General features: G+C 47.3%; 2 protein-coding genes across 5 annotated transcripts; both read right to left on the bottom strand.

Moving 5' to 3' along the window:
* Window positions 1-39,459: 39,459 nt before the first annotated feature.
* LOC311510979 (potassium voltage-gated channel subfamily A member 3-like) lies at window positions 39,460-142,106 on the bottom strand. 3 transcript variants are annotated; one of them, XM_084611155.1, is made up of 2 exons: window positions 138,521-142,106; window positions 39,460-39,480 (listed from the first exon to the last, which is right to left on the bottom strand). In XM_084611155.1, the coding sequence occupies exon 1, from the start codon at window positions 142,034-142,036 to the stop codon at window positions 140,315-140,317; it is 1,722 nt and encodes a 573-aa protein (XP_084467281.1). In that variant the 5' UTR covers window positions 142,037-142,106; the 3' UTR covers window positions 39,460-39,480; window positions 138,521-140,314. The 3 variants fall into 3 exon arrangements, with proteins under 3 accessions (XP_084467281.1, XP_084467280.1, XP_084467279.1); XM_084611154.1 differs by lacking the exon at window positions 39,460-39,480 and adding an exon at window positions 78,596-78,626; XM_084611153.1 differs by lacking the exon at window positions 39,460-39,480 and adding an exon at window positions 119,403-119,985.
* Window positions 66,551-78,224, bottom strand: LOC311511168 (potassium voltage-gated channel subfamily A member 2). Of its 2 annotated transcripts, none has more exons than XM_084611565.1 (2): window positions 77,001-78,224; window positions 66,551-76,345 (listed from the first exon to the last, which is right to left on the bottom strand). In XM_084611565.1, the coding sequence occupies exon 2, from the start codon at window positions 76,180-76,182 to the stop codon at window positions 74,683-74,685; it is 1,500 nt and encodes a 499-aa protein (XP_084467691.1). In that variant the 5' UTR covers window positions 76,183-76,345; window positions 77,001-78,224; the 3' UTR covers window positions 66,551-74,682. The 2 variants fall into 2 exon arrangements, with proteins under 2 accessions (XP_084467691.1, XP_084467692.1); XM_084611566.1 differs by having other exon boundaries at window positions 66,551-76,342.
* Window positions 142,107-144,179: the final 2,073 nt, after the last annotated feature.

Raw genomic sequence — 144,179 nt, 5'->3', positions numbered from 1 at the left:
TGTATCTCATGTCTCACATCTTACCAAGTCAGTATTGTTAACAGGAATGTGTTCCCCAGCAGGCTTTTCCTGGTGATTAAAATAATTAATAATAATAATAATTTTTGCCTCAGTCCTGCCAAAGTGGGACTAATTTAGGAGTGGATGGTAGTTCAGTACCCATGGCCCCACTCAGTCAGGTCTCCTAGGTGCTCGCAGAATGGCAAAGTAGATTCCTAGTGGAATTTGCAGTGTGGACATTGGCCTCTAGGAACGGAGACTACACAATTTGTTTCGCATACGATCCCAAACAGCCCTTCAGATGGTAATGAGTTTGGGGTCACTGCTTGCTTGGGCTGGGCAACCGAGCAATGAAGTCTCTCTAGTCCATTACTAATCTCTCCCACCAGCCAGTGCCCCCGAATCTTCTTTGCTCTGAATGAGCTTTCCATTACTATTCAGATGGTCAAGGATGCTCTTGACTGCAGCTGCCTCTGGCTGCCATTCACACACCAGCATGAAAAATCTTGACATTCTAGTTACTGCGCTGATTGATACCCTTTAGCTTCAAACCTGGCTGATGGAAATATTGGTGCAAATACCACCCTTACCATTTCATTGTATATTCCATTTATAGGCTTTCCAATACAGACCCATGGGTAAGGCCAGGAAAGACCACAAGGCCCTGACCCTTTGTACACTATTCTCCACAACTGGCAAAATTCATCCCTGGAATTACTCCATTGCCTTCACTGGAGTTACATCAGGGATTGATTTGGCCCAGTATTCCCACTAATGTCTCACGTCCCAAATTCCATTCTCTACGGCAGTTAAATGCAAAATAACTCCCATGACCTCATCTGAGAGACTCCACTGACTGCTAGGAGTGAAAATAGAATCATATTGTTCTATATCTCACTAGCTTCACTTTTAATAAATGCCACTCAGAAATGCCCCATGTTTTAAGAGATCACACTTCAATGCACGACGTTAGTTGCTTTCAGTGATATACTCACAAATACTTTTACCCCAAACCTTTCTAAATGGCTACACAAAATGAAAATACATTTCACTTATTTCGTTCTGTCTGGAGCAGGAGTCAACAAAATATACTGTAAGATCCAACGATCCAAAGACTTGTCAAGTATTAGAAACAATCAATAATCACAGGATCATTTATATCATGGGAAAGAAAGGACTGGTGTTAAAAATTATGTTTAAAAGGCATGTCATATCAATCTATCCATCTACCCCATCACACCAACCTATCTGTGGTCTTATACTGGCATCCATCACAAGAGCATTATAAAATGTTGAATCAGTGAAACTTAACCTAAAAAAGTGGGTCAAGGTACCATTTTTATGTAGCCCAATGGGAAACTTTAAAACTTTTTCTTGTATGCTATTGCAAAAAGACTGTTTTTAATACCGCTCTGTTTGTATGTATGCGTTAGGATCAGTTAAGTTTCTGTCACATGGTAGACACAATTAGCACACACTTAAACACAATAAATAAATTTAAAACTTGATCAGCCACTCACCTTAAGTCTACTTCAATCGATCTACGTTAATATTTCCTTTTTCTTGAGCAATAAGAACTTGTGATATGTCCTGTCTCAGATTGTCTTAGACGTGGCAGGTGTCTGCTTATCTCTGTCACAAAGGTAAGGATTGGAAAGTGTTTGCTTCACATAAGACTCCGATTCAGAAATCCGACACTCCAGTGAAACCCTATCTCATTTTGTTGTTTTGGCTTTAAAGGAAACACAAGGCAGAGACACCATCCCCAAAGTAGAGCTGCTTAAACAGAATTGGTGCTTTTGTGTGCTTGAGTGACAAACCCTGTAAGCAAACTATGGTTTTGTAAGGAAACAAAATATTTTGAAATCTTGTTCTTTAGGGATAGGCCTAAGCTAGACAGCTGGGGGTCCTAATCTGAATTTCCCCAAATACTTTGGGCAGAGTCTCATGTGCTCATAGTTCCATGCATCACCATGACAATTTACCACAGCTGAGGATTATGTGTTTGTGTTTTGTGCTTTCCAGCTGTAGATCTCCAAGCTCTTCAAAGAAGCAGGAAAGTGTTGTTCTCTCCATTTTAAGGCTGGGTGAAGTGAGGCATGGAAAAAAAAATCAACCAATTTGCCCAGTTAGAGATAGAACCCGATTCCCATGCCACTGCCCTCTCCTGCTGGCCTACACGGCCTCTCAGATCAGAGCTGTTTGGATCTAGGGTTGTAGTCTCTTTATAAACAGGCTTTCAGTTGATGAAATGCTGAAAGAGCAGTAGGCCAAGATTTTAAAAGGGGACTTTCAGTGCCTCTGTTTTCTGGGATGTCTGACTTGAAGCATCTCAGAGACGTATTAGGCCTAGGCCTGTGGGGACAAGCGCAGCTACGCAAGACCCATAGAAACATTCCCACATGTGAGAATGCAGGCAAAGGGGGCTGACAGGGAGCGGTTGCAGCAGTGTGTCACGGACTCACAGGTCGTGCCCACTCTTGGCCCCGTGCAGGGAACCCCCTTCAGTAAGACAGCCCTTCTCGGGGGTCCACTCTCTCTTGAGGGGTAAGCCCCTTCACCTCCTGGAGCCGCACCTCTCTGAGCCTTAGCATGCCTGCCTCTCGCCGTGGGCCTCCTCAGGGAGTCCTCTCGCTCTGGGCCCCTGGGGCCTCCACTCCCAGAGGGAATAATGCAACCCTGCTCTCTAGACTGGAGCGACACTCAGCCAGCGTAACACAGGAGGGTTTATTGAGCGTTTGAACAGAGCATAGGAAACTGCCAGGGCCTCAGGCCTGGCCTCCCTCAGCACAGCACCTCCAGGTCTCCCCTGCATCCAGGTGGGCTCTGCCTGCTCCCTCTCTCCCCAGCCCAGAGCCCCCCTGCTTCCCAGCTGGGCATCTGATATCACCGGCCCCAAGCCCCACCTCTGTCCATTGTCTACTCTCCAGGTAAACAGGGTCGCCAGGGCCTCTTCTCCCCTCTTCTGTCCTCTGGCCCCCTCTTGCTGGAACCAGCCCATTGTCTTCCCACTGGCCAGAACCAACTGCGACTCCTGAGCTGGGCCTCCGTGTCACAGGGTCACCAGTCTCTGGAGTCTCCATTCTCCAGGCCATTGGCTGGGGTCCCAAGTTCCCACGCTGGTCCTCTATAACAACAAACTCCCTCTCCCATCACCTCGTTAAACCAGTAACACCCAGGGAAACTGAGTCCCACCCACTCTGCATGCAAACCCTTGGAAAAAACAAGAAAATCCCTCCCTTGGTCACACAGTGCTGCATGGAAGTGAAGGGATACCACAAGGTGGAGTGAGTGCAACAAGAAACCTGCTACTTTTACAAGAAACTGCACGTCACATGTGGAGGTGACCCTTCCAGCACCTCTCAGACCACTGTGGACACCTTGGAGGAGCCCAGGATGGAAATCTCTACTATGAACAGTATAAAAGAGGAAAAGGGGCAAAGCCGTGGGGCACTCCAACCATGCCATGGGCCAGGACCCATTGAAACTCCTCAGGAGTCTTGGAAGTCCCGCCAGACAAGCGCAGATAACCCGGCTGATGAAGGGAAACGGAACTCAGGTAAGTGCGTGCATGAATTTTTCCTTACAATGTTTTATTTGCTTTTCTTTCCTCTCCTCCGACCCCCTGTCATTTAAAGATGGCGCTCATCCCCAAGTGTACAAGACCAGGGTATTGACTTTTCACTGCCTTATTGATATACTGTGAGAAAATAAAGTAAGGAAGTAAATTCAAACCAAATTCTTGAACTATGGCAGTCTGACTACGCAATGCACAGCGATTTGGTGTCCTGTGCTGAGGTAGAGGCAGAACAAACGGAGGTAGGGTCGGCCCCTGGGTTTCATTGCCTTGTTGGGCTAGGTGGGGGTGGGGGGGCATGTGCAGCACCTTGTTTATGTGCAGAGGGAAGCCTCTATTATCGTCCTGAGAGATCCTCAATGAAACTTTCATGGAGATACTCCGCAATCCTCTCCCGAGGGTTTCTAGAGATGACAGCCCTATTTCTTCCTGCATGCTAGGACTCTTTCCCCTGCTACTCTGCTGCGATGGGTGCCAGCCAACCTCATCACAAACAGGCTAGAGACATACGGGCCCTGTGACTTCGAGACACCATGAGCAGTGGGGGGCTCTGTGCCTTTGTGACCCTCAGGAGTGAGAGATCCACCAAAAGTCACTACTGCCTGTGGAAAAGACGGCCAATATATGGCAATATGCCACTGCTCTATACTTGTGGCAAGGGCAAAGGGGCTGACATTTTATAGCTTCATGCCACTGAAAATTTACCTCCATTACTCCCTGCCAGGCTGTACCCACCATGGTTGGAGCTGGAGAGCAGTGCTGTACCAAAGCATTCGAAAAGCTAAATTGTCAATAAACATTTTATCTTATTAAAAGTATTTATGGAAATAAGGGAAGGGAGTTTGGAAACTTATCTTTCCCTCTCCACTGCAATTGTGAATTTAATAGTGGATGTGTCTCCAGCATCCTCCCAATCTCCCTAAAGCACATTCCACAGTCATTCTACACCAATGGAGCTGGTAGTCGAATCTTTGCTTGGCACTGTCCAGATGGCCAGCGTCTCGCTTCACGACCTAGGGGAACAAGGGGCAGACTGGGTCCCCCAGAATAACTATGGGCATTTCCACATCACCAGAGGGAAAGAATGTCCCTGCACGCAGCTTTCTGAAGAGTCCTGTGTTCTTAAAAAGCAAGCATCATGCTCCTTCCCTGACCACCCCACACTGACAACGGTGAAGCATCCCTTTTGATCCACTGGTGCTTGTTCAGCCATGGAAAAGGATCCCTGTCTGTTGACTTACTCAGCAGCAAGGTGAAATGGTGCCAAAATAGGGATACACATTCCACCTATGGGTCTTTTGCATGCTGCAAAACAGCTGATTGTGGTGGGTGGGAGACGAGGGGAGGGAGGGAGGGGGAGGTGCTGATCAGCCCCCACCATTTTTTCCCTGTGGGTGCTCCAGTGGGTGGAGTCAGCACCTATGGTGCTGAGGTCTGCAGGCTCTATGCTTCTGTCAGATATTGAAAAGTGCCATTTGGGTTCGTGGGATTTGTTTGTTTGTTTGGTTGGTTGGTTTTAAGAATGATATGAAAATTAGGGGATGGAGAAAACTGTATGCTGGGAACTTGACCTCTAACTCTCAGAAATCCCTGGATGAATTATTACTATCCCACAAAACACCACAAAAGTATTCCAAAAGGCATTGCACTGAATGCTAGCACCTGGCACATTGTGGTGCTCCACACTGTAGACTGACTCAAGCACTCCTGGAGAGTATGCACGCACACAAGTGATATGTAAACTTCAGCGGCTGTACGCCAACATAACTTGCATCGACTAAAGTTTGTTGTACAGACAGGGTCCCTGTGCTTTGAAGTAAGGTGTTCTCCAGTAGCCTGGACACTTCTCTCTAACGCAAGTGGTAACTCTCTCTTCCAGTGGTGCTGGTCCCAGCCCTCTGTCCTTCCTGCTTTGCCTCAGGGCTTCCTGCCTTAGTCTGACTCACAAGCCAGCTTCAGGAGGCCTGTAAGGACCACTGTGAGTAACAAATGAATGGCAGGCATCATTAATAGCAGTTGTCATCTCTGAGGTATAAAGAGATTTCCAGCAGATGCCATTACAGTATGGTGGTGCGAATCCAATTTATTACCCATGCAACCTAATAGTAATAACAGGAACTCTTATAATAATACAAGCGACATCTCAAGAACCATGGAACCAAATCAATCTCAGCAGCAGTGCTAGAAAGAGTGTGGCTTTCCAGAAAGGGTGTGAAGTCATTGCAGTGATATCAGGAGATGTGGCACAAAAGGCCCGTTCATTAATAGCTAATGGGCAAATAAATAAAAGATAGCAATGCTCTGGGAATCACGGCTCTCCCGCGCTGCATTTCTCTTTCCCACTCACCCTTCCTCTATGCTGGTTTCTCCTTCTCCCCCCCCTCCCCCCCCCGTTACTATCTCATATTCATATCTTCCCGTCTATAATTGGAAAGTTTAAGGCTCTGTGTATAGTGGAAGGAGATCTCTTTGAAATGGGACTAGATCAAAGCGCATTAACTAACTGTTAATGTGCCCTAGCAGAGTCCACATGGACAGTCTGAGGCAAGCGAGTGCACGGTAGACTCACACCCTAACTTGACAGGAACTAATTGTTTGTGTGGGCAAGCCCTAAGGGTTTGTCTACATGGGGGCATCCAGGAAAATTAATCTGAAGTAACTAAAGGGGTAAATTTGAAGCAGATTAGTTAAACCACATTAAATCCCTGTGTGAATGCCCTCCTTCAGAATTAAAGTGGCCTTAATTCAGTTTATCTTAATTCATTTTGGAAATGACTTAAACTAAATTGAATTAAGACCACTTTAATTCTGAAGGTGGGCATTCACATAGGGGTTTAATGCGGTTTAACTTCAAGTTCCCCATCTGTCCAAGGAGGATAATAGCATTGCCCTATCTCACAGTGGCATGAGGATAAATACATTAAAGACTGTGAGGTACTAAGATACTACAGTAATGGAGACCAAATAAATCCAGTCTAACTAAAGCCTTTGTGTTTAATAGAGGGGTATCTGGGTGATAGACAGGTCAGACTGGATAATCTAATGGTTCCTTCTCACCTTAAATTCTATGAAACTGAGAGGCAGATAGATAGCAGGTTCCGAACGTTATCCCCTCAAGGAGAAGTGTGAGCCTTTATATTACTGAGACACAACCTCTGACAATCAAAGGGCAGGAAAAGGGGATGCTGAAAAGAGACTTCTCTCGAGAGAGCCAGTCAGAAGGGCAGAGGATGCAGTTACAGTGGGAGATGCTAGAGAGTTTGATCGGGTGGAATGACGAAGAGAAGGATGGAAATTAACAGATCAGGTGCGCTGTTGAGCATTGCTGAAACTAACCGGGTAACCCAACCCACCTGGCATGCTTCAAAAGGGCAGCTAGTGTCTGGCCATTTGCTGGACTCCCAGCCTGACCCAAACCGGCCTACTTGAGCTCCCTCCAAAAATCCCCAATCAGCACCAGGAGGAGGGAGATGGGCAAAGAAACCTGAAGACCGAAGACAAAGAGGAGCCCCGGGTGGGAAACAAAGGTAAATGTTCTCCCTCCGCTTCACTGGAGGGGACCCTGTCCTGCCTGCCATCTGGCACACACCTGGCACCTGCTGCAAGGGCTGAGTCAGTGGGGGCAGTGGGAAGCCAGCACCAGTGCGCTCATTGGCCAAACAGGTGGTGAACCTTGTATTGCCTAGCCAGTCCCGAGTGGGGGGGTGGGTGAAGGGGAGGTTGTGTCATACTGTGGGTGGGGAGGGGAGGGGGAACAGCAAATGATTGGTCTGTGGTGGGTTTTTGGATAGTATGTTCTTTCCATCTCCTGGCACCACTTCCATGGTTAACCCTGTGCAGTGCTGCCTGATCTCACTCACACCGGTGTCAAGCTGAAGTCACTCCAGTGAAACCAATGGAGGTTTATGCCAGCAGAACTGAAATCAAGAGCTGACCCTTGACCCTGATTCTGGCCCTCTACCACAGTGGCCTGTCTCTGCGGGTGCACAGGGACTGCAAAGCAGGCTTAACCAGCCTCTTGGATATATCCTAATACAAGGGGGGTTCACAGGTGGATCAGGGCTGGCAGAAGAGCTCTATGCTATCTCTTTGCAGACCCTGGCATAGGGACTGACTGGGGGTGGATTGGGCTGTGGATTTATTCTGGGCTGCTACACAGGCTCAAGAGGGAATGGTAGCAGCAACGTGTAAATTAGAGCACCCCTAGGGCTGCTCTAGTTTATGCAAGGGATCCCTCTGGTCCCCAGCTGCCTGATTCAGAATCTGGGAGGCCCAACAACCTTTTTCCCTTCGCCAATTTTTATGATGCTCTGAAGGTGTCACGTTAACAGCCCTAGAAACTGAAATCTGCTAGTGACCTCATAGACTGAGGACAGCCAATGCAAGTTGATCCCAGGGTAGGAAAGGGCAGTGTGGGTCACCCAGCTCACCCCTCAGGTTGCTGTAGGGATAGATTTCCAGAGTTCATTTAGTTAATTGCTTCACCTTTCCTACCATATCTGCTGAGTTGCTGACACCCCCCCCCCCCCCCCCCCCCGCCTCCCTTGCCAACTTGTTCCATTGTGTAATTGTTCTTGGGTCATTTTTTCCTGCTGTTCAGCCTAGTTCTTTCCCTGTTTCAGCTTCAGAACCTTCTTTCTTGCCTTGTTCCCCATCTCTCTTCTCCTCATTACATCCGGCAGCACTCATCATACACAGTTGCCATGACTCCTCTCAGCCATCTTTGCACAAGGCTGAACATGTGCACGTCCTAGCATGCTTTCCAAAGTCTCCCAGATCATCTTAATTGCCATGTCCTGGTGGGTGACTTTTATGACCCCAGCGAAGGGTTTGCTCATCCTCCCCTTGCAATCAGTGTGAGTTTGGCCATTGACTTCAATGGAAGGAGAATCAGACTTCATCAGCAGAAGAGACCATTTTAATTAGCGGCCCTGCAGTCTGGGGAGCAGCAGAGTCTATCACGCTAGTCGGCAGATCCACAGGCTTAGAAGGAGACACTAAGGGCATATTCCAGAGCCCCTTGAAGCCGATGGAAACACTCACTCCCATTGACTTCTATGAGCTTTGGCTCAAGACCTGTCTGCACTGGGAGAGGGACTGGGCCAGTGGGAGGGACAGTTGTAAGATCTCCAGAATCCAGCCCAGTGTGTATTTGGTATGGAAGGAGTAAATTAGCAACCTGGAGCAGGCAGTGGGGAAGAAAAATCTGATATTGTCTGCCTGCATCACAGCCAAAATGACCCATCAACAAAGCACTTGCATTTTAGTGGCAGCTTCACACTGCAGAGACTGGGCCAGATTCTCAGCCGGGATAACCTGGTGCAGCTCCACTTTAACCAGGCTACACCGATGTACATCTGCTGAGAATTGGAATTGGCCTGCAGTTCACACTTGGCTCTCTTTCCTTTTGGGTCTATGAGCAACGCTCCATTTGATATCCGCTTGAGCTCTGCAGCTTAAGGAGATGATACACCCCTTTACTGTCAGCTGATGTGCCCAGCTCTCTTTCTCTCTAGTGCTACTTGCTGATTTTAAATGTAGAGCCGGGTGGGAAATGGTTTTGCTATCCTGACTTATATTGGTTTAGTTTTTTTGGTTGAGATTTGGAAAAATTTTCTGATCCTAAATCGGGGCAAAAACCACGATATCTCAAAGTTTTGCGAACCAATAAACTTGGTTCAGGTCAAGATAAATGTTTCATTTCAATTTTGACCTTCTCAATGTTTTTAAACGATAATTTGCTTAAATAAAGAAAATTCATTTCAAATAAAAAAACCTGGAAGTTGTGTTCAGAAAATGTTGAAAGGAGACATTGACTGTCTTCCCACCCCCCCACCTCCAAATTTTTTCAAACCAGAAAATTTGCCAAAACTGACTCTTCCCCGTGAGTAATTCTGGTTTTGAGGAATTGTTATTTCCTGCCAAAATGTTATGTTGAAAAATTCCCAGCCAGCTCTACTTGAATGTTGTTGTCTTTTAACAAGTTTCTCGAGTACCTTCCACGTGAGGCTTGCAAGTAGCTTTACAAACTCTACCAAATGAAGCATCCGTGGGGGCAGTGAACTAGAGGTGCTGAGGGTGTGACAGCATCTTCCCGATTGAAGTAATAATAACAGCTAAATGCACGGTTTCCAACCGATCCAGCGTTTGCAGCTTTGTCCCAAGGCTTTCCGCGCCCCCACCATAAAAGTGCTCCAACGCCGCTGAGCATCCCAGCCACCCTGCGAGATAAATATCGCCCCTCTACATGGGGGTGAACAAGTCTGTCAGATTCAGACTTCCTGATTCATAGGACCTGAACCCCACAACAATCCTTCCACCCTGCCTTTGTCCTCAGTGAACCTCATTTCATTAATGCCCACCCATTGCTAGTCTTTCAAGATCCGTTGCTATCTTTGCTCTGATTTCCCTAGCATTTGCTATGCTATCCCTCCCGGCTTGGTGTGACCAGGGAATCTGATCACTGTCCCCTCCCCTCCATCCTCGGGGTCATGAAATAATATATTTAATAACAGGGCCAGGCCCAGTACTGACCCTGTAGGGGCTCTTTTCCACACCTCTTCTGTTCCCAACTTGACACCGTACCATTAATAATTACTCTGCAGAGACGGTTTTTAGGGGTCGCATGATCTGAACCACGTCACTTCAGTTCCTGCACAAGAATATCACGTGGAGCTGCCTGGCTGAAATCAAGCTACACTATATCAGTAATAAGAAACTTCCCTGTCCTACCGCCTCCAGCCACCTCAACATACACCTGTCCTCGCAGCTACATCTTCCGTCGGAAGAATTGCCCAGGGAGAAGTGACCCAGGCTCCAATTCTAATAACCATAAAGTTGGGCACTGCAACTTCCATCCAGAGATCTCCAGACCTTAATTAACCCATGCAACAACCTCCACTGGGAAGGAGACATCGTTGGTGCCATTTGACAGATGGGGAAACTGAGGCCATGATATTTGGTGACTTGCTCAAGGTTACTCAGGGAGTCGCTGGCAGAGCTGGGAGTAGATGCAGGCATCCCAGTCCCACATACTAATAGAATATAGGCATTCTGAGTGAGTCCCCACCCCCTGTACTGATAGGACCCAAGTGTCCTGAGCCCCAAACCCGAGAAGTCATAGATCACAGGCATCCTGAGCCTCCTGCATCAATAGACTCAAGATGTCCTAAGCCCCAACCCCCTGTACAAATAGAACCCAGGCGTCCTGATTCCCAGGAAGCTGCACTAGCCACGCACACATTGCCTGTCTGGTTCCGAGGCTGGATAGCAGTTGAGGGGGTTACGTGTCAGATAAGTGATGGGGAGGCAAATCCACAGTACAAGTTGTGTCCAATCCAGCTAATGGGTTGATTGACTACCTCTCCGGCAATGCTTTGGAACCACCACCATCTCTGTCAATGCAGATGAGGCACAGAGAATTCCCATGGGACCTTGTTAAAGCATCGACTTTAGTCCTTGCCTGCGGAGAAGAGGGAAAGGGGCAGCAATGGAGACACAGAAGAGAGAAGGAAAAGGGAAGATAGAAATGGAGGGGAAAGGGAAGGCAGCAGTGGAGAAAGGAAGAAAGGGATTGGTAGTGGAGGGATACGGTGGGGCAGTTTTAGGCATCAGTGCTCTTCTTTTAGGGTGCTCATGAGAAGCAAACCTGTCAACTTACTGAGATTGTGTGTCCCCTAGTAGTAAACAAGACACGAAAAATCGGAATTGCCTGACCAAATCAGAACAGACCAGGGGTCTATCTAGCTCAATACCCTGTCTCCAACAGTGGCCCTTTACAGCAGAAACCCAAGTTCAGTACATGGTCAGTCAAAGTCTGCTCTGTGTAGCTCTCAATGTTCAGCGTGATATTGATCTGGAGAGCAGAGGGTGGTCAGAAATGGGGGCAGGGAGCTGAGTTCCAGCTCTGCCACGGACACAGTTTGACCTTGAACAAGTCACTCAAGGTCACTGTGCTCCTCCCATGTCCCACAGCTGCAGGCCATTCAAGGAGGGGAATGCTAGCTAGGAAGCGGCATACAATCCTTGAACATACATGTTAGTTCTCTACCACAGCAGGACCAAAAGCCATATCCCCCTAATCAGTAATGTAGAGTCACACACAGTGAGATAACAGCAGGTTCACGAGAGAGGCCATGGCATGCCTCCTAAGAAGCGACAGCTGAGAGTTAGGCTTCCCAGATGTCTTGGTGGACAGGAACGCATTTGAAATTGACGATGATCGGGATACTGAATGATGGCTATTGTACAGAGAAGGGCTCCCACTGAAAACAATGACAAAAATCCCCCATTATCTCCAAAAGTAACAGGATTGGGCCTGATATACTAGGTGATTTACAGGGACACAAAGACATATGCACGTACATAAAAAAATATTGATGAGTCAAAGACCTTCGTGTTTTAAAAGTGGCACCGTGGCCATGCAGGGGCCCTTGTTCATTGGTGCACGTGACTGGGGATTGCAGTTAACAGTGGCATTTTGTAGAATGCCGAGAAGCTGGAATTTGGAACTGGCTCCAATGATAGCTGCGGTGTCAGGCACCGTTGGAAGTCAGCCACAAGGTTTCTTAAAAAGAAAAGGAGTAATACAGACTAACACGGCTGTTACTCTGAAACCTGTCATTATGCAAGGTTTCTTAAGTTGGTCACTCGAAAACCCAGGCATGCAAAATTTGTGGTCTGACAAATGGGCTGTTTAGTGGTTGCCTTATGGCAGCGCTTTGAGGCAACCAGGATCAGTGCTTCGTTGTGCTAGGCGCTGTACGAAGTTAAAGAGATTCTGTGCCCCTACGAGTTTACGATCTAAATAGACACGGCAAAGGAAATATATTTGTCTTTCCATTTTACAGATAGTACCTAGCATGTTTCATTGGTGGATCTCAAAGCACTTTACAAAGGAGTACAGCATCATTACCCCTATTGTACAGATAGGGACACTGAAGCACAGGTGTGACATGACTTAGCCAAGGTTGTGCAGCAGGCCAACAGCAGAGCAAGGAACAGAACCCATGTCTCCTGAATTCCAGCACAGTGGTCTAGACACTGGGCAATGCTATCTCCCCTCCAATGAAGAGCTGATGTACAGATAAATTACCGGCTTGATCCATAGCTCACTGATGGCAATCACAGTCTTTCCAGTGACTGTACATCCTATCCTGAGTGACTTGCTTAAGATCGGTTTCAGAGTAACAGCCGTGTTAGTCTGTATTCGCAAAAAGAAAAGGAGAACTTGTGGCACCTTAGAGACTAACCAATTTATTTGAGCATGAGCTTTCGTGAGCTACAGCTCACTTCATCGGATGCATGCCGTGGAAACTGCAGCAGACTTTATTTATACACAGAGAATATGAAAAAATATCTCCTCCCACCCCACTGTCCTGCTGGTAATAGCTTATCTAAAGTGATCATCAAGTGGGCCATTTCCAGCACAAATCCAGGTTTTCTCACCCTCCACCCCCTCACACAAATTCACTCTCCTGCTGGTGATAGCCCATCCAAAGTGACAACTCTTTACACAATGTGCATGATAATCAAGTTGGGCCATTTCCTGCACAAATCCAGGTTCTCTCACCCCCTCACCCCCCTCCCAAAAACCACACACACAAACTCACTATCCTGCTGGTAATAGCTCATCCAAAGTGACCATTCTCCCTACAATGTGCATAATTAAGGTGGGCCATTTCCAGCACAAATCCAGGTTTTCTCACATCCCCCCCACCCCCATACACACACAAACTCACTCTCCTGCTGGTAATAGCTCATCCAAACTGACCACTCTCCAAGTTTAAATCCAAGTTAAACCAGAACATCGGGGGGGGGGGGGGTGTTAGGAAAAAACAAGAGGAAATAGGCTACCTTGCATAATGACTTGCTAAGAGAGTGAATTTGTGTGAGGGGGAGAGTGAATTTGTGTGAGGGGGTGGAGGGTGAGAAAACCTGGATTTGTGCTGGAAATGGCCCACCTGATGATCACTTTAGATAAGCTATTACCAGCAGGACAGTGGGGTGGGAGGAGGTATTTTTTCATATTCTCTGTGTATAAATAAAGTCTGCTGCAGTTTCCACGGCATACATCTGATGAAGTGAGCTGTAGCTCACGAAAGCTCATGCTCAAATAAATTGGTTAGTCTCTAAGGTGCCACAAGTCCTCCTTTTCTTTTTGCTTAAGATCATAGAGGATACATTTGGTAAAGCCAAAACTTAAAACCTACATCTCCTATTAGCCCATAAACTGGGTCACAAGCCCATTCTCTATCTTTAGCCATCAAACCCATATGAGGGAGGGGGAAGAGAAGAGCAGGGTGGAAACAACTTGTGTCTCTGTTCAGTCTTACACAGTTGCCTGCCTATTCAGAGCATTTCCTACCTGCCAATTCATCCCAAAGTGGCTTTCTTCCAGCAAGCACCCACAAGCCAAAGTGATAATCACCCTGAAAAATTAACTCCTCCTTGTGCAAGCGAAGCCTCCTGTCATTCAGAGCGTTGGATGCACAATCAAAAGCTTGACAAATCGAGGGCAAAATGTGCAAACTTGGCTTCCTGCGGTTAGGTGACTAAATCCATCTTCATGCACTTAAATAAGGGGCCTGCGTTTTAGAGCAATTCAATTTCACCTTAGATCCTTATTTCCACATTTATCTTGCCCCATTAAATTAAGGTTTGTTGTGTTTTTAACTTCCTCTTTGATTGCATGTAATAAAGTCTCAGTTGTTCAGGCACAGAATCATCTGTGTTAGATTAACTGAGCCTGAGTCTGCTCTCAGGGAGGTGTAAATCTGGAGTTACTTCATTAAAAACAATGGTGTAAAATTGGTATGAGATCCAGCTCAGGCCCAGTGTGCATTAGTGTTGCAGAAACCACGCTTCTGGCCACAGTACTCTGCACATATTCCCACCGCAGCATTATTTCTAGGTTTAAAATCAGCATAGACGCCTGTGTATTTAAGGAGGTGTGTGGGGACCTCTAGTGGTAAATTTCTGGATGGGAAAGAAAAATCACAGCTGCCAAATTTTTTTAGCTTAAATATCCCTCCTTCACATATTTCAGAGTAGCAGCCGTGGTAGTCTGTATCCACAAAAAGAACAGAAGTACTTGTGGCACCTTAGAGACTAACAAATTTATTAGAGCATAAGCTTTCGTGGGCTACATCCAATGCATCCGATGAAGTATGCTCTAATAAACCTTATGCTCTAATAAATTTGTTAGTCTCTAAGGTGCCACAAGTACTCCTGTTCTTCTTCCTTCACATAGGTGCTGGATCTAGGGGTGCTGGGGGGTGCAGCAGCACTGTCTGGCTTAAAGTGGTTTCCATCGTGTACAGGGTTTACAGTTTTATTGAAGCTTTTCGGCACCCTTCCACTATAAAAACTGTTCCAGCACCTATGCTCCTTTTGGGGGGAGGTGAAGAGAAGACACATCTGTTCTGCAGTGGCACTATGGACCCCAGCAGAAACCAAGACCCCCATTGTGCTAGGTGCTGTACATAGACAGGGAGACACAGGCCCTTTCCTGAAAGGCTTAAATTTTAACTTGAAAAGACAAAGTGGGGGCAAAAGGGAGCATTCAAACCCAGACACAGAGAGGTGACTTATCTTGTACCTTGACACTGATGTGTGAGATATAATTTGACAGACAAGTAAAGCTGCAGGTCTCCAGGCTGCAAAAGTAGGTTAACAAGCTTCTAAGAGATTTCAGATTTTCACTTTTAAATCCATTGTCCTACACTTAGCAACCCACAAGCTGAATGCACCCCAAAAATATGCCCAAGAACTGGTTATGAGGGGAAGACAGCCCTGGAACTATTATGGGCAGGGGCTACCAAGGTCAAGATCTGCCTTCGGTGTGGGAACTACTGGTGCTGCTGAAGTGAAAGGTAAACTCCTGAGCAAGGTTGCTGCATTGACATGCCTCTTGAACAGGGTGGGGTTTGGGATGAAATTGGGCTGATCGGTGTCAGCAAGAGCAACTGGGTTGCAGGAAGACAAGCGTGAGCCTCTAACAATGGCTGAGAATCAGAGAGGAGTTTGGAATTCAGCCACAAAGCAGCCTTTCTGAAATGATCGGGGAGCAGGGTGAGTTCTTAGCTTGTCTAGTTTCAAAAGTCCTCCTGGAGGCTGGGAGCTGGGTCTGGGACCGGAGGGCAGAGTGACACCACGAGATGAAGGATTATCTGGTGTCTGCATGCAATCTGCGCCAGTGATTCTTATCACTGCTGGTGCACCAAGCAGTCCAAATCAGATCGAGGCCCCCCGGTGTTACGTGCTGCACACGCCTCTAGTGAGCCATAAACTTGTCAGCGAAGGGACTAGAGCTGAAATAGATAAAACAGAATTAATAATCCAGTTATGCAGCTAGGGAACTGGAGGCCAGGGTGTGAGAGTGACTTGCCCTAGGTCACACAGGGAATTTTTATCAGAGCTGAGAACTGAAACCCCATCTCCCGCAGTCCAGTCCTGAGCCTTAACCATTAGACCTTCCCTCTGTCTGCAGCTCGTGCAGGTTAGGTTGAGAGATGTTGGTGTCTGCACTTGTCATTTCACCAAGGTGACTTAGGTGCTTGGGCTTCTTCTCCGCTCTCTTGCTCTTTGGCAGATCTTCTGTTTTGCTGTTGCTCCCCCGGAGCCATGCTTGCAGAGACAGGTTCCCCAGTCATTCATTCCCCTCCTCCCTTCCTCTCAACTTGGCAGCTGGCTCTGACTCTTGCTTTGCCACTTGTGGCATTTGGAATAATATTAGCAGAGATGGGCTCAAATGGGTCCCGTGGTTCAGAATCCCATGGGGAGTTCCGGGGGATCCAGGGCCAGACTCTGGAACTCGGGTCCGTCTATAACTACTGGGGAGGTGGGTAGTGAATTGGAAGAAGTGCCCCATCCTTCATTGCAGGCCCAAATCCTGCAGCCCCAGCTCAGATGGAATACCGCTGGGAGCAGTACACGCAGAGCTGGGACTGATGCTCAGGCAGGAGGTGCCCTAGAAGTACAGAGGCCTATTTCCCCCGCCCACAGAACCCAAAGCTTCAGGTGTCCTCTTCTCCTCAGTTAATCTTCCCTGTTTTTGCCTCAGGGATGAAAGGCAATAGCACAACCCCCTACAGAAGAGTCCACAGGAAGCGTTTCCAGATTGATGCCATCAGGAAAGGAGAAGAGCTGAGCAGTGACAAAGACCATGGAGACTGAAGAAGCGAGGTAAACAGACTTGTAGTGGGTTCCATTCCTGCCTGGGCCACAGTCTCCCTGTGTGAGTTTGGTCAAATCGTTTGATCTTTCCAGGTCCCCACCTGTGACATGGGGAGGATGATCATGCCTTCTTTGTCTGTTCTGGCTGTTGGTTCTTCTTCTCTCTCTCGCTCTGTGTGTGTATAGTACCTAGAGCGATCAGGCCAAGATCTTAGCTGGATCCTCTAGGCATTCCTATAAGGCTAATGGGTATCCCACAAAAGGGTTACATACTAAGCTTCCCGCTGATATTTTGGCGGGTGGGTGGGGAATAACAAAGGGCAGTTAGGAACCCAATGGATTGAGGCATCTAGGCCCAGATCCTCAGAAGATATTTAGGCACCTAATTCCCCTCAATTTCATTGGCAGTCAGGCACCTAAAGATCTTGGAGGATCCAGGCCCTAATTCCTACCTGTGTATGTGAAAATCTCCCTCTTCATTCTTACCACATCAGCATTTAAAGCTGTGACTCATTCCCCCCCAGGTGCAGTTAAACTTAAACAAGGTTTCTAAGAAAGACTTAGCGCTCCAACCAATCTGGAAGAGTTTAAAAAAAAATAATGACCACTTAGATCCCTCAAAGATTCTGTTTCCATCTTGCTTCCTGGTCAGAGCTCATCCATCCTTCCCCTCTGGCAGTGCAAAGTCACAGTCCTGGTTAGTGTCACCTATTCCGCATCAAGCTCCTTTTGTGCCTGTTTCGTTGACAGCTCAACTAAATCGATAACCCTCCCCACTCCAAACCCCCCGCCCCCCCGCACCTAGCTCAGTTATTGAGATGGGAATGGGGTTTATTGTAGTGATTTAAGAAACAGGAGCTTGTGGGAAATGCTGTTGCTATAGCGACCCAGCCCTCCATCGTAACAGCTGGACGTCTCGGGTAAAGTGCCCCACGTGGAGTTGCACCCATGTTTATAGACAGGGAAGTGAGGCACAGACAACCCACTTAACCTCCAGGCCATCCTTGCTGCAGTGGAAAGCCTTCCCCATTGCACCCAGATGAGTTTAACTCCACTGGAGCCAGTGGCCCCCCCAGTTCCAGCCTTCGCTGATGTCCCTTCGTGAGCCCACAAAGCTAGGCCTGTGGAAGTTCTCCATGCGGCACAGAACCAGCAGAACACCTCCAACACCACAGCCCTGGCTGTAGAGAGGGGGCTTGGGGAAAAGAGTGGCCACAGGTATTCTGGGCCGCTAGCCTGGAGGCATCTGCTGTCCATTACAATAGCCCCTGCGTTTGCTCTAGCTTATGTCAGCAATCGGACCCAGACCTCAGGAAGGGCAGAGGTGGCTTGAAGCCAGCCTGGGTCCCCACAACGCAGAGGTCCTTCCAGCTAAGCACTATCTCCTCAGAGGAGCAGCTCGGAGTCCGGGCCGCTGTAAAACCAGTGTGAGAGGAGAACTAGGCCCAAGGAGAGTTTTCCCTGAGCCTGGGCTGAGGGAAGATCTCAGTGTCTTCCTGACAATGCCAGGACCTGAGGATACAGAGGGTGGCTGGATCCCAGGCTGGAATCTCTCCTGGCGTCTGCTCTGGCCTGTTGCCCAAAGCAAAGCTCATCTATTTTGTGACCCCAAAATGCCTGAGGTGGAATGAAACGATGCTTAAAATAAAACCCATTGTACCCATAGAAAGGGCCGCTCCCTGCCCTTACAACCTGTGTGCGCCCTACGGCCTGGATGAAGTCCAAGGGGGGGCAGGGGAGGAATCCATCCTCTGGGCCATACCCTGAGCACACACCAAGGCTTCCACCTTGGCTGGACGGGAGAGAGTTCTGCACACACACCTCGCCCAGGTCTCAGCTCCCAAGTTTCCTCAGTCCTGCTGTACAGGGAGCAGTGGCCAGTGGAGCTACATAGCAGCAAATTTACTGGAAAATGCTCTAACTCCATCCTGCCAGAAGCTTCCCACAGAGCTGCACCCAGGCGCTTCCAGGGGCTTCCCAAATCCCACCCCTGCCACACATGGGTTGGAAAGAATGAATGATCTCTCCCACACACTCTGAGGAGGTTATCCCCTCATGGAATACAGTGACCAAAACGGGCGAGTCACATCCAAGGCAACGCCCATTTCCTTGGTGCGGAGAGAGAGGGCGCCCCTCTTGGAACAAAACCCAAGGTGTGTACAAGTGTAACAGCCTCATTCTTCAACTTCCAGGGGAAGAAAAGGAGCTGTCGATGCTCACAGGAGTGGTGCGAGCCCATTGGGGCCCTAGCAGGAATATTCTTACCCACCTCTCACCCACCCCCTAAAAATTACTAACTGCATTATTTCCACAAACCAACCAAACAAGGATACCAACACAACACAGACTAATACACCTATGAAAGAGTCCACATTAAACAAGATGAGCAGTATTTTGGGGGGTAATACTAAAGTGGGGGCCCAAGCAATTGCTCAGTCTATTTATACCTAATGCCACCACTAAATGCTCAGAAGGTTCTGGGGCCAAAGGAGGTTGAATGGCTGGGGCAGGGAGGGTCATCCCAGGGCCTCCATTTGACTCTAGTGGCCTGATTCTTTTACTTACCATTGTGTAAATAGCAGTATTTGCACTGAAGCCCATGGTGTTACACCAGTGTAAATCCTGGTGCAAGTAAAAGGGGACTCAGCCTCTCAGGGCAAAAGTCCCTAGTCATTAGTGGCTGAAAGTTGTTGCTAGCTCTGGATGAACTGTCTTCAGTCAATGTCACCTGCATATAGTTCTTGATGGAGCCCATCCCCACCGTATCCAAGCACTGTCACTCCCTACCATCCCCCAGGAGATGAGGTGTTGGTTTTTTTAAAGCATTCTCTTAACTAGCAGTTCGTTCCATGCCTCAGCTCTCACAATAAAACCCAGTCTCCCATGAATTCCCCCTACCTGGCAAATCATTGTTATGACCTGTCACATCCAGAGCTGTCAGTCACATCCCGTCCTGTTATATAACACGGCATGACTGATGGAACCAGACTTGACAGACAGGAACAATAGAATTGCCGCCTGGGAGAATTGCAAAGAGCCACTTCGGATTCATTCATTCATTTTGTTCCCTTCCTCCGCCCAGTATGGTTTAAAAAGCCAGGGTTGGATCCTCAGCTGGTGGGAATCTGTTGTCAGTACAGCTGTGCCCATTGAAGACAGAGCCTCATCAGCTGAGGAGCTGGGCCCTGGATTTTTCACTGCAAAGATGAAAGCTCTTGAATATACCTGCACTAGAACTTCCTAGCAAGAGTAACAAACTCCAAATCATAACAGCTCCGCCAACAAGCTCAGGGTGTATAAAGTCCAGATGCAACATCTTGAAACGTCTCTGCAATGGAAGATCCAGACTTCAAACCACAAAAACCTAGCCACATTTTGCAGATAGCACCATGCTAGCAAGCCTGCTGCACAAAATATCCACATAGAAATTCACCCCTGTGTGGAGGGTCAGACTCATGCTGGCTGGCTTCTTTCGTGGGAGTAAAAAGAAAAGGAGGACTTGTGGCACCTTAGAGACTAACCAATTTATTTGAGCATCAGCTTTCGTGAGCTACAGCTCACTTACTGTGGAGTGTCTTTCCCCCTTAGGAACTGACATTCTGGATCAGACTAGTTACCTTTCTAGCCCACTCTCCTGTCTGAGAGGGATTCTTCAGAGAAAGATACAAAAGACACCACCCCTTCGCCCTCTGCAGTGGAGGCTTATGGAGTAGCCTGCCCATAAGGCAAGTTTCTTCCTAACCTCTGGCAGGTGAGGCCATGTTTACAACTGCTCAGCACTCACAAGCGGAGCTCCACTTAATCACTGAAATAAGAGCCAGATTTTCAGTGCAGATTTTCAAAAGAATCTGGCTGCTGTATGAAGAGTGGAGCTGGGCGGGAAAGGTTCAGATTTTAGGAGGGCCTTACTGGTGTGAGACGGGCATGAAGGAATACAATCTGGTATACAGGCAGCTATGGGACAAACACCAACCTCTCTGCATCTAACACTGACCTCTCTGTATCCTGAGTATAGTCTCTTTCCTACCATCCTGGCTGCTGCATCACTAAAGCAGTGGCCACTAGTGGTTGCCTTATTTAAGACAAGGCTCCAGATAGGTATATGTGGCCAAAAGTTGTATCAGTTAATCTGATAACCATGATGCTACTGTCAACCCCTGGATGGATGTTGTATTGCAGCAAATGGGTGTGCTTCTAGCTGGTTTTCTTTGTTGGGGGTGGGAGTAGAGAGAACAGGTTATTTTCTTCCCAGTAGAAAATTGGTCAGAGAGAAGAGGGAAAGTAGCACTCGATACCCTGGTGTATAGTAACTCCTCCATCTGAGAGCATAAAAGGCAGTGCTGAGTAGAATCAACACTGAAACCCAGGGCTACTTTTCTTTAACACTAGAGCAGTTTGACTCACAGGTTTTAAACAAGACATTTAAAACCATCCCTTCAGCAAACATTGCCTAGATTCTGACAGCAGGCAGCCACCTCCTTTTAATGTAGCTCATAATGGTACCCTAAAGACCCAAGAACATTCACAAATCAAGTTCCCTTAGACATATATTTCATATAGCACCTCACACAAGCTGCTCACATTCTAAGATGGGGAAAATGGTTAACATCCCAAACCATCAGTGTTTAAAACACAACCAAGTGATTGTGAAATTCAGATACTGAAGCAACACAAGCCACCTGAGGCTATTTTACAAGGGTTGTTAACTCTGCAGACTGGGTTAAACAGAGCAGTTGTGATTTGTGGGTTATGGTAGCAAATAAAGGCTCTGAGTGAAGTAGGGTGCCCCATTGTGCTAGCTGCTATAGAGACACGTAGTGAGAGATGGTCTCTGGCCTGGAAAGCTTACAGTCCAGAGAAGCAGGACAAAGGTAATGTTATTATCCCCATTTTACAGATGGGAATCTGAAGCACAAAGAGTAAGTGACTTGCCCAAGGTCGGCTGATAGAGCCAGGAACTGAAGCCAGATCTCTTGAGTCCCAGCTTTAACCACCAGCCATCCTTCCTCCCTGTGCAGGTACATGAAATCTGCTGTAAAACTGGTTGCAGCCTGGATTAAACAAGCCAGAAACCAGCACAAAGTCCTGATGACAGGGAGCAGTTGCCTGTAGAACAGATAGCAGCCTGGGGAAATGGAGCAAATGTTGTCTAGCGGCTAGAACGCAGGCGTGGGAGTCAGAAGCGGGCATTCTCTTCCCTGTTCTGAAATCAAGATAGCCAAATGACACTGAGTAAGTCACTGAACCACTCTGTGTCTCCGTGTCCCTAGCAACAGGGTTATGAAGGAAGAGGTAGGGAATGAGGGACTCTGGCTTGTGGCAGAGGGGGTAATGGAGGGCACACAGAGCCCTAGGGCAGAGGAGGAAGTTTCAGGGAAGTCCCTGAAATGGAGGGGGATGGCACACAGGGAACTTGTGGGGTGGAACGGAGGAATGCAAGGAGTCCCTGGTGTGGGCAACAAGCCCAGCCTACCCATATTACAAAGTGTGCAACCCTATAGTTTAATTATTTCAGGCTGTGAAGAGTTGATTACTTACCAGTGGTACACCCCCTCCTGGTTGGGCCTTGATTAGCAGCTCCTTCCTCTCTCGCACCCCCAGCTGACCATCACTCTGGTTCTGTGGTGGGCAGTCTCTTCACACAGCTCAGCCCTCCAGACAGGTCACATTTTATTTCCACCATGGTTGGGGTAACAAAGCGTCTAGCACAACAGAAGTCCAACATCCTTATACCTAGCAGATTTTCAGCCCCCAGTTCTGGGCCCCATGGTCCTTACACCCCCTCCTCCCAGGGCTTTCAAAACACTTATTCCTCTTATATCAGGGGGGTTTCATGCCTCCTTCCCTAGTGGCTCATAGGGAGCCCAGGCCCTCCCCCCCTCTGGGTTCTAGCCCAGGGACCTGAGCAGGCAAAGGGTCAAGCCAGAACCCTCCACTACCTCCCTGGGGTTCTTTCTATTTCCGCCTGTCAACAGGCTGGTCCCACAGCCCCTTCCTGGGCCCACAGCCTACCTGTACTTCTCTCAGGCTCTTCCAGGCTTTCAGACTCCACTCCTCCTTTCGGGCTAGGTCAATTGAGTTCCAAAGCTCACGTTAGCCCTCTCAGTACCAGTATGGGGCACCCGCCCCATCACGCAGACCCTTGGAAGTGCGAAATCTGATGAAGTGTCTTTGTTCTCACCTTTGACACCATATGGTACAAGTGGAGAAGAATAACCTCCTGCTGCAAGTTTTACAAAACCCTTGTGTGCCCAGCCAGTGCCTGGCCGGAGACTGCCTTGGTTCTGATCAATGTCTAGAAGGCAGACATGTTTCTCTTGATCAAGGATGGGAGTCATCCATCCGCCATCTCAACTCCAACCTCCCATTTGACTCCACTGTCATCTTGGCTTCATCCATGCCCCTGAACTCTCCTCTGCTTCTCCAATTTTCTGTGCCGGTAAATACCGGTCCTTCCCCCTCTCTAATGCTGCCCACCACCTCAGCCCCACATTGGCCAATACCCTCACCCAGCCCCTTCTCTCCTTCTCCCTTGACTGCGGCACCTCTCCTCTTTACCCTCCCTGTCCCATCTGTGGGCCTCTCACCCTATGCAGAATGCTGCACATGCACAAAGAAACATGGCCACATCTCCCAGTCCTCTGTCATCACCCCGGCTCCATTTTCATCTCAGGATCCAATTTAAATTTACCTGCCATGTTTTTAATACGCTTACTCCTTCCAACTTCACAAACTCCATCCTACCTGCCTCCAGGCCACTCCTGTTCACCGCCGTTGGTACAGGTGCTGTCTCCTCTGCAGGGCTTGGCAGCTAGACTAGAATTCTGATCTCTCTGTGGGGTATTTCTGTGCCTTCCCCTTTACATCGGCTGGCAGCCATTTTGTGCTGTCTCCTGCAGACTCTGAAACATTGTCGTTCTCTTGATGTAAGATAAAGACCATTTTGGCTGCTTTTTGTATAAGGGAAAACATAACACTCTCCAATGGAGCCGACTGAATTTTTGCTGTTGGAACTTTTTTTTTTTAAGGGGAAAAATGGCTCTTTGATCAAAATGCGATTTTTTTTGGAACAAAATTTTCATTTTGGTTAAAATGTTCCATTTTTTCCACAGCAACCGTGGAAGCAAAACCCCCAATTTATTTTACCATCTTGTTTTGGGTAAATGTTCTGTTTTCAGTGAAAGTGCTTCGGTTTGGGTATGAAAAAAAAATCATTGTCGGGGTTTCAAGACCCCAACATGGAAACCGCAACATTCTTACCAAAAATGTTTGGGGTTTTTTTTTCAAAAACTTAAATGCTTTCAGTTTTTTGTTGGAAAAAAGCAAAAACAAAATAAGTTTGATGGAAAATTTAAAAAAACCCAATATTGTTGTTAACATTTTCTGTGAAAAAATAGTTGCCATTTTTCACCCACCTCACTGGCCTAAGTGGCTTAGGAGCCAAGGGCCAGCTTTTCAAAGGTATTTAGGTGCCTAAAGATGCAGATCGGTGCCCAGTAGAATTTACAGATGCACCTAAGTGAGTAAGGTGCATAACTCCCATTGATTTCAATGGGACTTAATCTGCTTTTCAAAACCCCCACTAGGCCACTTACCTGCATCTAAATCCACTGGAAAATCTGACCCGTAGGATCCATAGACTCTTAAGTGCCTAAGTCACTTTTGAAAATGTTACCCCTTGTCTTAAAACATCTCTTTTCTCCCTTACCTGTTAATTTCTTTCTCCCTGTGTTATTGCCCTCATGACAAAAAGCTTTAATATATTCACCCTAAGTTCATGGACGTTTTCTTGCATATACGCTGTCCGCAGCCCACTGTCTTGCAGCCTTTTCTACAACAGGGACTATACAATCGAACGATGGCACTGAAGTGCAAAGGCTGCTTCTGGGGTTTTCTTATTGAAAGTGGATGACTCTTAATATGCAAACTATACAGGCACTGATTGTCTAACGTGATAGAAACTTGGAGGGCTAGACTGAGTCACTGCCCTAGGAAAGTCTCAGGGACCCATACTTCCTTCCTGCTGTACCTCCTTGCTTCTGGAAGGAAGTAACTTACTGCAGGCCTGAGAGAGGTGTTGTTTATTTCTAGCTCTGCTGGCTAGCAAGTGGGCTGGGGTAGATCCAAGTCTCCATCCCCTCCCTGACCTTGTGATGGGAGTGTATCCAGAGAGCAGGGCCTGTGCTTTGGACTAGACTTGGACACAAAAACTGGCTAGGTCCCCCTGTGTGCATATGTGCGCATGCAGGCATGTTTTCCCTTACTTCACTGGCACACTGTAGTCCTAAAAGAGGGAAAGGTCAGCAAGACGAGACGGTTTCCTTGGTCCACGTGTTCTGGAACCTGTAGTAATTCCGGGAACATACTTTGAGGGTTCAGAGTTGTTTCTATTCTATTCTGTTCAGGTTCTGGTATTGCCTTCATGGCCGTCGTACCTCCATGCCTTCCCGTAGCTCCTTAAGTGATGTGACTCTCGTCTGTCCCGTGTCTCTCTCATCCTCCCTCCAGGAGGAGAATTTGGTGGGCGGTGGAGTGGTTTGTTTTGGTAGGGTTTTGTTTTGGTTTTGTGTTTCTATTTAAATGTCCACGCGTCTCTGTGTTGATCTCAGAGAAGGCGTGTCAAAGAGGGGCGCCTTGCACTGGGAGTGGAAGGTGAGGAGGTTTGTGGTGACCCTAGTTCATGGAGGAGCTCATTCCAATCCACAGGCTCAGACCAGCCCCTGGACAGGCTCTGTCTCCCACACAGACAAGTTATACCCTTGTGGTAGAAAGTTCTTTTGTGCCTGAGGAGCAAGTTGTTGGCCACAATCTAATCCCAGAGCTTTCGGCTCCTTTAGATTTCCTTGGCCCAGACCACACGGATCTCCTTGAAAATAAGGACCCAGGCCTAGACTCACCAAAGTACTTAGGCTCAAAGCACACCTACCAGATCGTGCCCTGCACGCAAGTTAGGCATTCGCCCACCTGTCTGCCCCCATTCATGGATTGCTCTGGGCATAGGCGGGAGATACGGGCTCAGACACATCGGGTAAGGCAGCAGTGTGCATGCCGAGAGGGAACTTTTACACCAACACTTAGACACCGAGTAAATTAAGGCACCTCCAAGGGTTTGCCAAGAATTTTGTGAATCACAATGGAGCCTAAAACTGGGACTTAGGCACCTAAACACCTTTGTGAAATCTAGGCCCACAGCCTTGAACTTGGCTCAGTGTTCAAATTAATCAATCTGTTGTCATGGCTAAACTAATTATTTTCAGACTGGCGACTGGTGTGGGAGAAGGAGCCAGAGAGATCTCTGTGTTTATTTAAAACCACAGTGTAGATCTAATTCTAAATAATGTTCATTATCTAGTGGGTTTTTTTCATCACCATAATAATAATGTTATTAGTGATTTGGTTCAGTTATGTAACAGGAAGAGGTTAGCAAGAAGGAGCAGTTTTCTTGCCTTTACAAGCACTTGCATGAGCATCCCAGTGCGTGAAACTTGCAGCAATTTGTCTTTATTCTTCGGCTTTGATACAAACAGATTTGTGTGTGTGAGCAAAGGGGAGAGACACGGCCACTGTCTTCAAATCCCTCTGCAATTCTCTTGCTCCGGCACTTGTCAAACAAGTGTTGTCACATTATCTGTATTCTAAGAAAAAAGTGAATCCCACTGAAAATTTGCTGTTAGCCTCTTATCAACAGAAATAGTCTCCTCTCCCTGCAGTTTCAAACACCTTAATTGCCCTTTTCTGCCTTGTAAGATTGTCTTCCACAGTGGTCCATGTACCGGTGATGAAGCCAGAGTGCCCTGCATAACAGCTTTGCATCGTTAGTTGTTACAGATTGTGGAGTCAGGTGTGTTGAAAACTGTGTTAAAATTGTAGGCTATCACTTTAATTTTCAGGTTTTTTCCTGGTCCTGTTTGCTGCATAGGGGCCCTATAGGGAAGTGTACAATCTGGGCCTAGCAGCAGTCAGTTTGCAGCCAGACAGCTTAGAATAGGGTGGGGAGGAGTTGGACCTCTGTTTTTAGGGAGCAGCCTGCTTTGTCTCTCTCTGTTTTGGGGTTCTTTTGTGATGTCATTCTGAATTCTCAGAAATAAAGTAGTACTACATTGTAACCTTCCAGCCAGAGTATTTATGGTCTTATCTAACTTCTCTGTGTATATGCTGTGAACATTACATGGAGACTGCTCTGTGTTTACTCATGTGAGTAACTGAAGCCAGTAGGACTACTCGGGTAAGTAAATGCTTATCAAAGACACTAAGAGGCTCACACTGTAAGTCCTTCATTAGGACATGTCTCCCGGATTAATTATGCAAAATTGTTTAACACCCTTTTTATTATTCCTGAATAGCTCCTTACCCGAGCCCTGGCTATTCAGTGTTTGGTCACTTGCAAATCTGTCCTTTCGATTCTCCAAAATCCGAGACAATATTCACTTGTTGTCAGATAATATTTATTCCTCCAAATCGCTGCTGCTTTAAAGTAGTACATGACCTTCAAGTCTCTGGAGCCTCACTCTTCCCTCAGCTGGAAGCTGGGTATGCAAATCCCACACCAGGGACAAGGCATATGTGCCCCAGATGAGTTGCAACAAGGACTAACTTGAGTCATTGCACAAAACTCCAGCTTAGCTTTGAAAAAGTTCAGGTGACATCTTCCCTTCCCCTTCCCAATTATTTTTCACCTCACCTTTCAGATTACAGAAGGGACTAGGTGGCAGAAATGTGAAAATAGTTGTTCTTTGGGCTAGTATAGTGGACTTCTATCTGAATAATTATTAGAAGTACTGTGCAGACATTAATTAATAAAGCCTGTGTCCCTGAGAGGCATTACATCCATGAAACGCTTTTCATGTATGGGAAACTGAGGCACAGAGCGGTTATGTGACTTGCTCAGTATCACACAGTGAATCAGTAGCAGAGGTGGGAATAGAAATCAGGAATCCTGACTCCCAGTTGCCAGCTTTTATCACTAGGCATCATTCCCTAAGCGGCACACACACTATACCTTGTCCAACCAAACACCAGAACTTTCATAATGAGATGCTCCATTGGAGTCAATGGGCCAGATCCCCAGCTGGTGTAACATTGACTTCAGTGCAGAGATCTGCCCCCCACTCAGCTACTGCTGTGCAGTTCCAAAAGTCATTCAGTGGAGGGGTTCTTTCGGCTGAGATGTGTAGCTTCCTCTGCTTACACGGGGCGTTCAGCATCAGCACTTCGCTCTGAATAAAAATGGGTCCTATAGTCACTTCCATGACTGCGGAGTCCAGGCTGGGACAGAAGGAGGCCTTTGTGGCAACACAGTACTCTGCTAGCCAATCTGGAAGCTACAGAAAGAACCACCGGGTCTCTCTGTGTCCAACAGCCTCTGTAAAGAATTCCCTTTCTAATCAGTAGAATTGCATCCTCTCCATTCTCTACTGCAAGGGACACTAGGGCCAGAATTGTCTAGAGAAAAGCTCCTCTTTAGGCAACTAAATACAGGCCAGATTTTCAGACAAGCTCAGCATGGTGGGTGTTGAGTTCTTTTGAAAATCTTCTCCCAAGTGTCACAATGGGGCTAAGCATTGTTGAACATCTGGCCCTTCTGCCAGTACCTAAATGGGAGCTGAACTCTGGAAAATCTGTCCTCAACTGAGGGTGCTAAGCATTTGAAAATCTGGCCCCTCGCTCATGAAAATTGGTCCCTAAAGGGCTGAATGCAAAGATCTGAATGCAAAGATCCCCAGGCTTTGGAAACAGATCCCAACCATCTCTGGAACAGACCAAACCAGAACCTTAAATACAAAGACTGATCTTTGAGGGAGTTTCAGATCTTGATCAGAAGCTTGATTTGGCTTTTATCCATCAGCACCAGGTTTATTTATCTATTTGCTCCAGTCACCTGGAACAGGTAGCAGGGAAAAGCAATTGTCTGATGCTGAAAGTCATTTTCCTCTCTCTCTCTCTTCCTTTCTCTCCCTCCCAGTTTCTTCCTGCATTGCAGGCAGCTGAAGTATTTGCTATCAAAATAATCAGACCAGCAGAGGTCACCATGTCAGAGATGATACAAAATGCAGAGCAAAGATCTCCAGCAAACCGTGAGATGTTTTTTTTTCCCTTCATTTATATCCAGCCTTGTCATAGCAGCATGTTCTCTGTCTCCCCTGAGAAGGGAGCAGCAGTGTAGATGTGCATTCTGGAGGAGAATATTTTTTTAAACAAAGCTAATGAATAATTGCTACCCTCAAACAAAAAGCAGTTTTTCATTTCGGAGATGCCCACATACGCTGCATACCAGCAGCAATTTTTCTCCTTGCTTGCTACCCTAATGCATAGGCTCATTGTTACTGCAGGCATCTCGAGATTCAGCTGCAGTGTCTTGTTGCATCTGTGCTGCATTGCTCTGCAGTGAGTGTAAAAGTCAGGGGAGCCACCAGAACCTGGGCACTATCTTGAGAAATGGTCCCCAACCCCAGATGATGTGGATTGCTTATGTCACATGCTTTACAATGTTTATTCGTTATGGCTATTTTACCCACCCCTCTTTAATGACTTTAGTTTTTGATACTCTGTGGCCCGCCAGCAACAACAGGTGTAGTTGATTCAATACTCATGTGAGAAGTTCCATGACACTGGGAATCATAGAATCATAGAAGATTACATGGAAAAGTCCTCGGGAGGTCATCTAGTCCAACCCCCTGATAAAAGCAGGATCAGTCCCAACTAAATCAAGATAGGCTCAAAGTCTTTCCCTTAGATTAGCAAAAGCTATTTAGGCCCAGATCCCTCAAAAGTGTTTAGGTGCCTAAATAACTATGGAGATCTGGGCCTTAGAGGCTAGGTAAAAGCAAGACGTTATTAATAACAGGCCTGATGATGATACTCTTACGTTCATGAGAAGTTGCTCACATGAGTCGTACCACTGGGTTAAAGCACCCAGGTGACTTGGGAATGCGAGTCCAATTGACTCTCAGTGGGACTTAAGCTCCTAAATCACTTACATTTTACCTATTTGCCTCTGGGGGGGGGGTGTATACCTGGAATAATCTGGGCACCCCACACAGGTTCTGAAAGGGTTAATGTGGGCCTGAGACACCAGTTATGCTACCTGGCTGCACCTGGAGGGTGCGCCAGGCTTAATTAAAGATGAGTCCCAGCTGAAAGAGGAGCTGGGTGGTTAATTAAAAGAAAGGAAGTTTAAAACTGCATGGAAGAAGGCTCTGTACAATCACTCTGTGGGCTTACATGTTGGAAAGGCCAGCAGGGTTAAGGAGGAAGGCTAGTGTAGAGTTAGTACTGGGGCTCTTTGCTGAGTACAGAAGTCTGGTGGTTAGGGGAGATGCACAGCAGACATGGAGTGGAGTAGGTATTGGTGGAAAGCCTTGACAGAAAGTCAGGACCTGGCCTTTCAGGGAGAGGCCCCTAGAGGCAGTCAAGATGGGGAATAGATCAGGGGAAAGTTGAGAGGGATGTAAGGTCAAGCCCAAGGAGGGTAGCAGTGGGTTTATGTTTATATTTTATGGCTTGTTAGAGGATTCCAGGGAAGGGCCATGAGAGCCCTGGCCCTGAAAGAGGGGTCAACCTAGAGAGGCTTGTGGGGGGAGATGTTCAGGGAGGTAGTAGAAAGGAGTCTGGTGCACTGAATCTTGACTCACTGTCTGATGGACCCTGCAGTGGGATCCAGTGGAATAGGAGGGCCTGGGCTCCCCTACCAGCCCCTGGTCAGGGGGTATGAGGCTGGAGAAGGGGACAAGAACGATGGAGAGCCCTGAGAGACAGTTGGGAGGAATATGGGGCCCAGGGTTGGGGCCAAAGACCTCTTTAGGACATTTGACTCTTATTGGCTGAACTTTGTTACCCTGAAAGGGGTGGGAGTAAATTGTTACCTGGCCAAGTTATGGCAGGAGACACTGCAGGGCTGGAGCAACCATTGGCAGGGGAAACTGGAGAGGAGAGAGCTGGCTCTGCTATGCCCATCCCCTAGAAGGCTCTCTAGTGGTGAGTTTACTCTTCTACAATATCCCACATTGGCAGAGAGGGAGAGTTAACTGGAGCCAGAGAGAAGCTGGTGCACTTAGTTGCACCTGGAGGTTGGGCTTGACCCAATTTAAAATTAGGCTAGCAGGGGAGAAGATGGGTGGCTGAATTAAGGATGAGTCCCAGCTGAGAGGAGTCGGATGACTCATAAAGGAAGGACTGCCGGGTAATTGAAGGGAGAGCAGTCCTTTTCCGTCCAGGGAAGAGAGCGCCGGCAAAGGCCCAGGAGAGACACTGGGAAAGGACAGGAGTGGAATGACCTGCTGTGGCGAGCCTCGACCAAAGGGCCAGACGCCACTGAGGCAGCCCTGGGATCAGGGTTGTGAGACGAAGAGCCAGATAGGAGCTAGGTGTCCAGAGAGAAAGCCCGGAGGGTCTTTGCTCAGTACAAGGGCAGGAAAGAACTCTGCCGAGCCTGGGAAGGGGCTGAGGGAGAAGGGTCTAGAGACAGGCTGAAGTAGGATGTGGTCCAAGAAGGTGGCAAGGAGTCTAAGAAAACAGACTAGCTGTTTCCTACAGGGTCTCGGGGCTGGAACCCAGAGAAGTTGAGGGGCCTGGGTTCCCCTACCTGCCATTGAGAAAAGTGGCATGAAAACCCTGCGATGTGAGGACCACAGAGCCCAGAGATGGGCTGAAGACGTGGTGGGAGGCTGGTGAATTGTTTGAGACTCTGTTACCTTAGACGGGGTGGAACTGAACATGACCTGGCTTGTGGCAGGAGAAGGCTGACTCATGAGAATAAGTACACCGACGCAGTGGCTGTCGGCAGAGTGTGCCAGAGAAGATGCTGTTTCGTCTTGCCAAGCCATGAGGGGGCATTCAGGCCAGTGAGTCACTCTTCTTCATCATCCATTGTTGAAAATGTTACCCCTTGGGTCCAATTGACTATCTGTGGACCAAAGCACTGTTCAGTGTGGGTAAAGGTATCAGGATCTCTCCCAGTATTAAACTTCGCACCTCTAAGCATCTTTCATAATAGGGTTTTAAAGGGTTTTATGGTCAGTGTATGCAATGTATCTTCAGAAGTGCCCAAGTGATTCCAGTGCACAAGTCCTACTGAAAGTCAATGGGATTTGGGGGGAAACTTTCAAAAGCACCTAAGTCACTAGGGCACGTTTATAAATCCCACCCATAATCTCTCTGTGCCTCGGTTCCCTATCTGTAAAACAAAACTACTCGTCTGCTTCCCGGGGCTGTTGTGAGAAATATATTAAAGGTGCTCCTATGATATAGTGACTGGGTCATGTAAATCCTAAGCTAGATAGAAACTGGAGGAACCACTGAGGAAAGCATTGAAATCCTCCACATATGAATGGATAGCCCTAGCTTTTTCAAGAGCCGACTCCTGGCTTATTGCAAGGCCCAGTACAGTGCAACATTGTGATTAAAGAAATCCAGAACGATGTTAAATGAACATGGCACATGTTAAATGGATTAAAAGCTGGCTGATAGGTCTCAAAATGTATCTGTAAATGGGGAATCATCATTAAGAGGGTGTTTCTAGTGAGGCCCTGCAGGGATCTCTTCTTGGCCCTACACTGTTTAACGCTTTTTATCCATGACCTGGAAGGAAAAAAATCATCACTAATAAAGATTGCAAATAACACAAATTGGGGGAAGTGGTAAATAATGAAAAGGGCAGGTCACTGATAGTGATCTGGATTGCTTGGTAAACAGGGCACAAGCAAACACTATGGGTTTTAATATGGCTAAACATAATGTACACATATAGGAACAAAGAATGTAGGCCAACTTAAGGGATGGGGGATACTATCCTGGGAAGCAGTGACTCTGAAAAACATTTGGGGTCATGGTGGATCATCGGTTGAACAGCAGCTTGTAGTGTGATGCTGTGGCCGAAAGGGCTAACGTAATCCTTGGATGTGTAAACGGGACTCTCATGTACGGGCAAAGAGGTTATTTTACCTCTGTATTTGGCACTGGTGCAACCGCTGCTGAAATACTGTGTCCAACTGTGGTGTCAACAGTTCAAGAAGGATGTTGATAAATTGGGAGAGGTTCAGACAAGAGCCATGAGAATGGTGAAAGGATTAGAAAACCTGCCTTATCACGATAGACCCACGGAGCTCTATCTATTTAGTTTAACTAAGAGAAGGTTAAGGGGTGACTTGATTCTAGTCTCTAAGTACCTACATGGGGAACAAATATTGAATAATGGTTTTGTCACTCTAGCAGAGCAAGGTCTAGCAAAATACAGTGGCTGGAAGTTGGAAGCTAAACAAACCCAGACTGGAAATAAGGCATAAATGTTTAACAGTGAGAGTAATTAACCATTGGAGCAACTTTCTAAGGGTCATGGTGGAGTCTCCATGAATAGTCATTGTTAAGTCCAGGTTGGATGTTTCTCCTAAAAGATCTGCTTTAGGAACGATTTGGGGGAAGTTCTATGGCCTGTGCTAGATGGGAGGTCAGACTAGACAGCCACATTGGTTCCTTCTGGCCTTGGAACCTCTGAGGTCAATGATGACCTGTTAGAAAGGGTGCTGTGATGTCACCCAGGCTGGGCAAGGTGAGGATGGTGCACGTGTAAGAACTGCTGGTCTTGTTGTTCATATCTATGCTTGTGTTTGTAACCCGGAATATGGCTTCTGAGGCATTGCTCATTCTGACGTATCCCTGAGGCAAGAATGAAAGCAGCTAATGAATGTGCTGCGTATGTGTGGCTGTGCAGTGCTCCCCAAGAGCTACACAAACGTGGTAAGACTCACAACTAGTGGTTCAGTTAATCAAAGGGTTGGAAATGAGAAGGCCTGATCCTGTAGGTACCCAATGCCTTTAGATACCCTTGAGGGGTCTTGTGGCTAAATCACTGAACTGGGGACTCAGGAGACCCACCTCTGCCACAGACTCCCTGTGTGACCTTGGGCAAGTCTCTTGGAGCCAGATCTTCTGCTCCCACTCAGGCCTTTTTGTGCTACTCAGGGCATGGCGACACTTGCAGACGTAGAGCGCTTTGAGTTAAACCAGCCTTCGGAGAGCGCAGTAGGGAAAGCGCTGCAGTCTGTCCACACTGACAGCTTCAAGCGCACTGGCGTGGCCACATTTGCAGCACTTGCAGCGGCATTGGGAGCAGTGCATTGTGGGCAGCTATCCCAGTATGCAAGTGGCTGCAACGTGCTTTTCAAATGGGGAGCGGAGGGTGGAGTGTGACAAGGAGTGTGTTGTGTGTATGTGGGGGGAGAGAGAGTGGGTTTTTGGGAGGCTGAAAGCATGTCAGCATGCTGTCTTGTAAGTTCAGACAGCAGCAGCCCCCCCGCCCCCCCCCAGCCTCTCTCTCTCACACATTCCACACTAATGGTTGCTTTGTCTCGGAGCAGATAAGCAGCCGGCTGTCAGAAACAGAGCTTTCAAAGGGCATATCCGCATTCCTACAGCTGATTCCAAACAATGACAAGAGTGGCCACTTGACTTAAGGGGATGATGGGACATTTCTGGAGGCTGATCAGAGTGCAGTAAAGCAACACCTCGTCCACACTGGCGCTGCGGGGCTTCAGCGGGGGTGCAGCAAATGTTATTCCACTCGCCGAGGTGGAGTACCAGCAGCGCTGTAGCCACGGGGTCAGAGCGCTCTACGTGCCTTGCCAGTGTGGACGGGGACTGAGCTAGTGCACCCGGGGCTCCTTTATTGCGCTGCAACTCGCAAGTGTAGCCAAGCCCAGTCTGTCAGTGTGAAGTGGTGTAATGTGGCCAGTTACAATTTCCCCCTAGCAGAGGGGAGCTTTCCACTGCTGTAAATTGGTGTAGTCAAGAGTGGTACCTGAGGCAGGAAGGAGTGTCTGAGATGGAGTGGATCACACCTGCACTTTAGCAGTTCCAGCAGGGACAAGAGCCAGCAGGTGCAAGGGAGAGTTGTCCCTTGACAGCTCTAATTTATTCAGGGGCTGGATCAACTAGCAAATCAGGCAGGTGTAACACACTCAGCACAGGAACTAATCTTGGCAGACTCTAGCCCTCAATCGTTGCTTACGGAACTGAGCCAGCATTAGCAACAATGGAACAATTTCTGTTTACAAAGGCCCAGTGTGAACGCAGCTGGTACTGGTCAACATCCCCTCCCAGGTACATAACTACATTTCCTTCTGGTGCACTGGGCAGTGCCTCTGATTTTTAAATCATCCTTGCACGCAGAGATTCTGCTGTACCGCTGGGCCGCTCCAAGATGTTAAATATTAAAGTTGTTGCATTTCCATTTGCCTGCTGGCCGTAAACATTCTAATCTCTTTCTCAAAGGAGAGGATTTCCTAGCTCCTGAGCAGGCCTTGCTGGCCTTGTATGTGCAACCATATCGTCTGCTGCATTTCCGCCTGCTTGTCCAAGCTAAGCAGCGGCAGGCTTGGCCACTGCTTGGAGGGAAGACCTCAAGTACTACAGAGAAGTGATTTTAATTCAGAAGGTGCCACCAGCACACCTTCCTTGGCGAGAATCCCCCTTTGTGCAAGAGCGTATTGGCCCTTTCAGGTAGCTTTACCCTGAGCCAGCAGCAAAGGGCTTCCGGGACTATGTAATCCATAGGGGATCCCTGGATTACAACTGCAAGGGATGCTGGGTTTACAGGCAGCACCATTCCTCGGGACTCCAAGAAAGCAGGATCTGCTGGTGGTCTGCTTTCATGTCCCAGCCACCATCCAGGGACCCTTTTGGAAACCCCTCAGAAGAGAGAGTGGCTTATATAGCCTGGCCTTTCTCCCAGCGTGCCTCCTGGTAGCCCACAACTCCCAGGCATGATTTTGGACTACAACTCCCACTGTACTTTGTTTCTGCAGACAGGGTAGTCCAGCATTGGAGGCCTGCCTTAAAGGACCAGTATACCCTGTTACAAGGGCTAAGCGGTGGGAAATGAGGAGGGAACAGGACATCCCACTGAATCGACCTTTGGGCAGCCCCTGCATTCTGTTCCCCCTGCAAATGTGTTGCCCTTTACATTGTGCAGCAGGCAACAAAGCTCCTGCTACCTTCATGGCAGAGCCTGGCAACACTTACTCACATGATGTGACAGGAGCACCAGCTCTGCCCTGTTGCTCCTGCAGAACCAAGGCATTCTGGGACCTGTAGTTCCCAGAGCTGATCAGACCTTTAAGTCTTGCAGTAAGGAATGTTGGGCAGGGAAGCTGTATATAAACACTTCCGAGCTGTGCAGGGAAACTGAGGCACAGCCCCCCCACTCCTGGCTAACCTCCTGTAGTTTCAGGATCAGGTTGTGCTTGACACCACCCCGCCCCCAATAAAAACAACAAATTAATGCAACTTAAAAACTCATGCAGGGTTGGGGAGGGAGGAGAAGGGGGGGGGAAATCTCTTGTCCATTTTCTAAACATGATCCTGGTGTGAGATTGAAAGTCCAAGCTGGATAATTTCACCATGCCCCCTTCTTGCAGAAACCTATTGTCTTCACAGCAGCACAATAGAGTTTGACTGGCACTGGGTGTGTGGTGCGCTGTTGAGATTATGTAGCGACACTGCATTAATAATGACTTTCTACAGAACTTCGCTCAGTGTGGAAAGATTACCGCCCCTTCCCCAGAGCTCTGCTGGAGGAATTCTCCATGCTACAGGCAGCTAAGATAAAAGTAAAGCCGTGAATAATTCATGCTTCAATCTCTTCTACCCTGGCCTGCTGTAAATATTTAAATAGCACCAAGATGTCTTGAGCTGTGCGCAGGCAGGGACACCCAGGACGCAGCTGCCTGGAAAGGAAAAGCCTCCTCCCATAGCCTTTCTCTTCCCTTATGCTCCAGCATGTTGCATGTCCAGGAAACCTGCGTTTTATTCCCGATCCTGCCACTCCCATTGTCTTCAACGGTGCAGGTGCCTATTGATAGACCACACCTGATTTTCCATATCGGCATCCCCTGCCGCTCCTGTAGACTTCAGCTGGAGTTAAGAGTGGTCAGGGCCCAATTTTGCTCCTATTTAAATCAATAACAAAATTGCCATTGATTTCAGTGGTGCCAGGAGATGGATGCACAGATAGCAGTCAAGCATGGACACTGTTTGTCTGACTGGAAGCAGCTCCACTGTTTTACGGTACCTATGGGGGAGGGGTGGGGTGTGCCATGTCCCTGGCCAGCCGAAATGGTTTGGTTGCTGTTTAGAAATGTCTTTTCGGAAGTGATTGGCAGGCACTTGAATGGGCGGCATGGGAGGAACTGACAGGTCGGTGTGATAGAATGTGCTTTGCCTGGCATGCCCGGGGCTAGCATGGAACTTGGAGGGAGGCGGATAGGCTGCAGGAGGGAGGTGTTTGGAGAAGGCACTAGAAAGTCAGTCTGCCTGCCTGCCTGTGGCTAGAATGCTGGCTGCAATTGCAACAGCTCTGTAAATAGTCCTCTTTAGGAAGAGCCAATTCAGTTTTACGAGCATGGAGCCTTCTCAGGTTATTACCCAGCATGCAGTCCGTGGAAACACAGGGTACCAGCACCAGAATTAGCGTGATCCAGGGAGGATGCCTTGGAGTTATAAACTACAAGTGCAAGGAATGCTGGGTATACAGCAGCCCCATTCCACAGAAGAGGGAAGGACTTTGAGAGAGCAGGAGCTGCTGGTGGGTGCTCTCTAGGAAGGTACCTGGATGGAGACTGAGAAATAGGGAACATCAGACAGGGGAAAGTGACTTATACAGCCTGGCCTCTTTCCCACTATGCCTTGTGACAACCTGTAACTCCAATCACTCATATCACCCCTGTTTCTTTGCAAGGATGAGCACAAATATACATATTCAATATCCATGCACATCTAAACAAAGCACTGGTCACAAGTGGCGCTGTAACCTACCGCCTCTGCCTGGCTGTCTTGTTGCAGGACAAGTTGGCACCTGGAAAATGGAAAGGCGCAGGATAGGGAAAACACAGACGTGAGTTGCATTGCTACATCTCCTGCAACGAGATTGGACTAAAACTGACCCCAAAAGGCACCTCTGCCCCTTGATGCGTGTGGAAATGGGGAGTGTGCATCGGATGCAGTAATAAAAAATCCCATTGAGCATAGAAGTAGTCTATTAACAGGGGGAAATCAAAATTCACAGATTACAAAGGCAGAGACTTCACAGGAAATAGCAGCTAATGAAAAATTAAAGGTAATTGTTCATTAAACACACCCACCCCTAATAAACAAGGTCAAGTGTGTTTACATGATGGTTTAATTTAATTGTGTCCATTTATAAAGACAGGATCAAATTATCAAAGGAAGGTGAGGGATCCAGTCTTCCAAGTATAGTTAGCTTTGACCAAGAGGCCAAGAGACTGGCCTTTGTGCAGGTTATGAAGGGCAATGATCTGACCTCCGTTCCTCTGGTGGAAATGTGGAGTAAGTCAAACGGGATACGTTGGCATAAATGAGATCAGACTCTGGCCTGCCAGATACTAGGGGCCAGGTTTTCACCTACCTTTGGCTTTTCAGGTAATCTCAGACATGTGGGTGCACGCTGAGGTGTTGACCACCTGGCCCCACGTGGCACAACAGGAGTTGGTGAGAGCTGAGCTCTATTGATCAAAAGATCTTGGGCTTAGATTTTCATCTGGTCCCATGCATGTGCTGTATAGGAGAGGAGGGCAAGGGCCACTGTTGTAGATAGGAAACCGCGCTCCCAAGGCCTTTAAAGTAAGGTTTACACCATGCCTTGTTCTCAGCGTTGTTTGGAAGCTTCCGACTGCGTTCTGCCTCCTGACAGGAATATTTTTCCTAATCAGGTGTAAACACTCCTTTGTTGTAGAGTTGCTCATGAGTGCTGGCCATGCATCGATTCATGGGTTTTCAAAAGCATTGCAGTGGTTTTAAAAAAAGCATACTTCAGAAAGAACGACATGGATTTTTCCAAACTGGCATTTTGGAAAAAAAAAGACACAATGTTGAGCCTCCGAGTCCAAGTTCGAATGTGCTGTCTCCGCTTGTCCCGTTTCACTGTGTGCCCACCAGTTACTTGATTTGACCCTTCCAGGAGCCTGGGTTCGTACTCCAGCAGGCAGCTTAACTACTGCCCTGATCTTGTCATTTCGGTGAGTCTCTGCCTATACTCTGAGCTAAGGATTCCTCGTTCTTTTTGCTGATACAGACTAACATGGCTACCACCCTGAAACCTGAGCTGGGCGCGTGATTCCCCTGTTTGAGCGCACGTATTCATGGGAGTTTGATGAGAGCGGGTGTGGTGTAAATAGTAGTGTAGCCACCAGTAGCATGGGGCGTGGTACCGGAGGCATGGCTAAGCCAGGCCAAGTATAAACCCGCCTGAACACGGTAAGTACGTACTTGGCATAACCCAGCCATGTTTCCGCTGCCCATGTTCCTGCAGCTACATGGCTACTTACCCTTGACCTGGGTCTCGCTGAGCAGGGGAATCGTACTGCGAGCTTGTGGCATCGACATAGCCTTACCCGAGCTAGCTTTGATCTTCAAATGCTGCAGTCCCACCTCTGCAGTGCAGACAGACCCTGAGACAGCCACCTGGGTGTCCAGGCTAGTGCCGGTTGGAGTGGAGCTGTTTTTGGTGGCATCTGTCTACAGCAGCCTGGGCTTGAGGTTCGCCCCGGCTGATCTCACGTTGGTTTTCAGTCGCATTATCTTCATGTAATGGAAACATCAAAGTCTCTCAGCCCTGCTCAGGCCTATCAAAGGCAGGGGTGAGCTCAGTGGCTTTAACCTTTTCAATATTACGTGCGTTGTTTGTCCAGTTCCACCGCCCTCCCTGCAGTTTTCTGAGCCTGTAAAAAGGAAGGAAGGAGAATGGCTGGCCAATCGAATTAGAAAACGGCATAAAGGTCAGATTTGTTCAGCTTCCCATTACCTCTTACAGAAATAGACCAAGCGTTGCTACCCCCACCACTGGCAATTAACCACCCCAGGAAATGCCAAAGCTCTAAGGATGAAACTCACCTTATGCAGGCTTCTGGCACCGAGCCACGCACTACTTGAGTAGCCTGGGCACCGCTTGAGTGCCGCTCGAAGGAAATGTTGGCTATAAAACTGGGATTGCAGTCTTGGAAGTGCTGTGGCTCTTTCTAGCTAAATCACTATTACCAGCCCTGAAAGTGCTGAGGCAGTGTTGTCAAGTGGTTAAGGCCCTAGCCTGCAGTTCAAGATCGTAGTGAGGGTCTGGCCCCACCTTGCAATATATGTTGTTTGCCCCCATTACTCCTAACTTGTTTTCAAGATGGAGCTTGATATAAATGTATGCAGGGGATTATATGACTGGGTGGCTTGCGATAGCAGGGGACTGGAGTCTCTGTGTGATGAGATGTAGATTCTGTTCCCGGCTCTTGTCACTGACATACTGTGTGATTTTCTTTTTTTTTTTTTTTTGGGGGGGGGGGAAGAGTCATATTATTCCTCTGTTTTCTCCTCCTGCCTTTCATCTGTCTTGTCTATTTAGAATGTAAGCTCTCTGGTTCATGTGTCTTACCATGTGCATGTGTAACCCACCGGTGAGGGTGTGGTACAGGGCTCCTGTCTGACACACAGAAGATGTGAGTCTCTTACAGCCCCTGCCTACAGAGCCTGGGCTCTTTAGCTCAAGTGGTCACAGCTCATGTCTTTTTAGCTCTGTAGGTCCCCATTTCAATTCCCGGTATGTCATCCCTGAGGGTGGCTGTCAGGCATGCACAGTGCCTAGCACAATGGGGCTCTGATCTCAGTTGTGGTCTTGTGTATGCATAAAAACTGTACTGTTTTGACTGTACTGGTATACTTAACGCAGTCCAACTACTCCACCCCCATGTGGGTGAAACTTTATTGGTATAAAGGCATCCAATACCAGGATAACTAATCCTGTAAGCAAGAAGTGTAAGCTGTACTGCTATAAGGCACTTGTATTTTGATATAACTGCATCCTTACCAGGGGATGTACCAATTTAACTACATTGGTAGAAAAATCACCCCCCTGAATAGTTATACTGGTATAAAATGTGGGCCGGTCAGGTCTAAGCATTGCAAATAATCTTGGAAGCATGTTTGTTGCTGTTTGGCTTCCGAGCACTGGAGATCTTTCTGGTGCCTGACAAAACGTTTGATCCAGATGTTCAGTCGCAGTGCTGGGGGCGGGGGGAGGGAATTTGTACTGCCCAGGAGGAAACATTTTCCTCTGTATAAAATATTTAAGCATCCTTTATAGCCATGAAACCACAATACAGGCCTGAAACATAAGGGGGCTGGTTCACCACTGTGTGTTTGTCACTTGCACCGGTGCAAAGTGGGTTTAAAATGCTACTGGGTCTGAACCGTCCTATTTTGCATAGGAGCAAATGATGGGAGTAGGGGGAAATCAGACCCTTTAGAGGTAAATCTGGTATAAAACAGGAATAACATGGTAGTGAATCAGGTCGAATGCTAGGTTTAAAAAGATCTGACTGTTTGCCTTTGCACTATGTTAGCAGTCAGGCCAGGTAGCCACTAGACCATACAGCCATGAGTTTAAGGACCTGCCCTAAGAGTCAGGAGACTGGGTTCTCTTCCTCGCTTAGCAAGTAGCCTCTTATAAGTCATGTCTCTGTGTACCGCTTTTTCCCATCTATTTAGCTATTAAGCTCTTTTAGGGCGAGGTCTGTCTCTCACTATATATATATATATTGTGACAAAGTTCCTGCTCTACCTTGGTGGGTCTTGCGCTTATTGCCGGATTTGCTCGCCTTGGAGCTTCACGGCAGCCCTCAGCTTGGCTGTTTTTCTGAACCCACAGTCCAGGTCGACTCCTCCTGTGTCTGACCAGGAGTTGGGAGGATTTGGGGGGAACCCGGGCCCGCCCTCTACTCCGGGTTCCAGCCCAGGGCCCTGTGGAATGCAGCTGTCTAGAGTGCCTCCTGGAACAGCTGTGTGACAGCGACAACTCCCTGGGCTACTTCCCCATGGCCTCCTCCCAACCTTCCTCCTGGTGTCTGATAATGCTTGTACCCCTCAGTCCTCCAACAGTCCGCGTTCTCACTCTCAGCTCCTAGTGCCTCTTGCTCCCAGCTCCTCACACGCACACCACAAACTGCAGTGAGCTCCTTTTTAAAACCCAGGTGCTCTGATTAGCCTGCCTTAATTGATTCTAGCAGCTTCTTGATTGGCTTCAGGTGTTCTAATCAGCATGTCTTAATTGTCTCCAGAAGGTTCCTGATTGTTCTGGAACCTTCCCTGTTACCTTACCCAGGGAAAAGGGACCTACTTAGCCTGGGGCTAATATATCTGCCTTCTATTACTCTCCTATAGCCATCTGGCCCGATCCTGTCACAATATATAATGTTTGCACAGAGCCTGGCACAATGGGCTCCAATCTAGGCACTAACAAAGGTGTCAACGTCTGTATGATTTATTCCTATCTTGATCTAAATAACCATACAGAGCGCTTGGTGCCCTCATGATTAATCACACTTGCAACTGCAGACGATGGCCACCTCGCAGGAAAAATGAAGCATATCCTACTAATGAATTAACTCGGCCAATAAAGCAAAGCCGAAAAACAACCTCCATCGTATTTAGGAATATACCTTGAACCTTGCCCCAAAACCTGGTGATCTCAATAGCTTTGGCAGCATGCCATGTTCAGTTCAGGCTATTTCAGGACAATGTGGGGAGCAAGTTGTAGAGTCCAGTGCCTGCAGAAAGCATACTCAGTCAGCAGCACCTGCTCTCTGATACCAAGAGGGAAACCGGTCTAGTGCTTTCTCCAACTGCATCTGTGGCAGTATGTCCTGGGGACAGTGTCTCTTGTAATAATCCCTAGCTCTTGTATAGTGCTTTTTAATCTGTAAATCTCAAAGTGCTCTACAAAGGAGGCCATATCCCCAGTTTACAGATAGGAAAACTGAGGCACAGAGGCTTGTGCAAGGTCGCCTAGTGGCAGAGAATCCCCGTTCAGTGCTCTCAGGCTGGTGGAGGTTTCCTAGGTCATGCCCAACACCTTCTTTTCTGCCTGGAGCGTCGTGGTGTTTCAGGGTTTTCTTTAGGGTGTCTTCTGCAATGCCTGTTACGACTCGGGCTATTTATGCAACCGAGTACACTGAGCCAACAGGCTGGAATTGGCCGCGGTGGGCTCACTGTGTCACTGTCAAAGCAGGGGGTGAAGAAACCTGCGTTCCATTACCAGCGGTGCCACTCGGTTGCCATGTGATGATCCAGGGCAAGTCCCTTTGTTTCCACAAGCGGAAAACTGGAATATCGACTCCTCCTTCCCGTGGTGGATTGCTTGGGTGCTTTGGGCGGGGGAAGGGGCAGTGCATTGTGTTAACACCACCAGTTGGCTTGAGTAACAAAGACAGGGATGCAGGAGGGGAATTTAACAAGCTGTAGACGGTAGTCAACACACGAGCACTTTTCTTGTAGACCTATACCAACAAAATTAAACGTGTGTGGGTCTGCCATTTAGGGAGGGGTGCTTTCTTCATTCAAGGGGGGTGGGGTGTTTGATTATGAGCTCACTTATCGTGGTGTAAATCAGGTGAACTCTACAGCAGTAATGCACCCTGATTCTCAGTTAGTCCCTCCCTGCATTCTGCACGGGCACAGGGAAGTTAGGAACAAATATGCCTGTAAGTCACTTTTGTACTCCTTGCCCAGCCCTGATTCCAGTTAAAGCAGCCTCAGGGCTGCTCCGACTTATGCTATGCTACCCGTTGTCCATTCTGGATCTTGGGAAGCAGAGAATAACTAGCGCAGGGCCCTCCAGCAATGCCTCCTCCTTGTCCCAGTCCTGCCTGCTCCGGGGCAGGCATACAGCCTTTATGCCAGCTGTGCGCCAGCTAAGGAGGCCCCTTGGGCAGGGAGGGTTCTCAGCAGGCTGGAGCAGTACAAAAGGGCCTAAGCGGAACAGAGAATCAGCTCCGGCTGACCTACACCAGTGTAAAACTTGCATGAGAGGAGAATCAGATCTGTTACCTTGAGTTCCTTCTCAAAGCACTTAAGGACGTTCTGGAATTCTTTTTCACTTTATTGTTACATTAACTGCTCCTCTCATAGATTGGAAGTGGCCTGCTAGACTATCCAGCTGACCTCAAAAAGAAAACTACAGACGAAAACTCTCTGGTCAATTTTCCGAAGATAAACTGCCAGCCTTCAAAGCAGCTATCACTGTGCTAAGTGGCTTATAGATTTCCTTTAATAGACGGATGCTACTATTTGTGAGGTACATCAAGGGGGAAGCAAATTGCATTCAATTTGAAAGAGGAAAGGGGATTCCACTGTCTTGCCCACCTGACTCATTCCCCAGCATGCAAGGCCCAAGACAGCCAACATATCCCGCAGCACACAAAAGGGAAAGGGCCGCCCCTGCCCAGAAGAAGCAGCCCAGCTTAACTGCTGGGTTTTTGTCTTGTCCCTGTGCAAGGCAGGGACTCTGAATGGAATAGCTAGGAGGGGGAGGAGGAATGGAGCCGGAGGTGCATTGTCTGAAATGGGAGAGGAAGCTTTGGCCTAGGATTTTGGGAGACCTAGGTTCCATTTCCTACGCGGCGTGACCATGGGCAAGTCCGTTAGCATCTCTGGGCCGCCGTTCCCCCTGTGTGAAGTGGGGATCCTAACACGGCCCTACTTCCCGGGGTTGGTGGGGGGGAGATAAAAGACTGGCTGAGGTGCTGCCCCACTATGATGACAGGGGCCTATCAGATAATTCTTGGAGTAGCAAGGAGCTGCAGGTGGTGATCATAGGGCGTCCCCTTAACTGCATGGGCCCCAAGACTGGAATAAGCGGGGAAAGTGCGGCACGAGAACGCTGGGGTGCATTGATTGGGTGAGAGCCTAGGCCAGGTAGAGCAAGTGACTTTCCCATCCTGCTCCCAATAAAGCCTACAAGGTCAGGCTTTCCTCCTTTCCTAGGTCACGCCAATAATACATAGCAGAACATAGGCGGTGTCCCCAAGCCTTGCTACTTATATGAGCTCCCTGCCTCTGTCCCGAGCTCCCTGCCTCTGTCCCAAGCTCCCGCTGAGCAGAGAGACAGGCCCACCTCTCTCATGGAGTTCACCAGCCGCTTTCTGCAGGGCTCTAACTCCTGCTAACAGGGCTGGGAGAGCAACAGACCAGCCCTGCCTTTCCCCGCAAGGTGGCTGATCCTGCTGCAGGCTGCTAGCCTTGTGGCAGTTCCCTTGTGTTGCCGGCACCCAGTGCCGAGAGGCTGAACAACAGCTTGAGTTGGTTCGTTACCCGGTGTGCTGCACCCAATAATCACAACGGGGTGGAGAAGCAGAAAAGTTTATTTGAAGCTTCAAAAAGGTACAGGGAGATTTGAATCTCAAATCCTGTACAACAGAGCAGGAAGTTACACAGGCTTTTATACATCCTTTTTCCCAGCATACTTATCCAATAGCAAGCTGCTCCAAGTATCCATATAGCCAGCCAATCCAGTTCCCAGCTAGTTCCCTGATTCTCTGTATCATTTGTTAAACTATACATAAAGCTGCTTTATTCAGCATTGTTCTTCCATATCTCCCCTGTTTGGCCTTGCTTAGTTTCAGGCAGTCTGACTCTGCAACATAGTGTTGCAGATTCTCAGCATAACTGCTGTGTGTGCCTCCAGGCAGGGGGGCCAAGGACACTTGGGCCTAGCACGCAGAGCTGCTGCGAGTGCCTCCAGGCAGGAGGGGGGGCCAAGGACACCCGGGCCTAGTGCGAGGGGGCTTCATCGACACTCGTGGTCTTCCATCCCCTCGAGTTACCTAGTGGCCATGCCCCAGTGTTCCCAACACTTGCATCCCTACAGTCTCAGCTGTAATTGGGGGAAGAGGCAGGAGTGCCGACCGCCACTATGGCATTGTTCTAAAATGACACTGATGTTCTGTTTGCCAACCCCCATCGCCTCCTCTCTTGATACAGGAGGAGCAGGGGTGGACACAGGCAGCCTCTGCCCATGTGTTGCGTTTCTAAGCAGCAGACACACTCCAGTAAAGTCGTCATGGGTGCCTGGAAGCCTAAGGGAGGTGGGGATGGTGCAGCTGTGCCCCACTGTGCCCCGCATCAATTATTCCCCTGGCACTGAGGCCTGGATTCGACTCGAGCCTGAGCCCCAGCTGCTGGAGTTGCCTCCTGTCACCCTCTCTCTAAATCATATTCTCTCTCATCTGTGTGCTCCTCTGGCGTGTTGGCGACCCACTCGCAGCAGCGGAGGGCGGTCGGCCCCCATCCTGCTCCTGCCTTTGATGGGAGCTGCTGGGAAACTTCTCTCCCTGCGTCGGCATGGCGTCCGTGGGCTCTTGGGAAAGGGCTTTCCTCTGCAAGGCCCTGCTCAGGGATCTGATGAGCAGATCAAGGGGGGGAAACACCAATCGGTTATGCTTTTCGAATCTGAGTCTTTCCTTCCGCTCAATCTTTTGTGCGTCTTCACGGTTGATCAGAAGAGATGCTGCTAGGTTAAAAATCCTGTGCATGAGGCTAGGTATATAGACACAAGTGTCTGTAAAAGACCGAGCTGCTGGTGCCAGGGGAGGAGGGCGGGTAGCTACCTGTGCAGGTGTTTATCTGTAGGTTTACCCCAGGGTGTGTCTACAAATAGATCCCGGCGTGTGTATGTTTAAATACAGACCTGTCTCTGGGTACATAGAGATACTAGTGTTTGTGTATGAAAGATTTTTTAGATGAGCGTGTGTAGATAGAAAGGAGGAAACCCATCCCTCTGTTTGTGTGAATTGCAATAAGGGTGAAACAGGGAAAATCAGCACTGGGCCAGCAAGAAAATAATCAATACAGGCCCTGATCCTGCAAGCTGCTCTATGAGGGGAGGGGGAGGGATAGCTCAGTGAGCATTGGCCTGCTTAAACCCAGGGTTGTGAGTTCAATCCTTGAGGGGGCCATTTAGGGATCTGGGGCAAAAATTGGGGATTGGTCCTGCTTTGAGTAGGGAGTTGGACTAGATGACCTCCTGAGGTCCCTTCTAAGCCTGATATTCTATGATGAGGCTGGATGCTTGTGTAGCCATGGAGCCCTGCTGAAGCTGAAGGGGCAGTGTGGGGGTGTACCTGCATGGAGCAGCTTGCAGGATCAGGGCAATAGGGTGAAACTCATCCCTATGCAGCCGCCAGCCTGAGGCCCATGCACTTACCTCTTGTTTAAGCCCATAAGGCAAATTCATCCCTATGGCAGTGCTAGAGATGGTGCAAGGAGGGAGGGGAGGGTGGCTTGTGCTTCCCTGAATTTGGGGCTGGTTGGGGCACCAGTACAGCATGGGGCTGCCCTAACTTATGCTTCTTTCTACCCGTAGCCTGCTTGGGGCAGCATAGAATCCCTGGGGAGCAGGTCAGCCCCAGCCAGGCCTCACTTCGTTCTTGTCATGCCCTACATTCCTCCACCTATGGGTCACCTTGGCACACAGCAAGCACAGGGAGTGCAGAAGCTGAGGCAGAGATGATGCACGGCTGGTAAGGAGCCCTACTGCTCTGGCAGGATTCAGGAGGGGGAGCAGTTTGGGGGAAATTCCCAACCCTATATCAAAGGTCTTGATTAAGGTTTGCAAGCAAAGGACTAAAGAAGAATGGCATTTAGCTATTCGGTACTGAAGGCGAGGGAGGGAGAGATCACTAGGAAGAGATTCTGTGAGGAGTAAATTTCACTCAGGTACAATCTAGAAGAGTTTTGGAAGGAGAAGTCTCTCTGCCAACAAACATCCAGGGCAATAATGCAAAGAAACAAGAGGCCATGGATGGGACTGGAAGGAGGGAATTGCCTGTAATCGATTCAAACATTTATTACAAAAATTGCAATTGAAACATGACACGAATTGCAAATGCATCAGTCACTTCAGAAAGACTGTTGGATGGATTTTTTGGGGGGTGGGGAGAGAATAAATTAGGATGCCAACAATTTTTCTGGAGATTGATGCATTACCTGGGTAACGTCATCAATAAGAAAAGGGCTCTGGAGTGCTATAATGTTTCTTATGGTCCATCAAGATCTCTCATCCCTTAAATATTCCTGCAGAATGCTTTTAAGCAGCAAGCAGGAGGTGGCTAAGCCAAGTGGTACATTCAGGGGTGACTGAGTTCACAAGGTTGGGACAAGAAGAAAGTACGTTCTGAGTACACAAGAGTTTGGTTCTTCCCTGCTCTACCCTGCAAGCTACTCTTGGCGTCTATCGCGTCTTTCACCCCTGCCTAGTACTTGAAGCTTCCATATATCGGCCAGAGTTCTGCCAGCAGGACAGGTGCCGACGATGCGTTGTTCTTTGTACAGCGAATGTAGTGAAACAGTTTCCATCAGAAATGGTCTTTCTTTGACCTTAAGAGAACCGCAAAACAAAGAAATGCCCAGGAGAGAGCACAGTGTGTGTACTTCCTAGGTATTTTGTATTACACAGCACCTAGGCGCTCTAGTCAGGGACCAGGATCCCACTGCACTAGGTGCAGTACAGAACCAAAAGGTGTTCCCTGCCCCAAAGAGCCTACCACCTCGATGAGCCTGCACTGAACTGCACACAAACTAGAGATGGGACTCTGCAAACAAAGACTGGGGTTTTCCAAGGAGCCTCAAGGTGATGCCCAGCTCTTCTTGGGCAGCTCCATTCCTTACACTGCTTGAAAAATCCCAGGGAGTTAAATTTGAGCCCATTGAAGCCAGTGGGAGTCTTGCTATTGACCTCAACGGTGCCAGGATTTTGCCCAGAGTCTTCAGCGATACAGAGGTTCAGACATGGAATCGGGCGCTGTGTTTCTAATCTCACACCACTCTGTACCAGGAATAACTAGATAGAATTCAGTAGAGTTACCCTAGCTTTATGCTGGTCTAAGTGTTGGGAACACTGGGGCATGGCCACTAGGTAACTCGAGGGGATGGAAGACCACGAGTGTCGATGAAGCCCCCTCGCACTAGGCCCCGGTGTCCTTGCCCCCCCCCCGCCTGGAGGCACGCACAGCAGCTCTGCGTGCTAGGCGCAAGTGTCCTTGGCCCCCCCCGCCTGGAGGCACACACAGCAGTTATGCTAAGAATCTGCAACAGTATGTTGCAGAGTCAGACTGCCTGAAACTAAGCAAGGCCAAACAAGGAAGATATGCCCTCTGTGGAGATAGAGGCGGTTAGGGACTATTTAGAAAAGCTGGACGTGCACAAGTCCATGGGGCCGGACGAGTTGCATCCGAGAGTGCTGAAGGAATTGGCGGCTGTGATTGCAGAGCCACTGGCCATTATCTTTGAAAACTCGTGGCGAACCGGGGAAGTCCTGGATGACTGGAAAAAGGCTAATGTAGTGCCAATCTTTAAAAAAGGGAAGAAGGAAGATCCTGGGAACTACAGGCCAGTCAGCCTCACCTCAGTCCCTGGAAAAATCATGGAGCAGGTCCTCAAAGAATCAATCCTGAAGCACTTGCATGAGAGGAAAGTGATCAGGAACAGCCAGCATGGATTCACCAAGGGAAGGTCATGCCTGACTAATCTAATCGCCTTTTATGATGAGATTACTGGTTCTGTGGATGAAGGGAAAGCAGTGGATGTATTGTTTCTTGACTTTAGCAAAGCTTTTGACACGGTCTCCCATAGTATTCTTGTCAGCAAGTTAAGGAAGTATGGGCTGGATGAATGCACTATAAGGTGGGTAGAAAGCTGGCTAAATTGTCGGGCTCAACGGGTAGTGATCAATGGCTCCATGTCTAGTTGGCAGCCGGTATCAAGTGGAGTGCCCCAAGGGTCGGTCCTGGGGCCGGTTTTATTCAATATCTTCATAAATGATCTGGAGGATGGTGTGGATTGCACTCTCAGCAAATTTGCGGATGATACTAAACTGGGAGGAGTGGTAGATACGCTGGAGGGGAGGGATAGGATACAGAAGGACCTAGACCAATTGGAAGATTGGGCCAAAAGGAATCTGATGAGGTTCAATAAGGATAAGTGCAGGGTCCTGCACTTAGGACGGAAGAACCCAATGCACAGCTACAGACTAGGGACCGAATGGCTAGGCAGCAGTTCTGCGGAAAAGGACCTAGGGGTGACAGTGGACGAGAAGCTGGATATGAGTCAGCAGTGTGCCCTTGTTGCCAAGAAGGCCAATGGCATTTTGGGATGTATAAGTAGGGGCATAGCGAGCAGATCGAGGGACGTGATCGTTCCCCTCTATTCGACATTGGTGAGGCCTAATCTGGAGTACTGTGTCCAGTTTTGGGCCCCACACTTCAAGAAGGATGTGGATAAATTGGAGAGAGTCCAGCGAAGGGCAACAAAAATGATTAGGGGACTGGAACACATGAGTTATGAGGAGAGGCTGAGGGAGCTGGGATTGTTTAGCCTGCAGAAGAGAAGAATGAGGGGGGATTTGATAGCTGCTTTCAACTACCTGAAAGGGGGTTCCAAAGAGGATGGCTCTAGACTGTTCTCAATGGTAGCAGATGACAGAACGAGGAGTAATGGTCTCAAGTTGCAGTGGGGGAGGTTTAGATTGGATATTAGGAAAAACTTTTTCACTAAGAGGGTGGTGAAACACTGGAATGCGTTACCTAGGGAGGTGGTAGAATCTCCTTCCTTAGAGGTTTTTAAGGTCAGGCTTGACAAAGCCCTGGCTGGGATGATTTAACTGGGAATTGGTCCTGCTTTGAGCAGGGGGTTGGACTAGATGACCTTCTGGGGTCCCTTCCAACCCTGATATTCTATGATTCTATGATTCTATGAAAAAACAATGCTAAATAAAGCAGCTTTATGTATAGTTTAACAAATAATACAGAGAATCAGGGAACTAGCTGGGAACTGGGTTGGCTGGCTATATGGATACTTGGAGCAGCTTGCTATTGGATAAGTATGCTGGGAAAAAGGATGTATAAAAGCCTGTGTAATTTCCTGCTCTGTTGTACAGGATTTGAGATTCAAATCTCCCTGTACCTTTTTGAAGCTTCAAATAAACTTTTCTGCTTCTCCACCCCGTTGTAATTATTGGGTGTAGCACACCAGGTAACGAACCAACTCAAGCTGTTGTTCAGCCTCTCGGCACTGGGTGCCGGTAACATAAGTGACGGGACAATCGGCCCCAGCATCATGGCCGTTCCAGAGCTGAATGCACCGTTGTCTGGGAGAAAGATTCCACTCAGTGTGGGTTCTGCTGCTTGGAAGAGATTGTAGCGGTGGGCAGGTTTGGGGGCTGAGTCAGATACTTGGCTGGCTCCATATACACAGGAAATGCAGCAGTAGCCATGAAGGGCCTTAAGCCAATGCTATCCACCAGCAAAATCTCATGGGACCTCATTCACCCACTTGGAACCAGTCCCAATGCCACAAGCCATCATAACAGCTGGGGGGATAGTGCATAACCCAGCTACTGCCTCCAGGGCATTAACCGATGTAAAGGTCCCAGGGAAAAAATGGTTGCTGCACCCCTGGGGAAGGGTTCAAGTGGACAAATGCCCCGTCTCAGGAGGTAAACAACTGCTTATCCACAGGGGAGAGGCAAGTTCCCAGTGAGGAGAAGGTGACATTGATCCTCCCATTACCTCTGGGCTTTGAGCTTTCTGCTCTGTTGAGATTTTGCTTACACTAATGTCAAGGACCCCGTCCGTCTTCATGTCTAGCAACTCAGGTGCAATCTATAAGGTGAGGTAGGATTTAGCTTTCTCTCTATGGATGAAGTGCAATCCCCACTTCACAGCCAAGCACCGTGTGGGGTATTTAACCCTCTCCCCCCCCAAGATTTCCCCCTCATCTCCATGTACACAGATCTACAGACATAACTGGCTGTGCATCAGGTGGATGCTCTCCAGTGACTGCAGAGCAAAGAGTGGAATGACCAATGGGGAGGCAGGAGCAGGGAAGGGGTCAGGCTTAATTCTGCTTTCGGTGACCTTGGGCAAGTCACTTTCCTGCTCTGTGCCTCAGTTTCCCCATCTGTAGAAGGGGGCATAACGATACTGACCTCCTTTTGTAAGCACTGTATAAAAATAGGCATTGTTGGAGCTATATCCGGCAACAAGGCTCCCATAAGCAGGACAGAGTCCCCTCCTACAGACGTTGGGGAGAAGCACAAAGCCATTATTGTGATGGACTTGCCAAAAAAAAAAAAGAAAAAAATAGCATCAGATGGGATAAAAGCCCTGTGCTATGATCAGGCCAGCGCAGCATCACCAGTTTGCTAACAAAACAGCCCCTGAGTCCATGAGTGCTTAACTCTGCTCGAGTCTGACATACGCTGTCACTCTGGCGAAGGCATTTGCTGGAGATGTTCCTTCTTCTTGTGTGTCTTCCCCCCTCTAACGTGTTGCCCAGCATTGGCAGAGGAGCCGTCAGTAACCATCAATCCAAGGAGCAATCGGCAGATGTCAGAATAACAAACCTCCTTGCTCTGTCTCTGCCCAGGCCCTTGTTTAGCTGCTGCTACTTTGAAATGCCATGGACTAGCCAGCTTGCCATGGAAGGCTGATGGCAGGGTGGAATCATGAGCCACCTTCCACCTCTGATATCCTTTCACTTCTTCCTCCTCTGAACTTCGTGGCCGTCCATCGGGGCTCTCCAAAGCTGGATCAGATCACAAAATCCCCATCAAAAAAATATTTAGGGAGGCAGTGATCTAGGGGATAGAACACTGGACTGGGAGTCTGGATTCTCCCCCAGCCCTGCCACTGAACTGTTGTGTGCCCTTTCGCAAGTCTCTTGGCTTTGCCATGCTCCTGTTTCTCCTTCCACCCTTTGTCTGTCCTGTGAACTCTTTAGAAAGAGAAAGGCCTTGCCCTATGTGTATGAATGGTGCTTAGCACAATGGGGCCTCCAGGTGCCAATAAGTGGCGCAGGCCCTGATCAAAAGTGAAGGGCTCAGTTCTCGAATCAAATCATACTTTGGGTATATTATTTATATGTAGTGCCAAAGGCCTCAACCAAGAGCCCCATGTACAAACACAAGAGCCAGCTCTGTCTTGAAGAGCTTGTTGTCTAAGCAAAGGGTGGGAGACAAGAAGGATTATTGCATTTTTCAGATGGGGAAGTGAAGCCTGGGGAGTCTACAGGGCTTGACCATGATCGTACAGGGAACCTGTGGCACAACTGTGAGTCAGATCCAATTCCCTGAGCCCTGGTCTAGTATTTTATACCCCAGGCCCCACCCTTCCTTTCTAGGTGGGGAGTTTGTGTTTTTGATCCCTATCTAATTTGTGACCGTTGTGGTGTGTGTGTGTGTGTGTGTGTTTTGCTTGGGTTTACTCTTGCACTTGTCCTTTGCCTTGTTAGGCTAGCACGTAGGCAGTGATCCTCACTGGGTCACAATGGGAGAATGCCCTTAGATATGGAACTGGGTTTTCTCCACTGTCACAGCTCGTAGCCCTGGTTCTGTATGCAAACTGGGGCTACCCTCATGGCATTAAAAATCCCCACTGGCTGGAAAGCTAACCTACGTTAGTAGGCCTAGCAACAAAGATGCACTGACTGCTCTGTGCATGGCTTTTCCTTCTGAGCTTGTCTGGGGTAAATGAAAGGGAAACATAGCTGGGAATCTGCACTGCTGACAATCAGATTTGCATAGCTCACTCTGTGGGGTGCACAGTGCCTCAATTAGAACCATAGGTGGTTCTCCTAGGCTGAATTCCTACTGGACTAAAACTCTCTCTTCCTCTTGTTGAGACAAACACATGCGATGCCTTGTTACAAGTTCATCCCCATGTGACATACTTGTCTTACGAGAAATTATACAGATTGACCTCCTAGGAATTTGATGTTTATTTTCCTGCCAAGAGGGCTCAACTCTACTGGGCATTTTATCTTCCCAGAGATATGTATTTGTCTTCCTGGGAATTACACCTGATGGGCTGGTTCTTCTGTGCTTGGGCAATCATGAGCACTTGTCTTGACAGGAATCTTATGATTCCTAGATCAGCATTTCCCTGCAGGACAGATAACCCTTATATTCCAGGCATGATAAATGTGCATGATCCCTAGAAGGGTATGGGACAGTGGTGATTCACTCTGAATCTCTCTGATATTGGCTGTGTGCTCCCAACGTGCACAGAACACAAGGACACCTTCTCCGGGTCCATACAGCTGACAAACAGCTGGCCAAACCCTGTAACCAATCACCCTGAAAAGGCAGGATGGCCTTGGGTGAGTCATGCTTCTTGTTTCTGGCCACCCGTGCTCTGCTCTTGGGCATTTCCTGACACTGGACCCAGGATCTCAACTTCCAGTTCCCTGCTCTACCTGCTTGGTCGTGTTCCTCCCACCCCCATAAGCCGAGCTTCCAGGAGAAGACAGAACCTGGAGTGTTTTCCTGGCCGACCATCTAAACCACTGTTTGATGGACAAGAGCCTACCTTGGAAACCATCTGACCAGAGCGTAAATAGGCCTGGTGCCATCTTAACAGATGGCTGGGAGCGTGGGCAGCCAAAAAGCAGTGCGTGAGCATTAAATGTATATGCTAAGGGCACGAGTCCCAGAAGAGAGCATCCAAGGGGGTCTGTTACTCTGTAGGCACCAACAGTTCCCATTGATATTAACAGGAGCCGTGCATAAAGGGTGAAATTCACCCCCTGCAAAAGGCAGCCACAAGGGCTGAAGTGATGAATGTGCTGGCTCTATGAATTTCACCCAAAGAGAGGGGTGACTACGTTCCAGAAAGCTGCCTGTGTACAGGTGGCTAGCTCAGGGGGAGATGGGATGCTCTGGAAAGACCAGAGGCCACCGAATTCCCATCCAGATTCTGAAGAGCCCCCAATGCGGGGGTGTCAGGAACTGTGGAATGGGGCTTGTCTCCGGTTATAATTATAGTATATTAGCAGTCCCTGTGAGCTTTGGTGTAGCACCTCTCATTGGAGGAGCTCAAAGAGTTATGGGGAGGAATACCGAGGATGCTCTGTATATGTCTTTTCTGTGGCCAGATTATGTTTGTTTTAACATGGCTACTGTTTGGGGGATTCCACAGGTAATGCATGCCCCTCCCCCCGATTTCAGGCACTTCCATTTTTGAGAGCCAGCCTGAGATACATAGAACCAGATTCTCCAAAGCACTGACCACCCACAGCTGGTATCACTGGAACTGCTGGCTGCAAAGGCCCTTTGAAAATCTGGCCCCTGCTACGTGTGTTTGAGTGCTAAATGCTTTAGAAAATGCCAGCCTTTGGGGGCCTCATTTTCAGAGCAGCTGAGCACCTGGAGTTCTAGATGAAGTCACCGGAGTCACTCCAGATTTCCACCAGCTGCTCATGGCTGGAGCCTTTCCCCACTGCCTTGCCCCTCCCAGAGCCCTTCACTGGCACATGAGGCTATCCTTTTCACTGCAGTGCATAGCTACACGTACCCTACACACTGCTGCCAATGGCATGTCGTGTAGACATAGCCCTAGTGTAGACACAACCTACTGGGATATAAGTGTTACACATCCCCCTCTGTGCCCAATCCACAGAGGATTTGAGGGAGAACATTAGCTCGAGCTGTGGCAGATAACGCTTACAGCTCTAGAGATTCCCCAGTGCAGCTCTTGCTCTCGGCCAAGATGTTGGTACTAGCATTTGCACCGGTGCAATTTACCGCTGCTTGAACCCAGAGTAGTGGCTGGGTTATGTGGCTTGTGCCTGGCTGCGCTAGGAGCAATGCCATCAGTGGCTGAATTTGGGGCAAATCCCCCTGTGTGGACAAGTCCTGAGAATTGCTAGCGGATCTGTCTGCAGGATTGGGACTTAACATTCGTCAGGATCCAACAAGTGAAGGACATCTCCGGCTGAAGAACGAGGAGGGAGATCAATAGAACAGTCACACTGGTGTGCATCAGCTGCATCTTGAAATGTATTTAATATGCTAAAATACACTCCCCCGTTTTGCTATTTATGGAAAACAAGCGTCTAATCCTCAAGCCGCGATTTTGCATTTTGTGCTGAGCAGGCCGTTTCTGCTGGTGCCGCCGGGGAGGGGGAAGCACTCCACAAATTGCAGCGCAAGCTGCAGAAGAGAACGGAGCAGCCCATTTAACCTATCATGAAATCAAAGGAGAATCAAGCAAGTCGAAGCTGCTGAGACACCAAATGTCTCGAAGTGAGTGCAATTGGTTCGGTTAGTATTTGCACTTTAACTTGACCTGCACTTTTAAAACAGAAATCAATGCTTTAAAGATCCATTTGTTTCTGGTCCCTTGGCTCTGTAGGGGCCAGGGTCTGTCAGGGCTCAACTCCTACACACTGGCCAGACTTGTAATGAGCTTCATATAGTAACCAAAATTTCACGTTGGAGGGCTTAAAGTTAGGCATCTAAATAAGTGCCCTGTATTGCAGAGTAATACAGGACGTCAGTGCAGGTGCTCAGTATCCCTGAACATCAGACCATTTACATGGACACCTAAGTAGATACCTAACTCTACAGAGCCCACATGGGCAACATCTGCCAGTGTTTTTATTTGGCAGTGTGTGCATGCTTATGTGAGTGCGTGTAGGTGCACCTATGACAACTGCCATCTTGGTCAACACAGCAGGGATTAGTCTGCAGAAGAGAAGAGTGAGGGGGGATTTGATAGCAGCCTTCAACTACCTGACGGGGCGGGGATTCCAAAGAGGATGGAGCTAGGTGGCTCTCAGTGGTGGCAGGTGACAGAAAAAGGAGCAATGGTCTCAAGTTGGAGTGCGGGAGGTCTAGGTTGGATATTAGGAAACACTATTTCACTAGGAGGGTGGTGAATCACTGGAATGGGTTCCCTAGGGAGGTGGTGGAATCTCCATCCTTAGAGGTTTTTAAGGCCCGGCTTGACAAAGCCCTGGCTGGGATGATTTAGTTGGGGTTGGTCCTGCTTTGAGCAGGGGGTTGGACTAGATGACCCCCTGAGGTCTCTTCCAACCCTAATCTTTGATGATTCTATTAATTGAACTGGGGATCTCTAGAGCTAAAACCCTGAGCTGTTACAGCTGAAGAGACAAGACTCCCTAGTTAGGGCGGTTGTAGATTCATATCCTGTGCTGATTGGACAGAGCGGGAGGCCTGCAGCACATACTCATGTATCAGTCACAGGCATGTACAAGAGAGTGTGCGCATCTGTGCGTTGGTCTGAGTGTGTGCATGAAAACAAATGTCAGGAACTTGAAGATTTCCAGCATTAAACAAACCAATGGCAGCACATGTAGCTCTTGGAATTCACAACACCTTTGTGTTCCTTGCTTCTGCACTCTCTGTCCCAGGGGCCATTCCCTGCAAATGTTGCATGCTGAGTTATCTACAGGTGCAGTCTATGAGCAAATCCTGTATGACCACTGATGTCATAAAGGTTGCCTGCTTCTGTCTGTCCTGAGAGCCAGTGGCAGCAGTGTGTGTGTGTGTGTGTGTGTGTGTGTGTGTGTGTGTGTGTGTGTTCCAAGTGCACACAGGTTGCCGCACAATTAGGACAGAGCAGAGCTAAAGCAGACCAAAGCCAGCTTCATCACTCCAGTACATTGGATGATCTCACCTTGCACCAATCAATTCCTCTACGTACAGACATTCTACTGCCAGAACAGAGGCAAGACTGATCTTGTCCTGACAAAGGCTGCTCCGCTTTCGGTTGATGATAAAAGGCCCCATGCCAAGATGGTGCTCGCTTGCCCGATTGCCCATGGCAATGTCGTGCTCACGGTCGTGGCGGTTGCAAGAACTGGTGATTATCACAGATGTCACTGAGTCTGTTAAGAGTTTTATGGTTCCCTTGTTCACTTGTTTCTGTAGGGATTCCAGTTCATGTTACCAACTTTGGCCTGCATCCAAAATAAGGAGGACGCTGAGAGGTGTTTTTGTCTGAGATCTTCACAGAGTTCCCTGCCTCTCTCCAATTTCATTCCTGCCCTTGGATTGGGCAATCAAACAACATTGCTAAAGCACACAAGGCCTAAAGGTCAGTGATCCTCCAACTTGAAACTGAGTTGTCAGTCTGGCAATAATAGGTAATTGCACACCCTGGTGTCTATTTCAGCAGAAGCTGTGAGTGGTCAGAGCCCCTTAAAATTAAGCCATTTTTGTCCAGGTTACCAAAATATGGACTTAAGGGCCAAACTTCAGGCACCCAAGTTTGTAAATTTTGTATTTAGTGTCTTGGCTAAACCCAATCCAAGTCAATAGTGTTACCCCAGGGATGAATTTGTCCCTTTGTACCCAAGCTTCACTTTGGATAATATTTTCCTACCTTCATTAAATCACTAATGTTTATAGAGGGCTTTAAGATCCTTAGATGGACTTGGCTAGAGGAAATCCGAGTATAATGTGGGATTTCTTTTTCATTGGCATCTTTTGCTGATTAGCCCACACCATACCCACTTAACTTAATGGCTCATGCATCTTCCAAGCCCTACATTTTCGGAGGTGCCTTAGGAAACAGAATGCCCACTTTACCATAGGGAGGTTGCATTGATAATGTGAAGCCAGGAGAGCTAAAAATTTCTGCAGTGTCTCTTGAGCTGAGCCGATGCGTTGTAATGGAGCTTTTCCATGTCACACCTTTTGGTACTAACCCAAGGAGAGGGGTAGCGCTCTCTTGCCAGTTTGTTTCTTATATAGTAAAAATTCACCCACCATGCTGAGCTCTTCTGAAAATCTGGCCCCACTGGTTTGTGCAGAGCGCTTGTGAAAATGCTGGCTGAAGAAAGGAAGAGTTGTCTAGTCGTTAGAGAACAGGAGTCAAAAATTCTGATTTTCGTCCTTAGCTCTGCTTAATGACTCCATGGGTGACCTCCGGCAAGTTGCTTAACCTCTGTGCCTCAGTTTCCTATCTTTAAAATGGAGATAATCCTTTTGTCTATTTAGCTTGTAAGCTCTCTAGGGCAAGGACTGTCTCCCTGTGTGTCTGTACAGCACCTTAGTGCTGGTCTTCATAAAGGCCTCTAGCTACTCCAGTAATAACTAGGCATGACTTGATGGATTCAGTTGAGATTGGCTTTGGGATCTGGGGGTTCACTGGACCCTGAAATTAAAGAAAATCTGAGGAGGAAGGGATGACAATCCACCTGAACCCTGGAGAATGGAAAGTTAATGTAAATCTCTAACAAGCATGCAACTCAAGCTCTATCAAGACAAAACGCATGAAGGTTCATCTGTAGATTGCCTGGAGGCCTCTTTAATTTATGAGCCGGAGAGGGTCTAAGAGGGTTTATAGGCCCTTGGCTGACAGTGAGGCAACACTCAATGAGGACAGTGCAGGAAAGTAGGTCGTTTACCACAAGCATAACCAGCCAGCCCGCACTCAGCAGGGATCAGCTGTTCTCAGCAATCAAGATCATAGGTGCGAAGCAGCCGCTGTGTATCTGAGAGCTGAAAGGCTTTTGCTGAAGCGAAGGGAGCCCTGCATAGTACTCTGCCAGAATAACTCTTCTACAAACATTGTCTATTTTAAATTACATAGATATGCCAAACTGCCATGTCTATGGAAGGGTGCATGTTACTGACTACATTTCCCGTGTATTTTAAGCATGCCTGTGCCAATGCAGCATGCTAACAGTTCAGCAATTTAAAATAATTACTGGATACGTCTCGAAGACTCCTTCTGAGCCTTGTCTTCAAAGACGGGGCAGGGTAGGCTGGCTCTATTATGGAAACTCCTTGTACCAATTTATGTTTAGATGTTAGAGCCCACAATCTAAATGGACATTGTTACAGTTTCAGGGTAACTGCACCTTCCATGGTTCATTTCAGAAATTTCCAGTCAGGTCTCCAGCTGTCACCTGTCTCTGGGCCAGGACCCTTGTCCCACTCCCTTCTGATCAGGGGGTTAAGGCTACCCATCTCCCTGCCTTACTGCCTAAAGCCTAGTGCTTGTGGTTTACTTTCTTTGCAAGGGTGATGAACAGTGCATTGCTAGCAGTTATGAGTTGCCACACAATTCCTTCTAAGTAAGCACATTTATTCTTAAGGCAAAAGCATTACAGAGCAAACATAATAAAAAAACCAAACGGATTTAAACACACACTAAACTCACCAGAATTCACCCCCTCAGTCTTATGGGGCCCTAATAGGCCAACGTCTTTCCACTCCTTCCGCAAAGTCTGGGGGCTGCCCCTTGGAAAGAAGGTCCTGTCCATTTGCTGAACCAGAAAGGAGGCCTTCAGTCAGTTTAAACCCAGCCTTTTGATATCCAACTTGTCTGTTGATCTCTGGAAAATCCAGCATGAATCAGTATATACAAGGCTTCTCCGGTATATGCAGTACATAGTACCTCTCTGGAGGGGTTTACTACCAGAGTGATTCACCTTAATCAAACTCCACCTCACCCCATATTTAGTTGCTGGCAGAGCTGCCGTAACCCTCCTTCTCTCCACCCAGCATTGCATGCAACCCCTGGCCCACAGGGATCTATAAACCATTCATACATTTAATACACTGTGGTCCCCAAACACTGGGGGCAGTTGGAGTATCTATCTAGAATGGAAGGAGAGAGGGAGAGACAGATTTATATTATCCCCATGCACATATTTATCTTCAGAGGCTGCTAGTCTTGCATCGACTGCTGGCTCTTTCAAGATGTCTTTGCATGTTGGGCATACCCAATAGCTAAGGTTACCTGGTGATGATAACATGCCAGCTTCAGTTTTGTAGTGAGTGTGCAGCTCACCAAGGCTCTGAGAACTGCAACAGCTTCCTGAATGAAGGAATTGTTATAGATTTTGAACGTGTCCAAGGGAGACCAGAGGAAAAGGCTTGGCGTCTGAGGTGTTCCTGTGAATCTGTCTCGTGATTGTAGGTCAGTGTTTTAATACAACTATTGAGAAGTGAATGAATATCTGAAGCTTTTCCCAATAAATCTTGAATTTGTAGTGGCTCATTAACATATTAATGAGTCTGCGAATCCACTGGTAAAAACACACTGGTATTGCCATTCAGAAACACAACACCTGACAGTTACACACAGTTACAGAGCATCTCCTGCATGTTCCTTATGACGGATGATGTGCACCAGAATCTCCAGCTTTGCTTTTAACAAGACCAAAAACGGGTGTGAATTTTTGTGCTGGATTCTGACAGTTATTGATGGTCTCAGCTGAGAGGCCAAGGAGTGAACTGGCCATGGAGAATCAACTGTTTTACCTTCCAAGATGCTGGATTGAGGCTCACTTGTGGGCTAGCACTGGGAAAGGTGCCCTGCCTCTGCCCATTTTGTATCTGTCCTGTTCAGCTTCTAACGCTAGGGTCAATTTGGCACATTTCCAAGGGCACCATCATAAAATGCAAAGTCTGTTGTGTGAGGAAGGCTGGTCCATTGGTTAGAGTGCTAGTCTGGAGACTCTGGTTCCATTTCATACCCCACCACAGACTTCCTCTGTGACCTTGAGCAAGTTACTTATGCCCAGATTTTTAAAGGTAGCTTGGTGCCTAACTCCCATTGATTTCAACAGGAGCACCCACAAAGTTGGCGCCTATCATAGAATCGTAGAATATCAGGGTTGGAAGGGACCTCAGGAGGTCGTCTAGTCCCACCCCCTGCTCAAAGCAGGACCAATCCCCAATCTATGCTCTGATATATATTATCTGAGGATCTGGTCCATTGGCTTCAGACTTCTAAAATGGTGAATGGGTTGCATTTCTGCCTGGTTATAAAATATCACTTATTCTCCACAATGGAAAACTCTCCAAGGCACTAGGGATTCTTACTGGGTGGACCCTGACTGATTCCTTGACTCCTCACAGTGCTGTGGATATGCACCAAGATTTTGCCAAGTGTCTACAATTTGGAGTGGCCTCTTAAAGAGGCCTGATTTTTAGAGGGCAGGTGTCCAATGCTTTCTCTAAACCAGGGCCCTTCTTGGCAGCTGAAGCTGGGCACTCTTCATGAGGCGTTTTTGGATATCTTGGCCACTGCAAGTCAGTTGTCTCCCATTGCACATAAGTACTCAGGACAGCTGACTGAGCCAGCCATCAATGAACAAACGACACTACTAACAAGTTCAATACCACCCTGACCTAGCAATCTGTCCTCCTGGTACACCTGACTTAGCACCACCTGGAATGGGGATTACAGAAACTAAAGAGAAGGGGAAAGAAAGTGGCCAGAATGTTGGCATGAGGTCCCAGTAGAACCAGCCCATGGGCCTGGGCTCTGATGATCTGAAACCTGTTGGAGCCAATGGTTCTTTCCATTAGCTTCGGATGGCTTTGGATCAGCCCTTTGGAAAGGTGAGGGGCATGGTGGGATATTCCCTGAGCTGTGAAGGGTGGCTGTTGGGGAAGCCTCCATATTTAAGTCCTTTGAGGTGGTGCCACCATGAAAGGAAAATGAAACATAGGTGGCCTTAATGGCATTTTTACTGTATCCCGTACAATACTGCTGCTGCAAAGATTGCTCCCAAGGTTCACGGCAGCATCACTAGCAAAAATAAATAAAGGTCCCCACCCCTTTGTCATTAGCATCCGGCCATTTGTGGTAGTCAGTAACCAGCGGAGCTATTGCTTAGCACATTTGGCTTGATCCATTCACCAGCCCGGTTTTTCCCACAGGGGCATGTGAGCAACCTCCCACCAGAAACTGAAGGGATTATGTGCAGAACTGGATGCCAACGTATCCTTTAGGCTGAAACCTTTGATTTATGCCCAGATGTTTTTCGAAGAGCTTGGGGCCAGATTTTCAAGCGCTCAGCACCCACAAATCCAGGCCAGATTTTCAAAAGAGGTCAGCTTGTTTTGTGACCCCATTTTCAAAGGAACTCAGCACCCAAAGTGTTGAGCTCATCTGCAAATGTGGCCCCCCGTTGTGGAGACCGAGTCCTTCTGAAAAGTATAGCCAAAAGGGTGTGGGTCATTCTAGACAGCACTGGTTATAGCTCACTGTTGAGCATATCAGTAACACTCCTGGGTCAGCCAGAGGTACTTCGGAACAGAGGAAGGACTAAGCTAAACCCCCCTGTGTCATTTCAGATCCAAATGCAAACTTTGCAGTGTGCCATCTCTGCTGTTCCCTCCACTAGCTAATCATGCTGCTTTCACAGAGCATCCATGCTCTGCTGGGGGCGGGAACAAGGGAATAAGCTTTAGGAGCGCCAGGCTCATCAAGACATATTTACATGACTTTGTAGACTGCAGATGCTGTGAAGGATATGGGCCAGTCGAATTTATCTGTCTAAACACAGGCGCTCTGAGGTCAGATAGATAAATAGGGCAACATTCTCTTCTCTGATCTAATAGTAATTGGCATTTATATAGACAAGAACAAGTTCAACGTGCTTTACAACCATTAACAAATTAACCCTCGTCATGCCCTTGTGCAGTAGGTTGTTGCTATTTTACAGATGAGGAACTTGAGGCACCAAGGAGGTAAGGCCGATATTTTCAGAAGTGGCCCCTAATTTGGGTGCTTGGAGACACCTAAGGCCTGGGGCTGAGCTGCCCTCGCTGTTTGTTTGTTGCAGTGGTGGGTGGTTGAATCGTCACCTTTGAAAAGTGAGACTTGGGTTTCAGGCACCCAAAAGTGGAGGTGGTAACCCACCATTGAATGTGTGTTACAGGTCCCCTACATGCCAATCCAGAGAGGATGAGAGTTGTTACAGTCTCTAGCTATAAAGGTCTGGGCTTTCTTAGCTCATGCTTTAAACTCTGGAGGTCCCCGGTTCAACCCTGGTGTGTCAGCCAAGATGGCAGCCATCACGTAAGTTACAGAGGCCCCTTAAATGAGAGGTTATTTGAAAACATTTGGGTCGTAGGTCCAGATCCTCAAAGGCATTTAGATGCCAAACTCCCAATGATTTCAATGGGAGTTAGGTGCCTAAACACCTTTGATCTGGGCCTACCTCCTTAAGACATTCTTTATTGGTTCCTTCTGTGCTGGACACATTGCATCACTCCCATAACTTCATTTAAACACAGGCTTATGTGTCTTTTAATTTTTTATTTAATCTGTTATTGAGCAGCTCCCCAGAATGACGGCAGATGTCAAATATAAATCAGTTCTAAGGACAAAAGTTAAAGCCAGGTGCATTGCAGTTCTGGTAGGATCCCCGTGGAGGGTGCTAGATTGCAGCAGGCAGATATTTATACAGACCAGTTACTCTAACAGCCCAGTGATTGGTTTCCAGCTTTTGAAACTGGAGAGTCGAAAAGGTCAATAAATCTTGATGCAATCTGATCTCTCTCTCTCTCTCTCTCCCTCTCTCTGGTAAAATGGAAATAGTCTATTAGCATGTTGTCAATGTCACCTACAGTTCGGAAGGGATTTATTCCTCTGCACTGTGCAATATATCCCGAAGAAAGCACAGCATCATCATGCATTAACACTGGGTCCTACGGGCATCTTGTTCTCTCGTAGGAAGGAATCGGTAACAGGTTGTTATAGATAGTACGGATTTGGTTTTGTTTGCACAGCATTGCAAACGATACATCATTTGACTTTGCTTATCCAGTTACATGCTTTGGATGATGATTCTTTTCAACATCTTCCTTGTTGTGTGGCTGCCTCTTTTAAAATATTTCACAACAGAACCTAACCCTTTTTAACCAGGCAGAGTGACCTAATGGCTAGAGGACTTGAGTGCGATGCAGCAGTCTTGGGTTCTCTTCCCATCTCTGCCACAGACCTGCCGTGTAAAATTGGGTGAGACATTTTGCTTCTGTTTCCCCTCCCCTGGTCTTTGTGTCTTGTTCATTTAGACTGTGAGGCCCAAATCCTCAAATGTATTTAGGTGCCTCCCAGGGAGTTAGGCACCTTTGAGGATTTGGACCTAAGCTCTTTGAGAGAGAGACTCTCTGCCTCTTACTCTATGCCTGTGCAGTGCTTTGCACAATGGGGCAGTGATCTCAGTTCAAGCTTCCAAGTACCACTGTAATGCAAGTAATAAGGAATTCTTCTGAAGAATTGGAAGACCGTGCTATGAGGGTTTTGAGAATTAGCAAGTAAGTAAATCATTTTAAAAAATCAACCCCACGACAGCCAAAAAAAAAAATGGTAGAGTCAGTTTCTTTTGACAAGTATAATTTATTTGCAATTATTTATATGAATACTTTCCGGCATATTGGTAGATGTACCACAGTATATTTTGCAAAATTAATAGTAGTACTCTGTACTTATATCATCCTTTCCATCCAACGAGCTCAGAATGCTTTCCAAAGATGGGTTAAATATCATTATCTCTCTGTTACTCCGGGGGAAACTGAGGCACAGAGTGGTGAAGTGATTTGACTAAGGTCACGCAGCAAGTCAGTAGCAGACTCAGAAACTGAATCCAGGATTCTTGACTTCCAGCCCTGTGAACTAACCATTAGAAACACTGCCACCTTTGGGAGCTTAATGAGTTCTGACCTCATCGCTGCACTCTGCTTCCACGGTGAAGTATTGGCTTAGAAGTATGGGGGATCTACGGGTTTATTTAGGTGAGAATTGACAGGTTAGGGGATTAGCAATGTGACAATTAACACAGTTCAACTGTGCCCTTCAAGTAAAATTGTAGGAGAATGAATTTTGGGGGGCAATGGAAAAGGGTTTAGACACCAAGAGCTGGTGCAAATCAGCATAGCTCCATTGATTTCAGAGGAACTAAGCCAATTGTCACTATAGGCACTGCCAGACTGGATCAGATCTGAGGTCCATCATCTTATCCCTGACAGTGGCCAGCTTCAGGGGGAGGCTTAAGATCCTCACTGTAGACAGATGTGTGATAATCTGCCACCTACATCGTCTGTCCCGATCTCTACTAGGTAGAGATTGGCTTAAACCCTGAAGCATGGATCATTCGACCCCCCCTTTTTTTTTTCCAGTAGGGATCAGCTATTTCCAAGCTGTTATGCAGCAGGGGGCAATAATGCTCGATTGACATCCTGTAAACTGAGTTTGTTATAGTTTTTTTAATGAGACAAGCTTACATTCTTCAGTGAATTAATCTAAACTTCCCATGGACACTAGGAAAAAATAGTTCTCAGCCTTGTGATCCTATTAGAAGACATTATAGGGGGACCGGCAAGCACTCCGTTTATTTTCCCATAGACAGCTCATCGCTAGCACAGTAATCTGCTCATTTCTCAAATGTTCTTCCCATTCCTCGGGCCAGTATTTTAGAATAAAATGTGATACTCTCTGCAAAGTTCCCAGGCATTCTTGTTATCTGTCTAAGATGTGGTTTCTTCTAGGGGCGAGATCAAGCATGTCAGAACACACACCCCATTTAAAGAGAACACTCAGTGACTTCATACTAACTCCTGGCCTGGGGGGGACTTGCTCAAGAGAGCCAGTGTGTGCCTATGGTTAGGGTGGTGATATAGGAAGCAGAAAAACATAGGTTCAATTCCCCTAGTGTTGTGAGTTACTGCCCCTTTGTGCCTCTCTCTTCCTTTACGTGTCTTGCCCATTAAGACTGAAAGCTATTTGGAGCAGAGACTGTCTCGCACTAATTCTGTGATAAGAGTCAGGAGCCCAAATTTCAAGGGAATTTGGGGATTCGACCTCATTAGGATCTTTTGAAAACTCCAGCATACATATCTGTACAGAGCCTGATGCAATGCGGGTGAGATCTCAACTGGGACCCATAGATTCCACTGTAATACAAATAAATAATATCCTTGCAATATCCCCATGCAGCGAAGTAACATTATTTCTCCTTGGGGTTCTTTCTAACAGGCAACTCAGCATTTGTACTAAGATACCTATGGTGTATGATGACAATACAATGCAGCCACCTTAGTTGAAATTTTCAAAGACACAGTTGCCTCGTTCCTTAGATTTACATGATTATAACCCTTTGGAGGGAATCAGCAAAATGCCCAGATCATACAATATATCATCCTTATGCATAGTCTGAATATTTAATTAATGTAAGTCACTTCCATCATTTGCAGGAGTATGCAGCAGGCCACTGCAGGAAAGTTTCTGATGGGAGAAAATCCTATTTTTAGGGGGTGGAGATTTTTCTCTTTTAGCATTCAAATGCATAGAAAATGACAAGTCTGTCCAAAATTTATTTGCTTTTCTTTGTTTTCCACACAGAACCGATGCCAAAATAAATCCTCAATACTATACATATTTTTTCTTAATTGGTGCTGATATTTACAAAATTTATGATACTCTATGAAGAATAAATTATGTACATCCAGGATAAACCAGACAGCAAATGTTCATTCAGAATATGTATTTACACAGATATGTATATCTATATACAAATGTCCCACCTTATTGACTTCGGATTTCTCAGCTAACAGTGTCCAGTCACCGCTGAGAACGCCAGCCAGTCGTCAATAAGAATGATACTGTCTATACACACTGTGCAATTCAGATACAGCTGGTGTCTAAAATGTTGTCTAGCAAACACATGGTTAAATGAGTTGGAATTCCCATGAGCCCTCCTTCCACAGTTTATAGGCCTCTCTCCATTATTGGTCCCATTTCTCCAGTAACCATGGAGACAAAAGGTTCAGTTCCAGCATCATTATTACATGGTCTTTCTTGGATTTCCTCTTCGTATTGATTCTCTCAAATTAGGCAACACATGCTTATTTGAGCCAATACCTATCTTTTTTTTTTAGCTTCTAGCAATGATTAGTAATATGACATTGTAAGACATTTGCAAAGTCTCAGGCAATGGGAAGCAGGTGTAATTGCAGTTCTTACACTTGGTAAAAAAACAAACAAACATACAAATCTTGAAAGAATATGCAGTTCCCATATATATTTATACACACAGAGACCCTGGAAAGAAACCGTTGTCACATTGCAACATTCAACATCCTGTAGAAGCCAAAACATACCCAGGAAGAGAAACATGAACTAAGGAATTTATCTGCTGCCACCTTTACATGGGCTGTGGACCAGATGCTCAACTGATGTAAATTGGTGTAACTCCAATGGCCCCAATTTGCATTAGCTCAGGTTCTGACCCAAAGTCCTAAGATGTGATCCTGCCAAGATCTCAGCACCTGCAGCTACCCTTTCTAGCAATAGGAATTGAGGGTGTCCAGCCAGCATCACGCAGGGCTGAATGCCAAGATCGTGACTGCAGCTGGAAGATTTTAGAAATGGTCTGATGCAGAGAGAGAGCTGGCAGGCGATTATAGTGGTAGAATGTGGCCATTGTGCTGAACTTCACAAAGGACCCTGAGCAGGGCATGGGAGGGGAGCAGCATTTCAGCTTAAGACCAAAAGGAGTGTAAGGTTTGCTCCCAAGAATTGGTATAAAAAAGAATTGAGAGCTAGGTGTTCCCATTAGGGGATTGTCAGCTGTCTGGGGCAGGAACTGTGTCTGTGATATTTGCTTAGACAGTGCCTAGTGGAATGGGGCCCTGATCCCTGCTTGGGGTCCCTAGACACTACCACAGCAGAAATGAATAGCCGCAACAACAACCACTTGCAAAAGGGAGGAGAGGAGCTCTGACAACAGGAAGAGTTCTTGGCTCTGGGGAAGAGATTAGCGTGCACAACAAGGTGTGTGAGAAACGAGCCGTCTCTCGCTCATGCAGAGCCTTAAGATCCATGGTGAATACTAGGCCTAAACTTAGGGATCTGTGCCAGCCACTCTTCATTGCTCTTGGCCTCTTTCCCCACTGGCAGCATGGCCAATTGGTCCTCTACTGAGCACAGACACTGAACACACCCCGTTGAGGGGATGGAGGACAAGGGGAGGTAATTAACTCTGCTCTGAGCAGCAGTAGGAACTGGAGTGATGGTCAGTGGGAAATTCACAGGATCCCGAGGAGAATGCACTCCATAGAGTTACTCCTCCCCAGCTCCAAATATGTGGGGTCCATGCCGTAGTCCACATTCTTAGGTACATGCATCCACCCCTGAGTTCTGCTCCATCTCTCCCTGATGTGAGGGGTCAGGGGAAGGAAGCATGGGGGTCCTTCTTCATGGGGCTGTGGGACCTATAAGACATTCAAACCTTCCAGGGTTGAAATTCATAATTGTAGGAAATCACATGCCCTGCATCTGATAAATCCTGTAACCCACAGTCATATCTACCTATGGATACTTTCCCCTAGCAGCTATAATAATTTGATTCAGCTGATGCATCTTGCATCACAAAAAAATCCCTCAGATCATTGCTTTGGCTTCATCTGCATAGTAACATAGATACTAGCGATGGGCCCAAGCCATGGGTTGGCGATCTCGCAAAGTTTCAGGGGGATTGGGGGATTTCTTCCCTCCACTAGAGAGAGAGAAGGAACAGCTGTAAAGCTGAACTCCAAATGTCCTCATTAGTCAAGAGGGAAAGGTGTCTGATTCAACCCATTTCAAATTTGGATCTAGATCTGTTTCTCAGTTTGGACCCACCTCTAACTGTATTGCGAACTCCAGAAAGTCTAGGAGATTTTGGCAGTAATTTCAGTGGCTGACCTAGGAACCACCTGGTCGCAAAGCAAGACCCTTCCTGAAATACTTCCTCCTCTGTCTTCTTCTCTCCTTCTGTGTATTTATGTACAAATATGCTTATATTTATACACCCACAGGCTACACTCTCATAACACCATTCTTAGGATCTTTTTCTTGATATAGCATAGAGTTTGAGTAGGCTTTGGAAAAAGACATAAAACTAGGTGCAGAGATAAGTATTTCTGATAAAGCCTGTACTCACAGTACTATTTACATAGATATTTCTTTCCTATCAGCTATGATTTGATGGAAATTCACCAGTTCCTCAGCCTAATGTGATTGCCCTTTGAGCAAATGCTATTTTTTTAAGGCATTAAAGAGAGAGAGATTTTATATGTTGACTAGCAATCTGCGCATCAGGGTTAGGTGTTAGAAAGTGACCTGTGTTCTAATCCCGGCTCTGACGCTGCCTCTCTCTGTGGCCTTGGACAAATCATGAGGGTCCTAAGTGCCACAGTTAGGGGTGCCTGATGTGAGATGCCGTGGCCTGATTTCCATTTCCTGTGGACATCAAAGAGAGTTCTCGATGCTTGGTAGCTCTGAAAATCAGGCCTGAAGTCTCTCGAACTAAGATCAGATGCCACTTTTGAACACGTCTTCCAGGTCACAAAAGAGAGTCAGAAACAAAGCTAGGAACAGTACCTAGATCCCTGAGCTCTAGGCTCAAGCCTCACTGAAGTCAATAGGAGTGTAATCTCTTTATGTCGGGGCTACATTTGGCCCCTTCTGTTTGCCATAGCCCCCTGGTCATGAGGACACTGTTCCCAGTGAGCCCGCTGCGAACTCTTAAAGCTCCCAGAGCAGGTTGCCTCAGGCATTCTTGTATGTCCTTGACATCGGGCATGTTTTCAAATTCTGCGCCATTGCCAAGGCAGTCTACCCAGAGCAAGTCATTAGCCACATCTATTCCTTCCTGCCTTCAGGTGCATTGAGCCAGGTGGTAATAATTTTAGTCTGGCTCAAGGCAATGGAAGGGATTAAGCCATCACTCCTGGCTTCAGTGAGCATTATTTTAAAGTTCACCAAACTCCTGGGAAACTCAGAATATTTGGGGGAAGGGCATTGATTAGAGCTTGTTAACTGAAGGTTTGGGCAGATCTGTATTTTATCTCAAGTGGTTCGTCCGTCCAGAGAGAAAGACAGACAATGATAGCCGTGGCTAAGTGTAAGAACAGTGCTGTACTCTCTGTTGTGATATCCCTTACGCAAAATACGCCAGCACACTACAGCAACGGCCCAAAACACTGGAGGTAAACCAACCACTGGACCAGTTCCTGGTGTTCCCTACTCACCTAGGATGATATTTACCCCTGGGCAAAGGATCAGCATGAGACCTCTAACCCACCTAAGCCCTTAAGATAAGGTGCTGTACAGGCCTTGTAATGGTCTTCTACATGAGGGGAGAAGGTCACCCAATGCGCTTATAAAAATCATTAAGGACCAAAAGAGCAGTCCAGAAGGAGGCAGGGTAGTCCAGTGGCTTGGGCACTTGCTGGTATTCAAGAGATCTGGGTTCATGTCCAAGTTCTACCACAGATTGACTGGGTGAGTCATTTAGGGTACAATTTTTAAAAGTGGCTAAGTGATTCAGGACCCTAAGTCTTATTGAAAGCCAATGGGATTGAGGCACTTTTAAAAATTTTACCCAAAGTTTTATTGAAAGTTAGAGTCTTGGGCACTTTTGTTTTACCCACAGTCTCTCTGTGTGTCAGTTCCTCCACCACAGATGTCCTGTGTGGCTTTGGGCAAGTCACTGAGGCCCAGATCTGCAAAGGTATTTAGGCACCTAAAAGGTATGTCTAAACTGCACAGCAAACCCAGGTTCTGACTCAGGTTTGAGCTCAAACCCCCCTTCGGTCTTCACGCAAATCAGTCTGACTCTGGTCACCAAGCACTCAGAACCCAGGTCCTAGGACCCTGCTGGGGGCAGGGGGGCAGGGGAGGGTCAGAGCTTGAGTCTTGCTGTGCCTCAGGTCCAAGCCCTGTCATTTTGTAGTGTGGATGCAGCACAAGCCACAGACTTGAGTCAGAAGGCCTGCGTAGTGCAGTATAGATGAGTCAGCATGGCTGTGAGACCCTAGTTCAGCAATTATAAACCCAGGTTTACAGTGCAGTGGGGACACTCAAGCACAGGCTTGGAAACACCAAGTCCACAAGCCTGGGTCCCATAGACCTGGTTTACAATGGAGTATAGACGTACCCAAAGATACAGATGTCAATGGGAGTTAGGTGCCTAGGCACTTTTGAAAATCCCCCCAGATGGCGAGATCTCTAGGTGCCGAAATACCTTTAAAATCTGGCCCTTAGTCTCACTCTGCCTCAGTTTCCCATCTGTACAATGGGATTAATACACTGTCCTACCTCACAGGGGTGCTGTAAGGGTAAATACATTAAAGTCTATGAGGTACTCAGATTCTACAGTGGTGGGGACAGACCGATTTAGGCTGGCTGGCCTCACTGGGAATTTGTACTGAGAAGCAAGTGGCGCTGGTTTAGGACCATCGCTGTGGAATGTGATGGGATTATTCTTTTAATAAGATTTATTGCTTTAGATAGTTTTATATTTTTAGAGGTAAAAATGATTGTGTTTAAATGAACAAGACAAAAAATGCATTTCTGTTGTTCATTACTTGCACCCGTGAAGCCAGAGAATTGAGATCCCTTATTAAAAAAATACCCCCGAATCGATCGTGTTGCGCCAGGCACTGGCCACTGAAGGGCAGTGGAGCTGAAAGCGCTTTGCACCTTGCAGGAGTTAGGCCCTTTTGCCCTAACTGAAGAAAGTTCTGTAGTACCAATCCTATTGGGCCTGAGTCAATCTTCTCTTCCTTGCACGGGTGTAAATCAGTAGTTACTTCATTTGGACCAGTGGCATGACACTGGTGTAAGAGAGAGGAGAATCGGGACCATAGCAAGATTTGGGAACCATTGCTGAAGGCTATGGTAGTACCAGTATTTTATCAAGGATATTAGAAATAATCCCTTCTCTCATGACAGCTTATGAAAACGATGATAGGTAGAAATCTATTTGCCTGATCCAAAGTGCACTGAAGTCAATGGGAGTCTAAGGCCCCGATTCAGCGTACCACTTAGCGTGTGCTTAAGTTTAAGCACGTCCTTAAAGGCTTTCCTAGCCCGAGGCCTAAAAACAGTAAATAATTGCTGGTTTCAGAGTTCTACTGACCAGCTAGCTAGCGGCTGAGATCTGCGCTACAGATCTTGCAGCTGGGCATTCTCTGATGCCTTGGCACATGTACGAAAAGAAGATTGCCTCTGTTGGATGGTTTATCAAACAATGGTGAATTTCCTTTCTCTCCTGCCACAGTTCAGATTGTCAGCTACACTTCTGGACATGGAAACTATGGGAACATGGGAAGTAAATAAGCATGTGCATGGGGCAGGGAACAGGTCAATATAATCCACTTGAAACATTCGTGGGAGCAATGGGAGGCTCCCAGCTATTCTGGAATAAAACTGGGATTGTAAAGGGAAGGGGGCAAGCCCTGAGTTCTTTATTCAGGCAGAACTTCCATTGCAATCAATGGAGTCGGGGGAAGTTGCGGACTTGAAGACTGAGTCAATACAGAAGAAGTGCTCCAGGTTCTGAGGAATCGCTGGACCAGTCTTTAAATCCAGCCCCACCTTCACCCCTGCGCAAAGCAGGTGCACCACATTTGGCCTGTGGATCTGAATTGTTGAGCAGTCCTTTTGCGGACTCTCTGCACAGAGGCGAGTTTCCCATGCTCTGGGGAAAGTCCCATTGATTTCAAGGGAAGCTTCATCCTGGGAGGGGATGGCAAGGTGCAGCTCAAAGCGAAGTTCTGCTTTAGGCCGAGAGGGCCGCATGCCCTCTGTGAGCCAAAACACAGCACAGGCCAGCTGACGTTGCAGCAAAGTTAGGGCCCGGGTGCATTTTCAAAAGGTGTGCTAGAAGGTGGCGCTTGAGAATAATGGGAAACTCTTGCCCCACTGATTGAAAGCAAGGGACCATCTGGGAAGCAGGCTGGATCCCACCTTCAATGACACCCATGTAATCTCATTGACTTCAGTGCGTGCCAGCGAGGGCAGAGCTCGGACCATTCTGCCCAAGAGCTGCAGGCTGTTTGGGATATTGTTTCGGAGCAGAGGTCAGCCTCAGGGCAATAGTTTTCCACTACTAACCTGAACTCCTATATCCTGTATTACACCTAGTCATACCCAAGCCAGCTCCTCTGCTGGTGTTGCTTAGCACTGTCACTCCATTGAAGCTCGTTTACACCAGCAGAGGATCTGGCCCATAAATTGCCTTGTGCCAGTATTATATTGCATAAGCTCAGCGAACATTTGAATGGATATCACATATATATTACATACATCAAGCCCAATCCTCTGCTGGCGTCAATTGCTGTGGTTCTGATAAAGCCAATTCACAGCAGCTGAGGATCTGTCCCTACCTTTCTATATACAACATGATAATATATAATGAAGCTGATGGTGGCAGAATAGTAGAGTCAGGAGGTCTTTAACGTACAATGCCACCTGTCCTTTGTACCATCTCTGGTCAGCCGTGGAATTCTGCTTGTGACACCAAGATTAATTACTAGTTCCTCCCCACGTGATGAGCATGGATGCTTAACTTTCAGCTCACCTTCCTTCACATGCACAATTCTTTGCTCCGTTTCAGTGAATACCAGGAAGCACACAGAAAGCTTTGCCTTGCGTCTCAAATTTAGTCGGCCCCTGCCTTGCCGTAATCCAGCCTTGTTTTTCTTTTCACTTCCATGAATCTCCTTCAAGTAATCGGAGAATCTATAAACACTATAAACATGAATACTGTATAGTCTACTGAGAAAAAATATCTTTGTATGTGTATTCAATATTAAGATTCATGCAACACATATCCATGCAGCAGTACTGTATTACTGATTAAATTTCACTGCAGTATAAATATATTATAGGCCACAGCATAGTTTGCTCCAATATGCTAAAAAAGGATGCTTTTTAAACTCATCTTGAATGTGTCAGTGGATGTGTCTTTGGTGACCCTGGAGATAGTGAAGATGGAAGGTGTCATCGGAAAAAAAAAACCAAATAAAAAGCGGGCTCTTGATTTGTTTATGTCCCTTCCTATCACCGGCATAGAAAATTTGAGACTTAATAAATAGTGTTCTGTCATGCTAATTGTCTCTCCCCTAGGTCTCACACTGACATACTGCAGTGGATGAAACCATTGCAGCATGCAGCGTTTTCAGTTATGAAACACAAGCCTGCATGATGTATTCTTGCTTGGCATTTCCGAGGCAGAAATCTGAGCCATAAAGTAATTTGGACGCCGGGATGTATGTTCCTTTAATTAAACTATGCATTACCTTTCCATTATGAATCCATACGCTTGGAAGCTAGATGTGTGCTATTTCCTTGGGATATATTTTGTATGTGTCGAGTGCAGTGAAACACTTTTTCTGCTTGACATTTGTGGGGACTGTCGTTTACATGAGGTTTCTTGAATGACTTTTTTGTTCAATATCCCTGGGACTGCAAGAGATATAATTTTGTTTTGAATGCCTACATGCTCCATGTCTTTGGAAACCCATACACCTGTGATGTAAAAAAACAATTTTTGCATGAAAGCTTATTCGGTGTCTAAATAAGTTTAGAAAGTCACTTACACAACTATTGCTTCCCATGCAGAACCAAATGCACGCTGCAGAACATACGGTATTAACTACAATGCAGGGTATTATGCAATAGCTGTAAGTGTTCCACTTCAGCTTTAAATATGGTGACAGGTTTTAAGGACTACACATCAGTTAGCATTTTGGTGATATTAACGTAGTTTGTGTTAGCCAGGGTGCAATTGGCTGTCTTCAGGTTCTCCTCTCTAAAGTCCTCATTACTATTGTTTACACCTTCCGGTATCTCCATATAATCAGACTTGCTGACAGTGGAGGCACTCCTGCTTTTCTTTAGGTCAGGGGAAGATGGGATCTTTGGGCAGCTGGTCACTTGCAAATATTGGGCTTGCTCCTCTCCTTCCGTCTCGCGGTGGTAGAAGTAGTTGAAGTTGGACACTATGACTGGCACTGGTAAGGCAATCGTTAATACACCGGCAATGGCACATAAGGAGCCCACTATTTTCCCCCCGATGGTCGTAGGGACCATGTCTCCATAGCCAACTGTGGTCATGGAAACCACTGCCCACCAGAACGCGTCTGGGATGCTGGGAAACTGAGACTCGCTCTCATCCGCCTCTGCGAAGTAGACAGCGCTGGAGAAGAGGATGACGCCAATGAAGAGGAAAAATATCAAGAGGCCTAGTTCCCTCATGCTGGCCTTGAGGGTCTGCCCCAGGATCTGCAGCCCTTTAGAGTGCCTGGACAGTTTGAAGATCCTAAAAACCCTCACCAAGCGGATGACTCGAAGGATGGCCAGAGACATGGCCTGTTGGCCTTGCTGGCCGTCCTCTGGTTTCTCAGCCAGTTCGGTCCCTAGAGTGATGAAGTACGGGATGATAGCTACAATGTCAATAATGTTCATGATGTTGGTAAAAAACCCAGCCTTGCTGGGGCAGGCAAAAAACCTTACCAAGAACTCGAAGGAGAACCAAATGATGCAAAGTGTCTCTACTATAAAGAAAGGGTCTGTGAAAGAGGTCGACTGCTGATAGCTCATGGTACTGTTGGAGTAGGGGTGATGGCTCATCCCACCACCATGTAGGTCTTCGTTCTCATCCCGAAAAACGGGCAGTGTTTCCAGGCAAAAGCTCACGATGGAGATTAGAATCACCATGACAGAGACAATAGCTATAATCCTGGCAGGCCCTGAGCTTTCTGGATACTCAAAAAGCAGCCACACTTGTCTCTGAAACTCATTCTCCGGTAAAGGCCTTTCTTCTTCCTTAATGTATCCTTCATCCTCTCGGAACATCTCCATGGCTTCTTCCCCGAGTTCATAAAACCTGATCTCCTCCGAGAAGATGTCTAAGGGCACGTTGACAGGCCTCCTTAACCTGCCCCCCGATTGGTAGTAGTACAAAATAGCATCGAAGCTGGGTCTGTTTCGGTCAAAGAAATACTCATTCCGGAGAGGATCGAAATATCTCATTCTCTTTTTAGGGTCTCCTAGCAAGGTCTCTGGAAACTGAGCTAGCGTCTTTAGTTGCGTTTCAAACCGCAGCCCTGAGATGTTAATGACCACCCTCTCGCAGCATTCATGATCAGTTTCAGGGTTATAGGTGTCCTGAGGATGACCTGCCAAAGCTGCTGCTTCATCCGTGGGGTCTCCAGTAGCAACTGTCATATTTAGGTTTAAAAGCAATCCTTAAACTAAACTCTTCCGGATGCCCGGTGCTGGGATCAGGTTCAGGGGAAGGCTACTCTCCTGGGAAAGGACAAGTTCGTAGGTTTGGAAGTGGCTCATGAAAATGCGGAGGGATGATCGGGGGGAGAAATATTTTAGCCTGCTGAGAAAGAGAGAGACGAAATAAAGTTGTGTGTATTAGGAACCTGTGCCTGGCAGAATATATAGCATATTCCTCAGCTGATTTTAATTTGCCTTCTTGGTGCAGAGTTTGAAAACTCCAGTCCCAATATCTGGTGATGATGAAAAAGCACTTGAGGAAAACTTTCTAATGAAAACGAGGGAAACATTTGCATTGGCAAAACCAAACTTTTTTTAAAAACTACGAGAAAAAAACACTGAATTCTTTTCTATTAAAGGGACTCAACTCTGGATGCCAGTGAAAATGAATATGATATCAAATAGATTCTGCTCATGCACTTAACGGTTAGAAATCAACCATGCAATAGCAGGCAATTCAGTGTTAACCTAAAGGAGCACATTAATGTCTCCAACTTAAAGTTAAACACATTCGCAGTTCTTTTGCACTGGAAATAAAATTGCAAGCCAACATGCTTCCCTATGATAATTTTTCTCTCTCTCTTTAGGCTTTACAGACAAATGGTTTGGTTTATTTTTTTGTGGCTAGTTAATTTGCAAACACCTGTGCTAGCTGACAGTTTGACTACTGCATTTCCCATCCTCAAGATTTTTTCTGTGGCTCCTCTCCCCTCCTTCTTTGCAAACGACCTCTGCGTACAGAAAACAAATCGCATTACCTGGAGAAGCAAATCTCAGTGTCTCTTAGTGACACAGATTAATTGACTCTGGGGAAATCCTAGAGAGAAATACAGGCTTCCAAGATCCCCATAAGTTCCTCTCTTCAAAGTTCAAAATAATGGTGAGTCATCGTAGGAAGGGTGGCGGGGAGGGTTAGCTCTCCAGAATGTGCAGGTTAGGTCTGGTAATGGGGTGGGATTGGACAGGCAAAGGAGGAAAAGCCTCTTGATGGCCGTTGCAGCTCTTTACTTCAGGGCAGATGAGTGTCTGTCTGAAGCTTTCTCTATGATGGTGGAAAGATGCTAAGCTCAGCAAAAAACCTGATGTCCCCAGTGTCCTCAGGAGGTGTGGCGTTGCCTGGAAAAAACAGCAGTACGGTAAAGAGCTGGTGGGTGCTTTAAAGCGGCATCTGCAAAAGACCCAGTTCCTAGAGGCAGCCCTCTTCCTCCTGCACACTGTTTTATAATTCCTCACTGCCCCGTATGGCAACAAGAGAGAGGGGCAGAGAGCACCGGTGGCCACCCGAAAACACAGAGCTGCATCTCTGTCTGTCGCACGCGCGGTGGCCCCTAGCACAAGGCGAAAGCCACCCTGCCCGTGGGAATTGGCGCTGGGGATCGCGGCTGCAGCCTGGTGCTGGGCACTGCGCAGTGTGATCTCGATCTCCTTTCTCCTCACCAAGGCAAACAGCAGACCATGCCCCCTGCCATGCTCAGCTCCTGTACCACTGCGCCAGGCTCGCGGTCATGCCGCACATCCGAGTTGCCTTGGGATGAAGCCTGCTCCCTGACTCCCATGCACTAGCGGCTTTGCAGGGGGTTCCGTTGACAGCTGGGGGGGGATGCTCAGCATCATCTCCTGAGCCTGGCTCTCCAAACAGCCCACAAAAAGCCCCAGGTGAGCTCAACTTCTGCGGCCAGAAACTGTCACTGAGACTTTCATGCCCGAGTCCCCGGCACAACATGGTGTCATCAGGTTCCCTGCATCTAACTTGGTCAAAACCAGACCATCTCAGGCAGCTGGGCCGTTTCTTCGGAGGCTGGCGTTTCTTAGTGCAGAGGAGTCCAACCAACCATTTTCCCTCCGAAAGAGAGACTCTCTAACGTCCTTTCTTCAGCTGCAGACAGCCGCCTGGCTTGCCTACTTTGAGCCAGGATTTCAGAACTAGGTAGGGGGAGTCAGGTGGAATCAAACCCTTAGCTCTCAGTCTCCGAGGCAGCGATTTCTGCCTGCTCCTGGGCAATTATGCCTCTTGTTCTGCCTCTTCATTGTCAACCTTGGAGGTTCTGCTCCAGATCCCCCTTTTGTTTGAAATCTCCCAATTTCCTTCAAATTCTCCTCACCCTTCTCCTTACGCACGAGAGGAAATAGTACAACCCTGACAAGGCTTGCAGCATTCAACGGCTTCACTTAACCCTTTTTTAACAGGCCCAAATTAGGGAAGGTTAAAATGTATCCCTTTTTTTTTCTTCTTCTTCTTCCTCTCCTTACATTCCTCCCTGCAGTGACTCTTTGGGAGAATCTGACCCTCTCAGCCACTCACGAGAATCTTTTTTTTTAAAAAGCCATGAACGGCGTATTTAGTGCTGCAAAACCGACAAGCATCTGATTGGACCCAATTTCCTCTGCAAGACAAAACAAACCAACCTTGATCATTTTTTTACATAATTATTTTTCCTCTGTCCATTCAAACAAACAAACAAACAAACAAAAACCCAACAACCAAGGTTAATTTAGCAGCAGAAATATTGTTCTAGCATGCTGATTTATATTTCACTGTCTTTCTATATCAAAACAACCACAGCTAGTGCAAACCAGGTGTTGCTATGGTGTCATCTGATCTTTGCATTTTTCAGATCCCACCTCCCCTCCCCTTTTCTCTGGACTGTTTTATGATTTCAGGCATCCCTGGACCATCTAAGGTTAGAAGCAAGCGTGGGGGAGGGGGGGAGAGCCCCATCCTTTGGCCTATTTCATGCTCATTTTGGTTTTTAGGGGTGGGTTGTTTCTTTCTCTTTTTGCAAAAAGCACCCAGGTTAGTTGCATGCACAGACCTCATTCAAAATCAAGCTCACTGCAGGCATGTGAGCCGGTCCACACATTTCAGAGTGCTTAGCGTGATTTCGGAGGACAGAGGGAAGACCGCATGCATTGAGGAAAAGGCTGTGTTTGCTTAACCCTTTTCACTCGAAATATAAAGCATCCGTTCTCACAGTTTGTGGTAAACCTCTGGTTAACAGCGTTGGGCGGGGGGGGGAGGCAACGACTTACAATTGGTTCTGCAGTCAGGCATGCAGCGCATACATAAGGAGCTGTCTGCACTAGGGTACCACTCCTTACCTGGGAAAGGTAACTTAAAGGGGACACTGCTGGAGGGGTGGGGGGCAGGAAATAGATGGCAAAAACTGCTTCTGACAATGAACCACCTAACACAGAAAAGCTTCAACGTTAATATTCATATGATTAACATCAGATTTTTTTTCCTGCTCTCCAAAGTGGAGACCCATGTTTCATCCACTGGGAAATAATAAAACCCTTTGCTTTATGATGTTACTGAAACCTATAACTCAGCTCCTTGGCCATATAACAGTCTGCATCTGCCCGATTAAGATTTGAAGGGTGAAGAATAACCAGCTACCCCTAACTTCAGGAAGGGAAACGTGTTAGGGTGATCAAAATCAGGAGGAAATATAGGGCCAGATTCTGCCATCCTTCATTGTGACTAGCACCGGGGTGAAGGGCAGCGTGTCTAATGGTTAGAACACTGTCCTAGGAGACCTGAGTCCTAGTCCCAGCGCTGGGAGTGATTTGCTGAACAGGGTTGATGAGAGTAGGGAAAGCCACATGAAAGATAAGGGGCCAGGCTTTATTTTAAGGGACATTTTAGGGAAACACCACTTCCCTGAGCAGATCCTGGGTTTTTTCTCTCAATTGTACATTTCTACTGCCCTCAGATATACCATGCAATGATTATAAGCTTCAATGTAATGTTTCAAATGGTACTAATGATCAATGTTAAAACAAGTCAATACATCATCAAAGAAGGGATGGGTGATCACTCTAAGTGATAAATCAATGAAATAAAGGACAGTCCCCTACAATAAGAGATGGGTGGTCCCCCTACATGAGAGTGGGGGGAAATGGGGACAATTGTACTGGGGACCCGAGCTCAGGGGGGCCCCTCAGAACGTCTGTGTAATAAAGGGAAATGGGAAGGAGTGGGGTCCCACAAACATGATGTACCGGGGCCCCACATTTCTCTCAATGCCCTGGCTGTGATGCCTTAGGAAAATCACTTCACATCTGTCTAGTCTATTTAGACTGCAAGGTCTGGAGGGGAAGAACTAACCCTTCCTGTGCATTGGTGAATTGCCACTATGGGACCCTGAACTTGGGACCTCTCTTGTAGTTCTACTAATAGAACTACTAATCATTCTACCATAGAGCCTCGGAGCCCTTGACCTAGACCTAGACCCCACTGGGCTAGGCGCTGTACAAACACAGAATAAACAGACGGTCCCTGCCACAAAGAGCTCACAAGCTACGCAGAAGACAAAAGCCAACAGGTGAATACAACATGCAGAAGAAAATAAGGCCACAGCATTGGTCAGCATGCTCGTCACTGGCTTAACCGCTGCTGAGTTTTGTGTAAGCATCACAGCAAAAGAGAGTTTTAAGGAGGGCAATGAAGTGGTTTTGCGGATGTTTATGGGACGGGCCGCCCAAGCGTGAGAGGCAGCAGGGGAGAAAACATGAAGGGGTTTGTTTGAAAATTGAACAAGTGGACAATGGAAGCTGGTATCATCGGCTGATCAGAGCTGGGAGCTGACATGTGGGTAGTGAATGAGAGATGACAGGTTGGGTGGGGATGGGCCTTGAAGGGTCTTGAAAATGAAGACAAGCAGGTGATGTGCGGCGATCTGAGATCCTTGTACTGAATAACACCTCAGTGCTGAGGAAGGCAGTAGGGCTCATCCTAGTGCAGAACATCATTCGTCACAAGCGACAGGATCAAACTTGGAGCCTGTGCGAAGATTCCAGGACAAATGTGCCACCTGTCAGGAGCGAGGGCGCCCGAATCGATCTCGAAGAAAATAAGTGTCAGAGAACCGCAAAAAAGAAAAGGCATCCCAAGCGAACCTTGAACGCCACTGAGGAGAGTATAATATTAAATATTATTAAAGCATGCCAGGCTAATAAGCACATTAAGAGCCGTCAACCCTTGTCCCCTCCAGCACTCTACGGCACGAGGGAAATGGAGAACATGGTCTCAGGGATCCCATATGCAATTATTGTCCCAGCGAGGAGCAGGGCTGACCAATGACAGAATATTTCTAAAGCATCTTATATGTGAAGATGTGCTATACAGCAGTGCTATCTGGGCAAGGTTGTTCTCCAGCGTAAGAAGTCGGTTGGAGTGGTGGACTTTAACGGGCTTTGACTCAGGCCCTAAATGCGAGTTGAGGAGAGGCTTTGGCCCAAGGGAGGTTAGACGCTTGGCAGGCTTCCCTGCAAAGGGGAAATAAATCAGGAGCTCCTATGTCAGCCCTAACATTCAACAGCACCCAGTAAAAAGCGCCAGGGCTTGAGCAGAGAATGGGCGTGTTCGGTGAGACATGGGCTTAAATGGAATCCATGTCACACCAAGGGGGCGCTATACTCGCCATCCCCCTCGACCACCCTCCTACTGTTAAGCAAGAGAAACTTGGTGACTGTGCCCTGCCTCTCTCATCCACCCAGGATGGGGGTTCACCTGTACTTGCCCTGTTATGTACAGCACCCTGCACCCACGCTCGGGAGGACCAAACCCTGTATATGCTAATTATTGCTATTTATATTTCTAGGGTGACCAGATAACAAGTGTAAAAAATCAGGACGGGGGTGGGAGGATAATAGATGCCTATATAAGAAAAATCCCCCCAAATTGGGACTGTCCCTATAAAATCTGGACATCTGGTCACCCTAAATATTTCATCCATGCAATCTACTTTAATAACCGCAGATGAGTGATGGGTGTCTAAAGAGAAAGAAACAAAAGAAAACAGTTTATTTGGCATTCCTATACTGCTTGCTATTGTTACATTTTTCTCTACAAACCTAGCATCTCTTTCTGCTCATGAGCTGTGCACCAGAAACATAGGCAGGCTTGTAGAAACCTCCTTTCACTGCTCTGCCCACAGCCATGCTACTTTGGGGTGGGGAAATTTTGTCAGGTTTTACAAGCTAAGAGGGGTTGGGTTTTGTCGGTTTGTGGACGGGAGAACACCATGGAAACCCCAGGCGACTGACAGAATAGTGTCATGTCTCAATGGATGGCACCAAGCCAATGACTCAGCGGGGGGCGCTGAAGGTGCCATTTCTCAGATGGGATTCAGAGGAGAGCGCCTGATTCTTTGTGGTCATTTGAGAGCCCACAGCATTTTTAAAAGCAGAAATGTATTTCACTGCTCAACTGAACCCCATCCAAATTCCACTCTGGACAATGTATTTCTGCCTTTCTAAAGTCCCCTGTGCTTACAACTGGAAACAGGATTCTTCTTCACTTCCTGTCCTAAACTGCTGCTGTACTTGTAAGAGCTTTTTTCCTTCTTTAAAATGATTTGTGAGCTCCGATACCGTCCGGGGGAGTGTGATGAAAGAGGTTCTTGATTTCATCAGAGCCGCTTTGTCCTTTTGCTGAAGACGTATCAGCAACATGGGAGATGGGCGAGCTGTGGTCTGAAAATTATCTCTAGCTGATTCTGATGGGAAAGGTAGCGCTGAGGCCAGTTGGGGAAGAGGAAAAGGGAGCAGGATTTGTAACTAACTATTAGCTCCATTTCTAAGGTTTTGCAAAACCACCCTCCTTTTTTGACTGTCTCTGTATAAAGGGCCAGAACCTCAGCTAGTGCAAATGGATGCAGATTGCAGTGAATGAGGCTATGCTGATTTACACCAGCCGAGGATCTGGCAGCAAATATTTTCCTGAACCATCAGGGCTCTTCACAGTGGCAGAATTAGCTAGGCTTTTTTGTTCTGCAAGCTAATTTACGTGCCAGATGCACTAAAGATTCCTATGTCCCTTCATGCTTCAACCACCATTCCAGGGGACATGTGTCCATGCTGATGGCGGGTTCTGCTCGATAACAATCCAGAGCAGAGGGGATCGACGCATGTTCATTTTAATTATCTGAATCAGATACCACCAGCAGAAGGTTGATTTTCTTTTTTGGTGGTTTGGGTTCTGTCATTTCTGCATTGGAGTGTTGTTTTTTTAAAACTTCTGCAAGCATGCTCCACACCTTGTCCCTCTCAGATTTTGGAGGGCACTTCAGATTCTTAAACCTTGGGTCAAGTGCTGTAGCTATCTCTAGAAATCTCACATTGGTGCCTTCTTTGCGTTTTTGTCAAATCTGCAGTGAAAGTGTTCTTGAAAGGAACATGTGCTGGATCATCATCCAAAACTGCTATCACATGAAATATATGGCAGAATGCAGGTAAAACAAAGCAGGGGACATACAAATTTCCCCCAAGGAGTTCAGTCATAAGAATAAGAGCATTAAGCGTCACTAGAAGGGAGCTTCTGACTACAGCTAGTTTGAATATTCTCGGTGCTAACACTTGCGTTTCTGTTTAGAGAAACAGGATGCCAAACTGCACCCAAATGTTGTCGCCCGCGCTGACGCTCTGTCCTCGCCTCTCAATAATGAGGAAAACAGATGCAGAGAAGCGATTGACTGAAACACTGTGGCACATCATGGGGGCCGGGCTGGCCTGTCGTTCATTTATGATCCTTAAAACTTTGATCTTATACAGCACCTGCCATCTGAGGATCCCAAGCCACTTTTGTGGGATAAGTCAGAATGATTGTGCCCATTTCACAGTTAGGAAAACTGAAGCACAGAGTGATTAAGTGACTTGCCCAAGGTTACCCAGTGGCAAAGCCAGGAAAGGAATCTAGGAGTTCTGAGTCTAACTGTCTGAGGTACTTATCTGGCCCCCCCAGCATAGTATCTGAGGTACCTCCCATTCTTTAATGTATTTACCCTCACAACCCTCTGTGAGGTAGGTAGGTGGTATTATGCCCAGTTTACAGATGGAGAACTGAGGCACAGAGAGGTTAAGTAACTTGTCCAAGGTCTTATAGGAAGCCTGTGGTAAAGCAGGAAATTGAACCAAAGTTCCCCAGATCCTAGACTTGTGCCCTAACCACTGAACCCTCCTTCTTCTCCCAGGCCTCTATTCCACTGTCTCTCCTGGCTGATCCTTTGAGTTGCTTCTTTTGCCTCTACAATAAGCCCACTTGCCACCATAATCCATCTCAAGTACATCCTATCCCGTCATCAGCAGCTTCTTATCTTCCTTTTGTTGAATTATAGCTAGAAATAAAGTTCGCCCAAGCCATGGAGTTCAAATCTGAATCTCCCCAGTGTCTGGTGGTGCCCAGATCTGGGGTTCCGGTTCTGATCCATCTCTAGTTATCAGTGCCAGCAGAGGCTTTCTTTCTCCGAGCCATGATACACCAATCCAGGGGTGAGTGTACCACTGCCCACTGGGGCCATGGGAAAATAGTAATTGTTTTCTTTGCAAAATTCAATAATATTAAATGCAGTCTCATGCCATATTTTTCAATACGGATTTTCAAATTAACATGTTATGGGGCTGTTGTTTTTTTGTTTGTTTTTAAACTTCATGTGTTCTGATGTGAGTCTTAATTTGAATCTGGACAAAAATGTTGAATACCAAGGTTGGCACTCAACAGATTGGGATCCTTGCGCTGTCCATCTGTATTTTTCATCTGAAAAAATTCCTCAACCTCTTCCTTGTTTCCAGTGAAACTGGAAGGAATTTTGCTCAGTCAAAATGAAATCAGAGAACTTCAGTTTTGCAGGAGTTTGAAATTCCTTGATTGGGAATATTTCAGACCGCCCTGCGGTTCGCTATAAAAAAGTTAATGGACCTGTTGCCTTTTAACTATCCCCTCCACTGGGCACTTAGTTAACAGTGAGGTGAGTGCATTATGAAAGCTTTACACTGATACTAATCATGGAGATAAGACTTTTCCTTTAGACCTTATTAGATTGGATCTCTGTAGCCAAATTTTTCAAAAAGTACCCACATTTCCAGAGCCCAAACGAAGACACCTTAAAGGGGCTTGATTTTTCAGAGAGTGGGTGCTCAGTACTTTCTGAAAATATGGCCCTTGAAGATGTCTCAAGTTTGACATCTAAATGCTAATGCGTCCCAAATCACTGGTCACTTTTGAAAATCATGGCCTGTGTTTATAACCTAAAGCATCATGGGTGTTGCTGGCCAGTCAGAAGACTTTGGTATATGAATGCTGCTGTGTTCCTGGGCTGTCACAGATTGCCGCCAGCTATTAGCTTGAACTAACATGAACTTCTGATACTATGAGCTTGAGGACAATCTGTGTTATGAACCTGGAGTGGAATATGAGGCACTGGCTTGAGCCGACGGTACAGTGGCCACTGCCCTCTAGTGGAATATAGAGGCCTGTTTGCGTAAATCACTCGGTGATTTTTTCTCCTAATCTCCACATACGGCTGGCTGGTTGGCTCGAGGAAGTGGGAGATATTTTCAGTTCCCTGTAGGCAGGCCATTCATCTGATTTTCAGCCAGACAGTCCTTTTTTCCTACGGTTTTGTCCCCGATCTGGGACTGAGACAAAACTAGATGTGATTTTGTGTGCATCATGGACACAGGACACCATTTGGACGTCCACACCACATGTGAAGTCATGCCAGTGGGGGCGGGGTCATGCTACTGGGGGTGGGCCCACGCCATTCCTGGAAGTACCGGAATGTCTGGTATTCTGGGGGGGTGGCGCTAGCCACCTTAACTCTGTCACCTTAACTCTGTCACTGTCCAGCCCAGGCAGCGGTGAAAGTCATTGTTTGAAGACTCCTTGGTAGCCATGGGAGTGGCCTGGCTGGATCAGCCTCAAGTTCCATCTACTCCAGTCTCCTGTCTTTGACAGCGGTCAGCTTCTGAGGAAGCCCACAGTAGGCAGATGTGGGCTAATCTGCCCCCCACCCCGATCTCATCCTGCTCCCTAACAGTTAGAGATCGGCTTAAGCCCTGATGCACGAGGCTTTACATCCCTTTGAGAAATTTTCTTGTGCCTGGGTGAAACAGATTTGTGGTCTCCCTCTCGTTCTTCGTGGGCAAGTATCCCAATGACCAGACTTCCATCCTGCGGTTGGCACTCTGGGTGGTGGTCCTAACAGAGATAGTACGGTTGCCTGATACTCAGAGCTGATGGACATCACGGAGGAAGCTTGTCCTGCAAATAGAGGCCTTCGATCACCGAAGCTGGTCCAATTTACTAGCCTTACGGTCCTTTTTAAAAGCTCTTTTGCAGTATTGACTCCCAATGTCGTGCTCTCCACCCATGCCTGGTGCTGAAGTTGCCTATAAGACACTTCTTCACCTAGCAATGGGATGCTTTCTCTAGCTCCCTTCTTGGGGAGGTTGCTCAGCACTTGCCCCCGCCTCTTGCTGGCAGCTGAAGCTGTACAAAGGCTGGTGGTGGCTGGAGTGTTGTTGTCCATCTGAAGGTGACAAGAGGGCAAAGGGAGAGAGGTTGCAATGTTTTAGGATCAACGGGGGCTTTGACAGAGCAGGAGTGTGTATCACAGAGAAACTGCCTCTTCCCTGGGAGCACCCTCCTTGGCAGCTCCCTGCTCTGTCCTTACAGCAGACTTGCTCTCTTCTGGCGATTGTTTCCTAGCCTTCCTGGGGCTGGACCTTTAAATCTGGCAGAGCCAATCAACTGCAGCCCTAAAGCAACTTGTTTGCTACCTCTCCTTCTCTTCTAGCAGGTAACTACGCTTCTCCCAGCTTCCCCTTTCTTGTTTTGAGGACACAGCGCAGCCTCTCAAGTGCACTTTGGGTTGATCCAGCTCTAGCAAGATGAAAAATGCCCCTTTTCGTATTGGTGACTACATTTTTGATGTTTGTGATCATTAGATCTGCTGGGTCTTTCTAAATGACAGTGATGACAGGACTTAGCCCCTGAGCATCTTTAGATCCAAACATGCTTTACAAAGCGGAGTACATGCCATTCTCCATTTTGGAGATGAGGAAACTGAGGCACAGAGAGGGGAGGGGAGTGACTTGCCCAAAGTGCTCTTATGACTAGACCGCCTGTCTCCTAAATAATTGAGGTTTTTCTCTAAGAATGCTTTATTAAACCCTTTTGAGATGGGTATTTGAATGCCAGTTTGTTACTCACGGGGAAGCAGAGGCGGAGCGCTTACCTGCCTCACACAGATCTCTGACTGGAACATGGGAGTTCCTGGCTCCACCCACTAATCCACGTGTACCCTCTCCAACTTTTATATACTATTGCAACTTTCTAATTTCCCTAAACACCAGCGCTAGGAAGCAATGCAAGGAGTAGGATGAGCTCTTTGCAGTATATGTAAGGGTTAAATTGATCATAATATTTGGGGGCCAGGAAGGAATGCCCCGGGATGTATTAGCAGGGTTTTTCTCCCCGTTATTATTTGAATTGTATTACTTACCATCAATCAAGATCAGGGGATAGGTGCTATACTGACATCTAGTGAGGGAAGTTGTCCTGGAGAGCTGACGCTCTACAAGGCAAGACAGACGGGGGAGATGATTATTACAGGGTCACAGCACAGCCAGACTCGAACTGTGGTCTCGGGAGTCTCAAGAAGCCGCCAAGTCATTGAACTGCCTTCTTTCCCAGCCAGGCAAAGGCATGATAGCCTCTCATCTCTTCTTCACATCGCCACGTGCATTGGGCAGGGCTCACCCATTCAGATCTGGTAGATACATCCCATGGGATCGGTTTCCCTTCAGTTTCAGGAGGGGTGCCAGAGGTGGATCTGCGCCAGCACCAAAGGCATGTGTTGCATGGGACAGTGCTTTCATCATACCTTGTACTATGGCTCATCTTCACCTAAGGTGCAGCAAGGGGATTCTCCAGTCACCAAAGGCAGAGGCCCGGCGCTGATATGGCGTGAAGTGGACGCGGTGTGTGCTTTTTCATTAAGCTGCTAATCAGGATAATTTGTGAAGCCAGGCTTCCTGAAAAGACGGTTGCCTGTCAAGCTGCCATCGTACAGATTATGGTTCCAGCCTGTCTGCGAGGGGGGGGGGTTCCTTGTACGCGTCGGTCTCTCGTTAGTTTCAGCACACGGCAGATGGCCTGCATGTGAGCATCTCCCCTAGTATCGTTCTGTCAGTCACACAAACAAAGGGCATGAATAGCACAAACGGGATATTTTTAGAGTGGAATATGGGTAATTGTTCTGCTGTTGGCCTCTTGGTCCCAATGCTGAGCAGCTGTGGTCTGTGGATACGAACTGAAGATCAGGTCTGCAGCACACGGTTCATGTCAGACAGACAGGCAGGAAAAAAAATAATCCATGAATATTTGTTCATTGACAAGGCTGGATTTGCTTTCTATGCACACAGGAATTGCCAGACTGTATCATACATAAGAACATAAGAATGGCCATACTGGGTCAGACCAAAGGTCCATCCAGCCCAGTATCCTGTCTACTGACAGTGGCCAATTCCAGGTTCCCCAGAGGGAGTGAACCTAATAGGTCATGATCAAGTGATCTCTCTCCTGCCATCCATCTCCACCCTCTGGAGTCCTGGGGTCCATCTAGTCCAAGACCATATCTCTGACAGTGGCCAGCACCAGATACCTTCAAAGGAAGGTGCAGAAACCCCTGCAGAAGGCAGTGGATGGGTTAACCAGGGTTCTCCTAAACCTCAATACTTAGAGATTGAAATAAGGAAGAATTGTGGCCCAGATCCTCAGAGGAATGTAGGTGTTTAACTGCCATTGAAATTTGAGGATCTGGTCCTGTAACCCTTCCAGTATTCTTGTTTTTAATCCTTACTTTTCTAACCCTGCCTATTCTAGTCATGTCTCTTTGAATCCTGCACTGTCTCACTGATATACTGTGTCAGAGAGTTCCGCAGGCTAATTATGTGTTGTGTAGAAAAAATAGTTCCTTTTATCACTCTGAAATTTGCTTTCCCTAGACTCATAGATGCAAATTTGACTAATGCAAACACCTGGGAAAGGTGAATTTGCACCTTAATGAGTCATCAGGAGAGAATTTCAAACTGTTGAAGTGTAAAATTCTCTATTAATGCTGTGTTGATTAATTGCAGAAGTCCCATGGTATTCTTGTCTCCTCATTGGATTGCGTCTGTAACTAATCAGAGGATGAGAACAGACCCCCCCGGACTTCTGTATCTAGACAAGGCAGTGTGAATGACAAGTATTTTCAATGAACTCTTTGCAACCAAGAATGTCCTGCTGCAGGAAATAAGGGCATAATTTGAACAACAAATAAGTAGGTGAATTTTGAAATCTACTTCTGGATAACTCACCCGTGGAAAAAGAAAGCGAAGTTCTGTAGAATAAATGATGCATTTGGAATCATTCATTCAGGTTTTCTTGATACCAGTAACATTCACAGTACCCAACAAGCAGTATTGCCCAAACCATTCAGAAATCAGGAGCCAGCTCCAAAAAGGAGCAGAGCGAGGATAGAATTCACAATATTTTTGCAACACAGCGTTTCTCATTTTTTTATTCAAAATTTTTAAATTTGAAATTTCACTAACACTTTGAAGAAAATTTAGGCTGCTAATTTCCTATGCCACTTTTGAAAATTTTATCCAGAGAGATTCAGTGAGTTGCTCAAGGTCATAGAGGAAGTCTATGGCAGAGTTGGGGATTAAACCCAGAGTTCCTGAGACTCATGCCAATGTCTTTGCCACAAGATCAGTCTATCTCTTGATGCTCTTTTTCTTTTCTCTTTTTTTTTTAAATGAGTTGGCTTTGTGAGGCTGGACAAATTAAAGGCACTGGCGGAATCTCCAAAAATTCTAAAACATACTTCGGACTTAGCAGCACCAGAAATTGCTTAGCGTCTGTCTTCACTGCAGAGTTCACACAGATCTACACAGCTGGGTATAGGAACCTGCGTTTGCCGTGCCTAGGTCTGAGTGCCCACACTGCTAACCCACACTTGAGTTATAACTCCATAGCTGCATTCACAATGGCACTGCACTAACCTGGCTGAGGCACTAAGATTTCTGTGGGCGTATCCTATGGCTCTTAGTGCTGCATTAAACTGTGTTACTCTGTGACCTGTTTTGCAGGGTATTGTGGGAGAAATGGTCCATCTTTCCCTGCCCCACCCCCCCGCATGGAAGTGTTCTTAACCTCCAACTCAGTGAACCAAAGCACTTCCCTCTCAGCCTGCTGCACACTTATGCCCACGACCTCTGTTCTGGACGGTCCCCAGGCATGGGTCCAACTCAGCCCTAGGACCTGTTCCAGCTGTTGGTATTAATACACCACCCATTTGCACAACGCGAGGCAGTTAGAGGGTTTGCCCCATGAGAAGGCGGCAGCATGCCTTGCTAAGGTGATCAGAGAGTCTGCGTGCAGACATGGCGCCGTGGAGACAGATGATGGAGGTTACGGATTCCCCTTTTGCTGACCAGTGCTCCTGGAGCAGGACCACAAACACAGAGTGGTGGCAATCCACCATCCTGCAGACCAGGGATGACCCAGCACTGGCTGCAGAACTTCCACTTGAGGACGGACACCTACGTGGAGGTGCGTAAGGAGCCTGGAACATCAGTGCCAGGACATGCAGATGAGAGAGGCCTTACTACTGCAGAAGTGGGGGTTTATTGCCCTTTTGAAGCTGGCGACCCCCGACAGCTACAGATCAGAGGCAACCGAGTCTGGCATTGGCAAATCAGCTGTTGGTGCTGTAATGATGGAGATTTGTGAGGCACTTATTGCCGTGGTTCACCCAGAGGTGGTGAAGATTGGTAATGTCCCCAGAATAATAGCTGGCTTTTAGGGGACTGGGGTTCCCAAACTGTGCAGAGTCATCAGTGGCTCACATGTGCCCATTGTCTGCTGCCCACAAGGTGCATGTGATGGGACACGTGGGGTGGGGGTATGCAGGGTTGCCCCTTGTTACCACCCCCACCCACCCCCATTTGCTGCTTGACTTGTACTGAGCATGCTCAATAACACTGCTGAAGTGGGCTGCCCTCACTTCCCCCTCCCCCGCACTATGGGCAGGCACGGGTTGCCCTTTAGAATCATAGAATCATAGAATATCAGGGTTGGAAGGGACCTCAGGAGGTCATCTAGTCCAACCTCCTGCTCAAAGCAGGACCAATCCCCAACTAAATCATCCCAGCCAGGGCTTTATCAAGCCTGACCTTAAAAATATCTAAGGAAGGAGATTCCACCACCTCCCTAGGAAACCCATTCCAGTGCTTCGCCACCCTCCTAGTGAAAAAGTTTTTCCTAATATCCAAACTAAACCTCCCCCACTGCAACTTGAGACCATTACTCCTTGTTCTGTCATCTGCTACCACTGAGAACATTCTAGATCCATCCTCTTTGGAACCCCCTTTCAGGTAGTGAAAAGCAGCTATCAAATCCCCCCTCATTCTTCTCTTCTGCAGACTAAACAATCCCAGTTCCCTCAGCCTCTCCTCATAAGTCATGTGTTCCAGTCCCCTAATCATTTTTGTTGCCCTCCGCTGGACTCTTTCCAATATTTCCACATCCCTCTTGTAGTGTGGGGCCCAAAACTGGACACAGTACTCCAGATGAGGCCTCACCAATGTCGAATAGAGGGGAACGATCACATCCCTCGATCTGCTGGCAATGCCCCTACATATACATCCCAAAATGCCATTGGCCTTCTTGGCAACAAGGGCACACTGTTGACTCATATCCAGCTTCTCGTCCACTGTAACCCCTAGGTCCTTTTCTGCAGAACTGCTGCCAAGCCATTTGGTCCCTAGTCTGTAGCAGTGCATGGGATTCTTCCGTCCTAAGTGCAGGACTCTGCACTTGTCCTTGTTGAACCTCATCAGATTTCTTTTGGTCCAATCCTCCAATTTGTCTAGGGTCCCTGTATCCTATCCCTACCCTCCAGCGTATCTACCTCTCCTCCCAGTTTATTGTCATCTGCAAACTTGCTGAGGGTGCAATCCACACCATCCTCCAGATCATTTACGAAGATATTGAACAAAACTGGCCCGACGACCGACCGTTGGGGCACTCCACTTGATTCCAGCTGCCAACTAGACATGGAGCCATTGATCACTACCCGTTGAGCCCGACAATCTAGCCAGCTTTCTATCCACCTTGTAGTCCATCCAGCCCATACTTCTTTAACTTGCTGGCAAGAATACTGTGGGAGACTGTGTCAAAAGCTTTGCTAAAGTCAAGGAACAACACGTCCACCGCTTTTCCCTCATCCACAGAGCCAGTTATCTCGTCATAGAAGGCAATTAGATTAGTCAGGCATGACTTGCCCTTGGTGAATCCATGCTGACTGTTCCTGATCATTTTCCTCTCCTCTAAGTGCTTCAGAATTGATTCCTTGAGGACCTGCTCCATGATTTTTCCAGGGACTGAGGTGAGGCTGACTGGCCTGTAGTTCCCAGGATCCTCCTTCTTCCCTTTTTTAAAGATGGGCACTACATTAGCCTTTTTCCAGTTGTCCGGGACTTCCCCGGATCGCCATGAGTTTTCAAAGATAATGGCCAATGGCTCTGCAATCACATCCGCCAACTCCTTTAGCACTCTCAGATGCAACACATCCCGCCCCATGGACTTGTGCTCGTCCAGCTTTTCTAAATAGTCCTGAACCACTTCTTTCTCCACAGAGGGCTGGTCGCCTCCTCCCCATGCTGTGCTGCCCAGTGCAACAGTCTGGGAGCTGACCTTGGTTCATGAAGACAGAGACAAAAAAAGCATTGAGTACATTAGCTTTTTCCACATCCTCTGTCACTAGGTTGCCTCCCTCATTCAGTAAGGGGCCCACACTTTCCTTGACTTTCTTCTTGTTGCTAACATACCTGAAGAAACCCTTCTTGTTACTCATAACATCTCTTGCTAGCTGCAACTCCAGGTGTGATTTGGCCTTCCTGATTTCACTCCTGCATCCCCGAGCAATATTTTTATACTCTTCCCTGGTCATTTGTCCAGTCTTCCACTTCTTGTAAGCTTCTTTTTTGTGTTCAAGATCAGCAAGGATTTCACTGTTAAGCCAAGCTGGTTGCCTGCCATATTTACTATTCTTTCGACACATCGGGATGGTTTGTCCCTGTAACCTCAATAAGGATTCTTTAAAATACAGCCAGCTCTCCTGGACTTCTTTCCCCCTCATGTTATTCTCCCAGGGGATCCTGCCCATCAGTTCCCTGAGGGAGTCAAAGTCTGCTTTTCTGAAGTCCAGGGTCTGTATTCTGCTGCTCTCCTTTCTTCCCTGTGTCAGGATCCTGAACTCGACCATCTCATGGTCACTGCCTCCCAGGTTCCCATCCACTTTAGCTTCCCCTACTAATTCTTCCCGGTTTGTGAGCAGCAGGTCAAGAAGAGCTCTGCCCCTAGTTGGTTCCTCCAGCACTTGCACCAGGAAATTGTCCCCTACCCTTTCCAAAAACTTCCTGGATTGTCTGTGCACCGCTGTATTGCTCTCTCAGCAGATATCAGGGTGATTGATGTCTCCCATGAGAACCAGGGCCTGCGATCTAGTAACTTCCGTGAGTTGCCAGAAGAAAGCCTCGTCCACCTCATCCCTCTGGTCCAGTGGTCTATAGCAGACTCCCACCACGACATCACCCTTGTTGCTCACACTTCTAAACTTAATCCAGAGACTCTCAGGTTTTTCTGCAGTTTCATACCAGAGCTCTGAGCAGTCATACTGCTCCCTTACATACAGTGCAACTCCCCCACCTTTTCTGCCCTGCCTGTCCTTCCTGAACAGTTTATACCCATCCATGACAGTACTCTAGTCATGTGAGTTATCCCACCAAGTCTCTGTTATTCCAATCACATCATAATTCCTTGACTGTGCCAGGACTTCCAGTTCTCCCTGCTTGTTTCCCAGGCTTCTTGCATTTGCAAGGCCTTGGTTGACCATGGAGGGACTTTCACGAACACCAGGGTGGGATCCCCTGGCAGAGTGCATGATGCCCGGGTATTACAGAGATCACCCCCAACCACACATCCCCCTTATCAAGCTCCTTGTCTCCACTACTAAGTCAATGTACCTTGAACACAAAGAGCCTGTCCCCGCTTTTTACCACGAGGTGGCAGCATATAGCATGATGAAAGCTTATGCTCAAATAAATTTGTTACTCTCTAAGGTGCCACAAGTCCTCCTGTTCTTTTTGTATGATAGAAATGTGTCACCTCGACTGCGGAGCACACGGTATTCAACCCTCTGAAAACCAGGAGCTGAAGAACAAAACTGTCTCCTGAGATGCAGCATGCACTAAAATTCCTTCCAAGACTTTGAACATTTATATCGGTTTCAGAGTAGCAGCCGTGTCAGTCTGTATTCGCAGAAAGAACAGGAGGACTTGTGGCACTTAGAGACTAACAAATTTATTTGAGCATAAGCTTTCATGAGCTACAGCTCACTTCATCGGATGCAATCGTGCACGGGATTTGTGTTGTAACTGTGCCCCCAAACCACTTGCATATGGAAAAGTCCAATGGAACGACAGAGGAAACGATGAGATTTCGCTGGGTTTTCTGAAGGATCCGATAGAATTTAATAATTATATCCTGCTGTAAAATTCTACAGGCTGGTTAAAGGAAAAAATACAGAAAGGCATACTATATCCTATATGGTATGCTTTAGAGGGAATTCCAGGGAATCCCACTGGCTGCATGTCTGTTCTTTCTCCTGGACTTTGTCTGAGGCTTTATAGAGATGAATAGTATGGTGTTAAATAATAAATACCAAAAGTGGGAGACTGGAAATCAGAAGCAGGGTTAAGAAACATTTTCAGTGGCTGTTTGAAAGAGGGTGGAAAATGAATCCTAATGTTCTATGTCACAATGGGGCCTGAGCCCGGGACTGGGGCTCTGAGCTGCTTCTGTGATCATCATCATCATTCGTAATGTCAGTTTTCTGTTCTCTCTATTATTATTGGTGGTAGATATAATGGCAGCCCCCGAACGCCCTGCCAGGACTGGGGCCCCATGGTGCCGAATGCTGTGCATAGAAAAGAGACAATCCTGTGGTCATATTACAAAGTGGGGCCTTAGAATGTGGTTGGAACGGCTGTCTGGGATTTGCTGCTCTTTCAGGCTTGTTTAAGGTGAAGGTTGAGCCCCAAATCTGAAAGTGGGATTGTGCTGAAAAGGATGGCAATCTATTGTTCTCCGTGCTCACCGAGGGGAAGACCAGAAGGAATCGGCTTAGTTTGCGGCAAGGGAGATTTAGGTTAGATATTAGGTAAAACTGTTTAACTCTGAGGATAGTTACACACTGGAACAGGTGACCTAGGGAGCTGTGGAATCCCCATTGTTGGAAGTTTTATGAACAGGTTGGACAAACACCTGTCATGGGTGGTCTAAGTATATTTGGTCTCACCTCAGCACAGGGGGATGGACTGGGCCACATCCTGAAGTCCTTACTCAGTTCCCCATTATGCAAGGTGCTGTACAAACACATAAAAAGACAGTCCCTGCCCCAAGGAGCTTACATTCGCCTCTGACAATTAAGCCATTTATTTAGGTATTTAAATATGCATTTAGATGCTTCACTTTAGGCACACAAGTATACATGTTATTCACATTCATTAGCTAAGTAATGCCAATACCCAATATTTGATATGGGATTGAATAACTCTGCTCTTTCAAATCCCTCCTGGAGACTCATGTCTTTTCATTAGCTTTTCATTGCTCCCTTCTACCCTGGCCAAAAATCCTAGCTGTGTGGTTTAGTGGCTAGAGGAGGAAAAGCAGTGGTGGCAGCATAGTTAACTGGAGAGAGTGCTGGCATTTAGGAGACTAGGGTTCTATTCCCAGCTCTGCTACTGTCCTGCTGGTTGATCTTGGGCAAGTCACTTTCTTTCTCTGTGCCTCGGTTTCCCCATCTGTAAAATTAGAATGTGCTTTCTGCTTAGAGAGCTATAGCTGGAGATGAGCCATGGATGAGTAAGACCTAGGGGTTATTATTACGTTAATTCATTTTTGGAGGGGGGTGGAAGTAAGAGAGGAACTAAAGCAATGCTTGTCCAACATTAAACTCCACTCTGTGATCTTTCATCCCCTCATACCATTTCAACCTCCCCCTGTTTGTCATTCCTGCCTGTGTCCTGTCTAATTTTGAGCCAGTTCTCTCTGATTCCAGTGGAAGCTAAGCTACCGAAATACCTTTGAAGATTTGGGCCTTGGTCCTTAGGTATTTGACCCAGTCCAGCAACTGCTCACTACAAGCGCAGTGCTTCGTTCTGATGAGCCAGATCATGCTAGCAAGCCCTTGGCAATCAATGTTTTCAGGATGGGGCCCATTCTTTGGAAGTCCCTTCTGTGTCAGGGATCTGCCTGCCAGCGCTGGTCAAAAAAGTTTGGTTGAAACACTTTTTTGCTAAATAAAGCCTTTCTTCCCCCTTTTTCTAAATGAAAATGTTCACAGAAAATTTTTGCTTCTTTCCTAATTTTCCAGCTGTTCCATGGAAAACCAAACAGGGTTTGATTTTTGAAAACTGGAAACCAATACAGTTTCTCATTTAAAAAAAACCAGAAGATTTTTGCCAAAAAAAGGTCAAACTCTCCCCCAACTTTTGATTTCTTTTGAAAATTTTCACTGAAATATCATTTTCCCACCCCTTCTGGCCAGATTCTGAGCTCCCTCAGATCTAGTTGCTTACGGACAAATAAGAAGACGGAAAACAGGCGTGAGACATATTTCACTGTATAATCTCTCCCTCTGTTTGAGGGGTTTCTATAGCACCTAACACTGTACGGACGAATTTCCCAAACTGCTCAGCTCCGCTGGCTGCTTAATGGAAGCTGCGGGGTGCTGAGCTCTTTTGAAAATCTAACCCATAGAGTCTAAGGAAACACTCTGGCACATTCACAGCCCCGTAGGCCGCACTGCGGTGCAGTGTAGACAAACCCTTAGGGACCCAGGGTGCTGGAACATTTTTGAAAGCCAGCCCCCTTATCTCTGTCCACCCCGCCCCCCCAGAGCTGAGGCCTGGAGCAAAGCCCTGGGTGTGGGGCCGGCAGCTGAGACCCCGGGCGCGGGGCCGGCATCTGGGACCCCGGGAGCGTGGGGTGGCAGCCAGGATCCCAGGCAGAGGCCCGGGCTTGTGGGGCAGGAACCGAGACCCCAGACACGGGGCAGGCGGCTGGGAGCCCGGGGGTACTGCAGTGCTCCTGGCGCCCCTCGTTCCCGCACCTATGTAGGGACCTTTCCCTAATCATTAGGGAGGTTCCAGATCCTCAAAAGGCCAGATCCACTGAAATCAATAGGAGGCACCTAAATACCTTTGATTTCATTGACTTCAAAGGGCAAAGGATCAAGGGCTGAGCCTTAAAGAATAAGTCTGAATGATGACGGTCATGCCGCTAAAATGCATGCGCAGACATGATTTGTGGGCTGGATGAATGTAGGTGCTCAGTTAGCACATGGCTGAACAGGAGATCAATTTATTTTTATTGTGTGTCTTATGATGACACCTCGATGCCCCGACTGAGACCCGGGCCCCATTGTGCTAGGTGCTGTACAGGCACATGGTGAGAAACCGTCTGTGCACTGCAGAGCTTAACGGTCGAAGCAGACAAGACACGCGAGCAGGTGAGGAGATAGAGTTTAAGGTCTTTGCGGACGGCACCATCTTTTTGCCCGGTGTTTGTACTGCGCCTAGCACAATGGGGAGCGGATCCAGGACCAGGATGCCTTGGCGCTAAAGTAATACAAATAAGAGAGAGACAAAAAGTCACTGGCCCATGGTCCCCCCAAGGCAGTAGCAGAACTAGAACTCAGATCTCCTGTGCTTTATTCATCCATGCTGCCTGCCAATGATAGACGCTATCACTATGTAGGAAAACAAGCTCCCTTCCTTTGTGTCCTCTAACTGCAGCATGTGCTGATTTCGGCTGACAGGTCTGGAGCAGATGGCACATGGTTTCCACCAGCCCCTCTCTGTCTTGGTAGCATTCGGTTTGTAATGCCGTATCATTTCTGCTTCCTTGTCGTTTTTCTGTCTTGTTTACTATTTCTTTGTCTTCCTCCCTCTCTTGGGAGCATGAGACTTCCCAGTTGTCATGGAAACCCCCTTTCTTCCTCTCAGCTATTTTCAGACCCTGCTTTGTAAAATGACTATTTATAGCCACGTAGCTTCCCCTACCCTCCTGTTCTGAGAAGGTGGTTTCCTGTATCAGCAGAATACTAAAGGACTGTCACCTGCTGATTGCAAGCCTCGACTGGAAATTGCAGCTTCAGATGATTTTGGTTTGCTCACCAGCTGGTTGCAAGAACACTTCTGTTCAAGAATGGCAAAGCTCAGGTTTGAAATGTCTCAGCAGTTCGGAGGGAGGAGAGAGGGTGTTTGGAAGAAATTCAAGTCAATCTTTCCCTTTTTGCTCACTTTTCTGAGAGGCAGCATCATCTCGCGCTCAGATCAGCGGCTTTCTGGGATTTAGGAGCTCTTGGGTTCCACACCGAGCTCCGCCACTGGCCTTGGAAAAGTCACTTAATCACTCTGTGCCTCAGTTTCTCCACCTGCAAAGTGGGTGTAAAAATACTTCCCTGCCACACAAAGGGTGCTGTGAGTATTAACTGATGACGGTGAAGCACTCTGGGATGTTTAAATGAATGGTGGCCTAGAGGGGGAAGGGTGGTCTTGTGATTAAGGCACTGGGCTAGGACTCAGGAGATCTGGGTTTTGTCCCTGGCTCTGTGACAAATTCCTTCTGCTACTTAACCTCCCTGTGCCTCAGTTCCCCGTCTGCCAAAGGGGAGTAATAACTCTCCTCTGACAATTTAGACAAAGGACTGTCTTTGTACAGCATCTAGCACATGGGATCTGATGTCGGCTAGAACCTCTAGGTGCTGCCGTTATTTATTCGGTGTATGTAATCTGGTCAAGCCAAGCCACTGCATCTTATTAATGGTGTTTAAGGCATGAAAACCTCCAGGAAGCTGAGTCATTTTGCAGCCACACGTGTCATGCTTTGTGGCTGCCCACATTGACCTAATGGACTGTCTCTAAAATTCCACCCAAATTCTGCTGCAGCACCAGTTCCCTGTCCGGTGCAAAACCGGTTAAGAAGGCTCCACTGGCTTTATGGTAAATCAAACCCCTGAGTGGGGTTTGAGATAGGATAATTATCTGTTACTTTCTCTGCAGACCCTGAAGGTCGCCATGCGTCCTCTACCATAAATCCCTCACCCTGTTGCTGTTTGCCTGCTGCTCCCACTACCCACTGTCCATCTGTTTTCCTGGGTCCATCTGTTTTCATGTGAGCTCCTCAGAGCAGCTATCTTGCCTGCCCACTTAGCCTGGAGTCAATGTACATCCACACCTAGGATTCTCCTTCCCCCTCATTGTCACATGGCATCACACCCTGAGATCACCCCCACATGGCATCACTCCTTAGGAATCTCTCTTTCTGCATGTGACATCACATGCAGAGATTTCCTTCCTTCCCCCCATGCTCACATGGCATCACCTGCTGGCATTCCCTCACACCCTGGAATCCCCCCTACCCCGCCTCGCTTGGCATCACAAGCTGGGATTCTCTCTACATGGCTTCACACTCTAGAGGCACCATCCCGCCTTCCTCAAATAGCCTCCAGAGGGGAAATGGCTAGGGAGCCAAATGTGGCAGCATGGAGGAGGGGGTGAGATATCTCCTGCTCCTTATCGCTGTTGTTTAGAGAAGGGTCTAGCTCATCTTAACTAATTAGCCTCTCACCGCTTGTATTGTAACTTCCAATTTATCTGTACGTGTATATATATATCTATATATCTTACTCTATGTTCCATTCTATGCATCCAATGAAGTGGGCTGTAGCCCACGAAAGCTTATGCTCTAATAAATTTGAATAATAAATAATAATAAACTATCCCCGATAATGTCACGGCTAACCTGGTGGCTGAACTTTGTGACTTTGTCCTTACCCATAACTATTTCACATTTGGGGACAATGTATACCTTCAGATCAGCGGCACTGCTATGGGTACCCGCATGGCCCCACAGGATGCCAACATTTTTATGGCTGATTTAGAACAACGCTTCCTCAGCTCTCGTCCCCTAAAGCCCCTACTCTACTTGCGCTATATTGATGACATCTTCATCATCTGGACCCATGGAAAAGAAGCCCTTGAGGAATTCCACCATGATTTCAACAATTTCCATCCCACCACCAACCTCAGCCTGGTCCAGTCCACACAAGAGATCCACTTCCTGGACACTACAGTGCTAATAAACAATGGTCACATAAACACCACTCTATACCGGAAACCTACTGACCGCTATTCCTACCTGCATGCCTCCAGCTTTCACCCTGACCACACCACACGATCCATCGTCTACAGCCAAGCTCTGCGATACAACCGCATTTGCTCCAACCCCTCAGATAGAGACAAACACCTACAAGATCTCTGTCAAGCTTTCTTACAACTACAGTACCCACCTGCAGAAGTAAAGAAACAGATTGATAGAGCCAGAAGAGTTCCCAGAAGTTACCTACTACAGGACAGGCCTAACAAAGAAAATAACAGAATGCCACTAGCCGTCACCTTCAGCCCCCAACTAAAACCCCTCCAACGCATTATTAAGGATCTACAACCTATCCTGAAGGATGACCCAACACTCTCACAAATCTTGGGAGACAGGCCAGTCCTTGCCTACAGACAGCCCCGTAACCTGAAGCAAATACTCACCAACAACCACATACCATACAACAGAACCACTAACCCAGGAACTTATCCTTGCAACAAAGCCCGTTGCCAATTGTGCCCACATATCTATTCAGGGGACACCATCACAGGGCCTAATAACATCAGCCACACTATCAGAGGCTCGTATACCTGCACGTCCACCAATGTGATATATGCCATCATGTGCCAGCAATGCCCCTCTGCCATGTACATTGGTCAAACTGGACAGTCTCTACGTAAAAGAATAAATGGACACAAATCAGATGTCAAGAATTATAACATTCATAAACCAGTCGGAGAACACTTCAATCTCTCTGGTCACGCAATCACAGACATGAAGATCGCTATCTTAAAACAAAAAAACTTCAAATCCAGACTCCAGCGAGAAACTGCTGAATTGGAATTCATTTGCAAATTGGATACTATTAATTTAGGCTTAAATAGAGACTGGGAGTGGCTAAGTCATTATGCAAGGTAGCCTATTTCCTCTTGTTTTTTCCTTCCCCCCCCCCCCCCCCCGATGTTCTGGTTTAACTTGGATTTAAACTTGGAGAGTGGTCAGTTTGGATGAGCTATTACCAGCAGGAGAGTGAGTTTGTGTGTGTATGGGGGTTGGGGGGATGTGAGAAAACCTGGATTTGTGCTGGAAATGGCCCACCTTAATTATCATGCACATTGTAGGGAGAATGGTCACTTTGGATGAGCTATTACCAGCAGGATAGTGAGTTTGTGTGTGTGGTTTTTGGGAGGGGGGTGAGGGGGTGAGAGAACCTGGATTTGTGCAGGAAATGGCCCAACTTGATTATCATGCACATTGTGTAAAGACAGGTTTCAGAGTAACAGCGTGTTAGTCTGTAGTCGCAAAAAGAAAAGGAGTACTTGTGGCACCTTAGAGACTAACCAATTTATTTGAGCATGAGCTTTCGTGAGCTAAAGCTCACTTCATCGGATGAATCGGATGCATCCGATGAAGTGAGCTGTAGCTCACGAAAGCTCATGCTCAAATAAATTGGTTAGTCTCTAAGGTGCCACAAGTACTCCTGTTCTTTTTGTGGATACAGACTAACAGGGCTTCTTCTCTGAAACCTGTGATCATTGTAACTGGATTTTCTTTCCCTTTGGAGAAGAGGCCTGGAAAACACTCCCCCCTCCCTCCCTTTCATCTCCTGATGTCTTTGGGCAGCCCCTTTAAACATCACATGGCCTAAATACTGGGTGATAGTGTTCTTTAATGGGCCATTCTACTTGAATAGCTCCTTCACAATGTGCTGGCTAAACACCTTGTTGGTATTACCCAGAAGAGAAAACCTTAGAAATACAGGTACATAGTTAATATTCCTAACTTAAACTACAAAAATGATACGTGCAAACAAACAGCATAATCATATTCAGTGAGTCATAACCTTTCCATAAATATCTTACATGCCACATTTTGTACAAGATTTGTTGCAATTATATAACAGTGGTAGCAACAATGATCTACATGGTCATAGTTTAATCAGCTAACATCACAAGGGGTTGTACCATGTTAACCATACTTGTATAATTAAAGCTGTTTTGCATGTAGACAAAGCCTTAGAAATGTTTGGAATGTGATCAGGTTCAACCTTCAAATTTCAGAGTAGCAGCCGTGTTAATCTGTATTCGCAAAAAGGAAAGGAGTACTTGTGGCACCTTAGAGACTAACCAATTTATTTGAGCATAAGCTTTCATGAGCTACAGCTCACTTAGCTGTAGCTCATGAAAGCTTATGCTCAAATAAATTGGTTAGTCTCTAAGGTGCCACAAGTACTCCTTTTCTTTTTGCGAACCTTCAAATTGTTTTCAGTAGGGAAGAATCATATGGCCATTCTTATGTTCCTACTGCATCAGACCAATGGTCCATCTAGCCCACTATCCTGCCTTCCAACAGCAGCTGGTGCCAAATGCTTCAGAGGGAATGAACAGAACAGGGCAATTATCAAGTGATCCATCCCTTGTCATCCACTCTCAGCTTCTGGCAGTCGGAGGCTAGGGACACCGGGAGCCTGGGGTTGCATCCCTGACCATCTTGGCTAATAGCCATTGATGGACCTATCCTCCAGGAACTTATTTGAACTCTTCTTATTTGAACCCTTTATAGTTTTGGTCTTCACATCCCTTGGCAATGAATTCCACAGGTTCACTGTGCTTTATGTGAAGAAGTACTTCCTCTTATTTGTTTTCAGCCTGCTGCCTATTAATTTAATTGGTTGGCCCCTAGTTACTGAGTTATGTGAATGGGTAAATAACACTTCCCTAGTCAATTTCTCTATCTATAGACAAATAGAGGTCTTTTATAGACCTCTGTCATACCCACCTACCCCGGCTTGTCTTTTCTTTTCTAAACTCAACTGTCCTAGTCTTTTTAATTTCTCCTAACATGGAAGCTGTTCCATACTCTAATCATTTGTGTTCCCCGTCTCCCTTACTTTTTCCAATTCTAATATATCCTTTTTGAGATGGGGCTACCAGAACTGCATGCAATATTCAAGGTGTGGGTGTACCTTGGATTTATATAGTGGCATTGTAATATTTTCTGTCTTATTATCTCTCCCCTTCTAATGGTTCCTGACATTCTGTTCGCTTTTTTGACTGCCGCTGCCTATTGAGTAGATGTTTTCAGAGAACAATCCACAAGACTCCAAGGTCTCTTTCTTGAGTGGTAACAGCTAATTTAGACCCCCGTCATTTTGTAGGTATAGTTGGGATTATGTTTTCCAGTGTCCATTACTTTGCACTTATCAGCATCGACAAAGACAGGTATCCACCATTCTGCAATATTAACATCCTAGTGACGTTCCCTTTCAAGGGATGCTTGTAGCCAGCCTAAAGAAGTTAGTTAGATCTTATTTATTTCTAAAACGATGTTCATTTCTATGAATTAATAACATCCGTCCAAAGAAGAATGAGCTATTAGTTGGCCTCTGTATTATCCATATGGAGCTCAGAAACAGCTCGTGAGATTAGAGAGGCAGTGTAATCTATTGGCAAGGGCACTTCAACATATGGGAGACATGGGTTCCTGTCTTGGCTTCTGCCACTGACCTCTTGGGTGACATGGGTCTCCCTTCACCGCTCTGCTTCTCCTCCTCTTTCTGAGCCAGGCTGAAAGCTTTCGGGGCGGGGAGTGCTTCTTACTATGGATTTGGACAGCGCTTAACACAGTGGAGCTGGGATCTTGATTGGCGTCTCCAGGCTCTCTCGGAATATAATACTAACCTAGGTTGTCACAAAATCTAGGGGAAATTACAGTTCAGATGACAGATGACCTTCGAACTCCTAAATTAATATAATTCTCCCAGAAATATTACATTTGCCTGTATATTACCTTGTATGGAGGTATTAACTCTTTGAGACTCCAGGTTCACATGTCAAATCCAATCCTTAGGGCTTATGCAGAAGAAATTGCTTTTCTGTCCAGTGACGCAATGAGATAGCTCATCCTTTTGCTTCTTGCAACAAAGCTTGCAGCTGACTCAATAGATATGACAGCAAAGAACACTGGAACATCTTAAGTAAAATATAGTCCATTGTCTTCCTGAAGCAGGAGGTGAGTGTAATGTCTGCTAAAAACCCTTGCAATTGAAAAGCACGGATAAGCAAATACTTGCTAAAGCTATTGCAATCTAAAAGGTGTTGCATGAATAATGAAGGAAGGGGAAATAACTAAATAAAAAGGATTTGTCCTGGAATTGCTGTCATGGCCCCCATTAAAATTTGAAAGCACTTTTGTCACAGACCCACAGGATCTGTGCCATGTCCCAGCTTTTAAACTGTCCCTTGGAGGAACCTTTCAGCGTATCAGACCCCCACGCAGTCCCACTCTTCCTTCAGGGTAGGCCACGCAGCTTCGCCACATCCTAGACCAGTGGTTCTCAATCAGAGGTCCGGGTCCCGCTGGGGAGCCGCGAGCAGGTTTCAGGAAGGCCGCCCTGCAAGGCCAGCATTAGACTTGCTGGGGCCCAAGGCAGAAAGCTAAAGTCCCAGCGCATAGGGCTGAAGGCCAGGACCCTGAGCCCTGCCACCTGGGGTGAAGCCAAAGCCTGAGTCGTGTAGCTTCGAGGGGGGCCCTGTGGCATGGGGCCCCAGGCAGTTGCCCTGTTGGCTACCCCCTAAAGCCAGCCTTGGCTTTTATATGCAGAAAACCAGTAACTGTGGCACAGGTGGGCCAGGGAGTTTTTATGCATGTTGGGGGCGGGTGGAGGGGCTCAGACAGGAAAAGGTTGAGAACCCCTGTCCCAGACTGAGCCCCTGGGCTTCAGCACTCCTGCGTCACACTGTGGGCTCTGTCCAATGAGCCCAGTTGAGGCAAACTCCTAGTTAGAGACTGACATGCTCTGCAGGGACTAATGCACCCAGCCAGTGTTTGCAGGGACCAAGCAACGTTTTCAAACCAGTGTAGGATTTATTAGTCAACTGGAACACAGCATGGGAAGCCCTGAGAGAAACAAAGGTCAAAGCATAGTCCATTCTGGTCAAGCCAGAGCAAACCACCAGCCAAGCTGCAATGGATTCCATCTCAAGCTCTGTCTCTCTCCAACCTCTTCAGTCAGTCCCAGGAGACGGCAGCCAGCTTTCTCCAAAAGCCCACACTTTATTTCCTGTCTATCATGTCTCAGTCCTTTGTTCTCAAGCTCCTCTTTGCTCAGCTTCCCAGCTGAGAGGTGGAAGGAACCTCCTTCCTCTGGGTCATTGTTTGCTAGGTGTCAATATTCTGGCCCTGGGGGCTTTTTCCATTGCCTCTTTCAGATTCTGCATTGCTTTGGGTCACTTCCAGCCAATTCCTTAATGACCCTATTCATTATGCATCCGATGAAGTGAGCTGTAGCTCACGAAAGCTTATGCTCAAATAAATTGGTTCGTCTCTAAGGTGCCACAAGTCCTCCTTTTCTTTTTGCGAATACAGACTAACACGGCTGTTACTCTGAAACCTATTCACTGTGGCCCAGCCAGCAAGATCATACCCACACCTGACGTCCTGGGCTGCCCCCAAGAGCAGACTTAACCCTTTTTCCCTATACTCGGTAACCATGCGAAGTACAGAAGGAAACTGAGGCACACATAGGCTTCATACAAATATTACAGAAAATTCCCGTGTTGTCACAGCATGTTCCTCCAGAAACAGCTGAAGGACGGTCTGTAATTTGTTGCCATTCAGATCACAGATCTGTATGGCAGAGTTGACCCTGCTCTCACTTATGCAGATGTAAATCAGGAATAACCGCATTAAAATCAATGGAGCGCCAAATATGGGGAGAAGAAAATTAAGTCCTGTGTCTTTTCTTTGTTTTCCTGGTTGAAATGATCATTTAGGTCCCACTCAAATCCTTATGGCTTATGTGGGACTTAAGTGGTGCATGGGACTTAGTTGTGTTGGAGGGTGAAAAATTGTAACCTCTGAGGACAGGACAAGAAGCAATGGGCTTAAATTGCAGCCAGGGAGGTTTAAAAAACTTCCTAACTGTTAATTTGTGGAATCTCCATCACTGGAGGTTTTTAGGAACAGGTTAGGCAAAGACCTGTCAGGACCAGTCTCGTTAAATACATAGTCCCACCTTGACTGCAGGGGACTGGACTAGATTGGACCTATTGAGGTCCCTTCCAGTCCTACACTTCTATGACTCTGCGCAGGGGTGAATTTCAGCCCATCTAAAGAAGAGGAGAGGCCTATTTTCAGTCTTCAAGGGGCATTCTTGCCTCCTTCCTCTGCAATGGCTCTCAGAACAGGGAGTTGTGTCTGAATAGCCAACTTTCCTGGGCTTGTCTCAGAACTGCACCAATGCACACATTTCCCTTGATTTGAGACAGCCCCGCCCAGTTTTTGCTTAATCCTGAGCCCTGGCTCACGTCCGCTGTTGGAGCTGTGAGTTCATAATGAAATACAAGAGCAGGCATGTTTTGTGCGCCAGCATTTCACGCTCCTGGATTAATGGGCTGCTCTAGGAAACTGTGAGCATGGCTTAACGGCATAAGCATAAATCTTAATTCAGCAGAGAGAACACACAGTTCAGATCAGGATTTCATATAGCCCCACAATGTTGTGAATGGGTTAGGTTCTTTGGCCTGTCCTGTGCAGGAGGTCAGACTAGATTATCATATTGGTCCCTTCTGGCTTTAAAACCTATTAATTTATTAAACCAGAATTTTAGCTGGGGGCTCCTGTCTCTAGTTAATTCATCTTTTTTTTTATGCAGCTTGTCTTTCATAGCTTCTGAAAGTAGTTTGTGTGTTTGACTTACATTCTTTTAACAATCAGATTATTCACCTGGGTCTCGCATTTTAGCATCCTGAGCCTCTTGCTATTACTGGGTTTAAATACTATGGGAGGGTATGATGGCTTGTAAACCCACCCCACCCTGGCACTGAAAGGGTAAACGGGAACAGGAGTGCTCCATTGGGACACCTGGAGGCAGCTACTTGGTGTGTCAGGCTCAATTAAAGATGAGACCCAGATGTGGAGGAGTTGGGTGGCTAATACCAAGGAAGGGGTTCAGAGCGGGAAGAAGCTGAGGACTAGGTGTCTACTGCTCTGTAATGTGGGAAAGGAACTGTTACCATAGGCCAGGAGATGCCCTAAGAAGCCATGGCAGCTCCTTCCATGAGCATTGATAAAAGAGCAGAAACCTGACCTCCAGGGAGAAAGCTCTGGAAAGCGTTGCCTGCTATCAGAGTAGGAAAGAACTTTGCAAAGCCTGGAAAGGAGCGGTGGCAAAGGAGCTAGAGATTGGTTGTGGTAGGAAGGAGTCCAGGTAAACTGCAAGGAGTCTGAACTAGTCTTGGCTGCTTGCTATGGGGTCCTTGGACTGAATGAGGTGTAAACAGAGGGCCTGGGTTCCCCTCTCCACCACTGGAGGAAGTGGTATCAGACCCCTGACAGATGAGGGTAAGGATTACTAGGGCCTTGCTCTGAGGCAAGAGGATGTAAGGACCACTTGGCCCAGAATCAGGGGCTGAAGACCTGAGACAGGTCATTGGACTACTTGATGGTGGGACTGCTGTTACCCTGGCAGGGTTGGAAGTGACTGGGAGCTGGCTGGAGGGCCAAGTCACAAGAAGATGCAGACCACTGCTGGCCCCAAGTGGCTGTCAGCAGTGGGGGCCACAAGAGGAGAGCCTGCTATGCTGTACCCAGCTTCCTGGTAAGTCACCCCTTTCCAGTGCAGTTTTCTAAAGCCCAGATTCTCCAAGGCATTTAGGTGCAATGGGACTTGTGCTCCTAACTCACATAGTCCCTTCTGAAAAGTCAGCCTTCAATAACAGAGCTTTTCTGATGGAAAGACCTCCTCAGCTGTGGCATTCAAGCCTCATGGAAACCCAGAGGCAAGGGCAAGGTCTGGACCTTACCTCCAATTTGGGTTGTTACTTTTCTTTCTTGACAAAAGGAAAGGGGTTTAATTGAACCCACAGAGATGGGTCCAACTGCAAAGCCTGGATCCAGGCCCAAACTTTACAGTGTGCTGAATTCTGGAATTTGGTTCCAGATGATCACTCTAATATTGGGCCAGATCCTCAGCTGGTGTAAAGCGGTGTAGCTCTGTTGACTTCAGTGACTACACCCAATGAGGATCTCACCTTTTTGGCTTTTAAATGAGATCTGTAAAGAATTACCTAGAGGATGTTGTTGCAGGTGCCTGACTAATCTTTACAAACTCTCCACTTCTGCAGTGGTGTTGGAAATTCTCTTTAGGGCTGTGTTGCCTCCTTGATTGCTGGATCAGAGAAGTGTGACTGGTTACAGCTGTTTGAGGTTAAATGGGGCTCACTAAATCACTGGGGATTTGGGACATAAGTATGTGCTGATCTTCCTTGTTTATGGAAGTTTGAGCCTTTATTTGGCCAAGCTTATGAAGCACCAAGGACCAGATTTTTCAAAAGTGCTCTGAGCCAGATTTCCAAAGGCTCAATGCCCAGAGTCAGTGCTAGGTTTTCAGAACAGCTCTGCTCCAATTTAGGCACTTAAATAAAGCACCAGATTATCAGAAGTGCTCAGCACCCAACAGCTTCTGTTGGGACACTAATTGACCAGATTTTCAGAAGAGCTCAGATTCCAGCATGCACCCATTGTGGGGTGCTCTCTTGAAGATCTTGTCACTTATTTAAGTGCTTAAAGAGAGTGGAGTGCTCTCGAAAATCTGTCCTGTAGGGTTTAAGTGGGACTCAAATGATGCTTAGGCCCCTCTGTATAGGGGCAAACATCACCCCAGTGAACTTCAAGGTACTCAGCTTCTCATTCTTCAGACATAAATAAATTGAGTCGGTCCAGGGGATGTAAATATCTGTTTCCAGGAGACTAGGTATTTCAAATTTGATGCTTATACCATGGATTGTAACCATGCTGTTCTGCCCCGTCCCACAACCGTCACGTCTTTACAGCAAAGTTGATCATGAGAGACAATGAGTCAACAGGGTACATATTTTAGACATTTTATTGACTTTTGCATATGAAATAATTTAATATTTGTAAGTTCTAATGCAAAACATTAAAAAAATAAATTCAACATTAGGTAAAAAAATCACACAACCAAAAAAATCACTTGTGTTTACTGGTAACTTAACACAAGGCCCCATACTACAATGGCATTTACATTTTCGAACATAGTATGTAATAGCTTGGTTTAGTTTGGTATCAAAGGAACAACTTGAACATGACTTACTGTCAAAATTGGAATTAAAAAAACAACAGCCTGAAACAAAAGAACAGGTTTTGAATTACATTGATCCTATAAAGTTCTCGTGGCATCTATTCATGGATGATCAACTTTTTTTAAAGAGACGCATGTTTGGTTTTATCTATCTTTAACTAACTACAGAATTTCAAAAGGCAGTACTTCAAGACAAGCTTGAAAGTTCTGCTGAAATGCATCCATATGTGTTCTGATACAGATAGAATCAGATGTTGTAGTAGTACTCGGAACTGTTAGGTCTAGCTTGGGAAAGCAAAGGCAAAAATATATCCAGTCGTTTTTAGTCACAGGAGAACACAATGGAAATGTCCTGTATGATGAAGGGAAGAGAGAACTTAACCATTTCAGTGGTGGAAGTTGATGATTTAGTATTTCCTGGCTGGGTTTCGGACTCAGATTTGCAACATCTTATTGCAAAGATCTCCAAGTGAAATTTTCAAAAGCGCATGAGTTAGGTACCTTCTGTCCATTGAAAAGAGTTGAACACTTAGGCCCAGATCCTCAAAGGTATTTAGGTGCCAACGAGAGTTAAACCCCTATATATCTTTTGAGGATCTGGGCCCTAACTCATTCATTCAGATGCTTTTTTGAAAAATCCTCAACAATTAAGGCCAGATTCTGCCACCTTCCTCTCACTGAGTAGCATCTTACTGAGTGCATAGTCCCTGCTATTCCAGTGGACTACACAAGGAGTAAGGTACTGTTACACAATGCCAGAGTGGCCCACGCAACTACGATTTGAACCTAGCTCTCTGGAATGAGCAGTAAATCGGATTTTTATTGTGAAGCATGTTGGCTGTTGTCAACACCATTTTGTAGCCCATTCTCTATGGATACAGTTGTCTTGAGTTGTCATTAAGATCACCTTGTTTTAGGTGGCCAGTTATCAAAGAAAGAGTCCAAACAAGTTGTCCTTGAAACTATGGGTGAGTTTCTGTGCTGTGGGCCTAAGAGGTGCAGCAAGCAACTTGCAATCTGAGGGAGACAGCTCTGAAGCCACCTTTATGCCCGGCTGAACCTGGGCTGCCTTGTGGCTGCAACGTAATTTATACAGTCCCAGATGTCTGAGTTTGCAAGGGGTTCCTCACAAGGTAGATTTATGGTTGCCTTCCACAATTCCTGCTCTGGAGGAATTTCCTTCCCTGTACCTCCCAGTCAGAACAGAGGCTTGTCCAGCCTTTCATCTAGCAGAAATGGGGTGTGTGGGGGGGGGGGTGAGACTCTTCCCCCTTTGAGATGGATCATTCGAAGTGGCTGCTTTTTGGAGGCTTGGCCATGTTCCCATTTTGTTTGTGCTTTTGCTTTAGCCTGAAAGCTCCATATACCAGTAAAATGCTCGGTGTCCATCCTACTGTAGAAATAATAATTGCCTTTTAATGCACCTCTAACATAGGTAGGAAACCGTGCAAGGTGCTCTCTAAAGTGTTGAGGTGACCTCAGTAATAGCAGGAACAATGAGCTGAGCGACTGGGCTAGCCGTTCTTATGCTGGATTGCAAAGTACAAGTACGTGCTTATATCGGAGGATGCGGTGTGGGCTAGTGGTTAGAACATGGGACTGGGGAATTAAGAGCTCAGGTTAGAACCCTGGGCTCCTATGCCAAGTCTTTGAGCCTGGGCAAATCAGTTAGGCCATACTTCTTCTTCAAACATGGGCACCTAAATGAAAGTGGTCTGTTTTTGTCGTCGTCCCCCCTCCCAGAGCCTACCTCTCTCATTTTGCACAAATCCCTTTGTGGAAAATGGGAGAATCAGGTGCCCAGCACTCCTGAAAATCAGGTCACTTTCATTTCTGTATCTAAATATGATCGTGGGAGCCTAAGGGCTTGTATACGGGAGATGGGGGGAGAGGCGCTTGGAATAGGTATTGTGCAGTGGATTTTCTTATTCTGCCCTAAAAGTGCCTTTGTGGAGCTTAGATTAATCCATGCTCTTAAAATAAATCTACGCTGCAACGGGCAGGGGATCATTTGCAGCTAATGTAGATGTACCCTCACTTAGTTTTAATCTAGCTAGCTCATGACAAGCAGCAATGGGGACGCAGCAGCGTGGGCTTCAGCACAAGCTAGAAATGCAAGTATATACCCAAGGGGGCCAGACAGGTGCATGCAGTCCTGACACTGATGCCATCCCCTCATTACTTGCAGCAAACTAGCTGGATTAAAACCTGCTTGGGTATGTCCGCGTGAGCTGCAAACGATACCCTGGTTGCAGCGCGGATGCAGACATAGCGCAGAATAAGAGCGGGGACAGGGATGGCAGTTTCCTGGGGAAACACTAGTTTAGGACGGGGAACTGTACATGCTGCCTTAAACTGGGAAAAATGATGATTATTAGACTATACTAATGCAAGTTAGTGAAATTAAACCCCATGAGGTTGCCTGGTAAAAACCACCTCTGGTAAATACCATGCCATCCCTGCATGGGGAGCTAGTGCAGAATAGGGCACTTTAAATTCATACTCTAGCTTATTTTGCAATAGCCTCCTTATGTACCTGATCCCCCAACCTTAGGAACATAAGCTTGAAAATGTTACTATAAGCAGGTATCACATAAACATCATCTGCCAAAGCAGATAAGATGGTTTGGGGTTTATTATTTAAAGTCACACAACTGTGTTTCTCTAAGAGGGGAGAGAAATAACCAAGACAAATTGTACATTACCTTCTTGACCTGTATCAAAGGCTGACAGGTCAGAACATCAGATTTAAAGAGTAATTCACCCTAGGACCACTGCTCTAATCTTCTAAGATATAGGGACCTCTTTCTGGATAAATATACTACTGCGATGAAGACCGCAGAAGATTCAGAATGTGTTGGCTTCAAAAACTTTTCAGGCTCAGGGGTGGAGTTTGACTTCCTGTGAAGTTTCTCAATTTTAGAAGAAAGATATTGATTTCAATATAAAATCTAGACTGTAAATATTGATGCTTTTACACACACCATTTTTTGTCCAAGGATATTAATGAGCTTTATGTTGAGTCTTAATTAACATTCGTAAAGGTTTATACCTCTGAGTATATTTGAGGGATGTAGCTCTTGTCCAAAGGGCTTAATTCTGTCTCATTAAAGTCAATGGGAGCTTGGTTGTTGGCATAAGTGGAAACAGGACTAGGCCTAAAGTGAATTGCTGATGGGGCAGGAAATGGAACCCAGGAGTCCTGACTCTAATCCCTCCGGTGACAATGCCTCTCGATGCTTTGCATGTTGCCTATTAGAGAGGAAAGGATCACACCCCATACCAACCGATGTAGGGTTACCAGCTAAGCCCCTTCATATCTGTTATGTCAAGGGAGTACTTACTAAGGGAGTCCTTAGTACTATAGGATGATTGACAAAACGTATTCAGAAATTTCTTGCTTTATCCTTACAACTCCATGAACAAGACCCTCAGCTGCTGTAAATCAACATCGCCCAAGTGACTTAATAGCCATATAAGGATTTGGCCCCATGGCTTTGAGTCTGACAGAAAGGGCAGCAAGATTCTGCCTGTACTCAGATGAGCTGCCTTATCAAAGTCCATAGCTCAGGGCTGGAAGATGGACCCTATGTTTACTAATAGTCTAGACTACTATGGGCTGTGAAACCTTGGTCTGATGTTGGTTGTTGGATTTCGTGTGCGGGTGCTGGGGGGTGTTGGTGGCCTGGGATGTGTAGGAAGTCAGACTTAGGGTAACCAGATGTTCCAATTTTATAGGGACAGTCCCAATGTTTTGGGAATTTTTCTTTATATAGGCACCTATTACCCCCCACCCCCTGTCCCGATATTTCACTCTTTCTATCTGGTCACCCTAGTCAGACTAGACAATCTGATGGTCCCTTCTGGCCTTAAACTCTGTGAAGACAACAGTTGTGCTGGGCTCAAAAGAGAACTGTGTGGTGCCCAGTTTCTAAAGATCACCTATAATGCATAGGCTTCCAGCATCTCCCAGAATGTGGCTTTGAAAGGTTATGAACGAAGATAAGTAGCCTGCATCAGACTGTGAGAAGGAAGATGCTCCCATATTTCTGCTCTTTTGCAGATAGCCGCCATAATTAAATCACCTTTAGAAGGCGTGACTGGGTGCACTTTTACTTTGCCTTCACTTTCAAAATGCAATACAGCCTTTGTCTTCCGAATGATGTATTCTCCTAAAACGCACAATGCTATATTCAGCGTTAACCCAAGCAGTACATTGCACTGAAGAACTAAGAGTATCAGATCTTCTTGATGAGTTAGAAAAGCACACTGACAACGAGCTTGTAACACCAACCCAACGAAACATCATAGAACACACCTTGAAAACATTTACCGACTGTCAGTTTCATTGTTAACTCTATGTACAGTAATGAAAATAGTACGAAATTTGGCAAGTTTTTATCTGCTGTGGATGTGCCACCAGGTGAATCTGCTACTTGACAGAGACCATCACGGCATTACACACGTGGGATTGCGATTTGTTCTCGGAATGGAACGTTTGGAATGGAACGTTCTGACTCAACAAACGCAGACGCAAGCGGTAAAGCGAGTCTCGTTTTTAATCCCCTCGCTAGTCAAAATATGCACTTCAAACCATGCCACAGAAACACGTCCACAATATGGGCTGCTACTGCGAATGCATGAGGTATAATATTACATGGACAAACCAAATTAAAAATTACTCCAGAACACCATTGAAAAATAAAAACATGAGTACGAGTCCATTAAAAATTGGATTTCCTCTCTGTATTTTAAGGAATACTTTACAGTGTTCCAAAAGAAACCCTTTAAGACTCATTGAACCCCTTTGGCACTGCTTCCCAAGGTTGGTGATGAGATGCACTCTAGGAAATTATTTTTTGCTCATGCCAATGTGTGGCTCCAATCTGTCCCCCTTACTCGTGTAAGTAATCTTACTGAAATCAGTAGGATTATTTGTGTGAGCAAGGGCTACCCACGTGACTTGAGAGGTGCTGGATCAGACTCTAGACTGGTACTTAGCCTGTTTTGCAATCCAATCGATTCCTGAATGTTCACGGGGTGGAAAAGTGCTTTCTGAGCTAGTTACAAGTGGCTTTAGGCTCACTTCAAACCTGCGGAAGCCTTTGTTCATTTCATTTTGAGACTCAAGAGTCCAACCCCGCAAGCATATTAAGCAGCAGGAAACACTGTAAACAAACATTTTAGTATTCGAGAGTGAGACCATAAATTACACCAAATCAAGAGCCAGGGGCCCCTGATTCTGATCTCAGCTACATCAGAAGCAGATCCACTGACTTCAGTGGAATTGCTCTAGTTTATGCCGGTGGAAATGAGATCAGAATCTGGCCCCCATGCCTCAGATCCTTTGATTTAAATGTTGGCCGGGTGCAGAGTAAGACTGTCTCTGTGTTGGGCACAAATCCTTTTGGTCAAATTATGCGAGGTGCTTTGAAGTATTTCCTCTTACTGTTGCTTTTGGCAGCCTAGGGGAGTTAGGTTTCTAGCTCTCATTGAATTTCAATGCGGTTTGGGTGCCTCACTCACTTAGGCCCTTTTGAAAAATCTCTAGCCTTACTCTGTCAATTACTGGTTTTTATTTTTTATTTTTTTTTCCCAATGACGTGTGTGCCACTAAATGACTTAGATCTTTCTGAGAATCCTGCCCACTGGGCAAAGAAGCTACGTCTTTTCAGTCTGAAACATCCTACCCACAAGAAGCAGAGAATCCTGTGATTCTTCACTGCAAGTGAGACACTCGTGGGGGGAGGAGGAGTGTTACCTACCGGGCTCAGGCCACATAACTCGGCTTTGTGTTCAACTCTGAAAGGACCCACTGACAGGTCAGGAAGCTGATGCACAAATAGCTCTGATAGGAGGGAGCTGGCATTGAGAGAAGACCAGTGGGAATCTACAGATCTGAAGGAAAAAATATACAGAGGAAGTTAAAGGGATATGGGCTTAGTTTAAGGGCCAGATCCTAGCCTGGTGTAAATCAGCCCAGCTCCAGTGAAGTTAAACTTGCTGAGGATCTGGCCCAATGTCTTTTTTATTTTAATTTTTTGAAATGTACTTATCTGTGTTACTTTGCAAGGCCTCGTTCCGTAAAGCAGAGTTTCTGGAATTGGTAATGGAAAACAGAACCTTTCACCTCTAGGCTATGCTGGTCTGTGGACAAGCAGGACTTCAGTCTCTAGAGGGGGAGGTTTGGGGTCTGTCTTCAAAAGCCACTAAGAGATTTGGGAGCATGTGTTATGCTGAAAGTCAATGGGACTTGTTAGCTCTTTTCACACACATTTAAAAGGTGGTAAGGGCTCTAACTCCTTCAGGACTGAGCTCTTAATTGACCCAAAAAGTGTTTTTAATAAACTCAAAAGCGTTCAGTTTGGTCCCCTCCATTTATACAACACACCCCTTTTCTTGCGGATCTGGGTGAAAATGCAGGATTCGGCCTGACCGCTCTCCTGCGGGTGTGAATCGGGAGCAGTTCCATTAAACTCAGCAGAGTAGCCCTGGGGGAAAAGTCGTGTGAGAGGAGGGCTGGGCCTGGTGCATTTGCCTGACTCGCATGGACTAGCATGATACCTCATTGTGGCCACGTGATGCCTGGATGCTCCAGCACACTCATTCTCTTCACCTTATACAACCCAAGGGCCTGGAGACTCCACTCCCTTCTGCTTTGTGGAGCCACTGGTACAGTGGCAATGGGGGTTCGAACATCCTGCCATTCTGACTTTGAACTGGTGCCAGAAACTCCACAAACTGCAGGGCCCATTGTTTTCCAAACACTTCCTCCTTCACTTTCCATCTTACTATGTCCCAGCTTTATAGCCAAGCAAATGGTCCCTTCCTCTTCAGCCACCTCTTCCCTTCCATTGCTACCCCCTCTAGCTCAATCCAAAGTCCTGGACCCTCAACCACAAGGCTCTATCTTAATCTCCAAAACAGGAGGATTTCACTTGGTGAAGCCCACTCAGCCACCAATGATCAAGGGTTCTGTTTGTTCTCTTAGCCTTCTCCTTCCTTCACACCCCTGACTGGCCATGTGCACTGAACAAACTTTCTGCCAGGTTCCCCCTACGCAGACTCCCAGCTCCAGTTACCACTGTCTTCAGGAACCAGAAGACCTGCCTTAATGAATGATGATGGTCACGGTATATGGGCACTCAGCGTGTGGCCTCTGGTCTGGTGACACTAGCAGAAATATTTCTTTAGTTTGGGGGAGGGAAGGGAAGAATTCAAGAAAAGGATTTTGTGGGGGTGAGGTTTGTGTACATGTGGGGTTTTTTTGTTTTGTTTTGTTCTTAAAGGCATGGACAATTTTCAGGTAGATAAGTTTTGAGGCCTAAACAAGGTTAGCAGTGTCCCTTCAAGGAAATTATTCCCTACCACCAACAGCTAATTTTATAAACTGAGCACCAGTTGAGCATTAGGCGGATCTTACAACAGCCAGGCCTTACAATCCGACCAGGCTGGCAATTGTGAACTACAAACAGGCCCCTGTCGATCCAGCCCAAACCCAAGGTTTTGAAGAAGTTAACTTCAGTTTGATTCCTCTTCGTAGCTCCAGTGCAAATGAAACACAGGCCAATCGGTTGACTTCGTAGCCTGAAAAATTCTCTCTAAAGAAATTTTTGTTTTGTAGAGCCTCTATGCCAGGGTGGGTAGGATATTTATTTTTTAACATGTTTTTCCTGACTCCGAGTCCCGTTCAGAAGCATTTCTCGCACATAGCCCAGGGATGGTCCACATGGCCTGATTGACTGACTGGTATCCTGGTTTGAAATGCAAGTGAACGTACTGTGTGTGTATGTGTAAGCTTCCGCTCCAAGCACACTTTACCATTAGTTACAAAGCTGGGAAAGGTGAGATGTTTGTTCTAGCCAACTGTACAATAGACAATGGTTTTTACTCTGTTTCCTGTAACATCTGAATTGCATATACGTCAAAAATGCTCTCCATTGGGGCCGTTATTCTCTTTGGGTCACCACTCCTCATGGTTTCACTGCCTTTGTTCATGCTATTTCTTCAGATGTTGGTGGTTCTGCTCTTGCTTCTGCATCCCCCACGGCAGACAGAACCAACTCCGTCTCAGCCAGTCCAATCTGGGTTGACAAGCAGCCTCTGCAAAAACAGCTGCCGTGATGTGGTTAAAAATAAACAATGGGGTGTTGTTTTTTTTGGGGGGGGGAGGGTTAAGTAATACCGTGCAGAGCCTCATCCGAAACCCATCAGCTTCAAAAGGCTTTGGATCGGGCCCTGTCTACGATATTTCCTTTTATACAAGACTCGAAACCCCTTGCAGTCATAACCCTACTCCTCCCGCAAAGTACCGTCCGTGTTTGGCACAGCTTTGAGTGGATGTAGGCAGGGCGTGAGATGGAGCGATGCAGGGGGATGAATGTCTGAAAACAAACTATGGGCGGGGAGAACCTTTTAGAGCAACACGTTGGGGCTTGTCTGCCTCTTTGCAGTTTGGCTCTGCTGGAGTCCTATCATCAAAATACAGAGAGCTGCTATTTCCCTGTACTGTCCTCAGGGAAAACACAGGCACAGCAGATATGCTAGTACTCCTCACACCCATCTGATCTCCCACGTGGCTATGCTTCTGGACGGGGAGAAGAATCCCTTGCTTAGAATGCAGCTGAGCGCTACGTATATTAGGGGGAGGAAGGGGAAAGCCTATGGCTAGTTCTCCCAATAAGCAGTGATTACAATTGCACCTTGCTGATCTGCACACCTTAAGATTCCTAGCCCACCGTGGCATCTTCCCACGCTTCGGAGCTGTACAGGGACAGAGGATGCTGTACTGAAGTCCCATGTGCCAGAGCAGGGTTTGGACAAGCATCTCCGCTGTGGCGTGCAGCTGCTGACACAAGAGCTGGTGTAACCAGGGCCAGGGATACTGGGGTGGCCCAGTCAGTCAACAGCCCCTGGGCCATCCCGCTTCCTGCGGCCGATGGAGTAGGAGGTGTTCTCAGGACTTCCCTGCATTCCTCAATCCCTAGCTGCTATTTAGCCCAAACGTTTACATAGCTGTTTTGCAGCCAGAGCCCTGTGAGCCTGAGTCAGCTGATCCAGGCTAGCCACCGAAGTTTGTTTGCTGTGTAGATGTTCCCAAAGTCCTTTCCAGCCAGCATAATTTATACCACGGGACCCGACTAGTATACAGTTGGGGTGAGAATGTAAAGGTGAGCTTTATGCTATCTTTTCACACCCATTTCCCCAATTGATGCTGTAGGCTCCTCGGCCATAAGCTAAGATCTGGGCTTTATTTAATACACTAGTGTTACTAGCAAAAACAACCAAGTATCGTAATGGTCAGTAAATGAACAAAGGATTCTTTGTGAGGCACTCTCCTTCCCTTTGCAATTGCTCACCTACTTGCTGACAACATTGTCCCCGGCAGCGTGTCTCTCAGACATCACTCCAAACGCGAGAGGTTCCACTTTATCAGCGCGCTAAAGGAATGATTTGCTGTTTCTCTCTTTAACCCCAGTGCACTGGATGTCGGTGGGAAAATAACAAACTGATGTAAAATAAAACAGCAGTTGTTACATGAATAACATTACGGACTCCTTTTTTAATTCTAGTAGTATAAACCAATACTACAATACGTACTCCTGATAACGTTCAACATACTGTAGAAGAGGGAGAATGGATGTCTGTGAAATGAGGAGTGAATTATGGTGATGCTAGGGTCACTATTAGTCACCCCTCGCTCCCACAGCTATCGACCTGGACTCTTTTTAGTTTTTCTTTTAAACTGAATTGCTTTTTAAAGCCAGGCACAGCTTGTTAGCTGACGCTTCAACACCTTCCTCTTCGGCATCAGTAGATGATGTTACCCTTTTCTCCTAGTGTAATCAGGGCTAGAGTAAACTGGAAATCCTTTGGTACAGAACATACCTAGTTATAACTAACATTTCACAGAAAAATAGAACGTTACTCATTCATTTCTTATGGCTGGACACAGCCTGTGATAAAGTCATTTGAAATAAAACAGCAAGAGCAGCTGAATTGTTAAACAAAACATTTGGATTGTTTATTAGCTGCTCTATTTAACATTTCCGTTCTGATTGTTTAATCTTTCATGAGCGTATGGGGTTTTTGTTGTGGTTTTTAAAGGCTGAAATAAGGTCCATGTGACTTTCCGCCCCCTTCTGCCTTTTCCTGGCTTTGTTTGGTCTCATTATTATATTGCACCTGGTTTGAAGATATCTTCTGGCTGAAAAGATGTTCCCGTCTACATAATGCACTTTTTTAAAAAACACAGATACCATGTAGAACTCTTTATGCCACTAGAAGTTAAAGTACTGCATACATAAGAGGGTAGGCCATCCATCCGTTCAGTCCATGATGTTCAAAATATAACTAGTCACTGCATTCTTGATGTGTCTGATTCTTTTAATAAATATTTTACTGGCCAGCTATAGTTTTGTAGCTCTTACGTTGAGACGACTTCTGTTTTCTGTGGGGCAGGGTAAATAACAGCTTTGAAAGAAAGACAGTGTTTGGATTTTTCTTTCTTTTTTTTTTTAAGGCAAAGTGGAACACATCTTGCGCACAGATCCCCTTTAAGAACCTTTGAAATCTTCATGCCCTAAAAATGAAAAGTGCAAAATAGCTAATTAAAGCAGTTAACCGTCTGAATGCAGCACAGTCTAAATAACAAAGTTTGATATTCTAAAGACAAGAAAAGATCTCTCATTAACGTTGAGTCTCAAATTCTATCCGGGATAATTAGCATGACATGGCTTTCCCTCATCATGTTTATCTCAATCAAGCTGGCTTTGTTAAGGCCTGATATGATTCAGATGATGTTTAGCAACTGGTTGGTCTTGTAAATCTGGCAAAAAATTAATGTGAACTGATGATGGCAAATGTATGTGAATGATTACAGAGAGGCAAGGCCAGGTTTGTACCCAGTGGAAATGCAGAGTAACACCAGAGCAGGCAGTCCTGATTTGCACCACTGGACTCGGAGCAGAATTTGACCCCAAGTATTTGACACCTTTGAAATGATAAAATTATGGGTAGATTTGCCAATGTAGTAAGGGGGGGGGGGTGTTCTGTTTTTTTCACCTCTCCCATTCAACGTGTATATGCAATAGGTGGGAGGGTTAGCGGGTGAACACGAACTGGGATATGTTCCATATGCTGATGACACCCAGGTCTTTATCTTTGTAATATCTGACAGGCCTCGTCAGTGCATCGTTCCGATGCAGACCTTGCTCCCGTTATCCGCTCTTGTCACCACCAGCTTAGAGTGCTGAAATACGCTTTATGTGCAACACTTGGAAACTGAAGCTGGTACCAAATGCAGTGAGCCAGTTTATTGCTCGAAATTTCATGCCGGGAGCCTGTTACACCAATGTTTCGGGAGCTGCACTGAATTCCAGGTGGAATTCAAGATGTTGTATTTACCCGCTCATTAGGGTTGCCAGGCATCCAGTTTCTGACTGGAACGCCCGGTCGAAAAGGGACCCTGGCGGCTCCGGTCAGCACCATTGACCGGGCCGTTAAGTCTGGACGGCGGCGCAGTTGGGGGCCAGGGCTAAGGCAGGCTCTCTAGTGGCCCCCTAGATGCATGTGCGGCCAGGGGGGCTCCGCGTGCTGTTCCCGCCCCAAGGGCCGGCTCCGCAGCTCCCATTAGTCGGGATCCCAGAGTGCCCAGAGTCCACACCCCCAGCCAGAGCCTGAACTTCCTCCCGCACTCTGAACCACTCAGCCCCAGCCCGGAGCCCCCTCCTGCACCCCAAACCCTTCATCCCCAGCCCCACCCCAGAGCCTGCACCCCAGCTGGAGCCCTCACTCCCCTCCCACACCCCAACCCCCTGCCCCAGCCTGGTGAAAGTGAGTGAGGGTGGGGGAGAGTGAGCGACAGAGGGAGGGGGGGATGGAGCAAGCAGGGGCGGGGCCTTGGTGAAGGGGCGGGGCCAGGTGTTCGTTTTTGTGCAATTAGAAAGTTGGCAACCCTACCTATGAAAAATGGGTTGGGACCCATCTATCACAGCAAACCCTCTTTCTCTTAGCTATGCTGCTGCTAAGATCAGCTCCGGGTCTTGAGCCGGAGCTGCCTCATTCTCCCGGAGGCATTTTAAGTTTGGGAGTTCGTTCCCCACTGCCAGAACCCAGCTTTGTTAAACGTCACGGCACGCACAAAGACTGTGGAGGAGGGCGTTTGAGGCTGTTACCCGCCTCAAGAAGGGGAGTGTTTATCTTCTTATTTCTGCACGTGCATCTAGCTGTGTATTTGCTGAGTGGGAAGAACATTTTATTGTGAAAATTAAATGAGGTAGCAGTGTCCAGGGCAGAGGAAGGGGACTTGTTCAAACCCGATCTAAAACAGATCTCTGGTATTTTAAAAGTGCCAATCACCTAATCTAATGGTATTAAGGTGCCCTTGCTATCCAAGCACTGAATTACGGAGGTGCAGGGATGCTAGTATTGGGTAGGATCTGTCTTTGGGATGGGATGGGGCGGGGCGGGAAAGGAGAAATCACAAGGTTAAAGCTTCCCAGGTCAGATTCTGTGTTGTCTCCAGAAGAACCCAGGGAGAAGAAGGGGCACAGCTGTCTTTAAGACAGCTTTGTGCCTTCCCACGTCTAGATTGCTTCAAGCCCTAGTATAACCAAGACAAACCGGGGCCTGCTCTGACTTTTGGGGGCATCATTGGTGCAGCTTATGGTGCAAGCCAGAAGAGCCATGCCACCATGCACTGTGGTCCCACCCCCAGCCAGAGCTTGCAGGAGAGGGGGCAGAATGGGGCGGGGGGGGCAAACTCCCTCCCTTTAGTCCCTTGCTTCCAGAAAGGGCTCTGGCTTTGATGTTGCCATGTGGTACCCACTGCCCACTCAGCAAAATGTACTTACTCTAGCTTCATGCAGGGCTCAGGCTTTGGCCCTAGCTCTACAGAGCACAGATGTTTGTGGAGACTCATTATACCTATTTCTGTGTCTTGTTTAGCGGCCTTTTTAATCAGGCTCTTTAGAACTTCAGGACAAACCTTTCTTCGGAGCTGAAATTGAGCACAGTCGGCTTCCACCGGAGAATGAATTATTGGCCTAACATGGGGAGCACGGGGAAGGGCTGAGCTTCTTTGAATTAGACACACACACACACACGAACCTGCCCTTCCAAATTGCTGGGTGTTGCATACTTGTTCTTAAATTGCGGATTTATATGCTCTGCAGGAATCCCACCTCTCCCCCTAGCCTGGCCTGTTTCCATCCTCCCCTTCAGCACTGCCAGAGGAAAGCATGAAAGGTGCGGTGACAGATATACTGAACGTAGTTGCACTCTTTTTTTATCTTGGGCGGGGGGGGGTCATATTGTATTTTATGTTTAAAGTATGAACACCTCAAAAATCATTATCTTGAGACAGGCCCATTCGTACCCCTTTGTACCAATACAGATGATTAGGTATTTGTGTGCTCCTGGTTCACTGAAGGGAGGTGCCTTTCCTGCAGAATCTGGAGTCACTTGTGGGTGATTAATGCAAAATCCCCCCATAGGTCACAATTTCAGGGGAACTGCACCTTTGACCTTCCCGCCACAGGGGTCTGTTCTAGGAATGCCCGTTCAGGTCTAAGGCCTCTAGCCTTTGCCTCTCTTGGGGCAGGACTGACTCCCTGCGACGCGGGCCTGACCCCCTGGGGAACAGGAGAAGGGATGTGGGTCCCTGTCCATAGAAAAAGGAAGGCTAGATGCCTCAGACCTGAATGGACATCCCTAGAGCTGACCACAGAGCGGGTCAAAGGTGCAGTTACCCCAGAACTGTGACAGGCTCCACAGAGCTGCTTGAGCCTCCCTTCCCAGTGAGAGGAATGGTCCATGCACAGATAGTCCCGGGGCCTAACTCTCAGCTACTCCAGTTTAAATTGAGAGCGATTCAGTTGAAGTCACTGAAGTTCGACTGGTGAGAAACAGGTCTGAGAGGCAACTCAAGCCTAGTATCCTTTTAATGACAAATGCAAGGTTTCTCCCACAGATGAATCTGGAAATGTCAGCTGCAAATGAATTTAAGTATGTTTGGAACTGACAGCCATAGAGTGGTCATAAGTATATTAGATAATGGCCATTTGGGGGTACTTAAGATTGCAATAAGCAAACGTAGTGGTAACAGGATGTCTGATAGTACAGGAAAATGCATTTTACTTCTCTGTGTAGCCTCTGTAGAGTCCTAGGAGTGGTGAAAACCCATAAGAATTCTTGTGAACAATCCCTAAACTAAAAGGTTTGGAAAAAGGCAAAATTGTCTTTGATACGCTGACTGCATATTTGCCAAATGTAATTCAGCTCCCCCCACCCTAAAGCCTTTGAATCATTGCTTTATCTTCATGAAGTAGGTTTTTTGGAATATTAATTAGAAGCAAATTTAAAATGTCTAATTATTTAGAGGAAAAGCAGTAATGTGTCTCACGAACGTTTGTGCCCTGTGTTGGAAAGAGTAAAATATGTCCGTCGTACTATGATCGTTGGCACTGGAGAAAGAGGGTCAGTTTTCAGGAGGGACTTAATTTGGTGAGACAGCCGAAGTGCAGACGGCAGGTTGGGGGCCAGGTTGCCACCACCGGCAGCTCTTTCTGCATACAGCACAGGCTTCTCCACAGACTCAGTATCGCGCTACAATCCTTCCTGCCTGCTTGGAGCAGGGGGACTTGCCCTACAGTCTCCTGCTCCTGGGGACCAAGGGGGCCTAACCACTGTATTACAGCATCTTTCCTACTCTCTCCGGCTCAATCACTCTTTATCTATCTACAGTGGAACAGCTGCAGGAGCTTGCGGGAGCCCTACATCTATATATCCCATAGTTCATTGGTTATAGCCTTCACAGGGCAGGTGGGCAGAGAACCAGTGAAGTCAGGAGGACTCTGCGTTAGGTGCAGGGTGTACTTCCAGCAGTCAGTTTGCAGAATTGTGGGCTAAAGGGGCCTATGGATTAGCACCTCCTACTTTATCCACTGAGGTTGCAGTCCTGTAGCCATTGTATATCCTAGTCAGCATAAGATCCAAATGTGGACATTATTAATGTAATGGGGCCCACATTTTTAAGAGAGTCGCAAACTGGGTGCTGATCTCCTTTGAAAATCATATGGTTACTTGGAAGTCTGCGTGGGAGCTGAGCTCTTTTGAAAATCTGACCCTGATGGTGTGTGCTCAGCATTTGAAAATCTGGGTCCGCATGACTGCAGTGGATTGGAAGAGGACATAGGGTCCACTACCAAAGCAATTTACACGCTACAGAAGCATTTTCACAAGCATCTATGTGATTTAGGAGCCTAAACAGTAGTGAAAGGCAGTAGGACTTGGGCTTGTCTACATGGGGAAATAGCTGTTGCAGAATAGTTTCTGCGTGGACACATTTATTCCACACGAGGACCTTTGTGCACTTTAGATTCATCCAGTTTGTAAGTGGATTAAGCTCATCTGTACAAAGGCACTCTTAGTGCTGAGTAAGAGTGTCCACACAAGCTCTATTCCGCAATAGTCTTTGCAAAATAATCTAAGGGTATGTCTTCACTACCAACGTTAACCTGCCTGTGTAGTCGCGGCACCAGCACTGGGAGAGCTGTAAAAACAAACCCATCCCCATGAGGGGAGCATAGTGGGGTAAAGGAGCACTCTCCCCACCATCCAAAAATGATTCCACCCATCCCTCCTGGGGTCTGCAGAAAGAGAACCCCGTGGCCCTAGGTACCAAAAGCTGCTTGCCGGGGCATGGTTACTATCTGCGTCCAGTGCCAGGAGGGGCTCACAGCCTAAAACCAAGTGCAGGTTCTGCTCGGAGCCATGACTGACCAGGCTCAGCGAAGTCTGGGGTTTTCAGAAACTGCCATCACAGGGGTTCTCAAGACAAAAATTTTGGTGGCCTCAGAGTGCAGCCACCGACTCTTGCTGGTGGTCGCTCTCCTGCTCTTTCCTTAAAATACTTATTTAGCTTTAGGAAAAACAAATAAATAGGCACGTCCAAATCACGGTAAATTATTTACTGCTAGCTAGTAAGTCTGTTGTGAAAAGTGATATGGACAAACATACAAGTTTTGCTTTCCACAGCCCTGGCAAGCCTGGGGACAAATTAAGCCCTGGGGAGGGCCGGTGGAGGTGGAGGTGAGGGACTGGGGGAGGCAACGAGGGCTGGAGCTTGAAGCCCAAAGTCCCGCAGCCTGAGGACAGGGTCCAAGGATGGAGCCCGAAGCTATGTGGCCGGCCCTTGGGGCCTGCTGCCACACAGCCAGCGCCCAGGGCTGGAGCCCGAAGCTCTGCAGCGAGAGCCTGCTGCCCTGCCACAGCTGAAGCCCAAAGCCTGAGCCCCTCTGCCCCTGGGAAGGTGAGGAACTCACTGGTTCCCTGCTCCTCCAGCCTTATGCTCCTGGTGACACCAGAGGGGGGCAGGACCCAACGCCTGCTGGTGGCCCCAACAACCAACACGAAGGCAGTGCATCCAGGAGCAACAGGGAGGGGGACAGGGAGGAGGTGCCACTTTGCCCTCCCCACCCCATTTCCCTTCTCCTGTAGGGACCAGGGAACCCAGCTGAGCGAATGAGCAATGATCCAAACTGCAGATAGGCAGGAGTAAGGACAGGGCGAGGAAGGATCTGTCTGTTTTGGTGCCTTCAAATGATGCTGCCTTTCTCAGGATTACTCAGATTTAGAACTACGGATGAGCACAATACTGGCTGGAAAGTTTATTCATATTGAAAGCAGAGAGATAAGATAAAATCCAGTGCCTGATTTAGGTCAATCTGAAATGAGATTTGCTTTCATGTACAGGACAGGAGCCAAATTCATCCCATTGACTTCATTTAGACTCATTCAATTAAAAATGAAAAGGGTGAGGGAGGAGATGATTATGAAAGCCAGAGGGGATTTTTTTTTTAAAGCAGAATGTTTAGCAATCTGTGACTCGAGGCCTTATTCAAAAAACCTAAAGTTCAAGGACTATGCGTTGGCATACACGACACGTACGAGGAGGTGTTAAAAAGCATTTCCTTCCATAGCGCGTTGTGCTATGCACACAACTCCAAGCTAGCATCCTTTCACACCTTTCAGTACAGATTATATTTCAAAGTGAATTGAGCATTGTCGAGAGGCGCCAGCTTGACAGCCCCAGAGATGTGTCCGCTAGTTTCAAGTTAGGGTTGGACAAGGTTGTTTTGTCTCCTTGCAAACCCGCTCCAGAACCGTGGGTCTGCAAACTTAACTTGAGCTCAAATGCTAGGTTTGAGCTCTGCTTTGGAGAGAGAGTGATAAAAGAAGCAGGGGGAAATTAGGATGAAAAATAGATATAGACACTTCAGAAATGAGAGAGAGAAATGGAGCAAAAGCTGGAGGAGGAAAAGCAAACACAAAGAGACACAGTGGAGGAAATGAGCAGGGAAAACGAGAGGCAAAATTCTAATGAAAACAGCTACAGTGGGCTAGATCCTCAGCAGGTGTAAACTGGCATGACTCCGCTGGATGTCAAGCGAGTTACTCCAAAGAACAGCAGGAAGGATCTGGTCAAGTGAGCTCCCATCTGCCCTGTTACATCCCTGTCAAGTTGAATGGAACTGCAGAGTTGGAACTGCACGAATAATTTGGCCCAATTTAACCCCAGTGCCGTCAACAAGTCAAAGCACTCAGCGCAGCCTGGCTTAGCTCAGTGTGCAGGGAGTTCGGGGGCAGGTCTTTGTACCTAGTGCAAAGCACATGCTCCCTTTCAGCTAGGAAAATATTTTTGAATGAATTTCCCTTGTGAGGAGAACTAACATAAGAACGGCCCTCCTGGGTCAGACCAAAGGTCCATCTATCCCAGTATCCTGTCTTCCGACAGTGGCCAGTGCCCCAGGGGGAGTGAACAGAACAGGGAATCATCAAGTGAGCCATCCCCTGTCGCTCATTCCCAGCTTCTGGCAAACTAAACATAAGTTTAAATTACAAGGGAGGAAAAACAGTTCATGAACCTTAAATCAGCTTTGCAAATACCTTCAAAGAATAGAAAAATTTCATAAAAGCTCCAGCCTCCATGTGGTTCACCCACCTGTGGGTTTAATAATAACACTATGCTCAGGGTCTAACTGATGGCCATGTGTGGGGCGGGGAAAGAATTTTCCCCCGGGTCATGTTGGCAGTGACCCTGGGGGTTTTTTCATCTTCCTTTACAGCATATGGGTGCGGATCACTTGCCAAAATTATCTGGGTATTTCCCACTTAATCAGTTCCCTGCCCACTGCAGGGCCTCAGCACTGGTGCACCTCAGTCCCTCCTGTTCTCTGCCTGTGGCACATAAATAGTTTAGTCTCCTCTGGGCTGTAATACTTGGTCTAACTTCGGTTATTGGGTTTAGTGTGCAGGTGCTGGGGCAAGGGGTGGCCTGTGATCTGCAGGAGGTCAGACCAGGTGATCTGGTGGTCCCCTCTGGCCTTAAACTCTATAATTCTTATATTTTGCTTTTCATCTGTAGCTCTCAAAGCACCTTACAAAGAAGGTCAGTATCATTATCCTCGTCTTGCATGTAGGGAAACTGAGGCACAGAGGAGGGATGTGACTTGCCCAAGGTCAGCAAGCAGGTCAGTGTCAGGGAAAATAGAATCTAAATATCCTGAGTCCCAACCCAGTGCTCTATCCACTGACCATACTATGGCAATAACCCTGGGCCGTGTTTTACTCCTGTTTGTTCATCTGAATAGCCGAAGAATAGCAGCAAATACATTGCCTTGTTTAATTTCCATTCTCTAATTCTGCTGAATGGTACAGCCCCTGGGCGGTCCAGTCACTAAATCTGCATGAATCCTTTGCGGGCTCTTTGTTACAATCTTCTGGGTCCCGACTCTGAACCTGACTGCGGATGCTCAATAGAACCCTGCTCTCATACACAGTCAGCTGCAGAACAGGGCTTTCACGTGCATCCATCAGCGCTGATTGAATTTGTTCCCTCCTTCCTAAATGACAGCATCAAAACTTCCAGGGCTCAATCTGTTAAGAGATTAGAATGGTGAGCTGGCTCACTCATGATTGATCAATCATATATTCATAACGATCGGCTTAAAGGGCTCAGTCTGAAGCACAATGTTTTAGCTTGTGTTTCAGTCATTTGAAAAATGGCTTTTGGAGAAATCAGCAGAAGTTTCATTCAACCTCTATCTGGCCCAGAGAGCGATTCGATAATTCTCCACTATGGGGTTTCTTGCACTTCCTCTGAAGCCTTTGGTACTGGCCACTGTCAGAGATAACATGAGATGAGCTAAAAGAAAAGGAGTACTTGTGGCACCTTAGAGACTAACCAATTTATTTGAGCATGAGCTTTCGTGAGCTACAGCTCACTTCATCGGATGAATCGGATGCATCCGATGAAGTGAGCTGTAGCTCACGAAAGCTCATGCTCAAATAAATTGGTTAGTCTCTAAGGTGCCACAAGTACTCCTTTTCTTTTTGCGAATACAGACTAACACGGCTGTTACTCTGAAACATGAGATGAGCTATTGCTCTGATCTGGTCTGACAACTCCGAACACTTGTCTGTTTTGCCCAAATCAAGCAGATGCACTTGTTTTGTATTTTAAAAATAAATCCCAAATCTGTATAAAATCTTAATACCAAATATTAATTTATGGGCAAACTGGCTAAAAACCAGGTGTACTAAATGTCTGTCTATATAAACACACGCACACATCTATGCATACACTGTCCATGTGCAGACTCTAGAGAAAACACTGAAAAATGTCTGAATAGCAGTGCCTTCCAAAACATGATCTGTTTAAAAAAATCAGCCATCTATATCAAGCTTTGTGCATTTCAGTTTGTTTGGATTTTAGTTTACGAATGTGGTCAGCTCACCAGGATTACTCAGACTGTGACCTGGGATGAAAGCAGTTGTGGGTGAGAAACTCAGCCACACCGAAACAGACTGACAAGCTAAAAGCCAAAGCTTGCTTCATCTCAGTCTGACACAAGACCAGTTTTAATTTACTTGAACATGTCTTGATTCATTTTTTTAAAAAAAGGGCGGGGGCAGGGGAAATGATGGAGCCCTGGGGGGATTTTCATGCAGGAATGTTTGTCAATGTGTTTACTCAGAATGAAAATCTAAGGCCTGTGCGTTGATATGACACACAGGTGGATTCGTGAAACTCGTGGAGTTTGTAAAACAGCATTTTGCTCATAGAAGGTCTAATCAAATAGTCACAGTGGAATTAATGAGCAGTATTTTTCAGCAAAGCACTGTTGGTTGTATTTTGCCCTGTGCTGCCAGCAGCAGTGTTAAAATGGCTTCGATAAAAAAGGACAAGCACAGGTACATATCCCTCGGTTGCAAGATGAAATGTTTTCTTAATGGGCAAAAACATCATTTCCTTTAACCGAGTGACAGACCACAGGAGTTTGTATTAAAGTCCCAGTGCATTCAAAATGAAACCAGCGAACGTGTGTCCCTGTTACATAGGATGAGTATGCTGTTCACGTAGATGTTAGGGTATTAACCGTTCTCCCTATTCAGTAAGCATCGTACAAAATGTGAAATCTGGATACGTCTACTGTGACCCATCCCGAAACATTGGAACAGTTGCAAAAAGGAAAGGCTAAAGCAGCTACTTAGATTCCATGGATTCAGGGCCAAATTCTGGTCTCAGAGACGCTCTGTTGACCTGAATAGAGTGACTGCAGGCTTACACTGGTATAACTGAGAGCAGTGGAATGTAGCCCGCAGTATGCAATGTATGTGGATGGAGTGCATTCTCTCCCCACTTCAGCCCCTTTGGGCCACAAAGCTACCTGATCTCCTCCAGCAGGAAAGGCATCAGTGGCTTCTACACGACCCCTTTGCCCCCCTATAGCCCCCGGGGGGGGGGTGCCAGGGAGGGAAGGTAGCACGGCCAGAGCGCTCTTGCAGTCCCTGGCTGATGGACAGCTCATTGGGAGCCATAATCAGCTGGTGTAGATCAAAGCAGCCCTGAGGCTGTTCTAAACTAAACTACGCCGGTGCTTGGGGCAGTGTAGAACCAGCCCTTGGATCCGGGAGCCACAGCCTGCATCCTGATTCTCAGGAGCCTGGCCCCTTGCATCCCTGGGAAATATCACCCCAAAGAAGGGCAGGCGAACTACCAAAACTGCCCTCCCTCACATTTTTCTGGTGTGGGGGGCATCTTGTGTTTTGTGACTGGTGCCCTGCCAGCGTAGGCCACCAGCGAGGCGGTTGCAGGTAGTTTGCAGTGACGCACCCTCCCCCGGTAGATTTTCTGCCCAGGTGTTCCTGGGGGAAGGGATAGCTCAGTGGTTTTGGCTTGCTAAATTCAGGATTGTGAGTTCAATCCTTGAGGGTGCCATTTAGGGATCTGGGGCAAAAATTGGGGATTGGTCCTGCTTTGAGCAGGGGATTGAACTAGATGATCTCCTGAGGTCCCTTCCAACCCTGATATTCTATGAATATGGCTTTATGCATGAACACACATGCCAGGGCAGGCAGGGTGGGATCAGTGCTGCTCTGTCCCCTCTCCCCGTTCTCTGACCCCTGCTCCTCTACCTTCACCGTCACTGATCTCCTGCAGAAACCTCACTGCTGGGTGGCAGGATTGGGACATCCTGCAATATCAAAATGAAATAAACCAGTCACCCCCTCTCATCTCCTAAGCCCAACCATTCCTGCCTTCCTCCTATTGGTCTTCCTCCTTATGCCACTTCCCGACGGCAATGCTATGAATTAAAATTCTTAAAATCTTGGGAGGAGGGGTTTAAACAAAAACCAAGCTTTTGAGCCCATGTCCGCAGACAGAAACCAACAGCCATAGCAATATTCAGCTATATGGCATGAAGGTGGGTGTCCATCTGTGTGTGGAGGAATGCATTGCAAGCTTCCGATCTCATCCAGACAAGTGAGGTGTCAATCAAATTTTATTAGGTTGTGGATGCTCATGCCATCAGAAGAATTTGGTTGAGAGCCAGATCCCCAGAAGGTATAAATCAAGCTCCATTCAACTCAATGGAGCTACACCGATACTCGCTAGATGAGGCTCTGGCCCTATAATTTGTAAAGAATTTTAACTGGTTACAGGACGCAACTGATTTAAGAGGGAGGACAGAGGAGGGAAGGATGCTGTGTGGCCGATTTCACTTTGATACACGCATTTGCAGCAATAGGTATACCCTGAGTAATGAGCTAGTCTTCCTTGAAACAGAAAGGGGAAGCATGCCACCAACACCTTCCCCATAAAACTCCTGCTGGAGATAAAGGAACAGGTCAGGGGAGCGCTCACAACCAGCTTCCCCAATGATTGTTTTTCCAGGTGTGTGGCTAGGCTGACAACTCCGGGGGGAGGAGTGGAGAGGTGTGGTGGTGTTTTTTTTTTTCCTAAGCAAAACAAAAAACCACACCCACTTTGTTTAGGTGGAACAAAATGTGTTCAACCATGGTTCAAAACCACGTTTTGTTTTGAAAGGGAATGTCAGAACAAATCATTGACATGTCTGAGTAGTTTTTCCAATTGTTTTCGATGAATTTGCAAACAGTGTTGGTGCATTTTTTCAGTGAATTTCATTTTTGGCAACAACAACAAAAAGTCACCCGGCTCTGTTCCTCCCAAACAGCTCTGCCACTGCCCCTGGGACTATGCGCCACCTTATGTGTCTCTTGTTTTCAGATTAATCTGGTATTAATAGTCATGCTAACTTTATTTAAGGGATTCAAGCAAAAATAATCATCTCACTGGAGATTTCAAGGCCTGTCATCTAATCCACTGGCCTCCAAGCTTTTTTACGCCCAAGATGCCTTTTGGGATCTAAGGGCAACCCAGGATCTACCCCGCCCATTCCCCGAGGCCCCGCTCTGCTCACTCCATCCCCCCCATCACTCGCTCTCCCCCACCCTCACTCACTTTCACTGGGCTGGGGCAGGAGATTGGGGTTCGGGAGGGAGTGCGGGCTCTGGGCCAAGGGGTTTGCAGTGTGGGAGGGGGCTCTGGGCTGAGCCTGGGGCAGGGGGTTGGGGTGCAGGAGGGGATGAGGGGTGCAAGCTCCAGGAGGGAGTTTGAATGCAGGAGGGGGCTTGGGCAGAGTGTTGGGGTGCAGGAGGGGATACAGGTGCTCATTCCGGAAAGGGGGTCAGGGTTGGAGCTTGGGGTGCAGGAGGGGGTATGGGATGCTGGCTCCGGGAGGGGGCTCAGGGCTGGGATGCAGGAGGGGGTATGGGGGGGCTGGTTGTGAGAGGGGGCTCAGGGCTGGGGGTTGGGGTGCGGCCTCCGGCCGGGCAGTACTTGCCTCCGGCGGCTCCCAGTCAGCAGCGGGCGCACAGAGGCTAAGGCAGGCCCCCTGCCTACCCCAGCCCCCTGCCTACCCCGGCCCCACACCACTCCCAGAAGAGACCAACTTGCCCCCTGTGGCCCCTGGGGGGGTCAGGAGGCACGTGGCTCTGCACGCTGCCCCTCTCTGCAAGCATGGCCCAGGCAGCTCTCCCTGCCAATGGGAGCTGTGGGGGCGGTGCTTGCAGGCAGGAGCAGTGTGCAGAGGGAGACCCCTGCCCCCCACCACCACTGGGGTCGTGGGGCTGCACTGGCCGCCTCTGGGAGCGGCATGGGGCCGGGGTAGGGAAGTCTGCTTTAGTGGCAGCCCTGCTGCACCGCCAGAGATCGCAGTCGACTGGGAGATCCTCTAGGATCGACTGGTTGGTGACCACAGATCTAGTCTAAGTTCCTATATAACATAGCCACAAACTTCCCCAAAATGATTCCTAGAGTAGATCTTTCGGGGGGGGAGAAATATACTCTTGATTTAAAAATTGGTTGGGACTGATTTCCCCACCTCCAGTGAACAAACCCACCAGTCCAAACTGAATTCATAAAAAGCTTCTCGACTAACAGGTATTCCAGCGGGGCTATTTTCTTTTCAGTATGCATCCGATGAAGTGAGCTGTAGCTCACGAAAGCTCATGCTCAAATAAATTGGTTAGTCTCTAAGGTGCCACAAGTACTCCTTTTCTTTTTTCTTTTCACAGGTTCACACAAAGAAAAGCTACCCCACTATGTTATTGTGTATTTATTTGTGCATCCGACACACATGCTCCCCACCAAAGAGTCTGCCCGTCAAAGCCAAGACAGGCAATCCCAACCAACAGCTGTTTCCAAGGTAACATCGTGGAAAGAAATAAAATAATAATAAAAAACCCCAAACCAACAACCACCCTCATTTCAAAATTTCTCACTTTTTAAAAACTCTTTAAATTAGAAAAATGAGTCTAAAATACTGCAGAAGAAATGCAATGGCCCAGATTCTCAGCGAGTTCTAGGCTCACTCAATCTCCAGAAAGGGTTGGTATACCAGCTGGGACATCACTGAAGCACACGCCCCGTCCTCCTGGCTACATCCTTAATATGCCCCCTTTGCCAGGGAACGAAAGCCAGCTCTCTCTGTGCTATATCCGGGGAATGTCCAGAAGGCCAGATCTGGAGACCTTTATGTTCCCATAGTGTGGGAAAGAATCTGGCGCAATACCAAATGGATAGTAATAGATTCGTACTTTCCTTCTTACTGGCTCTCCTGCCGGGAAGGAGTACGTAATTTACAAGAGGCTGTGCCTTGCATGTAGTGCCGTGTTCCAGCAGATCCTCACTGGAACACGCTACTACATTCAGCGGGACTCAGGAAACCTCGGTACTGTTCCTGGCTCTGCCACTGTCCTGCTGCGAGAGTCACCTCCTCACACCGTGCCTCAGTTTGCCCATTTGTAAACTGGGAAGAATAATACTGATCTCCTTTGTAGAGCGTTTTGAGATCTACTGGTGAAAATTGCTATATCAGAGCTCGGTAGTATTAAAACGATTTCCCAGGGAGAAATTTTACCTCTTCTGGAGGAAGCTGACCAGCTACGCATTCCAGGCCTGACTGACGCACACACAGGGTTATACAGTGTTGTTCTTATCAACTATTTGTATTGAGATTGTGCCCAAATCAAGATCTACCGCGCGAGGACCTGTACAAACATATAGAGAGAGTCCCTGCTCCAAAGAACTTGCAATGGAAAAAGACAAAAGTAGATACAAGGTAGGAAGAAAGGGATGCCACATGCAAGTAGAGCACTCGGGAGGATGCCAGGCCCACAACATGTCAGAGAAAAAGATGTGGAACTTTTTTGTTTCTGATTTGTTACCAAAACTTAGTTGTATAGCTGTTGGGTGGGGCACTTGGGTTTGAAGAGAGGGAGAGGAAGCACTTCTGGGAGGAAGACAGGAGAGTGGGTAAAGGGAGACGGAACTTGAGGATGAGGGAAGTGAAATGTGGAAAGGAGAAAGAGACCATCTCCGATTTCCCACAGGGGAACAGCATTACTAATTCAGTGTTACCTTCTGGACTGGTACTGGGTGTCTTTATGAAACATTTAGCAGTCATGGCAACGACCCAACACAGAATGAGACCGCTGCTCACCCCTCCCTCGGGGATTGGCTAATTAAGGGTACTGCTTTGGAGAGAATCGAAGGATCTGCTTGTGCAGCCACTGTGGCACTGGAGTCTTAAGATAATTACCTGAACCCTCAACTTGTCCCTGATCAGAATAGATAGGAGCCTTGCTAGATTCAGCTCCTTTCCTCCTCCTGCAAGGATCCAGGATGTAGTATACCTAGTAAGAAGAAGTCACCAGGGCCACCAGGTATCAACAAGGCCCTTGCTGTGAAGGCTGGAACCTGCTGTCGGTGGTACCCACTGCAAGCCATCCTAGAGGAAATTTAGAGTATGTCTTTGCTAGAACTGGAAGGTGTAAACTTAAGCTCGAGGAGACACCCCTTAAGAGCCCTTATCAGTGGTTACAGTCCACCCCACCCCCCAGACACACACACTTGCATCCCATCTTGGTAACAGACTCCCTCTGATATGCAGCCCAGGGACAATTTACCATGTGGAAAGGACTTCTAAATTCCTCTGTATCATTGATATATTCTCTCCGTGATGGGAAACGCTTGGAGGGACTCTGAGTTCGGGACCTGCACACTGAGGTCACCCGAAAAATTCCCATTGACTTCAGTGTGCATTGGATTACACCCTTCGTTATGGGGTCTAGGAAATAAGCAGCACACAAGTGCAATGAAACCAAAAGAATTTGGGAAGGGCAAGAATTTAAATGGCTAATTAATGTCCAAAAGATAAGTGACAGGTTTCAGAGTAGCAGCCGTGTTAGTCTGTATTCGCAAAAAGAAAGGGAATACTTGTGGCACCTTAGAGACTAACGAATTTATTTGAGCATAAGCTTTCGTCAGCTACAGCTCACTTCATCAGATGCATTCAGTGGAAAATACAGTGGGGAGATTTATATACACGGAGAACATGAAACAATGGGTGTTACCGTACACACTGTAATCAGAGTGATCACTTAAGGTGAGCTATTACCAGCAGGAGGCGGTGGGGGGGGGGCTTTTGTAGTGATAATCAAGGTGGGCCATTTCCAGCAGTTGACAAGAACGTCTGAGGAACAGTGTGGGGTGGATAAACATGGGGAAATAGATAAGTTCTGGCCCTGCACGAACTCTGAATCTGAAAAAAAAAAAAAAAGTATTTGGACTTTCACAGACCTGGTCTCCCAGACACCCACGCCATAATGGGTTACAAATTGCAAGGAGGCACAGGGTTTTGTTGCTTGTGGCATGGAACGGTCTATTTCTATTCTGTCCTTCAGCGCAGGGAGTGAATGTCACCCTGCTGCCAGATGAGAGGTGTGAAAGACAGGGATGCAGCGAGAAAGCACAGAAGCCAGAAAATTCAGTTACGGTTCCCACCGCAATGGTAACCATGCCATTATGCACGTGTATCTTGTAGCCACTCAAGTTAACACCATGTAGAGCAATCAAAAGTACTACCGATGAGCCAAGTTACAGCTGCTGCAGAAATCCCAGCTTTGAACTGCTTGACGGCTGTACACATAAAGAGTCAGCCGGGATGTTTCATTAATGTTTCCTCCATTAAATATAATGGTGTATGACACTAGACAACCCCCGCTAGGGAAGGTTTGTCCGTAAACTGCCAGACAATTTACATGCAGGAGAAGAGATAATACTAATCTTCTAAGCACATTAAAAACATTGTAGTCCAACGTGCTGCAAAGGGCCGATCTTTATCTCAAAAATGACTGTCAGAGTCCTGAAAGATCCACTAGGCACATGGCAAGATGGGAGATAAAATGCATTACAGAGAGCTAGCAGGCTGCAAAGAGAACAGGGAGCAACAGTCTCCCCGATCTCTACAGGAAAGGTCTCGAGATTCTCCATGTGGACAAGCTAATGAAAGCGTAACCTTCAGACTGCACAACTGTGCAGAGATACGGTACCTGATTCTGACCAAGCTAAACTCATGGCTATGAAGTGGAGACAAGAGCAGGTAGCCAGCAATGGAATTTCTACATTTCCCCATTCTCCTCCCACCTCTCTGCTTTCAATGTTTTGTCTACATGGTTTACATTTGTAAAGAAGAAAGCAGCAGCGATTTTTGGTGGCTGTTAGACGTGCTTTGTCAGCTGTACCACATGCTATATTTGGGGAATGGGCTCTTTTACTGGAGCCTATTCACTGGATCTTTTTCAGGCTCTCTTATGGGTATCACCTTTTACGGACAAAAACATCCTTTTTTCCAATTATTTGGTCCACCTTCCACCCCCAAAATATGGTAAGAAATGGTCATGCAAATCCAAAATTATTAATTAAACCTTGCTGCACATTATATGCACACAAGCATGCTTTTCTTTTAATGATTCCAAAGTGCCATATTTATGCCTATAAGATGTCTCACCCACATATCCAAACATGTTGACGCTAATTCAAACACAGAATTGATCTGTAAATCTATAATGCTCTGAGTGGAAGTCAAGTGGACAGTGTTTCCACTGCTTTCCCACTAGGCGAATAAAATCTTTAATTCTGATTTAAAATTTCAAAAACATGTACAAAAAAGTCTTATATCCTCAGTAGAAAATGAGGAACACTGAATGTTCTCCCTCTGTGAGAAAATTTGCATATAGTTTTATCAAAGTGAGGATTTGTTATCTTTGAAATCACACTTAAGTACAGGTACACAAATGTAATAAGCATGTTAAGGAGTTACATAGACAACCGATGGACAAACAACTTGTGCTTGGATGAATGACAAAAGTGTTCATGAAAGTACGGAAAGAAAAATATGGAGGATCAAATTTCTATATATAATCCTTCCACCCCTACAACAAAACTGGAAAGAAAGGGGCACTCACATCTACCTAGCTACAACTATGGCTTCCCTCACATAATGTCTGACCATTGCATAATCATTAACTGACCAGATTCTGAGCTGCTGTAAACTGACGTTGCTCTAGTGAAGTTATGTCAATTTACACTATCTGATCTGGCCTCATGAATTTTCTCAAAGGTTTTATTAATTGAAAAGGGTGGGGGGGCTAAAAAGAGGATGAAGGCAAAGGGGTAAATTTAAATAAGATCAGAACAGAAGACCACATGTAAATCATGAGTGAAATCCTGGCTCCAAGAATGTTGTAAAGAATAAAACCATATTATAAATTTATGAAAACTCTGAGCTTATAATTAAAATCAGATAATTATTTGCCTGTAATAACCTGCCCTGTCCCATTCCTTTCTACATTATTTTGCTGTAAATTAGACAAATTCCTCCAATTCAGCAAAACACTTACGCATGTGCTTAAACCCATCCATATTCAGCAAAGCACTTCACTTCAGTGGGACTTAAGCACATCTTAATCGGGCCCTTACTGCTGACACTTCAAGCTTGCATCTTTCCAGGGCGGAATAGGTTGTCACTGGTTTTTCTTTTTAAAAGTGATCCAAGACCAAGTGAACTAAACCATTGTGGAAACCGTAATTTCAGCATACTATGGGTGAACAAAGCCACAAACAGTATCGCTGCTTCGCCGAACAAGGAGTATGCGTCGTGCTATTTAAACTAAATACATATTATTTAAACCAAACAATATGAAAAATCAAACTAAGACCAGACAGTTTAGCTGGGAAAAAAATAGTCAGGGGACTCTTATGGAAAAGATTATTCCACTTTAGCTCATGTGCATGTGCATAAAGGGAGGGCTTTATGCTGTGTTTGGGACAAAGACATGAGGTCTATATCTGAAAGCACAAATGTCTTAGGGTGCATAATCTGTTCTCTCCACAGCGCACAACTCACCTGTTTCTGTCTGATGTTCCACAGCGGCTGACTTGGATGAGACAAGGCAGGCATGTTTTCCCACAGGGTTTTGGTTACTTTGCACCCCTGCACTTTACAGATCTCTGCTTACTCCCCATCCACACATCCCCAGGGTCAAAAGATTGATATCCTTTTGCGTTAAGAAGTTTCCTGTCTGGTTGTTCGGTTCCGTATACGGTTGCGAGTGGAATTGCTGTTTGGTGTTGGAGGGAGGGTTTTTTAAAAAAATCTCGGTCACGTACCATGTGTTTAAGTACGGTTTATTCCGTCAGGGATGAGATCGCCTTTCTAGAACTTCTGAGCAGATGTATGGATTTGCATATAGAGAATTAATTTTCAGTTTTACTGCCCAAATATTAACTGGATAGCAAGGGTAATTTGGAGGTTTGTTGCGTTTATTGCCTATGAACAGGTGTTTTATTCAGCACATGTGCGCAGCAGCATTCCAGGGATGATCATTTTGCTTCTTGATTCGGTAGGTACCAGGACTTCAGGAATGTTTCAGATCTAAAGAACCATGCATGCATCTAGGATAATGACTACTTTCTACTCCTAAATCTCTCCAGGATTAACTCTCTGTATGTGTGTGTGCGGTTTACCAGGGCAGCGGCTTTTCCATGGAATCACAGAAGTTGGAACCATCTGGAAGGGTTACTGTGGAAACAGCACAGGATGAAGGGGGATGCGGTGAAGGGATACCATGACAACCTTTTGGGGTTTCCCAGGAAACCAGGGTTGCTATGGAAACTGCATCACTCAGGTCCGAATTAGTAACTTCCGCTGGAAGGATTTTGTCACTTTAATCTTCTTGTGATAGATGCAGACGCTTATCTCAGATGCATTGGAAATGGACAGAAATACCCGCCCCCCCTTTGTTTCTAGGCTCTTGATAGGTTTTGTTTGAGGCTGCAGTCGCTTCAAAAAGCCCATTACTGATTTAATGAGAGCCTAACTATCCCCAATCTGCATTGGCATCATAGGATGTTCAAACACTCAGGATGCTGTTTGGTTAGTCAATTGTTAAACCTTTCCATGTGGGAAGAACATTTCCCCATACACACCATGCAGCCAGGAATTTCGGGTTGGATGAAACAATTCCATACGGTTGTGGGAGAAGGGAATTAGGAATAGAGAATGGGGGCATTTTTCTGATTAAATCGAAACTGATTATACTTGGGTTTCTGAACACATTAGAATTTCACAGACGATCTGGCTGGGGAAGAAAAGACATCAAAGGTGCCCATAAAGGACATGCACCACACGTTCAATATTAAGCATCATTTAGCAATGTGGTAGCAGAGATGCTTTGCAAAATTAAATGGTTATTCCCTCCCCTTGCCTGCAAACAGGCTCTGCAATATAATGTTATTTTCTTCCCTTCTGACTCACGGTTTTCAGTCCAACAGGTGCATGTGTGTGTGATGGAAAGGGAAATCGGCTACACAGCGACTCTTTGCAAAAGCGAGAAAAGAGGCAAGCTGCCCACAAAAAACCCCCACAAAGCAGCCCTGCAATGTGTTGCAGAATAAACACCTGTTTCAACGGGGAGCGTATTATCTTCCTTTCCGCAGCCACCCCCATCCTCTTATCTTCCAATTATTTTGTAATCCTCTTCTTTGTTCTTTAAAACGAATGATCTAAAAAATATAGATGTAAAACAAGAGCGCACACAGACCAATGATGATGCATGTTCCAGATAATACTGATTACATGGTCACTTTGCATTATTATTATTTCAACATTTCCTCGGAGGCTTGGGTGTTTGTTTGTTTTTTAAACATCAGTGAAGATCTTTTTGATGTTCACACAATTGGGATTGTTTGTAGCTGTGTAGTTGCCCGTCTTAAAGGCAGCCTGTTTGAATGCAGTGTTGTTGATTCCCCCCTCCTCTATCACCATGTACTCCGACTTGCTCAGGGTGGAATTGCTACGCCCCTTCCTCAACTCCTCCGTAGAGGAGAGGTGCTGGCAGCTCCCTACGTGCAGATATTGGGCTTGCTCCTCGCCTTCGGTCTCCCGGTGGTAGAAATAGTTGAAGTTGGAGACTATCACAGGCACAGGAAGGGCAATGGTCAACACCCCGGCAATGGCACAGAGGGACCCCACAATTTTGCCCCCAATGGTAATTGGGTGCATGTCCCCATAGCCCACTGTGGTCATGGTCACCACCGCCCACCAGAAGGCATCGGGGATGCTGCTGAAGCCTGAGGTGGGGTCATCCGCCTCTGCGAAGTATACGGCGCTGGAGAAGAGGATGACGCCGATGAAGAGGAAAAATATCAAGAGGCCGAGTTCCCTCATGCTGGCCTTGAGGGTCTGCCCCAGGATCTGCAGCCCTTTGGAGTGTCGTGAGAGCTTGAAGATACGAAAGACCCGGACAAGCCGAATGACCCTAAGGATGGCCAGGGACATGGCTTGCTGGCCATTCCCCTGCCTCTCAGCCAGTTCCGTGCCCAAGGTGATAAAGTAGGGGATGATGGCCACAATATCGATGATGTTCATGATGTTCTTGGAGAAGGTGGCTTTGCTGGGGCAGGCAAAGAAGCGGACAAGCAACTCAAAAGAGAACCAGATGATGCACAGTGTCTCCACCACGAAGAAGGGGTCGGTGAAGGATGACACCATCGAGACAGCTGAGGAGGAGGAGTTGGTGAAGACGTCCATCGCCAAGGGGCCGCTGCTCGTGCCGAAGGTCCCCCCTGTCCCCTCATAGTCACGGTCGTCCCTGAACTCAGGCAGGGTCTCCAGGCAGAAGATGACGATAGAGATGAGGATGACGAGGACTGAGACAATGGCAATGCCTCTGGCCGGCCCGGAGCTCTCCGGGTATTCAAAGAGGAGCCAAACCTGGCGCTGGAACTCCTTATCAGGCAGGGGCCTCTGCTCCTCGCGGATGAAGCCCTCGTCCTCCCGGAACTTCTCCATGGCCTCCTCGCCCAGCTGATAGAAGCGGATCTCCTCGGAGAAGATGTCGATGGGCACGTTGACCGGGCGCCGGATGCGGCCCCCGGACTGGTAGTAGTAGAGGATGGCGTCGAAGCTGGGCCGGTTGCGGTCGAAGAAGTACTCGTTGCGCAGGGGGTCGAAGTAGCGCATCCGCTTGCGGGGGTCGCCCAGCAGGGTCTGGGGGAACTGGGCCAGGGTCTTGAGCTGGGTCTCGAAGCGCAGGCCCGAGATGTTGATCACCACCCGCTCGCAGCACTCGTGCTCCCCGCCCCCCGCCGGGGGGCGGCCGGGGGGCGGCGGGACGTGGGCCGGGGGGTGGTCGTAGCGTTCCCCCGCCAGCAGCGGGTGGGGGTGCTGGGGCTCCTCCAGGAGGGGGTCCCCCCCACCCACCACCACGGTCATGCCGCCCTCCTCTTCCTCGGCTTCCTCCTGCTCGGGGCCGGGCTGGGGGGCTTCGGGGGGGGGCGGCGGCTCGGTGTAGCCCGGGTTGTGGTGGCTGCTGGAGGAGGAGGCGGCCGGCGAGCGCAGCAGGCTCCGGTGCTCGTCCATAGGGCAGCGCGGGGGGGCGCCGCCGCCGCCTGGCCCGGCCGGAGAGCGAGAGAGACCCGCCCGCCGCCGCCGCCAGCCGCCGCCGCTCTAGCGAGGAGCGCCGGGGCTCGGCTCAAAAAATCCGCCCCCAGCCCGGGCGCCGCCCAGCGCCAGTCGCTGCGCGCCGGGGCCGCCCACGGACCGCCCCGCGCCGGGGAGGGAGCCGGGTGCCGGCCCGGGACAGGGCGTGCCCAGCCCGGGGGGAGGTGGCCATGCAGCCCAGCGGCGGGCAAGCCCCGGGGCTGCCCCGGAGAAGGAGCCCAGGGGAAGGTGCCCAGCGCCGGGCAGAGACGCGTAAAGATCTGTGCGCGGAGAGGGGCAGGTGGCCTGGCCCCAGGCCGGGCACAGCCCGGGGAAGGGGAAGCCTAGGGAGATGCCCGCTCCACAGAGGGGCTGAATCCTGGGGATGGTGAAGCTTAAAGACATGCCCCTGCCAGGGGAGGCACCAAATCCTCCCGCCCTGGCCCGGGGGAGCCCACCCTGGCAGGAGGAGGAACACACCCAGCTCTTTCCTGGGGCACGCTTACTGATCATATTCCCTGGAGTTGGTCTGAAAACCCTAATTTTTCCTGCGAGACGTGTTGAATGCAAAATTTATCCCCCCCCCCCCCCACCCATGGGGAATGTGGAGATAGAGCATCAAATCGACCCCTGGAAACACACCGCGGTTTGGTTTTGGTTTTGAGGTAACCAGAAGCAAACCAAAGGTTCCAAAGAAAGGAAAGGTGCATATTGGTTTTGTGTCGGCACTCTGCACAGGAAATGTTGACCAGCTTTAATAGTCACCTCTGCCCACTTGCCTACTTGAGCGCACACGCTCACCGAGACAATATTCGCCACTTATTTACTGCCTGAAACTTGCCCACAGCTGAGGAGCACACCCAGTGATCGTTAAGTTACCCCTGGTCCAGGGGTGAAAGTAATTTAATGGACTTACCGGTACGTTGGCCAGGGTCCTGAGCAAACTGGGGGCGGGGCCTCTGGCAGAAGGGGTGGGGCCTTTAAATCCCCGGACCCTTTAAATTGCCACCGGAGCCCAAGGGCTCCCTGCCGCCGCTGTTACGCTGGGGCTCCCGCGGTGGTTTAAAGGGCCTGGGGCTCTGGCTGCGGTAGCAGCAGCCGGGAGCCCTGGGCCCTCTAAATCGCCACCGGAGCCCCAGAGTTCCCGGCCACTGCCGCTACCCCAGGGGGAAGCTTCCCCAGGCCGGCAATTTAAAAGGGCCCTCAGCTCCTGGCAGCGGCTGGAGCCCCTGGCCCTTTAAATCACCGCCAGAGCCCCGCTGCCAGAGCCCCGGGGTAGCGGTGGTGGCAGGGAGTCCCAGGGCTCTGGTGGTGATTTAAAGGGCCCGGGGCTCCCGGCCGCTGCTACCGCAGCCAGAGCCCGGGCCCTTTAAGTCACCGCCAGAGCCCCAGGGTAGCGGCGGTGGCTGGGAGCCCTGTGCCCTTTAAATCGCCGCTGGAGCCCTGGGGCTCCCAGCCACCGCCGCCACCTCTACCCCAAGGGTCTGGCAGCGATTTAAAGGGCCAGGGGCTCTGGCTGCTGCTGGGAGCTCAGGACCCTTTAAAATTGTCGGTCTGGGGAAGCTGCCCCCTGCCGGTACTGTCAGCTGTGTACCGCCTCTGGCCAGTACGCCGTACTGGACAATACCAGCTTACTTTCACCTCTGCCCTGGTCCCTAAACTACTGGGTTGTGCAACACAATGCGGTGGATTTTTTCAATAAAGGCCGCAAAATTCCTCTTACTCAAAGTGTCCTCATTTTCCTGAGCCTAGTGTTGTCTCCCATCCTGAGTGAATACTGGGTCTGTATGTGGTTCGCTGCCCTTCTCCTATTGCTACATGGGAGGGGGAGTCTAGGTTGGATCCTGGCTAAATAGCAGTGCATTCCTGGGGGATCAGGGTACCAATGTAGAGCACCATTGTTCTAGATTCTACTCCCCATGTTGATTTATTGCTACGGTTATTTTTAAACAGAAGAGCCTCCAGCAGGTAGGGGAGAAACAGATAAAAAGATCAAATTTATTTATACTTAATAACGAGCTGTATAAAATACACAAATATATAAAAGGAGCCAAGCATGAGATGATAATTACAAACAAAATTA

This window comes from Lepidochelys olivacea (assembly GCF_965140295.1).
Source record: "Lepidochelys olivacea isolate rLepOli2 genome assembly, chromosome: 21".
NCBI classification, from domain to species: domain Eukaryota; kingdom Metazoa; phylum Chordata; order Testudines; family Cheloniidae; genus Lepidochelys; species Lepidochelys olivacea.
The sequence above is the reverse complement of the archived record's forward strand: the minus strand, read 5'-3'. Positions and strand labels throughout refer to the sequence as shown.

Excerpts from the sequence above, each read along its gene's own strand:
- LOC311511168 (XM_084611565.1), bottom strand. The coding sequence starts at position 76,182 with ATGACAGTTGCTACTGGAGACCCCACGGATGAAGCAGCAGCTTTGGCA.
- LOC311510979 (XM_084611155.1), bottom strand. The coding sequence starts at position 142,036 with ATGGACGAGCACCGGAGCCTGCTGCGCTCGCCGGCCGCCTCCTCCTCC.